Genomic DNA, 133,524 nt, shown 5'->3' on the forward strand with positions numbered 1-133,524 from the left:
TGAGAACCATTCTCCTCATTCGAGGAGTCTGCTTTGAGATGAATTGGCCGTAGCAGAGCTGCCCCAACACAAAGATGGGCTGTCAAAGCTGACACAATAAGCAGTGCACCTCTCCAGCCGTATTTGTCAATCAGAAGCTGGCACAGAGGTGGTAAGACAAAAGTGGAGAGACCAACTCCCGCTAGCGCTATGCCATTTGCTATTGTGTAACGCTTCTTGAAATAGCGCCCGAGAGATGCGAAACAGGCAACGTAGCATGGGCCGAGTGAAACACCTGCAAGAACACAATATAAATTACTTTTACAGTTAGAATTATTAAAGGACACAGACACCCAGACAAATAAGGTTAGAGAATAGAAAGAGACAAACACGGTGGTAGGAAAATGAGTATAATTTACACCAGAGGTGAAGAGATGAAATAGACAGTTTTAAAATTATGCAGCGTACATGAAACTGAAAGAGCTTGGAAGAAAATCTCCATAGACACATGTACACCGGTGACATAGTTCCAGGGAATTAATTAACATACTTCGTACTAATCTTCATGATGAATGATAAAGTTCACAATTTTTAACGACAAATGTTTACTTTCCTGAGAGACAAAGTTAAAATCATTTTTGTTAATTTTTCTTTTGATCTACATTGCTTCATATTCCATTGAAAGCATATTGAAACATTCGGCCCTTTGTTTTGTTGTCAAATAAATTGGTCATTTAACAAAATTCTAAGATGTAAAGTTATCTGTACGAGTCAAGAGACGTAGACTTATTTCCAGTCTTCGTTTAACAGCTATCTTTGTAGATTATCTTCACCTAGAGACAGAGACTGAAAGCCTGGAAACTTGCAGTGTACCTTTGATGCTCAGTATTTGATTCTGGAAGCGATCAAAAGTTTAAGCTAATTTATTATATAGGAACTTGAAGGCCCCATGTCGTGTACCACGAATTTGAGTGTCACCGGGAGAGGAGAATTAACGAAGATACTACAGGATTTTCATGTGGCACGTTAATTCCATGTTCATTCAGACCAGTCCTACAATTAAACTAATTTTGTAAAATAAAGTTCCTTACCTGTGCCAAAGCCAAGACTTACGCTCAGAAATAGTGAGCTGGTTGCAAATGAACTCACGGCGACGGATATACTCGACATTACGCCTCCAAGCATCGCCATTTGTCGGAAACCGAATTTTTTGCAAAGAAAGGCTGAAAACGGTCCTGTCAAAACAATAACACATATTTATTAGATCTTGTATTATAGAATTTTAAAATGTCATTGTATGGTCTGCTGTAATTGGCTATAAATCCTCCTTTGATTACAATAGTGAAATACTCGTTAAAAATCGATGAAGCTTAACAAAGACGGTTAGAGAAACAACAGTAGCAAAGGAAAATGTGGTTTTAAAAATCATGTATTCTAGGAAGGAAGAAATGTCAAGGTTCTGAAATTTGAAAAAACATCGTCATAATTTATAGGGCTATAACATTAAAGTACTAATAGTTGGTAATGAATCCAAGCAACAGAAATACTCATTGGCCTTGACAAAGATGACAATTGCCAATGCCAGAACGTTTTACTGATCGTTTGATTCGTAACAGTTTTATTGTTATTTTGGTTACGGAACATCCCTCCATTGTGTACTGAAATATTGCAATGATCTTCATGATTCGGAGCAAGAGGAAATCCATGAAACTGAATAATAAACTAACGTCTTGAAGTAAGTTTATCTTGAACGTAATTAATGTGAGAGGTTTATTTTCTTTTGAGATAAGTTGAGGGTCCAATAAATGGAAAAGCCGACTTCCTTATTTATAGTATCTAAGTATGCCTTGTATTTACTAAAAATTTGGCAGGTAGTAGGTGATAGAGGGGAATTTAACATAAGCAATTACACTGCATCCTACATTCGCTTCAAGTTAGTGAATTTTAAAAATGAAACCATTTGTAATAGTTTCTCTTGTTTCTCTCCTATTTCATACAAAACTATTTGAAACTTGGCAGCCCAGCCCAGGTTTTCCTTGCGATTGAACGCGTTACCTTTGAGTCTGCGCAGTAGTGAGTTAGTGTCTGCCGGATTCACCGACTCCTTACAGGGTACCGGCTGATAGACGGACTGTGTACTCAGTGACGTAAAGCAAATACAAATTGATTGACAGCCCTCCCCCAGTTATTCTAGCCGGTTAGAAGAACGCATCCCGCTTCGACATCGAGTACGTTCGGTTACACGCTATGACAACAAGTTCGAACATCGACCGCGTCTTAAAACTGATCGGTTGGCCATCGCAGAAAAGTTGTCGAGATTTATATTCAGGGAAAATATATAATCGCCTTCGCACCAACTGGCGGCGGTAAATCACTGACATACGAAGTCACCCCACATTGTTCTGATTAAAATCTCCCTTGATATTGCTATAATGAGCAAGCCTGGAATTTGAACGAAATAGGACTGAAAGCTGTGTACAAGCGACTAGAAAGTCGATATGACATGCGTAGTGGAAGGCTAGTTCAATTACGTTTTCGGTGATGAACAGAGGCCGAGCTGACTTTGGTGGGGATGATTGCACTCGACATTTTATCAACAACGCCATGTGAGTTTTATGCACATTTCTTGGAGATCGAGTGGTAACTCCTCCCAATGTGCTAAGTACGATTATGTCATCTTATGAATAATAGCTCAGTAAATGCAAACGTCATCTCATAAATAATTTATAGCAATGCAGATCGTACAATAAAGCCAAGTCTGTCATTCCGGGAGAAGCTCTCCTGTATAGCGTTCACCCCACTCACGCGCGTTTCACATAAAAATAGAACACAAATCATTGCGCACACCCCAATCAAACATTCACAAAATCACAGACTTGAACCAAGTCTAACGGTATCCTTTCGATATGCGACAACAACAACCACATGAAATATTGTGCATCTATATGTCCTTGTATAAAACTTAACATTCGAAAGAAAAGGGAACTTCAAGGGACGTATTATTTAAAGTTTGCTTTCTGATATGTAACAACAACAAAACGGAACATAAGAACACCAACACCATGCCAATATGGATATTTTAACATGATTGGAACTAATTTTTGAGAATAGGATATTGTAGTAATGTTAGTTTATCAGCTGATTTAAGCTTATCTACTTTCTATTTTTTACAATTCAGTTGATTTTATTGGTAATTTGCAACACTTCAATAGGGCAGCTATCATTTTTGAAAATAATAAATTTCAAAAATTAAAAGATCCCATTCTCCCAAATAAGTTCCAACCGAGTATTTTTACCAGTTTGTGTTACTATTTATAACGTCCTACTGTATATATATATATATATATATATATATATATATATATATATATATATATATATATATATCTATATATATATATATATATATATATATATATATATATATATATATATATATATATATATATATATATATATATATATATATATACATATACATAAGAAGAGCGTTATAAATAATAACAGAAATTACTTCAAGTACACATAATATGTTTTTTAACTTTAATTTTCATGCATCCTGCGAAGTGAAAAGATTTTTAACTCTACCCTCTCATTTATGTTGTTGGAACGTACCATTCTGTTTCTAGCTGGTGTATGATAAATTATTTGTCTGGTGGTGATATTTTGAAACCAACTCAAAGCGTTTGTTTAACAGCGTAGATCTGTTAGCATTGATAATGTGTAGCTTTTTTGATTTGCAAAGATATCATCGCTTGCTTAATAAAAATATGTTAGAGTAACACGATGCTTTGTCAATAATTCCCCACGAGAGGTCAAAGACCTGGTCCTTGTCTTTTAAAGACCAAAATAAACTTTAACAACTCTGTGCTCTTCCTCTATTTGTTGTCACGGAACGATTGCATTATATATAATATATATATATATATATATATATATAATATATATATATATATATATATATATATATATATATTATATATATAGATAGATAGATAGATAGATAGATAGATAGATAGATAGATAGATAGATAGATAGATAGATAGATAGATAGATAGATAGATAGATAGATAAATAAAGAATACCCTAGAACTGTGTCCTATCCGCACCAAACGAAAGGCAACTAAACGTAAGGAAGAAAATCAAGTCCGTCATAAAGCTATAAAAAGATTTATGTCTAGGGTTCTCAATACTCAGGCGTTTGTCTTTAAATAAGTTTAAAGGTGAATGAGGAAAAAGGTCAGAGTTGTTTTTGAACGCAGGCAGGTTGTTTCTTGCAGACAGGTAAACTGTATACATCAGTCCTTTCCCGTTTCATGCAACAACAGGCCGGTGACCTTTACATTGCCTTCAAAGTTAGTAAATTTAAATTGATGAGGACCGTCAAGTTGCTAATTTGTCGTCACACTAACACAGAGGGGATAAATTACGCGAACGTTCCGACTTACCAGTCATGTATGTAGTTGCTGTGAACGAGGACAGGACCAACGACGTCCTAGCCGCACTGTCACCGAAATAGTCCAAAAACTCGACATAAAACACAGCCAAGGAAGTCCCTATTCCCCGGACAAGAAACATCATTATGAAAGTTGCTAATGTGATACACCAGCCCCATCCACCGTCCGGCGGATCGCTAAGTTCTGAAGACTTGGTCCCTGTGGCAGACATGTTTTGTAAAAGCTGGCTTAACTTAGGCCAAGGCGGACAGAAATTTTAGAAGTATGGTGTTTTGACTGTCGAAGTATTGTTTGATCAGGTGTCAAAAACGCCTCGCATAAATAACGGTCGTGCGCTGATATGGCATCTTATCAGATGATATCATTTTAGCGTACTGTGTGTTAAGGGCACGCTTGCTATAGCTATCTGCCGGCACAAGCGAGAATCTATTAAACTCTACTGACTCAACAGAAGATTGAACTGAATGAAATTTAGCGGGCAGAGTGTCTAAAAAGACATGTAATAGATCTATGAATAATGAAATTTATAATCAATGAATTTCTATCACTAAAAACACACCACAACGAGGAAAAAGATACGAAAAATTATAATGTAATTTTTACGACTCATTTCTTCCAGCGGAATATGTCTATGGGGCCAAACAATGTTTTACAATTATTGTTCATAGTGGCAAGAACTATCGACTTTTAGAAGCACATTGTCATTGAACTCGTTAATTTGAAAAAGTGACCAAAATTGGCCGAAAAAAATACCCAACTTCTTGCTTGATGGTTAAACCTCTGCAAATATGTACCTGCATGATTTCCGAATAAAAATGTTCCTGAATTTACAGGAGGTATTACCTTCTTCTGTAGGCAAAACCCTAAGATATAAATGCTCAAAGTTACACGTTCTTTGAACGTACTAAAATTCTGTGTGTTTCCTCTCCACGAAACAAATACATGTGATGCATGTCCAAATATGGCTGATTACACACTCACCTAAAAATACTCTTTACGTTTATGCATTTGACATGTTGACGCAAAATGCAATAACTTCGTTCGCAAAAGTTAACATTTTGAGTTTTTGCTTACTGTATCCCCTATCAGCAAAGTTGTAACCACATGGATACAGGATCTGAGATCTGAGAGATACATTTTTACACCGTAAATATTTTAGAGGGCGGTTCTAATATAGGATAATATCAAGTAATTATGGATTGTACGATTATTTCCTTTTGCAGTATTGTTAACCATCCAAACCGTGTTACCATATTGACTGATGTTAAATTATGTGCAAATCCTCCGAGTATGAAAGTACAATGATCTGAGACACAAGTTGTTCTTTTGATAATTCAAGTATACAAGATATAGCTTCAGGTTCGGGCTTTGAAGTCACGACGTAATGTTATTGTCAAAGGTAAAGCTCATTTTGCTTCGTTAGAACATTTCGATATATACTATGCGTTTCCCTTAAACTTTTTGACACAGTATTCAATTCAGTTCTCGTCAACAGCGCATGGTCCCCTTAGGAATATGTGTCATAGGCATTTTGATAGTGCAGGTACATGAGAAATAATTATTAAAACCGAGGTAAGATTTTTATCTCTTGCGACATCGGTACCAACTTATGGATACAGGCGAATTAGCGAACAGAACGCTGTAGAAGGACAAGAAAAGTCAGAAAGGTTAGTTGAAATGTTAGCAAGCAAAATTTGCAAACGTTTCTTCTACATTGAATAATACAACTGTTCAACGCTTATATAGCAATTTCTTAGTCTTTTATGCCGACTGAGGTTGACTTGATCAAAACAAAACTTCTGTAAAATTGACGATACGTTGTCTGCTGAATTTAATTGTGTTTTCAATAGCCACCATGATTAATAATTATTATTCGGTATCTTCTTCATATAGTTCGAACATATCTTCTTGGAAATTCATAGCGTGGATGCTACGATAGCAACAACGTGAGAATATGTTAGAATTTTTGAAGTATGCAAACAATATTTGCTCTCTCGGAGAAGACAAGCTTTTGCCGAGGTTTTGTAATTTACAGCTACGCCAGAAATGGAACAGCGCAAACTACATCACCTGTTTATATGCCTGCCGCTCGTCCATTTCCCGAGGCTACCGATGATTTACAATTTGTGTACATTGTGGCATATCATAGTTTTCAATGTAAAGTTGTAATTGGTATTTTACATTCAGGTTATATTACTAGAAAAGTGAATAGATCCGAGAAAACCATGAAATTGATTGATGTTACGTTGCAGCGAAGAGAGGGATGTTCGCAATTGCTTAGCGACCATATTTGCTTCCACCATCAAAGGACGCATATGCCTCTTCTTTCTTGGATGAAACTGCATATCCTCTGGGGCACTGGACCGTATAACTGTTTTACTTTGATCACATGTGATGATGTGATATCTTTCCTATTATTATTTTTGAATTTCCTATCGTGGTCGAAAAGATCATGTCTATATGTCTAGTGTTAGGCTTGTCAAAGCAGCCTGTAAAGAGACATTGCTCAAGAGAACAAATATTGTTTTATTTGCGAAAAACTGTCGACTATCACGCTCGTGTCAAGCGCACCACGTTGCGGTAGTGTACATATATTTGGCGACTGAATACATGATGTTTTTGTCGTTAACAGTACGTGTTCGACGAACATATAAGTCACCGAGACGCCGTTTGGTCTCACCTACGTACAACTTGTCGCAACGTATACAAGCTGACACACAGGTGAATGTTTCGGAAACGGTAACTTCACCTGTAGGGCCGTCAAATGCAGTCACTCGCAAAGACGTCGACTTTCAGGGAAAGTACCCACACCACTAGCACTACCACCGACAATTGCACACGCACAAGCCGATTCCTAATATTCCCATAACGTCTGAAAGCCACGATGGGAAAAGTCGGCAAAATATGGCGCGTATTCTTAGAAGTCACAAGCAAAGAAAATTGACGAAAAATGATGTTGATGTTGATGTTATGACAGAATTAGAAACAACTATCTCGAAAAGTACACTTTTGTACCATTGTCTGACATTTTAGCGTACAGTATATTTTATCCTTGTTTATCTTATATTAAACATCACTTCGCATCATTTATTTACAGCCGGCTTGCCACTCCCAGACCCTGGGATACCTTCTTATAGTGTAGTTTTAGTCATGCTTATGCTGCACCATCGTCTTCTAAGGCATATATTAATAGTTGTAAGCTAGAAGTTATAGCCACCTACAAAACTTAGAACCGCTCATCACAGCCTGAAGTATGCAGTTTTGTAACGTACCTGATATATTTACTCACTGGCAAAATGAAAAAGGTCTCCACTATCATGTGTCTCAATTGCAGACGACACCGCTGTCGAACCTTCTTTATATGTTTGTTAAAATAAGCGCACGCGTAGATGGCACTTTCAAACATCGAATTCAAAATTGTCCGTCCGAACTGTTACCCGATATAGCCAGAGTGTTACCTGATCGGTTAATAGTTCCAAAACTGTTAAACAGTAACTGGTTTTTTGCATGTTTCAGAGCAAAATGACGCATACTTCGTGACCATAAATTGATGCATTATCAAAGAGATATTCGATCAGGTTAATTCAAATGAGGCGCGTGCCTTCTCGATCGAAAAAGCAACCCAGAGGGTATTTTTTCTGAATGTTCGTGCTAGGGGAAATAATTTTTGGGAAAAGTGTCTCACGTGACCATGAGCAGGTCCTCGTCTACGGTCTATAGCTTAGAAATCAAGGTTAAGCATTGCGACAATGCAGAAACTTTGAGAGTTCGTTGACAAAACCTAGTACATCATTTGGTATGGGAATAATTTGTTTTATTGGTGAAGAAACTGACACACTACACCATGAAATACTCGCCTGGTCACACAATATATTGTTAATGAGTGCGTCAAAGTAAATTGAGACGATACCACAAATCAGCATGAGCAAAGAAAGTTTTACAAAACACTTATTACCTGGAGTCTTTGCATCGGACTATAGCACGATGATCTTAATTACCCTTCAAGGCCATGCATAACGAGAAATAGATTGCCCCCTCTACCTACGTAGCTGCAGCTTCAAGATATAACAACGTATTTCTGGTAACGCACATAATACAGCAGCTTTCACACACCGTTCTCGATCGCTTGCACCTGCAACGCAGGCGTTTTATTCTTAAGTACTCACAAACTGTGTCGATAACCCTGGCATAAAAGTTGCCGACTCAACCAGTGTGTCTTGTTTATGGTCATTTACATAATAAGTTTACTTGTAAAAGGTATTAATAACTGTCGCCCTGTATTCCTGTGATAGAACTGTGTGACCGCCGGGACCAAGGCCTCTGATTTTGTACAACTAAATAAGTAAATGTCTCTTCTAAGACCAGTGTCAGTGTTGTCCTTTTCTAACCAACGATTTCACGAGTCGGATTCTTTCGTGTCAGGGTCATTTACACATCATTATCTCTTCATAAGAAGACAACACTGTGATGTAATTGCAACAGTACTATTACGGCGAGGCGAAATACGTTGGAAATAGGCGCTATACCCTGATGTCCACGCACTAGGTTCCTGCTGTATGTGGAGGAAGCTCATTCGTCAACTCAATTATATTTTATAGCTTACTGTTTTTTATGCATGCTGCGCCACGCTATAATTAGGTACAACATGGGCCATGTACCGCAGTACATAACAAAACAGGTTTTAGACTCAGTTAACAATGTGTGATTGCATCTTTTAACATCTTTGCTTAAGATTTTTCATCACAATAACGTTAAGGAATTTGTCTATAGACTGTCAGCAGTTTTGGCACCGTACCTAAAAGATTTTTGGTATGACACAGAAACTATGGAGAGGTTCCAGCTAATTAGTTCCAGAGACCAGCTCTGGAACTGTTAGTTTTTGCTCACTTTCCTTCTTTCTTTCTTTCTTTCTTTCTTTCTTTCTTTCTTTCTTTCTTTCTTTCTTTCTTTCTTTCTTTCTTTCTTTCTTTCTTTCTTTCTTTCTCTATTTCCGGTATTACTATCATAGAACATGCTACACACAAATTTTACCTTAATTACCCAGAATGCATTGCGACACGCTTATGACGTCATCGCTCAGCTCGGACGGGTTTTACGGGCATTTCTTGTGTGTTTATTTATTTATTTTTTATTCTGCATTGCTCGACTATCATATTGCGTTCAGCTATTAATATTCTAGCTTTCTTTCGCTTTGTTTTTGTTGCTTTTTGATTTTATTTTTCTCTAAATACTCGCCGTACGTGGCGCTATACTGTTTCGCCCGAATGTAACAATGGCGGCGCATAAGATGGCTTCGCTCGCATAGAGAGAGAAAATTAGCCTTTGCGTACGTTACAAGCGCGGCTGGGTACATCGTATACCTAGGCGAGGTGGGTGTGCTCGAAAACGAAGGTCAATGCAAAATTTGGATTCAAATCAGCTGTTTTGGCGGAGAAACTGCCCGCCGTATTTCTGAGGAGCCACCAGCGGATTTTCCTATATCAGTCTGCGAGGCCGTTTAACGCCGGTGGCTCAGCCCTGTCACCGCACCGGCGCAAGCATGCGTTGGCTACACGTTAAAGCAGCTCAACTTTCCAAGATCAAACGGTCAGTATCTCGTGAAAACAGCGACATTGCAATTGAAAATTGTTTTAGTCTGTGCTTTTAATCAAATGACAATGCATGTGGCCTCGGTTTTCAATTTCAACGGCCTAGGTCCGATGTTTCCTCTCGTCTGATCATCGTCGTAAACCACGCGCCTCTTTACGGCAACAACTCAGCGCTACCCGTCAAGCGATTGATTTTTGCGTAGGTCAGCGGAGCGAAAATTATTGCTCTGGCTCGCGAGAATGTCGTCTGATATACATTTCCGTGCGTTGTCGCCCCCGTATGTATCTGTTGCATTTTTACCGTACATGTAGGCATTTGTAATCTGTGGACTGCCTTGCTTTTAGTTGTAAAGTAAGCCTTTATTGAAATCGTATCCCAGTTGGGATCTTGATTATTATCTGATTATTATTCTGTTGTATTATGGTGTTACTGCTAGCAGCCCTCACTATAGGTACGTCCTTGAATATTAAAATCCAAAGCACTCTTTCATTCTGCACCTATCTTTGTCACACATTCTCTTGTTTCTTCCGCTGCTCTGGTCTCTGGAACTGCGCTCTTGCTTGCAAATGCTTTCTAGTTCAAGACTGATTTTTGAGATTACACGGATCCTGCAACTCAGCGTCCCCATTGGCTTGTCATGTGAAATCTATATTGATGAATGCAGTGCCCTATTAGCAGTATTATCATCAACTTAGATATCTGTAGAGTGACATAATTTTGTCTTCACCATCCTATAGATCCAGGACGACGGAAATATACAAGATGCAATCACCAGGAGTGCACCAGCAACGTAAAAGGACAAGTCATACGATCCAGTGATGTCGAAAAGATATCCTGAAATAAAAAGATCACAAGAAAGAACATCACTTTTTTATATAAGTGTGTGTGAAAACATATTAATGGACCTGAATTTGTGAGTGTGCGTTATGTGTTATTCATTTATGCTGTTGATCAGCCTTCTATGTCAAATTTCTAACGTTTAGTTTCATACACTACCTAGTCGATTATAGTTAAAAGATTTTGTGTTTCCTTGAAAACATATTCGGCCTAGTGTGCTGTAATCTTTGCATCTCAGGAAGGTATGGATATTATTCAAACTTTTATTCAAGTATAGAGATTATACAGTGGGTACATGACTTTCTAGGTCAAAGTCACAATTTGAACGTTAACGCCAACATTCAATTTCAAATTTTCATTGTGGTCTTTCTAGTCCCCGCCCGAACCGACGAAGTCGGGCGGGGACTTGTAGATTGAGTGGCATGCATCCGTGCGCCCGTGCATCCGTGTGTCCGTGCGTCCACAGTGATATCTCAGACATGCCTGGACCGATTTCTTTCAAACTTGGTACAAGGGTATTATAGCATGGCGGACATATGCACGTCAAATTGTTTCGAGATACGATCCAATAAAGCTGCCATGCGGCCCATTGGTTTCATATCTGTGGGCATTATGCAGCATATTAATGTGAACTGATTTCATTCAAACTTAGCACAAAGACAATACACTGTAACTCAAATGAGCACATACATTTTTTTTGATACAATCAAATATGACTTTCTGGCGGCCATTCAGATCTATGTTGTGCATGTCGACTGCTGTAACTCAAATATTCCTGCACTAATTTCTTTCAATCTTTACACAAAGGTAATACACTCTTGTATGCATATGCATCTCAGTTTTTGTCGTGATAAGATTTACCCATTTCTCGTTATTCGATGTGAAACTTTCTGAGTTGAAAATCAAATCTGAATCTGAATTCGATGCGACACAACGTAATTTTCTGAATCACATTCCATACACAAATCTGAATCAGTGGCAATGCAAGATGGAAAGCAGAAGCTTTACAGTTTAGATGTGAATTTGTTCGATTGAACGTGCTTCTGTCAAAAATATTGAAATGAGGTACAGAAGGTAAAATTGGCAACATTGCCAAAACTCTTGATCTGTAAGGTCAGATTAGGTTGACATGTGTTTCATAGATACTTTTCACATTACCATGCAAATGTGTTACTTTTGTTGGGATACTTAAATTTTGTATTTTATTTTTTGTTTTTTATGTTTTTTGGATTGTTGCTTCTGACAACCTTAAATGACCTATAGCACCATAAAACATGTTATTAGTACTACATAGGCATAATGGTATTGATTCGTATTAAAATTTGCGGAAGAAAACAATTCAAAGGTTATTTTCGATCCCCTATTTATACAACTTCTATTCCACTGTAGTCTCACCACTAACCCTTCCTATCCAAGTTATCCTGCAAAATTATATGTGAAGCACCCTCCATAGGAACTTTTCTTTCCATGTTTCAATATCATTTAGTCAAATGAGTACAAGGCTGTTTCAACATATTTCAACGCATGTATCCTGATAAAAATGTGAGTACACACACTTATTACTTTCATCCACTACTAGATTTGTGAAAGTGCATTTACAAACCGCATTTCCACACTTAGCCGCAGTATATACATTGACAAAATTTATATTTGGCGGGAACTAAATCATTGAAGATGACTTGATCAATAAGGAACTTTATCTCAGCCCAGGATGTCTGGATAAGAAAATTTTGGTTTCGTATAGGCAGAAGGTCTACTCCAAAATAAAGGCTAAAACTGCTGCTTTGAGTTCAATTTCAGATCTTAATTGTCTTTATCTTAGTGTGATTCCAACAGCTATCATATTTATTCAACTTAATATTCCCTTTGTTCGACGATATGGTTATGACTCTATGCGTCAGAAAAAGTAAAGCAAATGAAATTGAGATGTAGATCATGGCAGCTAGAACGATACAAACAATGGAAACCATAGGAACATAAAACAAATTCTTAAATTTTTCAAAATTAAAGCTAAATGTCTGAATAAGAGAATGTGTGTTTCTTGGGCGAATATAATTTTCTTTAAAGTTTCGTTAGTAAGGCATGTACCACAAGTATAGAAAATGGCTATTATACAACATCGTTCACTGCCTGCCACTCAGTTTGTGATTTCTCCTTAAACTAAACACCATCGTACTATTCTCGTACACAGGCATATTCTAGATATTTGATGTGGAGATTTAATTTGTATTTCGTTCTTGCGGCTAAATTATTGTAAAGGCGGTGATAGGAAAAAATTGATCTTTGCAATATTGCGGCTAAGACAAAAAATCTTCACAACGGTGTTCAACTCGTCAACGCTACATGTAGGTGAATAATTTCTGATGTCGCTGTTCACAATGGACTTTCGTCAAGATTATAATTTATTTGCAAACAATTTCTTTGCTTAATATGTTCAATGCGTCATGTTGGTAGGCTTATATTTCGTGACAATATTGGCGAGATTATCAAAAGATGTACATGATGTTGTCACTTGAAGTTTAAGGCTTACCCGACAGTGTAGGGCCAACGAGGAATGCGCTTCCCGCGCTAAACATTATCACACCAATTCCTTCGACCATTCGGTCTACACCTGCGACTTGTTTGGTAATCACCATGTCCAATGGGATATATACACCACGAGCCATTCCTATTACTACAGAGGTGATCATTATCTGTTCATATGTGCTTGTAAAGTTCGTACATGCAGTAAAAGTCCGAAAACGGCAATTGCAAGGCAGTGGATGTAAACGCGACCTTTGTCTACACCTGTGCAATCCAGAATTATTCCCGTAATCAGTGATGTCACGCAGCTTGTCATTCCCATGACAGACATAGTAAAGGCCGCTTTAACATTACCGATGCCCATTTTAACAGTTTTGTCAACTAAGTGACTTAGGGGAATACCTTCGCCTACACCATAGACAAACCTATAAAGAACGAGGAGTATAAACAAAGGACGTTCATGAAATAGTTTGATGATTGCAAACCGCATTAAGATGTTGCAATTTACTCTTCTCATGTCAGCCACATTATCTCCATTTACGATCTTATCTTTGGCGAAATTTCTTGGTGATATCAGATTTTCAACACTGTTACCACTACGACACTGTTCGACAGTTAGTTTCGATTTTACGTCGGGCTTGACATCCAATGCCAGAGTATTGGATTCATGTTGAAGACCATCTTCTTTTATTGATCTTATCTCACCTGGTCTGGTGTCACGACTACAATTACGATAGCCAGGGTTGTCAGCCTTACCGTCATTGTTCTCAACTCGCATTACCGTTTTATCAGACAGCGAAACAGTCTGAGCACCATTCTCCTCATTCGAATCTGCTTTGAGATGAATTGGCCGTAGCAGAGCTGCCCCAACACAAAGATGGGCTGTCAAACCTGACACTATTACCAGTGCACCTCTCCAGCCGTATTTGTCAATCAGAAGTTGGCACAAAGGCGGTAAGATAAAAGTTGAGAGACCAACTCCTGCTAGCGCTATGCCATTTCCCATTGTGTAACGCTTCTTGAAATAGAGTCCGAGAGAGGCGAAACAGGAAACATAGCATAGCCCGAGTGAAACACCTGCAAAAACACAATACAAATAACGTTTATAGTTAGAATTATTAAAAGACACAGTAACCCATACAAACTGAGTTGCAAAATAGACAGAAACAAACACGGTGATAGGTAAACGAGTATAATCTACACCAGAGGCCAAGAATGGAACTTGACAGTACGGAAAAAGACTGTTCCTGACAAAATGAGGGGACTTTCAATTGTTACTGCTTCCAAACCAGACGCATGCCACACGGCATAGGACGGACACATTTTCTTAGAAACGTGTTTTTCTAGCGTTGCTGTATTAGACGTATTTCAGGGACCCACTTTGCCATGCATTAATAAAGAGAGAGTTCATACCTGGGTCACTGTCATAATTGGCACCAGTTTGTGCGGATGAGCACTAAACCTATCTGACAATTTGTGATTATAAGAAACAATAGCAAAGAGTTGAGAATATCAGTATTGGACAGACAAATGACGGAGAAAAAACTCGGCTCCAATAAATTAACTTCCGTTTCGAGGCGTTATTTCTGATATTCTTCACCAAATACTTAAAAAGACCATACGACTACATGAAATTATGCAGCGTACATGACACTGAAAGAGCTTGTTTTAATATTATTTTCTTTTGCTCTGCAGTGTTTCATATTCCATTGAAAGCATATTGAAAATCTAGGCCTGAATTGTTTCGTTGTTAAATAAATTTGCCATTTCCTCTTTCATCGTCATTTGTTTTTACTATGAGAGCATTCTTTGATTAAAGTCAATAACAGTGAAAACAATAAGTTAAATGTGTGCTGAATCCTACCTGTAACTATTTTGCAAATGAGGCATTTGAATTTTCCAGAGGGAAGTGACAAATTTCATTAAATTAACTGTAACAAAATTCTGAGATGCAAAGAAATTTGTACGAGTCATGAAATTGACCTATTTCCAGTCCTCGATGAGAGCTTTCTCTGCAGATCATCTTCATCTATAGGCAGATAAGAAAACCCTGGAAGCTTGCAGTATAACTTTCATATCATGCTCTGTATTTTATTCAAGAAGCGATCAAAAGTTTACACTAGTTTATATTACGGCAAGGCCCTATTTCGTGTACCACGAATTTGAGTGTCACCGAGAGAGGAGGATTAACGAAGCTACCATAGGATTTTCATGTGGCACTGACTGTGTGTGAAACTCACGCGTACTGAAAATCTCCACTGGCACTGGCCAAGCGGGCCAGCGACTTTAAAATATCAATGGCCTTGAAGAAAATCAACTGGTCCAATCCTCAGGTCAAATCCAAGTATAATGCAGATTTTTACCCGCGCTCAAGGGCAGAACATTTGATTTACAAAATAGAAAGACACCACTTCAACATCCTAACATCAAACTGTTTTGTGCCTTTTAATTCATTTAAAGGAAGGCAAATTAATAATGATGACTATCAAAACCAGGTTTGGGCAACTGGTCTCAGTGCCAAAACATTTGAAATCTGTGAAAGGTTAAGCACAAACACATAAACTTTGTTTTTCTTAAAACAGCCTTTCACAACAAATATTTCTAACATTGAGAAAACGAGCACAAGCGTGGGCTTGAAGTTGAAATATGTCCCAACACGAAAAAGCTAAGCGTCCAGAACTCCGATCAGGGATAGATAAGTTTTGGCACGGTAACACAAGATCACACGCAAATCGAGTCACTACAACAGTTGACTCTTTCAAAAATGATTCTGGCTTCTCCTCTTTGAGGGGAGATGACGATCATCAAATCCAAGAAAGGGAATACACAAAATTTGGGCAACTGATGAAGAGAAAAATACTGAAGTGTCGAAACCCACGTTAAAAGACGAATCACAAAAATGTAATATTTACAGGCGACCAAGGCAAATGGCCATCAAGGTCAAATCACAATGAAAGCGCGATTTTGCACAATGTGACATTTACTTTCTAGTTTCAAAGTTTGGCGTCCAAAATATTTCTGTCATACATAACAATCTATGTATCGGGTCTAATATCGATATTAGACGACACAAGAATGACTTGTCTTCTGTTGCGGCACGCCAGGTTTGCGAAATTGCCGATATTTTACCTCAAGCTGATACATATCGGCGATTTTTTGGACTCTAATAATCGATACTAGACAATGCTATATTGACTTTGCCTTGCGTCTCGACACGCCGGATCTGTGAAATCACAGATATTTACTTCATATTTAACGGCAATTTGGACTCTAATATCGATACTATTGAACCGCTATTGAACAATTCTCAATCAGGATTTAGAGAGCACCATTCGTGCGAAACAGCCTTAATTAAACTTAGCAACTTGTGCTAAAAGCTATGGATAATGGAAATATTAATGGAGTAGTGTTTTTGGATCTCAAGAAAGCTTTTGATCTGGTTGATCATAGTGTATTGTTAGAAAAATTATCAATTTACAGGTGTGATGGTAAATCTCTTCGGTGGTTTAAATCTTACCTACAAAATCGCATGCAATTGGTTCAATTTAGAAATTTTTACTCTACAAAGCAACACATTTTGACTGGCGTCCCCCAAGGTAGTATACTTGGGCCTTTATTTTTCATCATTTACATAAATGATTTGCCACTTTATATTGATAATAACATTGACATGTACGCAGATGATTCAACCATAACTACCAGTGCAAAATGTATTCAAGAATTGAGACAACTTTGAACTCTGACTTAAATAATGTTCATAATTGGTGTAAGAATAATAGAATGGCCATTAATTGTGACAAGACAAAGACAATGATTGTAACAACGCAACAAAGACGTAGACATTTGAATAAACAAACTTTAGACTGTAATCTTGGTGAAACGGAATTGCAAGCAGTACACTGTGAAAAGATTCTTGGTACGCTTGTCGATGAAAATCTGTCATGGAAGCAGCACTGTGACAAGATTTTTAAAAAAGTAAATAGTAATATTGCTTTGCTCAAGAGAATAAGACAGTTTTTACCTATGAATATAAGAAAACTTTTTTATAATAGCTATATTTTACCACACTTGGATTACTGTTGTCATTTATGGGGAGCATCCGTAGTCCGACTCTAACTTAAATTATACGAGCCTAGACTTGTCTAAAACTGGGGGTAAATATCCTATATTGGAGACTTCACCCACTCACATATCTGACGAAACAATTCTAATTTCGATACTGTGTGATCTAGTAGCTGTAAATGTCCGATATCATATAAAAGTGCAATGCCGCGGTGTCCTGGAAATCCAGTTTACCTCGACATGGTCGATACTCTAAACAATAACTCTTTTATGACCACAAGGAGATCACGAACCGAACACATGCTTAGCAAATAAGGAGCATATTGAATAGCGCCACTACTCTCGCGAGAAAAGGTGAGGTAAGGTCTTTCGCCTAGATGCAGTACCGATCAGTCTGTTCAGTTTTTATTAGCAAATTTCACGTTTTGCAAATCTCTTTAAAGAATAAATTTCGTATCTCTGAATAATTTTGTCAGGTATATAGCTTAGCAAAACGTTTGGGTAAACTTCTTTCAATATAGTGAAGTTACTGGCTCGCGTCCTTAGGAACAGTAGGACATCTTTCAGGAGTTACTGGACCAGCATGAAAATAGCTGGTCTTGGGCCATCGGGTTAGCCTGAATTTCGCACGCTGGGCACTTAACTCTCATATTCGTTCTGACCTACGATTGAACTACTTTTCTGAAGTTCCTTACCTGTGCCAAAGCCAAGACTTACGCTCAGAAATAGTGAGCTGGTTGCAAATGAACTCACGGCGATGGATATACTTGACATTACACCTCCAACCATCGCCATTTGTCGAAAACTGAACTTCTTGCAAAGAAAGGCTGCAAACGGTCCTGTCAAAAGAATAACAAATATTAATTAGAACTTGTATTAAAAAATTGTAAAATTTCATTGAATGGTCTGCTCTAATTGGCCATAAATCTTCCTTTGATTTCAATAATGAAATACTCGTCAAAGCGATGGCAGCTCAACAAAGACGGTTGGGGAAACGACAGTATTAAAGAATGTTTTTTTAATAATCATGTATTTGGTTACGGAACATCCCTCCATTGCGTACTGAAATTTTGCAATGATCTTTATGATGGGGACCAAGACTAAATCCATAAAACTGAATAATATGTTCACGTCTTGAAGTAAGTTTATCTTCAACGTAATTGATGTGACAGGTTCTTTTTCATCTGAGATAAGTCGTGGGTTCCGTAAATGGGAAACCCAATATCCTTCTTTATAGTATCTAAGTATGGCTTGCACTTACTATGAATTTGCTAGGCACGTACTAGGTGATATTAGAGAATTTAATATAAGCCCTTACATGGCATTCTTTGGATATGCGGCAACAACAATCACACGAAATATTGTGCATTTTTATATGTCCGTGTATGAAACTTAACATCCGAAAGAACAGGAAGGGACATATCGTTTTGCCTTTATGATATATAACAATAACAAAACGGAACATAAGAAAACCAACGCCATGCCGATATGAAGGCTTTAACACGATTGGAACTAATTTGGGAGAATAGGATATTGTACCAATGTTGATTTATCAGCAAATTTAAGCTTATCTACTTTCCTTTTTTCGCAATTCACTTGCTTTTTATGGGTAATTTGAAACACGGCAACTTTAATCTATAGGGCACCTAACACTTTTGTATTCAAAAAATTAAAAGATTTCTATTCTCGGCACAAAATAAAAGGCAAGATGACAACTAAAAGTAAGGAGGCAACTTAACTCCATCATTTAAGCTATCGTCCTGGGTTCTCAATTCTCCTTCATTTCGCTTTAAATGGGTTTCAAGGTCAATGGGGAATGAGGTCAAAGTTTCCTTTGAATGCAGGCAGGTTGTTTCTTCAATACAGGTAAAGTGTATACGTTAGATTCTAATAGAGCTGTCCTATTTCATGTCACTAAAGACAGGTAACCTTTACATTGCCTCAAAGTTAGTACATTTAATTTTATAAGGACTCGTCAAGTTGTTAAAGTGGCGTCACATTAACACAGAGGGGGTAAATTAGGCGACATTTCCGACTCACCGGTCATGTACGTAGTTGCTGTGAACGAGGACAGGACCAACGACGTCCAAGCCGCGCTATCGCCGAAATAGTCCAAAAACACGACATAAAATACAGCCAAGGAAGTTCCTATTCCCCGGACAAGAAACATCATTATGAAGGTTGCTAATGTGATACACCAGCCCCATCCACCGTCCGGCGGATCGCGAAGTTCTGGAGGCTTGGTCCCTATGGCAGACATGTTTTGTAAAAACTTGCTCAACTTGGGCCAAAGCGGGCAGACATTTTAAGAGTGTGGTATTTTGACTGTCGAAGTATTGTTTAACCAGGTGTCAAAAACGCCTCGCGTAAATAACGGTCATGCGCTGACATAGCTCTTATCAGATTACATTATTAGCATACTATGTTTTAAAGGGCATGCTCGCGTAGCTACCTGCCGTTATAAAAGGAGAATTTCAAACTCTACTGACTTAACAGAAGATTGAACTAAATGAAATTTAGCGGGCAGAGTGTCTAAAAAGACATGTTATAGATTTATGAAAAAATGAAATTTATAATAATCAAATCTGTATTACTAAAAACACACCATAACGAGGAAAAAGATATAAAAAAATTATAATGTAATTTGTACGACCCATTTCAGTGCCAGCCGAATGCGTTTATGAGTCCAAGGAATGTTTTACAATTGTTCATAGTGGCAAGAACTATCGGGTTTGGAAGTACATTTTCATTTCACTTGTCAATTTGATGTAAAACTTGTGAAAAGGGACGAAAATTGGTCAAAAACGTTACCCAATTTTTTGATTGATGGATAAAGCTCTGCAAGAATGTACCTGCATGATTTCCAGATAAAAATGTTCTTGAATTTACAGGAAGTATTACCTTCTTCTGTAAGCAAAACTCTTAGATATGAATGGGATTGCTTGAAGTTACGCTTTCTTTGAATGAAGTAAAATTATGTGTGTTTCCTCTCCACAAAACTATTACATGTGATGGATGTCCAAATGTGGCCGATACACAGCCACCTATAGATATTCCTAACGCATATGCATTTGACATGTTGAGGCAAAATTCAAGAACTTAGAAAAAACTGTACATTTTGATTTCCATATCATGCAAAGTCTCAACCAATTGGAAACAGCATCTAAGCTCTGAGAGAGTTAAATTTACACATTCCGTAAATATTAGAGAGAACGGTTGTAATGTAGGATAATATCAAGTAATTAATTTTGTGAGTGTAAGTTTTCGTTATTCTTTCATTTACGTTGTTTAGTGTCTTCTGTTTCACAGAAGAAAGCTTATACATGATGTGTCGTCTTGGTCTACTTGTCATCTCTAAATAAAAAAATAAGCTTTCTCGCAATTACTGATAACGTGCTCTTCCTCTATTTTCCTAGGTAGGAAACGGTATACCCGCCGCAGAAATCTACCTAATTGCCCGTTGGTGACATCTTCACCGCTTGTTCCGTAAACCATGGGAAAGTAACAAAAGAGAATTTATAAAGAAAAGATGGAAATTATCACCAAGGTAAGAATTTAATCCTGGGCATAACTTTAAGCGCAGATCTAGTAGTTTCTTCTCCATTAAAGTCAGACAGGTGTTCAAGACTAAGGTGACCAGTTTTCACACCAAGTGAAACAGGTGGCAAAACAAAACTTTAAAATTGAGTAAACATAATTTACTATTTTTATTCGAGTGTGATTCCATCAGCCGTCACGTCTGATTATTAAGCTAATGAGATACTTATTCCTCGTTTAATGATATGATTATGTCTTTACGGCATACCTTTGTCATTCACCTACCTGTTTTATTTCATGTGAATAATGATATACCTATGAGTAAAACACGTAGAAATCCTTATGTCCAGCTTTGTGAAGAGCCTCTATGGACTACGCTTCATAGAAATACCAGAATACGTCTGCAAGAAGTGATGTTTGTTCCCATGAGAACCAATCATATGCTAAATCATAGATTTTTGACCAGGCCTATACGCAAAGTGACAGGTCCATACGTATGCCATATGTATACCACGCACCTTCGACCAACATGTCTTGCGCCCTGGGAAAATCCCTACACAACAATTACATGGTATACGAATGGCATTTTTTTTACCTGCAGTATACTCCGGACAAAATCCACAGGCAGTGTTTCTCATGTTGATCCAATTAAGGTATCTGGATACCTTATGGACATTCTCAGATTTTTATTTTTTCACAGTTATAGAAGTCCCAAACCCCAATAAAGTATACATTTTCTGAAAACCCTGATATTGGGAAATCCCAGCGTTCACAGTCATTATCTGCATACTTGTCACGTGACAAGCGTTTTGCTGAACCTTCCTAATTGATGCATTGACAAGCCGTAGCAATACCCTTGAAATCAATTTATATGCCGCGACAATTACAATTCCTTGAAAAGCACCTTAGTCTAACACCTTAATAGTGTATAACAAAAAATAAAGGCATATGAAGGAAATCCATGAACGGATTTCAAGGGTATTATCAAGGCTTGTCAATGCACAAATTTCAACCTGAAGTCGTGCAGCATGTTCGCTAAATGGAGGAAAAAGCGATTTTTGGAAGGCTTAGCAAAACGCTTATCATGTGACTATTTTGCAAATAATGACTGTGTACTGTGCATGGTCGGATTTCCCAATATCAGGGGTTTCAGAAAATATATACTGTATTGGGGTTTGGAACTTCTATAACTGAGAAACAAGCAAACATCTGAAAGTGTCTATCAGGTATCTAGCTACCTTAAAGTTGTGTGCCGATGTATCTTGGTAACCGAACCTATTAGGTACCCCAGTAACAAAGCGGCGCACCCTGTGTATATGTTCTCAGTAATCAACTTAAATATGTAGATGGTCAACTCATTCATTTTTTGTACCGATTTATTGAGGCTATTAGAGTTTGATAAAGTTATGTTGTTCATGGTGTTATCGCCCTCTCTAGGTTAACACATACATCGTTTCAAACAATATTATAAAAAAGAGCGATAGCACTAATATTCGTCTTGATGAACAATGATACCTTTACTGGGGAAAGCCATATTGTTCCGAATGACAATGGTCTGTCCTCAGCACGTGATCGTGACAGTTGTGTACTTAAAGACGAACAAGCAAGTAGAATTGAGACCGGTGGCTTCTATTCACAAATTACGGGAACGTTATCCGAGCGATTATTTCACCTCTGGTATCGGCAGTTTCTCATTTGATTTGTGCCTGATTTCTCAGCAATCTTAAAAGCAACTTGTGTTCAATGATGAATCATCATACGATTTAGAGAGTTGTTGATTCTGCAAACACATATCATGATGGCATTTTTATTTTCACCTGAAGACAAGCATCACACAGTATCAAATGAGACAGAACTTATCGCACTAAGTCTTATCTCTACCCACTACTAGAACAGCACAAGAGGTTGTGACAGGAAGCACACAACAACGCGACTGGGAGGGTGTTTAAATTCTTTTGCTACAATGGATAACTGATGCGATGAGCATAAACAAACACAACAAACACAGTAACACTGGCTTTTCTGCATAAAGTGATAACTTTGTGTTCGAGATCTTAAATACAATTTTACCACCTAAGTGAGTTACAACAGTCTAAGCCGGTAGACAGTATCAATATGGTTGAATTCTACAGGTAAAATACGTAAAACTACAGAAGTCAAAGTAAAATTTTAGGTTATACCGAAATTCCATACAAGAAATGCCTAAAAAGTTGAAAAGATGCATAAGTATAGGTAGTTTCACGAACAAACAGTACTTTTTGCCATGAGAGCGATTATATTAGTAATGAAAGTATGTAGACAGTTATCTCACACTCTTGTTGTGCCGAAAAGTGTTTTTACCCACAATGCAATATCATGACGTGTGTCCCCTTCGCACAAGAAAAAATCTATTTAAGGTAGTGAGGATCACGAAGTTGGCACGCTGTAGACTCAGTTGTGTGACCGCATCCTTTCACGTCTGTAATAGAGCCTTTCATCACAATTACGTTAAAATGTGGTAACTCAACGTCTCGAATGGCTGTCGTGCTATACCTATGATGACGAAGACTGCATCTTATTACTATCAACTGGGATATCTGTCAGGCGACATAATTTTGTCTTAACCATTCCACCGATCCACAGCGATGGAAATATGCAAGACGAAGCCAACATGAGCGTACCAGCAACGTAGAACGACATGTCGTACGATCCGGTCATGTCGAAAAGATATCCTGAAAAAAAATGAGAACATTAAACGAATCTTGACTTTGTTATATGTGTATGAAAGCATATGAATGGACATAATTTAGGAATGAGTGTGATGTGTGCTTCATTGGAGTTGAATGACCCTTCTTTGTCACAGCTGCTGAATTGTACTTCCATAAGCTCATACTCGATGTACTGAACCCTTAACCCACATGGCGATTTCCGCAGCTGACGGGTACGTCCGGAAAGTTTACTAATCAAACTATCGGAACCATGTCGTGCGCAATCGTATCAATCGTTGGTGCAGTTTTGAGAAATTGTTGCCATGACAACCATGGCATTACTTTAGGTGTGCTTAGATTTAGATTGCCAGATTTAACTGCCTGTGTACGAGCTTTATAATGGTCACATGGCCGGCAAGTTCAAAGGACAACGTCACCTGAAAAGCGAGGGATGAATTTGAAGATTTTGCGATTGTTTACCGAGGCATTGTGACCTCGTTTGGCCCCCGATGCCGAAAGTAGGTTATTCTAAGATCGTGATATTGGTCATAAGATAGTGTTTTATATTAGCATTATGGATTGTACGATTATTACATTTTGCAGTATTGTTTACCATCCAAACCGTGTTAACATATTGTCCGATGTTAAATTATGTACAAATCCTCCGAGTATAAAAGTACAGTGATCTCAGACATAATTTGCTGTTGTGATAATTCACGCCTCATGGTATAGCTTCAGGTTCAGGCTTTGAAGTCACGACGTAATGTCATTGTCAAAGGCAAATGTCACCCATAAGCCTAAAGTCACGTTCTAAAAGTTGAAATTTTGCTTATTTAGAACATGGGAATTACGCTTTTGAAACTTACTTTGCCAAGGATGCAGTAATTTGGTAATCAGACAGTGCCCTGTGCTTCTTATTATTTGTTATTTTGATACGATTAATATCAAATTATGTTATCACAGTGACTACTACACGAACATTTTCTATAAAACTTAAAATAAATAAGACAACATCAATATCTCTGCATTTTAGTAAGGTATGGATATGATTCAAGTAGGTATACCCATATAATGTTGCATATGAGTATGGGTTGCACATTTTAAGTCTGATGTGGTTTTCATTGCATACTGCTCTGCTTTTTAAGTGTGTTCAGAAGGTTGAGAGTTCGAATCCTATCGAAATGTATTACTATTCTGATCACGATAAATCGATTCCTTTTATGACTTAAACGAAAATCAATAACATTCAATCTCATTCTGCCAACATTTTGGCGGTATACTACTGGCAGGAGTATGTATATGAATATGTAAGTATGATAAAATATAATCATTAGCATACTTGCGGCAAAATTAAATGAAAGTAAAATGGACAAGGGTTGTTTCTATCGATCCGGCCTTCACGATGTTGTTCTATTCCATGTTATGTAGAATTCAACTTGAAGTATGACATAGACACGTGCGCAGAGGTGTTCGTATCAGGTAGTCAATTCAGTTCTAGTCAACAGCACGTGGTTCCTTTGGGCTGTGTCTTAGGCATTTTGGTTAATACAGGTACATGAGGAATTATTATTAAAATGAGGTAAGATTTATATGTCTCGCAACATCGGAATCACCTTAAAGACACTGGCGAACAAAATGCAGTGGAAGGGGAAGAAAAATCACAAATGACACGGTTAGCTGAAATTTTAGCAAGAAAAATTTGCATTTTTTGTTTCTTCTACATTGAATAAGAAAATCATTCGGGGTTTATATAGCAATTTCTTAGCCTTTTATACAGAGTGAGTGGCTTCAACACAAAACTTCTGTAAAATTAACGATACGCTGGCTATATTTAATTGTGATTCCAATGGCCACCATGTATAATTATTAGGTGTTTTCTTCATAGCTCAAAGATACGATTATGACTCTAAGGCATAAGAAAATGTCTTCTGCCATTGGAAATTCATATTGTGGATGCTACAATAGCATCAACGCATGAATATGATAGATTTTTAATGTATGTAAAATTTAGGTTAGAGCCTAAAACAGAACAAGATTTCCTCTCTCGGAGAAGGAAAATTTATCCGAGTATTTGTAATTTACACCTGCGCTAGAAATAGAAAACGGCAGACTATATGCCTGCCGCTCGTCCATTTAAACCTTAGGCCCAAGGCTACCCATGATTTACTATTTGTGTACACTGTGGCATTTTATAGTTTTCAAAGTGAAGTTGTAATTAGTATTTTGCATCTCAGGTTATATTAAAAAAAAGAAAGGATCCGAGAAACGAAATTGATTGATGTTACGTTGCAGCTAAGAGAGGGATCTTTGCAATGGCTTAACAACCCATATTCGTTCCTACCATCAAAGGACGAATATGCCTCGTCTTTCTTGGGTGTAACTGCATATCCTCTGGGGCCCTTGGCCGTATGGGCCAAACTGTTTTACTTCGATAACATGTTACAGCGCTATTGATGTTTTTTCTGGTATTTTCCTTTCTTCTTAAAATAAAATTTCCCGTCGTGCTCCAAACATCATGTCTACACGTCTAGTGTTAAGCTTGTCAATGCAGCCTGTACATAGGCATTGGTCGATGTGATGTTATCAATGGCTCAGAATTCATTTTCCAACAACAACTGTTGCATCACATACTCAATGCGTCATGTTTGCATGACTAATGCTTCATATTTGCAATATATGTTTAGGTGGTTTGAAAAAAATGGACTTTTTAAATAGATGACAACATTATCAAAACTTTCAGCCCTTGCCTCTTAATGTGGATAAAGACTTACCGGACAGTGTAGGGCCAATGAGGAACGAGATTCCAAAGAAAAGCATTATCACACCAATTCCTTCAACCATTCGGTATACACCTGCTACTTGTTTGATAATCACCATATCCAATGCACCATATACACCACGACCCATTCCCATTACTACAGAGGTGATCATTATCTGTTCATATTTGCGTGTAAAGTTAGTACAGAGAGTAGAAATCCCGAATATTGCAACCGCTAGGCAGTGGATGTAAATGCGACCTTCATTGACACCTATGCAGTCAAGAATTATTCCCGTAAGTAATGACGTAACACAGCGTGTCATTCCTATGGCAGACATTGTGAAGGCCGCTTTAACCTTATCGACGCCCATTTCCACAGTTTTGTCAACTAAGTGACTGAGGGGTATACTTTGACCTAGGCCTTGGAAAAACCTATAAAAAATGAGATGTATAAATAATGGGCGATCATGAAATAGTCTGATGATTGCAGAGAACATCAAGATGTTGCGCTTTACTTTTTCTTCCTCAGACCCAAATCCATCGTTTACGGTGTGGGGCTCACGTTGAATATCCCCTCCTTCTATCGACTTCGTCTTATTGTGGCTGGTGTCACGACCACAACTATGGATTCCAGGATCATCACCTTCAGCTCCATTATCGTGATCTCGCTTTACCTTGGCATTGTTGAGCAAAACATTTCTAGCATCACTGTCCTCACTGGATTCTGTTTTGAGATGAATAGGTCGTAGCAGAGCTGCCCCAACGCAAAGATGGGCTGTCAAAGCTGACACTATTACCAATGCACCTCTCCAGCCGTATTTATCAATCAGAAGCTGGCAGAGTGGTGGCAAGATAAACGTGGAGAGACCAACTCCCGTTAGGGCTATACCATTAGCCATTGTGTACCGCTTTTTGAAATAGCGCCCGAGAGAGGCGAAACAGGCAACGTAGCATAGGCCGAGTGAAACACCTACAAAAAAACCAGTAAGAGTTATAACAGGACAGACAAGCAATCACAGATGGGCGTACAAAAAAGACAGACACGTACACAATGATGTGGGAACGAATACAATGAACAGCAGGGGGTAGGGGAGAAAACGTGGACTCGAAAAACAAGATGTCGTTAAAGACATAGTTCCTGTATGTTGGATTGTGTACCTGGATAAATTTAATTTCGTTAAAATAAAATGCGAGAAAGTGAAAGAGCCCCCATTTTTTCACTCCGTATAAATCAAATACGGATATTAAACTTCATGGGAATGGCACACTTCTGTCATGAACATTTTAATTTTCACAATTTGCCGCATGAAAGTATTTCAGTGACTTACTATAGCGTGCAATGATAAAGAATCACTTCATCACAATTATACTTGACAACACTGAGTTTTTGCTGGTTAGTCCTAAACCGACCTGTGGTCACATGACATCACGGCAAGAGTTGAATAACATAGGAAAGAGGAAAGGTAGTCAGGGGGCTTGGAAAATATGCTTTCAGGCAAATCAATTTTTGTTTCAAATAGTTATGTTAAATCAGTCTTCACCTCAATGATTAAAATATCGCACAACTGCACGAGATAACACACGAGTACAGGAAACTTGAAAGTTTGGCAGAAATTTTTGGCAAGCTACATAATGTAGGCGACTACGTTTCCGAGAAATCATTGACACAGTCCACTGTAATCTTCACTGTGACTGATAAATTTCAACATTGTGTCCGGAAAATATCCAAACTCTTACAAGACAAGCTTTAATTCTGTTTTACTAAAGCTATGAATTGTTCCAGTACACCAACAGAGCTTTCTATATACTACTGAAACAGGAGCAAAGGACAAGCGATTTTGAGAAACAGTAATCATGAGCGTTTTTTTAAATGTAAACGTACTATTCTGATGTAATTTTTTCTGATGTATTTTATTTTGCACAAAATTAAACTAAGAGGGCAATTAGATATTCGGACTCTCAACATTTTCTATACTGCTCCAGTGTAGTGCTTGTAGAGACTCATTTCAAAGCTCCTGGAGAAAAAATTAACGTTCTAGATTTTCGAAAATCGAGAATGCTATTACCCCCATAAGAGTTCACACAGGGATGGCGGCTATTTTGAATTTGAAATGTTATGTCCGTAAATGTTATAGGTAACACACAAAACTTTGTATAAACCTTTGCACGGTGACCGGTGATATTTATGCTTGTACTTGGTGAGAGAATGGTTAAAAGTTTCAGTGAGGAAAGACTGAGTAAAAGTTGAAGTTTTCACTTTCGAGGTTCATACTACTTTAAACGAATGACGGATTGACTTCTGCAAAGTAACTTACCTGTTCCTAAGCCCAGACTTAAGCTGAGAAATACCGTGCTGGTTGCAAATGAACTCACGGCGATGAATAAACTTGCCATGACACCTCCCAGCATTGCCATTTGTCGGAAACCGAATTTCTTGCAAAGAAAAGCTGATAAAGGGCCTGTAAAAATGTGTAAACGAATATGCAATGAAATTTTAAGGCTGGAGGGCCTAGTTTCGTAGCTATGTTCCTCCGTAAACCTACCTTGAAATAACATAATACACAAGTCCAACGGTTCGTGAAAAAGTACCGAAGGAAATGAGTTTTTAGTTGAGCAATAATGTACCCCGATCCGGCCAATAATAGACGAAAGCAAACTTTGTGCGACATACGAGGCGACGCTGAGTACATTATGGAGTGCAAAGTTTGCTTGAGTCCACTCTGGGCTAGTAAGGGGTACATTATTGCTATTATTTTATAGTTTTGGCGATACCAGTGAATTGTAGATGTATAAAACATCTACAGACACATCCCGAATAAGCAGATACATAATCAGTAAATAATCTTTGGGTATGACGTCACAAAATTCATTGGTATTGACAATGGTATAATACATTGTCTCTTACGGGATGTTATAATTATTAAATCTTTACGGACTTTGCCGATACATTCACAGTAAGAAATATCATTGTTGAATACGTACTTGATGGTGAATTCAAGAAACGGAATATTTTATCTACCCTACCAATAATTTCGATTGGCAGTGTCAAAGTATTGGATTTTGTCGTAAGATTTGTTTTGCTATTTCTAACCTCTGACCATCCATTTATTTTGCACTAAAGCCTAGCAATACTCTACGGTTTGGGCCAAGACCCTGTTATATGAATCTAGAAGAACGACTAACATGTGAACGATCTGAAATCAGCTCGATTGACAAGGGAAGTAGATTTTCTGTGATTATTAAAGTCATCGATAAACCAGAGATATCCTCGACTCACCTTTTCATAAGTTCACTATAAGTTTGATCCTTGGCAGATTATTAAACCGGCGGGTGATGAAGGGCTATTTACATACAGTCCTTAAATGACAGCCTCTATTAGGCCCGATAACTACAATTACATACGTTATTGTAAAACACACAACAGGTTTTGAAAGTCTAAATATTTCAAACACTCGTTTACGTGCCTACAAACGTGTACCTTTACAGAAGCAGTTAAAAGACTCAAATGACCTTTACTTCACATTTCCTCAGAGATGGTGCGATAGCGCTATTCACAAATGACATCATGCTGTTATTATGCAAATTTAGATTACAGTTTTAGTAATTACAACGCAATATAACGACGGAAATAACTTCACAGGCGACCGACAATGTCACGATGAACATTATAAAATACATAATAACTGCTCAGACTACTAAGAGGTCAAAAACAGAGGTGCATAAAACACTGATATAGTTTATGCGAATGTCTGGCACCAGTGTCATGGGCGTGCGCTCAGCTATATTTAGTAACAAATCTAAGCAGCCCTATTTGGGAGCCGCCATTATCTACGGCCCGGGCGGGCATCGGAGGAATCGGGGAGGGGTGTCATTCAAAAAATTGAAAACTACAAGGAGGTACTCGAAATGTCGGTGTTTCTAATTTAATTCCTCCGACCCCCAGGTCGTAAATTATGACAGTTCCCTTTTTTGTACTAAGGTGACGCCGGGGTGTCAAACTCTCACTAAAATATTCATTGTCGGGTATATTAATTAACCTTGCACAAATCACTACCTATATACTCGCTCTGTTTAAGAAAACTTGCATTCGACTGTGACTTTGATTCGGTTGTGACATTGATATTGAAATGAGAATATTAAATATACAGACAGAATCGTTCCTACCTGTAATATATGTGGCAGCTGTGAACAAAGAAAGGACCAACGACGTTCTAGCCGCACTCTCACCGAAATAGTCTAGGAGGACAACATAGAATACTGCCAAGGAAATCCCTATTCCCCGGACAAGAAACATCATGATGAAAGTCGCCAATACGACAAACCAGCCCCATCCACCGTCCGGCGGATCGCCGAGCTCGGGAGACTTAGAGCTTCTGACAGACATCTTTTGCAAACGCTGGCCCGGTTAAGGCCGAGGCAGACAGCAATTTCGATCAGAAATATGCATAATACAATCGGGACTGTCGAATGTTATTGAATAGCTGACAGAAGCACAGCTAATTAATGACGCATTGTACGCTGATATGGGCTCTTATCAGATCACGGGCACTCTGTTTTACCAAATTATCGGCCGCATTCTTTCGCTGTCTGATGCGGAGGTACGAATGTACGAACACATTCGCTTGCTCAACATACTTGAATTTGTCGTCTCACATTGCTTTTAAGGCCAGGACAGCAGAGGACAAATTCAGGTCGCTCGAGTGAGTAACCTTCAATCGCGCGAACGATTTTTAGGTACTTGTGTACTTTTAGGTACTGTGTGTCAACAGTCTATCGTGAACCGATACACGGAGGCCGCTTCGTGCTATGCTTGGTACAGTTCAAGCTACTTTATGAAACGTTTCAGCCGTTATCTAAAAGCATCCGAGGTGATTTAGACTGAAGCATTGCTGTTTCCCCGAAGCGTAGTAAACCTGCTGAGGCAGCAGTTCTTGTGGCCTGGGCTGCTCTGTACATAAGAAATTGTCGTGCTATTCATTATCTTGAAATCTAGCACGTTCTGAATATATTATATATTTGAATATATTTTCAAGGTGACTTTTCAAGTCCTTTTAAGCTATAATGTACCGCCTCCCGTCCCATAGTGGCTAAAGCAAACTTTGCACGATATAACAAACGAGGCGAAGCCGAGTACATTATGGAGTACAAGTTTACTTTAAATAGAACGAAAAGCAGTTCCCACTTTACGACAACATGAGGTGAAACGAGTGTTTCTTAAAATTATTGAATCAATTATTTTTCTTATCAAAGTTTCCAAGAAAAATCCTATTCTAAATTAATGTTGTTTTATGTTTTTTTTTATTTTTCTCTGAAAAAGAGAGTATACCTCGATGCAAATAAGCACTTTCTCATATGAAAAATGTGGCCTGAGAAATTACTGTATATAAAATTTATATTTGTTCCGAGTAAAAGACCGCACAACAAATGCGTTTGGCATTACTTGCCTTGTATGGTAAAAATATCAAAGTTAAAGAGCACCGTCACATAGATTCAGACTGTCAATATTTGTTGGAAAACAGAGCATCGTGAAAGTTGTTTTAGCATTTTAAGATAAACTAAGCACTAATTTAGATACTCAACCAATTTTCCGAATTCGGAATAATTTGAATTGACTTAATCACCGTTGAAGAAACATGTGCTGGACATATAAGCTTAAAATATTAAAGTTAAAACATGAAAGTCATTTAGCAAGTTTACATCACATAGTTACCACTTTGCATAATTTATTAAACGAACTTTCCCAATTTTGTGAACATAAGGAAACTGGAAGAACTTTAGCAAAGTTTATGAAACTTACTATGGATATTGATGAGACAAAAATGTTGTATTACTGAACGACATTTTGCATTTTCATGTCAGGTATTTGATAATTTGCACTTTATTGAACATTCCAAATTAGGTATTACTAAATAAGCTGGATGGATTTGACCAAAGCTGATGAATTTTGCTATGTCAGCTGATAGGTAATTGTGATTGAATGAACTTTCGAAGAAAGTGATATCGCAAGGGACCAAATTAATGAAAGTGCCATGTAAATATAGATGATAAAGTTAAATCACAGTAGCGAAGGACATTTTGCATTTTCACATCAGCCAATATATAATGTTCATATTTTAATGAGCTTTACACTTTGGCATGTAAAGTTTGATGGACTTGACTTAAGGCAATGGCTCTTATTATGTAAATTGGTGATGCAATGAATGACAGCAGGGAAACGAATTCAATATTTTCATTTCAGCTAATTACATATTTTCATACTAAATGATTTTTTGAATTAATCTGTGGGGAATGTTCTTCATGATGTTTATCATAACAATTTCAATGGAGTTCCAAAAGGTTTAATTTACAGACAACTGCAATACACACTGAAACAGGGGAACATTTTCAGAGAGAGAGAGAGAGAGAGAGAGAGAGAGAGAGAGAGAGAGAGAGAGAGAGAGAGAGAGAGGGAGAGAGAGAGAGAGAGAGAGAGAGAGAGAGAGAGAGAGAGATTGTTTGTTCCCTTATTTGCCGAACAATACACGGGAAGAAAGATGACAAATGCCCACTGATACCGATGCGATACAGCACTGCGCATGCCTAAAGACTACTTCAGTGAAAATAACACGATTAACAATCTGAGATTGGTATTCTTTACAAAGTTTACTCTATAACGTACATCGATAAAATTTTACAACAAACTAAATTTCTATGAATTTCTTACAACATAAAAAAAGAAGTTAATTTTGGGAAGAATTCTTTAAGACGTATGCTTCGTGAGATGCACAAGTTCATAACAAGAAGAAGCGTATGAACTCCCCTCAAATATTCAAATATTATCTTAAGTTTTTGAAATTATGAATACTGGACCTTTATATCGCTGAAGGCATCATATGGTTTTCTTCGCCTTAATGGACTTTTAGGACGTCTCTCTGCACGCTAACGACTCGAGCAAATGGAGCCTGCCAAATAGACATGTCAGTCTTTATACGAATCGTCGAAATTTCATGGCGTTTACAAAGTAAAAATGACAATGGGACATTCTAAATATTGTCGGTCTATTTTTTTCCGTTTGGCGAGAGGAAAGCTTAGAAAAAATACGAAATAAGATTCCTCAAATTTTGGCCATGTCAACACTGAAGTGGAAGTATTACCTAATGGATACCTAGGCACAGCTGTTATGATATCAAATGCTTGAAATTACATGTTTTAATCTACACACAAATTTCTGACGTTTTCCTTGCATTGAAACATGACATATGAAAGGTGTGTTGAAATGTAATATGTATCAAAATTGGGATGATTAAAAAAACCCAAAAATAGATCATAATTTAGCAACAATAGTAATTTCCGTAATTGTGACCTATGTCATGCAAAGGTGAAACAAATCAGAAAGCAAATATCTAGCTCCGAGTCAAAGAGACTCCAATTTTGTGTTCAGTAAATATTACAGTGGACGGTAGTGTGATATAAGTAAAATAACACCAAGTGATCAATTTTACGAGTGCCACTTTTGTTGTCATTTCAACTAAGCTACTCAGTGTCTTCTGTTCTACGGGCGGAATCAGGGAGAGAAACGAGTGTATATATTGCGCATGTGTACATGATGAAGCGTCCTGTGGGTCGAGTTGTCGCTTCTCAACATGTCAGAGCTAATTTCCCGGTAACGTTTGCTACGTGTGCTGACTTTGTTTTCCAACGTCGAAACGGTCATATCAGGCACAGAGAATCCCTCGAACTGCTGCCCGTTGGTGGCGTCATCATTGCTTGCTGTATGAGGTGATCAGTTTGACAAATTCTGAGGGGGAAGCAAAAAATAGAATCGATATAAAGACAGTTGTGTATTGACATCGAGGTAAAATTTCTCCACTTCATGATTCCCCCGTCTAAATTTCCTGCCTTTTTAATAGTCCACTCGCCATTCTCTGTATGTGACATGATGATGAAATTTGCGGAGGATGAACAAAAATAAACAATATGATTACAGAAAGTTTTGAACATACATACAATTTTGGGTCTTCCACATTGAATGAGAAAGTCATGTGAATTTACGCCTAAGTTTTTGTACAAAATGAAAAATGATTTGTTTGTGAAATATATTTCCTTGTGAAATACAGTTCTTGTACTTTACTTCGTTCTCTAACGGCAGTAAATAGAACTTTGTTAATGTAACTTTAAGCTTTATTTTTCCATCACCGCACTGCCGAGTGTGTTGTTGAGCAATAAAAAGTGATCGACTGATAGTTAGCGTGGCTCATTATTTTCAGATTTGTTCTTATGATCTTTCGATGATGTGTTAGTGACTCAGGGCCATACCTTGGTAATTTACTTTTCCGTCTTCATCAGCGTTGGCGTCTTTCACCATCTCGTCCATCTCATCTGCCGAAAGTTTCTCTCCCATCGTAGTCATGAGATGTCTCAATTCGTCCACGGTGATGTAGCCCGTGTCGTCGGTATCGAACACCCTGAAGGCGTCACGGAGTTCGTCCTCTCCGTCCACCGCGTTGAACTTGGTGGCCATCATCATAAGGAATTCTGGGAACTCGATGGTTCCACTGCCTAACAACAGATATAAAACATTGAAGTTACGTTTCTGTGCATTTGATATAAACACAGGCGTCGACACAGACACAGACACAGACACACACTAATGAACAAGGAAACACAAGAGAAATTCAAATATATATTTTTCAAACAATACTGAAATATTGAAATTGTTAAAAATGCTGTTCACCTACAGCAATAGATATCAGTTGCACCTCACCTATAACGTACCGCCGTATTACGTGACATACACTGTCAGCTATAACCTATCATATTGATCAATTTGAATGTCTAAGTGAACCGACGTATCTTGAATTGTTATAAATAGCGCCCTCACCGTCAATATCGACCTCCTGAATCATGTCTTCAACTTCTTTCTCGGTCGGGTTTTGACCCAGTGACCTTAGAACAATAACCAATTCCTTGTTGTTGATAGTGCCATCTCCATCGATGTCAAACAAGGAGAAGGCCTCCTTTAGTTCTAATAATAAAGTGGACAATTTTTAGAGATAAAATATATGAATACTATTTGCAAATCAACAAACCGGAATTCCTATTTATACTGGAGGTGGGGTGGATGGGGGTATGATTTAAAAAAAATTCCGAGATGTGGCTCGTTAAAATACTATTTAGTATGGGTATCGTTAGGTAATTGTCAAATAGCATGCAACACTGAAAGTAAATACGTGTCATTATTGATTAACACATTGTCCCTCATTGAGTTTCCTGGTACTCATATCATGTATATTGTCGTCTGCTGATTCAATAACCCATACGTGGCATGGTGATTTCTTCACTTGCTATTGGTAACATTCTAAATCTTGGCAACCGGAGCGCCACACGTATTCATGGCAGATTTTAAAAAGCTAGCGATGTGATATTAGTTTAGATGTACAAGATCTACATTAGATACGTAAATCGTCCTCAGTGTGTAGCATTTAGTTCCCAAAGCCTTCTACGGCCATTTATTCTTCCTTCACATCGAACTGTATTGTGGTATGTTCTTCGGCTGCGTTCACAAATAACGGTGGGGGGGGGGGGGGGGGGGGGGGCGCTGGAGTAATCGCGATTGAAATCTAATTTTTTTTTCAGATCCCCCTCCTCAATACCCTAAAAAAAATTCAAATGCCCCCCTCTATATGATCAAAATTTTTCAAGTGCCCCCAAATATCACAAGCCCGCATTTTTGTAAAGGATGTACGCACAGAAAAAACAAACATGTATTGCGCCGTTCCGCTCGCAGGTGTTCAACACTACCTGTAACAGTTTGTAAAAAAATATTCCTAAGGCAAGTTCTTAAATTGATTCATTTTTAAACGCATTGGTGAACTTTTTGGATTTATCGGTCTAAGCCAACTTGAGTTAATCAAACTCTGGCCACGTCAATTGCTCCTGCCGAAGAGCACACAAAATGACGATCATGAGAGAGTAGGCAAATTATGAATTCTGGTTAACTGCCATATTGTAAAAAAAAACACAAAAACAAACAAACAAACAAAAAAACAAACAAAAAAACTGAGCATAGTGACCCACCAAAAATTTGGTTCAAAAGTACAAGACATATATGAATTAGATGCTACTCAAAATTGACAACACTGGAAGGTTAAAATATTCCATCAGATAAATGTTTTAATCTCTGAAATTTTGGGTCTAATAATGATAAATTTAGTCACATATTTTTTCATTTAGTCTTTATTATTCAAAGTTTTACTTTTGTATTATTTTATGACAAGAATGTGAAAATTTAAAAAATCAAGCATGTTGACCCCATCTTTTTTTATTATAGTCATATGCCAGAATTCAAAAATTCCCGATAATTTTTCAAGTCTCCTTGTCTTCCATGTGTTACTCTCTGGCCTGATCTTGTATACAAGTATGTTTCACTGTCATGAATGTCATTTGACCCAAACTCTTTCTTCAACTACCATGTACATCAGGGTCAGAGCTATATCTGTTACTGCTCAGGTATGCAGTGACTGTCACTGCAGTAGCAGGGCTGTACCTGATAGTGACACTGCCTGTAGGGAGTAGCTGTATTAACTTTGATAATTTTGGCAATATTTTTGTTCAGTTTATACAACTGTGTTCTTGTTCTACTCCCTACAGCATGTTGAACTGTCCAGTATTCAGCTTGCTATCACAGCCTGTGTGTGTACCATGCATTTGTATCACTGACAACTGACTATCAGTCTGGACTCTAATTAAACTATCACGCAATACACATTCTATATACAGGCTTTGTCAACAACTGAATAGTGTGTGTTTGAACATGCCGTAGGGAGACAACAAGAAACTGTACTTGATATATTGCATAGAAATATTACAAAATCATCAACAGTTGCAGCTTTTGCCCTGTTACAAGGCTCAAGTTTGGTTTTCTATAACAAATCACACGTTTAGATTTTTTCGAGATAAAAGTAATAAAATGTGGCAAAATGGTTCTAGATTTTTTAAATTATTACTAATATTACAACAATTGGGTGGCATTGGATGACATAAAAATGGTATTCATTTTTTATTGAATTACCTACAAAAACTTATTTGGAAAATGTAAAACACAAAAGGGAACCAAAAACATTTTCAAGTCCCCCCTACAGGTGGGGCAAAATTTTCAAGTCCCCCCTCTACTCCCCCAAAATTTTCGAATCCCCCTGAATTCCTCCACCCTTCCTAACAGTTGTTTGTGAACGCAGCCTTCTTGATTTTACTTCGGTGGTTCTGATGCATATAAGGCCAAATACAGAAAAATACCTGTGTTTACGGTAACACAACCGACCCTAGAAAAAACTACAGACCATAGACATTTTTCAAAATATTTCAAAGTAAATTTATCTTAATTTTATCATACTTTATGGGTATTTTATGGGTCTCAGCAAACCTACCCTAATTCTCGGGGCACACTTCTTTTTTTGCTTCGCCTAATCTCAGAATAGAATGTTGGACAATATTGCCGTAAATGAGTTCCACATTTTAATTTACTTTCTCCGACATTCTAATCTTCGATTCATCATCCGTATATTCGATGCTGTCACGGTGTTCATGACAACGTACTCTATAATCATTATCAAACAATAATTTTCCCCGAAAGGTTATTAATACCAGGAGATGATCACAGTTATCATTGTCCCGAATATGTTTATTCATCTTACTTATTTTGTAATTTTACTTCACACGTGTTAGAACAGTTATTAGTAGAATCTCAGCGACATAAACACGAACAATATGGCGCCGCTTGCTATGTGTTAACAAGCTACTAACTCATCAACGCAATTTCTCTATACCTGTCTTACGCTTTTCAAGTTTTTTTATAATATTCAGGTTCTTTCATTGTATATTGCTTGATAGAACTGTTTTACTAATTTCTAACGAGATCATTCATCGGGCAAACCCACCGGAAAATACCGAAAAATGAAATGACCTTGCGTGTTGAATACGTGTTGATGATATTTATTATTCCCATCTTAATGAACAGAAGAATGAGAGCGTGCGTTCTATGTATTAAATTTGAAAATGTCCTTCTGAGTAGAATCGACCTTACAAAACACTGACATTAAATTTATTTACCAAAGTGAAACACGTGAGCCGCATATAAGTACAACTAGGCTGTGGTTGCAGAATAGATGGACAGATCTTGATAATGTGGTTGCGTTATCGTTATGAAGGTGGCTAGTCCGCGAGAAGGGATGTATGCTCGTCACGCAATCGTTGTTGTCATGACAACAGTGGGCAGTTCACCCGCGTAACGATGCCGATCTCGAATGACGGGTCACGGTATCTGTAACCTAGAATGCATTCAGGAACTGTCCAACTACAACGGCTGTCAGTTTTGTAATTTATTAACGGATCAGTTCGACTGACTGTAAACATCTTTGAGAATACTTTGTTGATGAGTTCAAATACTACAAAACACTTCCCGAGGAGGTCAAAAATCTTGCAGTTCCGATAAACCAGAGAAGCTGATGTTACTACCCCTTACTAAGCTTTTCGAATTAAACTGAAATGTGAAGGGGCCAGTCTTATAATTAGCTAATGAGGGGAAACGTGTGCTTGTAAACACGATATTGAACCACACTCGTGCAAGTATAGATACCACATGCGTTTTTGCACATTATTGGGCCTCATTACAATAAATCGCCATGGCAAAAATAACAGATGTTATATACACATTTCATCAAGGAATATCATTATCACTGTGACTCCGATGCTCCTACGCATAGTCCTTTACCCCTAACACTCTCTCCCATCCCTCCGTTCTCTCTCTCTCTCTCTCTCTCTCTCTCTCTCTCTCTCTCTCTCTCTCTCTCTCTCTCTCTCTCTCTCTCTCTCTCTCTCTCTCTCTCTCTCTCCCCAACTCCTATTAAAATTGCTTTATTATCCACGACAGTGATGATGGAAGATGAGTTGATCATTCAGCACTTATCTCATGATGGCGACGTCCAGTGAGTGGACGATGTATCTATTAACACTCATATAACCACCTACGAGGGATGAGTTTTGTGAAGACAGTGATGTATCTCTTTGCCACGATGGCGGTTACTCGGTAATGACTGATGCCATTTGGCACAGCATCAATGCCCATCCGTCTCAAATACACCTTATGACTACAACCCTACACGTTTGAAAAATATGGCACATGACGTCATTTGAGTAACAGTCCGTTGCCATGGGAAAATGCCAGCGATTTCTTCAGGCATATTTAAAGCATCAATTCATTATTATATGCCGGGTCCACAATGTCTACACTATGTATTTAAATGTGAATTTTGAATATATATGACTATTAAATATACAGCACAAACTTTGAGCAGGAAAATTTCGACACAGAGCGAAGAATTACTATCTTCTGACAGACAATAAAACGGGCTTCTTTTATTGTGTGCTATCAACAATAGGTCGCTTTGTATCTTGTCCTTTAGACGGTCTTAAATCGATTGCTGCAGAAAAAACAGTCTATATCCGTCCTATAGAATTTCGTTGCTTTTCGCAAAACAAACAAGCGTGATATTGAAATTTCCGTCCCTATATATTGTACATGTGAGAACTGCCTGTGAGGAAACGACCGTCGCAATTTTTTTTTCATTCTCGCTCAGCCTAGCCACAACGCAACGTTCACTCGTTGACTCGGAACCAGGGTCAAACTGCGGAGACAATTGTGACTTTGTCCTCTACGATATCCAAGCCACAAACTACAGCGACCACGGGCTAATTACGGGATTGTGTAACAGTGGGGCAACGCGGTGTAGCTCACCCGTCCTCACGTCAAATTTCTCAGCGTAACTCAATAGTGACGTACCCACGAGTACTTTGAATTACAGAAAACCTTCGTTGTATTTTCTATATACGAGCCATCGAGAACGAAATTTTGACGAGTAAAACGTTAGGCACTTAGTTAATACACAGTTATGAACGTACAGCCTTCGAACGACACATAGTCTGTGACGTGAAAGTGTCAACATGACACAACAAGGTGTCGGTCGCACATCACGTGACTTGTTCTTACCTGCGATCTGGTCTTCAGTCAAATTATCAATCTGCTCGGTTTTTCGGGATCAAAGGGGAGAAAATAAGAGTGATATTGTGTTAATCTCATACTTTATTTTGGGATGGTAAAAGTGAACTCGGTGATATCTCGTACATATTTATGTACACACACGTAGGCATGCATGGGTAGTTGAGCATAATGGAACGCCCATGTCTTAACGATAATGGAGAGAGAGCGAGAGTCAATTGAAATAGTACATTCGCAAACAAAATACATGGCATATCGTGAAACTTCAAACGAAAAAGACGATCCACACAAACACAGCGTGACTAAATGTAAATTTACGAAAGTGGTGGGCTCAAATAGGCTCATGGAGTCGTTTCCCTGCTGTCTCTAAAGGGTTCCAAAATAAGAGGTATTCAACATAAACACAATAGCGTGGCTGTGTGTCTATTCTTTTCCGATGTATGACTCGCTAGTGCTGTGTCATGGCGAACGCGCTTGAACAGAACAAGAACTTAAATCCTTGCAGTTTCCGAATTCAGAATTGTTTTGCCGCGACACCGTCGTCGCATGATATGTACTCGGTCGTAATATTTGAAGGATGAGGTTTCATTAGGAAAGCATGCCTTATCTGACGGGGATCAGACTTAAAGCCCTGTTCATTCATTTTTAAAATAACATAAGCTCGCGCTCTACATTAAGGTGAACGGCGCATTTTCATTTCGTAAATTATGTCATATCTGCAATATTTCATCGCCAGATACATCTGTCCCGTTCAGCGCATGACGACAGGCTTGTTCGATAAGGCGGTAATATACTCACCACTGCCGACATAGCGGTCTGTGGATTGATAATAGGAACCACCTCAGCACTGCAAAACGGTAGCGTATCTCCAACGTCAAAATGAAGCGTTTACCTGCGGTGTCATTTTACGCGGTGACCGCACAACTGCGTTTCCCACCTTAGTGTCCGTGCGCGTAACCTAGATCGCCAATGTTACTGTACAGTAGTGTATGCATACACACGATGCGCAAAATACAACGCCTAAAGTGAGTGTCTTTAAGTTTCCGTGAATGCGTTTGATAGCTTAAATTAACGAATGGTATGTATATATTAGTATATTTTAGCTGCTAAGTATTTCATCTGGGAATGTCTCGTTGGCTAATGGCAGCAGGAGTATAAAAGAAAGCGTTCAGGGGTTGAACAGGGATGCATTCATTGATATACCGATTCTCTACATATAGCTGTTACCGGGACCAGGGAGGTAAACAAAGTTCTCTCCATGCAGCGACCATGACATCGATTGCCAAGACAGAAGAAAAGATCAGTCTATGCGTAATTAGGGGAAGCGTAGTGGGAGTAGAGAACTCAAGTCTCTTTTTACTCATCTGGAACATGCTTGTTAATCAAACCACCCGTTTTCTCCATGCCCCTAAACCTGAGCATGTAGATCTTTGGATATTTTAGTTATGTTACAGTGGCTGATGCAAAATAAAGTGAATCGGCATGACATGTACGATATACCGGGCTGATGACGATCGATACGATGCGTAAGTTAGAAAGGTGTCCATGGCGTGCCGGTTTCGACCGAAGATTGTCGTGTGGACGACTAAAACCCAATTAAAACTAACAACGACAACAAAAACTAACCTTTTCCATGGTTTTGGGCGATTCTCCGTGGTCGGGAGTTTGCGACTGTTTCGTGTTAAGTTTTCCTCGTATGGAAACAAGATAGTAAGTTTGAATTGTTCAACCTAAAACAAGAAAAGAAATGAAAGTATTGTAAGAACACAAATTATTAAACATTCATGCACTGTAATTGACACGCCACGACAACTCTACGGAGACTGGTGGACCACAGTGACAAGAAATACCACTGTAGCAAAGTGTGGGTAAAGATAGGGAGAATATCATCAATCCTGTTATTCCTTCAGGCCGCCATAGACCTTGGTAGCGAGGACCGCTCACTGGCTGATGATATTGACCCATCAACGATGTGCTTTTGAATACTTGAACTGCAGTCAATAAAAGGTGTAAGACAACACTTCATGCGTGAAAAAACAACACAAAAACACAACCATTCGAAATTACAGTCGTCGATCTATATTTACGCAAATTACAAACAGTAAGCTTATGAAGAAATACGTCCATGAGAGCATACATAGATGTATAACTGTATGTACATAGATGTATACGTGGTTATGCATATGATACATACATACATACATACATACATACATACATACATACATACATACATACATACATACATACATACATACATACCCAAACGTACTTGTATGTATAAATTAATACACACATTTAATTTTTTTCTACTGTCTATGCTTATAAAGAGTTAAGAAAATTTGTTGACAATAGTACGTAGGGTGTAAATGGTAATTATAAAGTGTATGCCAGTGCGAGGTCTCAGCAAAACTGCAGTATTTTTTATAGACTCCTTATCTCTCCTGCTAAAACCTTGTGCATTTCAGTGGACTGGAGGAAATGGATATGATATCATACATAAATTTGTTTTCCTAGACTACGAAAATACATATATTCAAGTTTAACTGCGAAGGGATTAAGGAAAGTTTGGGTAATTTTAAGGAACATCGCGAGCTGATGCTATGTTTCATTATCCAATGATGGAACAATATAGCATAGTCAAGAGCTGTCGTTATATAGCCGATATCACTTCAGCGCACATGTTTATTACCATTCTCATGATTTCAAGAAAGATTGCCCTTCCCATCCTTCGATCAGAGTTACTGGTCGGTGAAATTTACAAGCAACATGCAAAACAGTTTTTAAAGCAAAAAGCGGAATGCAAACACAGTTGTAATAAATTATATGCTTTCGCAACACACAGCTGACAGTAAAGTTGGATGGCAGCACATTTTAACCGTGAAAAGTCCACGGCGTTTGGCAATTGAACGGTGGCTGCGTTCAGTCGGATGTAGCCCAAACCCGGATGTCTGACAGGATTCCCCAGACACATTTTCAACAAGAATCCTTTTAACTCAAAGAACTTGTTTACTTGTAAATTTGGCGGGAGGGACTGTTATCACTTGGGAGATTATATGTAAAAGGTTCACATATGCACAAATATACTTTAGAATCTGGAAGAGTCAATCAGTGGCTTAGGTGTGGCTTTTCAGCTTGAATTTACATCACTGTGAAGCAACACCACAAACAAGAATCCAGCCATTACTGTCTGATATGCCTCTCAAAACTAGCTTTATAATGTAGGTTCTTCACAATTTTAATGTTTCAATGTATGAACGGAATTTGTCCACAATATATATCCAGCTTATTTACTCTGAATCAAAATGTTCATGATCATTATGTACGCCAGGACTGTTATGTACCAAGATGTATTTCGAAAGCTGGTCAGCGTAGGTTTCACGTCCAAGGGTCTAAAGTATGAAATGCCTTACCTACAGATATCAAACAAAGTACCAGTATTTAGTACCTTTAAATATAAATTGAAAGACTATAATCATCAGGAATATTCCCATGTAGTTTATCTCTTCTTGTACGTATTTTTGTGATCTGTAGTTATTCAGATTCTTTCATCTTAATGAGTCCCGATGAAAATTACTGTATACTAACTCCGCCGCTCAAAAAAAGTGTAAATAAATAAAAATAAATACAATATCATGACTAATTTCGTGTCACCTTCAAGAGTCTTTGCTTATTTCCCCTATTCTGTAAATGGTTCAAATCGGGATTCTGCGCCTCTTTTTCCCTTGTCTGTACTGAGATATTGATGGACACATGTTGAGGACGCCCTCTACAGGCGATAACGACCTACGACAATCTGTTGTTTTAATCAGTTTGTATACTCATATAAGCCCCGCTATTAATGATTAAACTTTACGAAGGTGATACAGCCATAGGTTAACAGAGGTCATGAACTCGTCAAGCTTTCACCCGCGGTACCCGGTCAATTGCAATTGATAAATAGCTGGCGCACTACATACTCACCAGACGACAGAGTTATCTAAACTTTGTAGATTAAAGATACACATTGGTCTGCTTCCCTCCAAGGGGAGTCGAGATAAAGTCGTACGTACGAAAAAATATTACATTGCCAATAGGGTGAAAAATAAAACGGGAGAAAATTTGACTTAGTATCCAGGGAGATAGACTTTAAACCACTGATCTTTTTAAGTGTCTGGCAAAACGTTTACGTCATTGCTGGCTGCATTGTGATACCAGGGTTATGTAATTGGAACCATGAGTGTCATACTGGACACGATGACGTCAAGCCTACGTCATGTCTAGATTCGAATTTAGGTACACGTCATTCTTTTTTGTTTTGTTTTTCAATCTAGTTTATCAATTTCTATTTTGGTTAGATAATTTATTTCTGGGGGAAGATGCAGTACTGTGGTATTATGGTGTGGCGAAAGAAAACACGACTCGGTCAAAGGTCTGTCCGATGTTTATACAGATTTAATTGTTTGCTTACTTTGTTTGCTTACAGCAATCGTGATTGAGCGCGTCCTGTCTGTTCAAAATTTGACTAAAATCAAATTTATACATAATGTACAAACCTCAGAATGGAATAGAGTACATTACATTTCTCATTTTACTAGAATATTATGTATCTTAAGAATGAGATATCCTCAGTGTAAGTAACTGAATATCAATAACCGGAATTGTTTTTTGTTGTCTTGACTTTCACGACATATATTTATATCTTGATACTTCATTTATTTTTAATAATAGTTTGCTCATCAATCGAGTAAAATAACTGCCAGTAGTGTCTGGAAAACATTACATGCCAATGTGTTTGCTACATTTGAAGCGTAAATTAACATGCTACTTGTTGTTAGCTTATACAGTGTCGCAGCTATGGACCAGGTTAGTGAGGGGGAGGTCAAAGTCTGAGAAAAGATAGATTTCTGAGTGAAAAATAACTTTGACCGTAAAATCTGAGCCTCTTTAGATTTGACAAAGGCTGCAGTTTGAACAGAATAAGATTTTCATGATTTGCCTTCGAATATTAAATTCACAAACTTATGAAAATGCTGATGTATGCAGATATTTAGGCCATCACCCCAGCAAACATTTAATGGCCCATCTCCCACACTGAACAGCTGACAACATGGTAATGCAGCTGGTAACAAAGGTGTAACACTTTGTCACCTCAACAGAACAGTGAAGTTAAATGGCTTACAAATATCTTTGTGCATCACTGATAAAATGCACAGCACTGTGAGAAAGGACAGCTATACAGTGTTATTTGCAAAAGGTGTCTGTGTTTGACATTCCTATAAACATGGCAAAAATTATGTACAAATAACAGTAAAGCTTCATTGATTAAAATTTTGGTACCTTGGGAACTCTTTTCAAACAGTTTCATGAAAACACTGTATACAAGATCTGCAAATAGAGTGGAACCAGCCTAAAATTGATGGAATGCATGTGATATTTCCAATGTGAAAATATATCAAAGATAATGCTATGGGTAATGCCCTCTAAACAAAGCAAAAATCTCTCTCTCTCTGTTGATTATAGTATAAAGGAGTATGACCTCTAGAGCAGTAACAGCTGTTGGTGAAGTGGCTTCACTATTGCACTACACACAGTCCCTCTGCACTACACAATCCCATAGATTACGAAGCATGTGATGTATGTGGGTCAACTGAGAAAGATCCCAACACTGTAAACTGACATTTGACATTTTCAAATTATATCATTTTCTGCAGAGTTGGCAAGATCAATAACCTCCCAATCGCATCACATCAATGCAAGCAAACAGTCCAGCCTTAATTGCTACACAAAGATTTGTCCACATAGGTCTACAGTGAGGACATTTAAATCGGACAGAATAAAATTATCTGTACAGCCACATTCTGATACATTGTATGGATCAATGTTTGTTTACTCTACGGTCTGACATGTATGCAAATCTGAAACTGTTCATTGAACTGCATGTTTTTGCATTTAAGCATTCTGTGCACCTTATGACCTTGCTCAACTCCTCATCAAATCCACCACAAAAGTCAGTATATCTACGTTAAAAATATTGACTAAAGCTAATAAAATTTTTTTGTTGCTGAAGACCTCATGCACCCATACCTTATCAAAACCCATGCACTCATCTCCACTATTTTTTATAAATATATGACCAAAGTTCAGTCATAGTGGGGAAGTTTGGGCAAATATTTACGCTTTCTCATGGCATTCATTAAAAGATGTTTTAGGAGATACAAATATTTTTTCATTTAGCCCCATAGCCACACAGTGTATGTAATTTTTGACAAAAATATTTCTTTCAGATGAATACACACATTACATTCAGGCAGACACAGGATTCTATGCGGTTGTTGAAAGTCAGTGTAAGGTTGGTTCTTTGGAGGTCCTAAGCTTAGTATGTCAGCTGTCCTCTATCTTGTCAATATGTTTCAATTGGTACTGACTTATGTGCCGGACCACTGGAATGCACGGTGAATTTATTGGTCTGGACAAAACATTTGGCAGTCATGGATTTTGGACACTGTACATGCTCACCCTGGCAAAGAACAGACCTCAATTGGAAAAAAAGACATCTACATCATATAATTCCATATTCTGTGAAGTTTCCATCTACAATTGAAATACTGCCACAAAAAAGGGTGAATAATAGTATAGTTCATTGGTTTACATTCAATGTAAACAAGTTATACAAATGGAGAGAGCAGATGAAGATTAATTGCAGAAGTATTACTGAACTTGAAAATACATGCCAACACTTGGAAATCAGCTGTCCTATGAAAGCTCATCGAATGCTGTTTCTTTACTTTTTGAATGAGATCAAGGACTGTAACATACTGTCTGATCATAAAGTGCTAATAGCATGTATATGTCACACATATATACACAATCTCTTTCTCAGACATATACACACACGGTACAAATACTCTTAATGTACTTGAGCATCCAAATTTAGAAAAGGACGGCTGTAACAGACAGACAAGGTCGTAAAAGACAACTTAAGCATTCATACCATTAAATTTTCAACAAAGACAAGCAATCATGGTATACAGCTGCAGCTATAAATGCCTGAACATAGTTGGCAAATGCAAGAGACAAAAAAACCAAGATGAACATTTTTTCTACGTTTTCATTCTTTTAAAGAATGATAAAGAATGTTCTTCTCAAATCAAGTTATAAACATAGGGCCAAAGTACCTGAAGCTACTATAGACATGGATACAAAATTAAGTATTTCCTGACTGTATGAAATTATCTCACTAAGGTCATCCTAGGGACATGTAAACCAAATATTAAAGCTGTCTGACCAGCGGTTTTGAAAAAACAAGCGACTCAACAGTTGACAGAGCTCTGCTGTGTTAACCTTTTGTGACACATGCATTGATGAAGAAGGTGGATATCTTTGAAAGCTCATTTCAGGATGGCCTGACCAAAAATGGAAAAAAATTCCGTAAATACAGATTTGCATATTTCATCAGACTATATTAGTCTATAATAGCAAATAACAGAGTTAATTACATTCTAATTAAAGTAAACAAGACTTGCTTAAATCAAGATTAGTCATAAAAAAACAGCATATCTGTCAGGTTATAAAGAATCTTGAGCTGGTTACCTTTATCAGTATTTTCATCCTATTAACCAAGCACATTTTAACTTTCAAATTAACATTGTAAGTAAGTTCTGTTGAATAAGTTGAGACTGTACGTACTCAGAGAAAGCACACTGAAGAGACAAATGTTTGAAACTTAAGAAGTTCAAGGTCATCAAAAGCATTATAAGGAATCATGTTACACTTTCATTGCACTGTTTACACAGATTGCATAATTGCTATAAATAGCACATGAGGAATCTTACAGCCCAGCTTTACCATAAAAACCCTATCACTTTGACCACTCTTTTAATTGACCACTCTATTTTTTTCCTCAAAAAGTAATCTTATTTTATCCTTACCAAGTCAACCATAAATGGAAATTAGAACTTTCTCTATCTCTATTTATTTGACCACCCTATCATGACAAACTATTATGAGCAATTTCTTTCAGATAACATAAATGGTGGTTCAGAATATCAAAGTTGGGATTCAGGAAAGTTGCCTTTACATGTTTTAATCCTCCAAGATGGTAAGCATTTCACTATGAACTGTCAAAAAAAGTTGAACTTTCTGATAATTCCACACTAAAATTATTTGGCTTAGATGATTTCCTAATTAATTCAATTATTTAAAATCTTATTAATTATTTTTTTCAGGGTGAATTGATAGGGTTTATACAGTACAAGAATTATATACAATGTAAGTCAAATTTTGACCAAAAATGACAAAAAAATTCCTTAAAAATACACATTTGCATATTTCATCACAATTTGAACAAATCTAAGTTGGGTTATCCCTAGGGACCTGTATACCAAATAACAAAGCTGTCTGACCAGCGGTTATGAAGAAGAAGATTTTTTACCAAAAACACCTTTTTTGGCATTAATTTGCCTATTTTCAACAATATCAAAAAATTAAAAAAACAGTTTCTCAAAATCATATTTTTCATCTACACAACAAATATCAAATCAGTAAGTACTGCGGTTCTCAAGATATTTGAGTGGACGGACGCCTCACAAACGGACATACATACATACATACATACATACAGACTGACGACGGACGCCGGACAGATACCCATCCCAATAGCTTCTATAGACTATAGTCTATAGTAGCTAAAAACAGCTGTCTAATTGTATTCATTCATTATGAGGAATTTTTTCAAACAAGAACGATTTGTGTTATTTTTGAGTTTCAAAAGTTACACTGACACCACCAGTCCCTTGCCAAAGCTTGCAAAATGTTCATTTTAAAAAATTTCAGAACCTTGCTGATCTTAATTCAGTTGGAAATTATTGTCAATTTAGGAGCCACATAAGATTCAATAGAGACACTTAACTCTGGGAAAACAGAAAACAGCCCTCAACTTTGACATCTGACCTCTGACCTACAGAAAGTCAAATCCCGTCTGACCAACCAAGCCAGCAAGGAATGAAAACAAACTACCTTGTAATGCTTAGTGAATTCAACAGGTGATATTACGGTATCACTGGATTTTCCGTGTTGTTTAGTTTCTTTTCAGGAAATGCCACAACAAATATTTTATCAGAGCTGCAAGGAATGGTGTTTTGTCATAAATTACCCTGTTTCAAAGTTTCTATAGTATGCAAAATGTAAAATATTTCTCTGTACAAAAATAAAAAATGGAATGCAATGGTATCTGTCTACATACACTGAATAAAAAGGTACATCTTTATAAGGTATGTACCACATGAAGAATATCTCATGTACCCAAGAATCATCCATACAGACACAATATTACATAAAGATTTTGAAAAAATCACATTTTTTCATGTCTTGGGGCTAGTCACTGGATAAACCTAAAGATACTAGGGAATTCAAAATTTAAACTTAGCAACTATTAAAAACCAAAATTTCCAACATGAATGCTACTCTGCACAGTCCTTCCTTCAGAGAGTTGAAAGTGCTGTGACACATGATAAAACACAGTATATCTCTTAAAAAGGCAAATAGTCGGCTGGACATGAATTTCAACAACATGTACTAAAACGTGTGCTTCCCTTGGAAAGTTTTGAAACATAACAAAACAATCGAACAATATTAGATTTGACCATTACCAGGAGAACACAAGACGCTGTCGCAGTTCTTCAGGAGTGTGTTCAAATCCTTGAAAAAAGGAAGTTTGTCTTTGCTCTTTTCAACTTTTATTTGTCCAAAAGATCAGCAACAGGGTGGGCTGGCATTACTGGCCCCACCACCAGTTTGTACAGTCTGGGGTGAGTATGTCCGAGGCAGCGTCTATTGCCAACTGTATGTCCCTCATCTGGTCAGCTGCTGCAGCGCAGTTCCAAGTTTGTCCATCGGTCTGCATTTTTTCAATTATGGGAAAAGTAGAATAGGCTTTGTCGTTGTACAAAATATGCCTGAAGTGAAAAAAATGTAACAAGCATAAAATTCCAACAATGAGTAAGGGATATATTAAAACTTCACAAAAGCTTCAATAATCTGTAACTTTTGATGCATTTCATAGTATTTTGGTTCTGTTTGTAAAACAGGTATCTTCTTCTAGAGCCAATATCCTACTGATGTATATGGCCATTGTTCAACTCGTCAACACAGCCTGTATGTTTTTAGAGTCCAATGTTATTGTTGATCATGGAATTTTAGCTTGGCCCACATTTGTCAACAACCAACACAGCACACTGTACAAAGTGCATTGCCTCTGCAAGTATAATATTTTACATTTCAATATACATTGTAATTTTAGGTTTGCGTACAGTGTATTTATCTTCTAGAACAACCATGATATAGATATTATCAAAAAGTTACAATTATTGTCCCTTTTTGGTACTGAGCAGCAGGAAATGGGACCTAGACTTAATCTCAAATGATGTTGAAGCCATATTATTAATACGCAAAAAATATATTTGTTTGATTTTTCAAAGACCAGGGAATAGATTCACCATTGATAAATTGATACTTTGTTATGATAATTGTTCTGATGAAAACAACAAAAATAATATGTAAAGAACTCTGACCATGAGCTGCAGCAGTAAATGCAGATGAAAATAAGGTGAACTTTGACCCAAATTTCTGTCAACAGCAGCTTATGGTTTGCAACTGATGGTAAATAAGTAACAAACCCCTAGAATCGAAATCACTGCTATGGTGGTGAATTTCTCAAATGAAATGCAAAATACTGAGACCAACTAGTCAATTAATGCACACAAAGAAGGCAATGAAATTGCTGCTATTAGCAGGGTAATAATCGTAACTTATTTTCAAATACCTCTGAATTATCTTTTCAGTATTTTCACACCAAAACCTTGCCACTGGTAAGTATATTCTAATCCTACCACTCAAAACTTTTTTCCTCACTCACCTGTACCAGCTTCCATAATTTCCTTCTACATCTTGGAGAAGGAAACTCCTCTCCAGTAGCACCAGGATGTCATTGACAGTTTTCAGTTTGAGTGGATCATCATGGATCTCGCTGACTTCAGTGACGGTCTCAAAGGCAAAAGCTTTGGTGTAGAACTTTTCAGAGGCAGCTGTCAGCGAGTCTGAAATGCAAATTTTTATTGTAAGATGACTGATCAAAATATTATACATGTAATAATATCTGTTTACTGTGGTAGTCCCTTATTCATTTATGCTAGTCATCATCCAAAAGATTGTTGCCTAGTTACAGGATGAGGCATCCATTAAGTGTACCTTTAGGGTACGGAAGGAGCAATGGGAGGTGAAGTAGCAAGGCCTGCTTCAAGGGCAACGCCTTCAGTCAGTGCATTTGTTTCAGACTTGGAACACTCCAATAAATAGTCTGGTACCCTGCTCACATACATGTACCTGGATTCTGAGTTTAAGACATCAGAATACTATAGTCTGGTAGCCTGGTCAATCTCTGGTGTAAAACTCACCATCTTTGAATTTGAATAAAAGTAGCCAGGCCATGCTATCATCATGCCTTCCTGTTAACTTTCCACCAAAATGGTGAAAATCATCGGTAACATTACTCAGCAAATTTGTTCACAACTTGTTTACAGTTCTAATGTGTAATGGTGCTTGACTTAGGGTTAAGAGTCATCACCTGTTGATTTCCGTTAGCCTATCACCTACTTAATACAAATCTACAATACTGCTTTTAGATGTCTGAAGACCTAAATATAAATACAGCTCGAGTTACTTTAACAAAGTGACAACAAACATTTCAAAAGATCTTAAAATGTCAATTCTTGTCAATTTGGGGATGTGGCAGCCTTGTCTGTGAGAGCCAATGATGGGTGTGTCAATTTGAAGTGATAATGTCTATGACGCCAGATTCATCTTGGCTGATGTCAAAGTTCAGGCGTAGGAGGGTCTACACAAAACAAACTGGCCACAGAGCAAACACACCCTGATGAGTGGAAGGAACCACGATTCACTAAGTCTCTTTGAAGTAATTGAATCGGTATCTCATATTGACAATGCCAAATCTGTTCTCTTTATTCTTCTGAATAGCAGTTGTTTCGTTTTCAGAAACACACCTTTCATCCATAGATGGTAACACAGAGCCAGCACTTTCCCTTCTAATCTGACACATCTTAAAAAGTAAACAGGCACAAGTAAGGCTTGTAATATTGGTTCACTGAAAATAAGTCACATTAGGGTTGGACTAACATGTCTGGCACTGTTGACTGAGAGAATTATTGCGGCCTAGTGTATATGCCAATTCGGAGATATACAAACCAGTCAGATTTGTATGTGTGTGTGTGTGCGTCTAAACAATTTTTAAATATGTAACATATGATTGTCACTGATTCATGACATGGGAAGAGGCCATCCTGGGCTTCTTCACAAAACATATTGCATCTCCTTTCATGGTTGAGCAAATTTTAAATTTAAAATTAACATGCCAAAATACATGAATATAGCAAATCAATGTACAGCTTCCCCCACCAGCAATGCATGTACATTTGCATCTTGTTTGTAATTAGAGGCAGCTTAACCCTTTCACCCCCAGTTCCCTGTATACAGGTCCAACTTTACCATAGAAAACAATGGATTTGGGACAAACCATGGTGGTGAAAGGGTTAAAGTACACTGGCAACTATTATTAGACTGTCCAGTGATTTTAATTTTGCAATCCTAAATTTGTGAGCACAATTTTATCAGGGTTATACCAAAGTTACAAAATTGAGCATTCATCAATTCTGTTTCTGTGAGTTTTATTTTCAAACCCAGTTACAGATACTGATGTTGTGTAAGTTAAAGATCAACAAACAGGAAACAATAAATTGTGGAAAAGCATGTTGAAATAATTGTATGGGGACTATGTCCTCTACAACTCCTTTTCAAAATTCTACTTGAAGGCTAAGACACAAAGGTCAAGGGTCAGTAACGATTGCTCACCTATGGAAATATTTCCATTTGGTGGAGGTGCCTCACCACACTTCTCCCTAAGTTTCTGTAGATATTCCTGAATGAGTAGGCTGGAGTATCTGTGGTCAAAGTGCAGAACTGTGGCATCGCATAGAGAAAGCACCATTTGGGCAAAAAGCTGTGTCATTATTTGATGGTAGACAAAACTGTCATCAGCAAAGACTGGTGGTGTGTAGGTCCCTGGTGTCTGGAGGAAAACACATGAATGCCTTTTACAGCTTGTGAATGGTTTGAAAAATGTCTGGCCACATGCTTGGATCAAAGTTTGCACTTAATGCTTGCACCTTAATTGAACTTCACCTTTGTGTACAGATCAAGTTAACTAGTATTTGGTGCACCATTACACACTCTGTGCAAAAACAATTAGTCTGTATAATTATTGTAATTTTCTAACATCAACTTAGCTAAACTGTAAACTTTCATTAACCTGGCACATTAAAAGACTAATGATGCCAAACGTCATTTTCTATTCAGCCTGTCTTTCTGTTTAAGTGATCAAATTAAAGTCATAATTGAAATCATCTCCGCTCAGCTAGCTGACTGTTGAATGTATAACAATTTTCTGCAATTCACCCATGCTTGAAGTCTAGCTGAAGGCTGTTATGTGCATTTCAGGAGTTTATCTACAAACTACTCAAATAATTGTAATTTATACCACTGGACAATTCCCTTGATGTGAGCGGATTTCAAAGGTTGACTCACATCCAATGAACTTATGACAAAGTCAATTTAACAAGACTGTGTTTGAGATCATGGACTCTGATATACCTGTCAAAAATTGAATGAAACCAAACATACTGAGTAGTTGGTTGTAATGCAGCTGACACCAAAGCCCCTCACAGGTTTTGATACAATGTCCTTGACTCTACACTATGATTGACAAATTAATCTAGGCTTAGAAACAGAGATGAAACTTTACATACTTTTAGCTAGATACTAGCTACCATGCAGTAAGTTTGATTCAAATTTTAAAATTTTGAAGGTTTGGACCCTCCTGATTGCATTACAACTTGTGGGTGCCTTTTGTTACTTTTGGAAATTTTCCCTCAAGACATATCGTTATTCTCATGTTAAAAGTTAATACTCACTTCCAATAAAATCAAGTTTGTTATCTGACTCAGATCACAGTCTACACCCCCTGGCATGACCTAAGGTTTACTTATAAGCCTTTTCAACTGTGACATGAGAAAGTGTCCTTTTCTTACAAACCAACCTACTTAGTTCACAGTCTTTGATACTGCAAACAGAACATATATATTTACATGTCCTCAAGCCGTCAATGATATACCTACATCATGAAAGAAAGCTGATAGTGACTAAGATACACTGTGACCTGTGTGTACAGCTACAGCCTTGACGGAATCAGATATGTACCAAGTAGCTCCATGAGTATGTAACATATTAACTGTGACTTTAAACCTTGTCAAAATACTTTTTGATAGAAGTGTATTTTTCCAGCAAATGACCTACTTTGTCCTTAGTCTCATTGCAATAAGAATTTGTGTATGTGTGAAGTTACACGTACTCAAGTCATCAATCTTCATTCAAATTTTTTAGAAGTAAAAATATCATGACAATTGGCTATCATGACAATTGGAGAGGGTGATTTTCCTATTGATAATTTAACAAAGTATAACAAATTTGTCATTCAATGTCATTGAATCTGAATGGGGTCATCTCGGCGTACTAACACAATGTCGAACACAGTAAGACACCTAGTTTTTGTGCAGTGAACTTTGACAAACAAAATATTACAAAAAATTTCCCGTAAGAATGAGACACTGAATTTGTCATGATGTGAAGCCTAAAATTTCTGACACAATTAAGAATTAGGAATTCAATAGTACTTTGATACTCATGTACAGAAGTAACAATACAATTAGACAGTTTTAATGCCTGCAATACTGCTATAGTTGCCTAAAACCATTCACTAGCTCCTAGCTAAATCTTATTTCTCTGAAGTAATTTTAAGCTTTGTAACATGACCCGGCCCTGAGAGAATAACATAATTCTATATTCCATACCTGTGTGGAGTTCATTCCAACATATCTCATGTTGATTGTGGCAATTGCTAACTTATGAGGGAATACCAGGTGACCACTTGAATCTCCAAGTGGTTTTATTAATTCTGTCTGACCAGGTCTCCCAACTTTTTTCAACCAGCTTTGATAGACGGTGGTGTTGACATCCTCACTTGTGGGATCTTTGATCTGTTTGTGCAAAAGTCAGAGTGTTGATATTCACTGAAACAAGCTTAAAGTATTACAATATATTCAGTATGTCTCATTACATTTTCATAAAAAATGTCTAATTTTGCTACGGAATTTAACAAATTGTGCATTAAAATGTACCCACAAAGGGAAAGCTAATCACATCATTGATAACTTTCTCGTCTGTACATCCATTTGTGTGCATAACAATACAAAATCTAGACCACATATCAAACACATTTCTTCAACTGAAACATCTTTGCACAAATGAAGATATGAGATATTCATAATTTCAAATGTATGCATGTCTTACTCATGAGTAAATGTATGTATGTGTACTGAGACGATGATATCCAAACTTACCAATGATGCTGCTGTGAAAACAACCTTTGAAACTGATGCAGTGGCCTCAACATCCAGCATGTAATCACCCTGCACTGCCATGTCCATGTCGATGTATACCACAGCTTTCTGCAACAATTTATATCTGTGTTCCTGTGGAAGAGAGCAATGGGGGAGCGGAGAGTGAGGTGGGGGAAAAGAAACAAGGTAAGTTTCTGTGCTTTGAAAATTGCAGTTTTGATGTGGGTACATTCTTTATCAAATATTTCACCATTCTTTCGAAATTTGAAAGATTTTTCTGTGGTTTCTTCTTTCTGATTTACATAGCTTACATTGTAATTCTCTATCTGGACAGTGGTTCTAGCCCACAGATGCAGTTCCGGGCCCTGGTTCATAATACTTGTGTACCCATCCTTCACTGAGTCCATCATATGTATAAGGCCAAGTTTTTCAAGTCTGAAAGCAAGATTATGAAAATAATGTGCTAAGTTGCAGCATCTATTCCTCTACATGGCCTGGTGCAATGTCAGCACGCATTGCCATTGACAATGACACACACCTCAGCCCATTCCACAGATCCCAGCACACCATGGATGGTACCCCATGAACAAATCTTGATGGTCCTCTTCGGTTTCCAGTTCTTTCTGTGGATGACTCCGAGGTTGTAGGCAATTTCCATCATCATGGCTGTCCCATTGTAGTCGTCCATGTTGCCACGGTGACTGCCAATCAAAATATAGCGATCTGAAAGTTGAGAAGTATACAACAATTACATAGTGAAATAACAAACCAAGTATATGTATGAGGTAAGAATAAAATGCCGGCCCACAAATGTTATAAAGCAAAGATCTGCAAGTTTCATAGTTGGATATGGCTGGGAATATACTATGCATATATCTAATGCATAACAGCCAGTGAAAAATTTCATATTTAGATGTTTTGTGCAACTTGCATTTTCACTTTAATTTCTTTATGACTGATATCAATCTTTTTGTTTACTTTGTATCAGTATGTTGTACATTTGAGGAAAACATTTGTTTTTAATTTTGTTGAATTATTCGCTCATTGAGTAACTTCATATTTACTATTATCAATTCAAGCAATTTCATTTTCACATATTGGCAAATGAAGACATGTATCACAGCATATCCCAATGTATGTGTATACTTGTACTTGAGCAGTATTCATAAAAGTGTATCCCATACACAGTATTGGCATTGTGTGTTTACCTAGCATTGAATGAAAAAAAAATATCACAATTGGTTTCTTGATTCTGAGAGCCTCATTTTAATCATTCATCGTGACAGATTAGGTGATTATTCATTGGACAACAGCAAGACACGTCCATGTGTGTTTCATCTGTGTTTTTATGAATTATGAAAGTTTATCTAGTGCCCATTGATGATCTAGTTACCTATTGTGTTGGACAATTACAACGGATAACAAAACACAGATTAACATAACTATGTCATAGTATCAGTGCACAATTGACCATTGTGTACTTCACTGATGTTATTGTAGCAAGACAAGTGCCAGGATGTGCTTACAAATCAGGATGCATTGTTGGCAGACAATGAAAGCACAATATGACATAATTTGACAAAAAAGTTAAAAACAATTAACACATCAGAAATTAACAATATGTAGATTTATGCACACACATGTATGCACTAAATCTGCCAGTGAATGACAGTGGGAAAAGGACAACGGGAATAACTGACCTCTCCCTCCAGCAGAATCCAAGCCTCCTATTGTACCAATCACATTATATAATGTCTTTGTGGTTTTTTCATTCACCACTTCCATTCTGACCCGCCAAGGTACATCCTCTGTGAGTGTAAAATAGAGAACAAACTTTTCATACTTGTATGATAATGAGTGGAACAAAACCATGCAAATTGTCAACCCAACATTCACAAATCACAAACTGTGGATTTCCTTCACACACCTTCTTGATCTGATTCATTCATGGTCATATAGATGAAAAAAATTATACAGGACTCTTTCTGATCAATCGCAAGAAAAAACATTTTTGAAGATTCACTCATGTACTTGTCTACAAAAATATATTGTTTAATTTTCTGCAATGCGCAGGAATTTCAACAGATGGGAGAAAAGGACCTAAGCGCGGACCGTGACCTAACATTTTAAAACTCGAGGGTACACACACATGCTAAAACTACTGAGGACTATATGTGGTACAACCAAAGAAAAACATGAACATTTTCAAACTCTACACACAATATGCTACAAGGCACAGTGATGCATATACAATCCACAATAGTTCTTCTTTCTCTAACTCACTATTTCATCACATATATTTGTAGACCAAAGCTTTATCATAAAATTATGTTTATGAACGCAAATTGCTGACAATTCAATTGTTGTTTGTATGTAAATCCAATAATCCATACTCTGACTCTTTCTGCCAATATGGTACGTCAGATTCAAGCCGCCTTGCCAATGGTCCGGTGCAGATTTCCCTGATATGTTCATGATCAGCTGATGTGCATCCTCTCTACTGATTGGCTGCACAGGAATGGATGGGAGATCATAGGATGATGCTTTGGCGACGTATCCCACTGTCAACAGACAATATTAATACTGATTTGAAATTGATATAAACAGATCTTATTTATATCTGGTTAGTGGTTCCACTTAAACATGTCTTTTGAAAGATTTGTGAACATATATGGGTAAATGGTTTGAAAAATTCTGTATTGCTAAGATATAGCTACTTTTCACTATTGAAATAACAGTCTTATGCTATGGATATGAACAATATTCAAATTTCATCAAAGCAGGGAAAAGAATAACATAATGCCAATAATACAAGCCAGTGACGTGCAGTCACAGTGAAAGACCAACGATCATCATTTTAATATCACTTCAATAATAATTTGTGATCTGAAAGTTTTGTCGACTTATTCAACTTTTAAATTCAAATAGAATTAACAACCATTCAATTTGAATGACATCTCAGAACATATGGAGTTTGAAATTACATGTCTGGTTTCTCAATCATGGAATTTTTGATCATGGCGGACAGTGAACTATTATGACAAAAGTCAGACCCTCCAAAATGGTGCAATTTATTCAATAAACCAGCATTAATGGCTTCCACTACACCCCTACATTAATAACTGCTATCCTCTTTGTGTCAAAATTGATTTTCTGTGCATTTTTGGTGTGATTTCAGAGGGGACCCGCGCTATCAACACCCTTCTTGTAAAAGCTGCCATACACTCATTGTCTTAATTAGCATACCTGAATTTAAATGTTTCAAGTGATCATGGACTGACAGTAGAAGGCCAATAACATCACCCCTACTTTCAAATGTACTGCAACTGTTTTATTAAATGAAAATTCTGTTTCCAAACTTCCTCTCTTTCTAATATTACGGCAGCCTTTGCCATGTATCAACCAACAAACTATTGTAGTTCACACCTCAAAAATGAAAGGCTTAAACTTTTGCTCAGACTATTCTTGAGCAAACTTTCAATCATTCTCTTTCAAAATCAAGAAGAAAAGTCTGGGGTTACCATACAAATTTTGGTACTAGAGTAACAAATCACCAAATTTTTTTCAGGAAAACAACTTTTAAAAGTATCTCTCTCTCGCTGTCACGTACATGTTTCCTTTTCCTGTTCTTTCATTATCATTTCAATACATTTTGTTGCAAAATAATTTCAATTGTGTACACATTTCCGCTGTCATGAAGATTGTTCTGTACTTGTGCTTATCTCACACATATTATATGATTATAATAAGCTGACACTCAGGGACTGAGATAAGCCTAAGTTACTTTTCTGCTTTTATTTTTTCATGATTGCATGGAAAGTTTTGCCATATGATGTAGTTGGAACAGAAATCATGGCTGAATATTTGTTCCATATAAGATCTAGACTGTCACAAGGACACCTCCATAAAAAGTTCATGTTGTATTCTAATTGTCTAACTTTTCATCTGTGCTATCTCATGTTTCATGTTACTCATGTTTCATCTTTACTGTAAAACCTATAAAGATCTTTAAATGTGTCAAGTCTGCTGTATTAATTATTAATGTACTCTTTTGACACATCTGGCTGTCATCAGTCCCAACATGTCACACTTTCATACCCAATAAAAAAGCAGAACAAGTTGTACTTGAGGTGATTATATGACATTTTACAATCAGCATCCAGTTTTGAAATATGATACCCTGAAAGTCAGCGTTTCTGATACTATCCATAGCAAAACATGGGAACACATGGTTCTATCTGAAAATGCTGATTGTCCGCTGTCATTTAACCATGCGTATAAAACATGGCCAATTTTGTGCACACAGCATTTCTGCCTGTATCAATTGGTGGTCTGTCTCAATGCTGTTTCCCCTTGGCACTTGAGTAATATATCAGTACACCCAAAAGAAAATGAAACAATTGTTGGGAGAGTACTACCATGCAATGGCTGCAAATCTGGTTGTCTTACATTTTGCCGGGAATCCTGGAGTGTATGGGTCCGGGATGTTCTGCGATGTGATGTACCAGTCTTTGGTGAAATACCGCTTGTCTGCAGGGTCCAGGTAGAACAGTACTCCACTTGCTCCGAACTTCTCAGCCAGAGTTACCTTTCATGAACAGTACAGAACAAGAGTCAACAATGCAGGGCTACTGTATCGCACATTTTGCATGAGTTTTAATCAAAGTGAGAAAAGAGGTGTCGAGGTTTACTGTATAAAAGGTAACAGTATAACCATGAACAAGGCTAATTCATGACAAATGTCATGCCCTGATGAATTAAACTGAGCAAATACCCAAATGCAAATCAAGTGTAGCATAGATTAAAATCAAAGTATGGACAGCAAATAATATACAAGCTGAAATCAGAATTGAGAGAATTTATGGAACACTACAGATATGTATGGAGGAATATTTTGCAAATTACAGATAGTAAGTTCTTTATAGACTGATTAAAAAATGTGAAGCTAACGCCAATCCAATTATCTCGTCTAGGCAATATTACAATTTTGAGAAAGTGACTCTAATAGGGACCTTTGTTGTCATGGTAACAATCAAAATATCCAAATTTCTTGTGCCGAAACTACAATGGGTGCAACTTTGGTATCAAATAATGCCCTACTCGTAAAGGAATTAGAGCAATTAACATACATAGGAATCTAATGTCTAATACAGTGATTGTAATGATGGTCCCTTCAGCAGAGGGACCATACCTATGCCCGTAGATACCAAGTTACAGTAACTCAGAATGTAAAAGGTGACATTACTATCATACCTTTTCATGTAGTCTGTTTCTACCATAACGCAACAACACTATCTTGCCAGTAAGGTCAATGCCCATCTTCTCAACTTTTTCAAAATCCACTTTTTCTCCATGGTGAACATACAATAATTCACCCTGAATAAACCAGTAGAAAACAAGCAAAAACATATAATTCAATGCCTAATAGGTAGATGGAACAATAGATAAATTAACAAGTACAAGATAATATGTATAGGCCTAAGTCCATCGTGTTTCATTGGATAAAATATGTGATAAATGAGAAATTGAATGAATTGTAGAGCAGAACATATACATTGCACTGTGCAAGTGTAAAATCGATATTGTCAATCGTCAATGTCATGTGTATAAAATATGATCCATGGATTGCATTAAATCTTTCGCCACATGCCGCATAAGTCGAATCAACAAGAAATGTATGGAATACACTGAGCGTCCAACACCTCCGTCGACCAATTAACAAATTTTGCGTGACTACCGACCGGTAACTTTCAATCTTCTTTTTTGATGATGCTACCAATCAAAGTACGGTTAGGCTGCAAGCTCAACAAAACACTTCCCAAATTTAATTTGTACCCTACCTCAGCCGATCCTGAAGGCGAGTGTGCATAAAACATAGGCAGTTCCATCCCTTTATTTTCGCCATTTTCACTTCCAATGATACCGGGATCCAACGTTGCAACGACCTGGCTATTGCTGCTACTGTTTGAGGAGCTGGCATACTTTGTTTCCTCCGACGATGTCGTCTGCTCGCCGCCATATTTGAATGACTTTGAATATATCACTTCCCCTTCAGAGCTGATAACCTGCACTGAGCTAGGGCGTTCAGGGACTGGGTAGGCCAGTGTTATTTCATACGGTATCGTCTCGACATCATCGAAGTCGTATGATTTGAAGTCGGCTGCGATTCTTTGTGCAGTCTCTTCATCTTTGTCCATTTCTCGCATTGATGCAAAGGCACTGTTGAGAAAATGGATGCCGTGTTCATCAGCACAACGCACGCAGTGGAGGAATGAAAACTAGTTTGAACTGAAAATATTTTGCCAAAAGTCGCTGAAATGGCCTATGTCTAAGCTGTTCCAGATGTTCCAAGATGCACAAACCTTTGAAATGAAATTATCGTCGATTTCTCATACTGGTCATTGAAGAAATATGATATAAGTAGGCCTACATCGAAATTTTGTTCCTTAGCTTCTGTCATGGACACTTAAATTTAAAGTGAAAATAACTTAGCCACCAAAAATAAACCCATAAAATTTGAAACACACAGATATTCAATTTTAATGTTCGCAGAATCATGCACTTTTGATCCTTTCACTGAGAAGACCGGTACAACCCTTGTGTTTTCAATGTTTAAAGTGAATGCGGAGCAATGGCGCCGGGGATCTTATTGGTTTCCCCAGCACACGTGTTCAGGTACGAGTGCGGAAGTGCGCACTCTCATATTAGACCGTTCTGCTAGATGACTAGAACCACTGAGGTCGAAGTAAAATATGAATGTCAAATCAGATCATAAATATTAATACACTAATCTATTGTTATGACCACTTCCGCAAAAATTATCAAATCTTTGCAACTGACAAATTGAATGACTTTGCAAAGGTGACTTGAATATGTATGGGGCATCACTCCCATAAATCATGATACGTACAATTGTTTTTTTATTTAATGGTTTTGATGGTTTCTAAATGTTTCTGTGTTATCTAAAAGTTTCGCTTTATGGCTACTATAGGAAACATTTCCTCTGTAAAACATATCGAACCATGATAACGGATTGTCGGTCTACCCTTTAGTGTCGAATCATGTTCCGTATAAAACAAGCGTTCAACTTGTTTTCCGTCGATTTCGTGTGATTGCATATATGCATCATTGATCCCCTTCATTAAAGAGTTATTGAGCGGCCTTGTTTCATTCTGCTACAATCGATTTGGAAAGCGTGTATGCATGCACGATAATGGACATTTGGACATGTATCTAACCACTACCCATACCTGAAATTTAAACGCCTACGTTTTAGTCACCCACCGAGTTGGACACGGCGACGCTCAACAAAGTGACAATGATGGTGTGGAATGTTGGCATGGTGATGTTACCTGCCCGTCATTTATCACCTCCATGGATGTCTGTTAGTTTGGAAGATGACTACAACCCACACTGATTTCTTTTCCACTTACCCCGCTCTATCCGAAATACGACCCGAAGAAATATTCCCAGTGGTCATTCGGTGGAATGCAATGAGTTGTTCCAGGCTTTTCCTGTAGGCGTTGAAGTCCTGAGTGTCTGTGTTGCTGCACTGATTCTTGCCGCTCTCTTCGAAGGCAACTTCGTGGCTGAAGAACCCCGCGAAAGCTCCAAGGAGGAAAAGGACCACGAACAGGATAATCTGGCCGCACACCCGCCTGGTGCTGTAGTGAGTATCGAGGAATTTCTCCGTCTCTGGATCGAGAGTATGCTCGTATTTCCTGTGCTTCTTAGTCAGGAATTTTTCACGCTCGTGTTGACCATCCCTCACTTCCACATCTTGATCAGAAGAATGGTTGGACGCCATTTCGGACAAATTTCGATTTTGGATTTTGGCTCTGATGAAACTGTGTTTGAATGGCGAACCAGTTCGGATAAACTGGACTAAAATGTACGCGGCTATATCATCGATACGTGAATGAATAAAGCAAAATATTTTGAGTTTTCACGTTCACTTTTGGCGCCGTTTCGATCGATGTTAAATCGTCTAAATGCAACTACAAATGTGGTGGCAATACCCTCCGCAATTAACTCGGTATACAAATGACTATCTCCAACCACACACCTACAAATTCCTGTAAGAGAGAAAAAGAGAGGGGCGTGATACAGTAAAGGAAACCGAAATTCACTGAAAGGCCAATCGGGAAAGTGGAGAGATTGGGTTTGGGGGCACGAAAAGCCCTATATTTTAAAAACCTTCCAAACTCCATTTGCATTGGAAAAAAATCGATAAAAGGAAAGTGAAAAAATGAAAGTATGTGCTTTCACACAGCAAATCAAATCTATAGAAACAGCAGGCTCAACCAGATCGAACTATCGCCAAAGTTGGGCATAACTGATAACCATCTATATGCAAATTTTGGTGCCCCATTCAAGTTGCCTCAGTTTCGATATAGTACTATAGTACGACAATTGTAGTACTAGAAGGTAGGTATATATGTATACAATTTGAAAAGGCCAAGTCGTCCACACCCTCGCACGAAGACTCATCCAACATTTCGAAATATGGCCGTTATATAATGAAGAACTGTCCGACAATTTAATATGACAACTTAGACGCCGAGAAAAAGAGGTGGTTTAGGAAATAAATATAATGTGAGCGTGTCCGAGCCAGGACGTTGAAGACCAAGCATAGTGGTTCTTCGCTCCATTGCACAGTGTACAGGTCAATTCTACAAGCTAGTCGATGTAGTGCCACACACACACACTACGAACAAACAATGGACCGATCCAAATATAGTCGACCCGGTCAACCTCGATCGGCATTTGGCATGAAGTTGAAGGATTAAACATAACGTCTGTTCGTAGGAGTCAAAACATGAGGTCTTTACGGTACATACCTGTCTTATTCGACGGGAACGCAGTTGTTCTTTGTTTAGCCCAGTGTTTGCCTTGTCACAGCGGTGACTGCCTGACCCCATATCCGTATAGTGTACGCCCTCATTCAACAGGTGATCCCACGAAAGGTCGATTTCTGAGCTTTTGAGTTGAGGTGGCAATCACACGAAGCACGCGTGTAGCAAATTATAATACCACCCTTGGGGGCGGGCTTTAATGTACAGTGGGCTTGAGGAAAACATTGTACAAAATGTTACTGTATGGTGTCCAATCCATGCCAAAATTACTACTTTGATTTTACAACACAACATGCCATTCCGGATTCTGTTTTACAATCCAACATGCTATTTCACAACACAACATGCACTTCCAAATCCTATTTTACAACTCAACATGCTATTTCACAACACATCATGCACTTCCAAATCCTATTTTACAACTCAACATGCTATTTCACAACACAACATGCACTTCCAAATCCTATTTTACAACTCGACATGCTCTTCCCAATTTCATTTGACAACACATCATGCACTTCCAAATCCTATTTTACAACTCAACATGCTATTTCACAACACAACATGCACTTCCAAATCCTATTTTACAACTCAACATGCTCTTCCCAATTTCATTTGACAACACATCATGCACTTCCAAATCCTATTTTACAACTCAACAGCTCTTCCCAATTTCATTTGACAACACATCATGCACTTCCAAATCCTATTTTACAACTCAACATGCTCTTCCCAATTTCATTTGACAACACATCATGCACTCCAAATCCTATTTTACAACTCAACATGCTCTTCCCAATTTCATTTGACAACACATCATGCACTTCCAAATCCTATTTTACAACTCAACATGCTCTTCCCAATTTCATTTGACATCACATCATGCACTTCCAAATCCTATTTTACAACTCAACATGCTCTTCCCAATTTCATTTGACAACACATCATGCACTTCCAAATCCTATTTCACAATTCAACATCCCATTCTAAAGCTAGCTCTGCGGAGCAGGGCAGTGTTACTGGCTATCGAACAAGATTCAAAATGGCGGACGCGAAATGGTCCCCTCGCACAGAGAGAGAAATGCGAACTTTGCACAAGTCTAAAAACGCAGCTTAGCACATTGCGTATCTAAACAAAATGAGCGTGCTCGAAAACTAGGATCGATCACGATTATAAATTAAAAATTGGCTGTTTTGGGAAAAGAAACTGCACGCTGCAATCAGCAGTTTTGTCTATTGTGCACCGTGCGTGGGAGGCTTATCGTGAAAGACCGAGATTTACTATATGGCGCATCTGATACGGATATGGTCCCATCGCATAGAGAGATGAAAATAGGCTTTGTGTAAGTTCAAAAGCACAGCTTAGCTCATCGTGCATCTAGACAAGTTGAGCGTGCTCAAAATAGGAGATCGATCACGATTTTGGGTGAAAAAAAACGAGTTTTCGGTGGAGAAACTGCGCGTTGCAACCAGTGGTTGGTTTTGCCTATGGCGGTCAGCAGGGCTGTGGTGGGAGGCCTTTAGCCGGCAAGGGGTGGACCATTGGGGAGTGGAAATTTTCGAAAAAAAAATTCCCCACAAATTTCAATAAAATAATCAGCCAAAGAAACTTGAGAAAAACAGATGACGCACTTAGGTAAAAGGAAAAAAATCCGTCAAAAGTTACTTTCTGAAACATTTTTATTTTAGTCTGCATCAGATAGGCCTATACTATGATTCTTTGGCCAAGAAGGGGGGGGGGGGGGAGGGAGATCTGAAGGGTATAATCGTGGCCAGTAAATGAAGTAACTTTTTTATTTTATAACTTTTTGTTCTGTTTATCATATTTTTTCTTTCACTGAAGTTTGGCATCGTAAAGTAATTCGAGATATAAGATAATGTAAAAATCATATCTGTGATATCGATTGTTAACAACTGTATTGTGGGTCTTTACACTATGATTAATTAACAAGAATTCAACAATTCAGGCAGCTTGCATCGGTACATAAAATGGGAAATATTCACCAACCATATGACAAACAATCACTTTCTTTGTATTTCAATATTCAACGAAACTGATTTCCATTGTAATGTTCTAAACTTTATTTTACAATTAAACATTAGGCTACAAATCCGTATTTTTCTTTTCAAAATTTGTGCGTGTGAAATGCAATAGTGCAGAAGAATACGGATAGCGACATTACAGCCATGACAACTGACAACTAAGCCTCAGCAAGCGGAGATGTAAAACACGAATATGGGGCCAGACAAGGGTCAAAGCTCTGTTGGAACGGACTTTGCGAGAAAGACTGTGTGGATAACAACCGATAGAGGTCGCTGTAATGTCGCTATCCGTATTCTTCTGCACTATTGCATTTCACACGCACGGTATTCAACCGTCAAGACAAGTGTACAAATGAAATTTTGAAAAGAAAAATACGGATTTGTAATGTTTAATTGTGAAATAAAGTTTAAACATTACAATGGAAATCAGTTTCGTTGAATAGTGAAATACAAAGAAAGTGATTGTTTGTCATATGGTTGGTGAATATTTCCCTTTTATGCACCGATGCAAGCTGCCTGAATTGTTGAATTCTTGTTAATTAATCATAGTGTAAAGACCCACAATACAGTTGTTAACAATCGATATCACAGATATGATTTTTACATTATCTTATATCTCGAATTACTTTACGATGCCAAAATTCAGTGAAAGAAAAAATATGATAAACAGAACAAAAGTTATAAAATAAAAAAGTTACTTCATTTACTGGCCACGATTATACCCTTCAGATCTCCCCTCCCCCCCCCCCTCTTGGCCAAGAATCATAGTATAGGCCTATCTGATGCAGACTAAAATAAAAATGTTTCAGAAAGTAACTTTTGACGGATTTTTTTCCTTTTACCTAAGTGCGTCATCTGTTTTTCTCAAGTTTCTTTGGCTGATTATTTTTATTGAAATTTGTGGGGAATTTTTTTTTCGAAAATTTTCCACTCCCCAATGGTCCACCCCTTGCCGGCTAAAGGCCTCCCACCACAGCCCTGCTGACCGCCATAGGCAAAACCAACCACTGGTTGCAACGTGCAGTTTCTCCACCGAAAACTCGGTTTTTTTTTCACCCAAAATCGTGATCGATCTCCTATTTGAGCACGCTCAACTTGTCTAGATGCACGATGAGCTAAGCTGTGCTTTTGAACTTACACAAAGCCCACTGTCATCTCTCTATGCGATGGGACCATATCCGTATCAGATGCGCCATATAGTAAATCTCGGTCTTTCACGATAAGCCTCCCACGCACGGTGCACAATAGACAAAACTGCTGATTGCAGCGCGCAGTTTCTTTTCCCAAAACAGCCAATTTTTAATTTATAATCGTGATCGATCCTAGTTTTCGAGCACGCTCATTTTGTTTAGATACACAATGTGCTAAGCTGCATTTTTAGACTTGTGCAAAGTTCGCATTTCTCTCTCTGTGCGAGGGGACCATTTCGCGTCCGCCATTTTGAATCTTGTTCGATAGCCAGCTTTAGAATGGGATGTTGAATTGTGAAATAGGATTTCGAAGTGCATGATGTGTTGTCAAATGAAACTGGGAAGAGCATGTTGAGTTGTAAAATAGGATTTGGAAGTGCATGATGTGTTGTCAAATGAAATTGGGAAGAGCATGTTGAGTTGTAAAATAGGATTTGGAAGTGCATGATGTGTTGTCAAATGAAATTGGGAAGAGCATGTTGAGTTGTAAAATAGGATTTGGAAGTGCATGTTGTGTTGTGAAAAAGCATGTTGAGTTGTAAAATAGGATTTGGAAGTGCATGATGTGTTGTCAAATGAAATTGGGAAGAGCATGTTGAGTTGTAAAATAGGATTTGGAAGTGCATGATGTGTTGTCAAATGAAATTGGGAAGAGCATGTTGAGTTGTAAAATAGGATTTGGAAGTGCATGATGTGTTGTCAAATGAAATTGGGAAGAGCATGTTGAGTTGTAAAATAGGATTTGGAAGTGCATGATGTGTTGTCAAATGAAATTGGGAAGAGCATGTTGAGTTGTAAAATAGGATTTGGAAGTGCATGATGTGTTGTGAAATAGCATGTTGAGTTGTAAAATAGGATTTGGAAGTGCATGATGTGTTGTCAAATGAAATTGGAAGAGCATGTTGAGTTGTAAAATAGGATTTGGAAGTGCATGTTGTGTTGTGAAATAGCATGTTGAGTTGTAAAATAGGATTTGGAAGTGCATGTTGTGTTGTGAAAAGCATGTTGGATTGTAAAACAGATCCGGAATGGCATGTTGTGTTGTAAAATCAAAGTAGTAATTTTGGCATGGATTGGACACCATAGTTACTGAGCCTGACATCGGAAGGAATTTAATTTTTATGTGTCAGTGCCCTTTACAAATTTACCCACATCCGCAATAAAAGCTCCTACTGTAACCACAGGCGCTTGGCACATTGCTGGGATGATAATCGTATTTAATATGTAGAGTTGATTATTTAGTAAAAGAATCACCGTACGTGAGATATTAGTGTAGGCCTATAGGCCTACATGTTGACTGGCATTATACCGAGTGGCTATGGCTGCCTGGCTCGGGCCAGGCGAACGCACTGCATAATCATCAATGTGTAGAATGTCTACATGACTTGATTATTTAATAAAGAATAACGGTACGTGATATTACTGTACATGTCGGCTAGCTTAAACCGAGCGGCTGTAGCTGCAGGGCTTTGGCCCGGCTTTGGCCCGTTGTCCACTGCTGCACAGACATAAACATAAGGCGTGAAAGCTTTTCACCGCCCGATTTCATAAATCAGCGAAATTCAGGATCTCTGAGCGTTTTCGGTGATAAAACTGGTCATCGGTCTGGTGGTTGCATAAACAATCGATCGACTGGCCCTTTTGCCTAAAATCATACCTTACCCTATGCTACTGGCAAGAAATCGTCCTGAAATCGGCTGGGCACACCAACCCAGCGCCGGCCATTTTGAATAAGCTTCCTGCAACGTACGCGTCCAATGAGAGAAGAGCAATTGAAAGACAATACGTCATCTGCCAAGGGTTGTATGCACAGGCGCATACATTGCATGCAGCTCATTCAAAATGGCCGGCGCTGGGTTGGTGTGCCCAGCCGATTTTAGGACGATTTCTCGCCAGTAGCATAGGGTAAGGTATGATTTTAGGCAAAAGGGCCAGTCGATCGATTGTTTATGCAACCACCTGACCGATGACCAGTTTTTATCACCGAAAACGCTCAGAGATCCTGAATTTCGCTGATTTATGAAATCGGGCGGTGAAAAGCTTTCACGCCTTGAGTTTATGTCTGTGCAGCAGTGGACAACGGGCCCAAGCCGGGCCAAAGCCCTGCAGCTACAGCCACTCGGTTAAGCTAGCCGACATGTACAGTAATATCACGTACCGTTATTCTTTATTAAATAATCAAGTCATGTAGACATCTTTTAACATTGATGATTATGCAGTGCGTTCGCCTGGCCCGAGCCAGGCAGCCATAGCCACTCGGTATAATGCCAGTCAACATGTAGGCCTATAGGCCTACACTAATATCTCATGTACGGTGATTCTTTTACTGAATAATCAAGTCGTATATAGACATTCTACATATTAAATACGATTATTATCCAGCAATGTGCCAAGCGCCTGTGACTGTAACTGTAGAGGATGGTTACGATGTCAACAGTTCGTCATTTTCTGGTTGAGAAACTCTGTTTCTTAGTTTGTATCTGATACCCTGAAAGGGATGACATGGTAGTTAGAACTTCACGGAGGAGCACGTCCGACAAACTTTGGGTTTGTCTTGAGTACACTGTTTATCGCCACCGTCCCTCCGCCCACGTGGAGGGACCGTGCTGTCGCTGAGGCCTATCGAAAGTAATTTTCCATAAATACTCGATTAACAACACTGACAACACTTAATTCAAAAGAACAATGAAACAGAACCGTCACGAGGCAGGATATACCACCAATGTGTCACGCACCTTTCACGCTTGGCAATTCGTAGGAGGGACTGTACTCATGCAAATGCTAGGAAAATACTGCAACGCGACACTTGCGGCACCGGAGTCAATCATTTCAATAAAAATAGATACACAGGAAATGAATGGAACAGCAAGCGTCCAAGAGTATGTATGATCTTCAAAAAAGCTGCCGTTACAGTATAGGGGAAAAGTGCGTGACTAGAGCGAGAAACTGACGCTTTCTCGCAATCAGTGAGAATCTGTTCTTATTCTCACTGCTGTCGGTGAGAAATTTTAATCTCCACTGGAGATTGGTGAGAAATGCACTCCTTGGCGAGAATCAAGTGTGAGAACAAATTCTCACCGGTGACAATGGAAATTCACACTAAGTACAGCGAGAATTGAAATTCACTGGCGAGAATCATCAAGACTCGCCGTTCATTGGCGAGAATCAGCAAGACTCCCCATTCATTGGCAAGAATCAGAATTTCAATTCTCACTGTACTTGGTGAGAATTTCCATTCTCACCGGTGAGAATTTGTTCTCACACTTGATTCTCGCCAAGGAGTGCATTTCTCACCAATCTCCAGTGGAGATTAAAATTTTCTCACCGACAGCGGTGAGAATAAGAACAGATTCTCACCGATTGCGAGAAAGCGTCAGTTTCTCGCTCTAGTCACGCACTTTTTCCCTATAGTGTTATAGTTTACACGTAACATGAGCACGAAAATGAAACAGCCGCTTTGACCATAGACCCTCGAGAAACGATTGTCTATGCTTTGACCACATAGTGGAAGGGCTGTTCTTTGACATTGTCACATTTCAGTGTCGGATTGTCCATTTTGAAGACAATACATGGTCGATTTCTGAGCTTTTAAGTTGAGGTGGCAATCACACGAAGCGCGCGCATAGCAAATTATAACGTCAGTGATTGCTACGGTCTAAATTAACGGCCCTTTTTATGTGGAGGGATCGGACCCTTTTCATTAATTTTGTACTCGATCGCACATATCTACGGTTTCTCAACACCGAATCCGGCGCTCAAATTGAAGGAATAGAGAGGGAACGCATTTACGTCAATCTACCGGTACATTGAATTCCTCGAGACGCAGCAAAATAGATCCAACTGATGCAGCGACTTGATCATACATCTTGCTACTCATGGATTAATGTTTGTTCAAAGTATAAAATTTTGTCGTCAGATTGTGGTTCTGAAACAGTTACAAATAACAAAAAGAAACTGTCTTCCCTAAACTTTCTGATTGTGACAATATCTCAATAAATTACGTAGGCCATACGTGCCAACTTGCTCATCATACTCGTAAAATAACAAACTTTACAGGTATACCTGTAATTTTTTTGTAATACAAAATTTATTCCAGTGGACAATTCGTCATGTTAGGTTAGCATGATCCAAGATATAAAACAAAAAGTGTTTATTTTCTATGGAAATCAATTTTAGAATCAACAGTATTCACTTGGTCGAGTTTTAGAAAAAAAAATAACGACAAGGGAAGTAAAGCAAGTCAAAGTATAATGTAAATTAAATGACCAAAAAATGTTCGATTTGGAAACTTAAGATTTACAAAATTATAAAAGGGCACATAAGTATGGACTTTAAAAAAACAGTCTGAATCTGGAAAGTAACAATTATTCTTAATTTCGGGCTTAGTTTTATCAAAGGCTTGTGCTTTCGAAGGTGAGATAATTGCCCGGGCCATTTGCATGCTATAAAGAAGCAGTGTTCTTCTCGTTCCCTATTGTCTCATCATTTATAATCCATAGATGTCTTCTTCAAGTTCTTTATCATCTGAAATATTCTTTTAGAATCGACCGATCAAGAAAGCTTCACCCCTCAAGAAATATGGATTTCTATTGAAACACAGTTATCGTACAGTTCAGTTAACAATCGCTTTCAGAAAGTAGTTTTTGAGTTTTCTTGTTGATGCAGTTGACGTCTTCCGTCTCCTGTTTTTTGTAGTCCAGCTGCCATATTAGAACCATGTCCGCTCGCTGCCGTCTTCCATGATCTCCGTGGTCGACTCTTCGTGAAATCCTAAATTGTCGTGAGACACAGGGTCACGTTGACGTAATCTGGATTTCAGGACTGTTCCAGATACGTCATCGCCGTCGTCGTAGGCGGCATTTTGAAGATCATCATTGGTCGAACTTTGGACCATGGTTGTTATTGTCATGGCACTGGTACTGCCTGGAATTTCAGCTTCTTCATCCTTTTCGCTCTCTTTTCCATCCTTGTCTTCTTCTTCTTCTTCTTCTTCTTCGTCGTCGATCTTGTACTTTGTTATTGATTTCCAATCTTTTGGTCTGATAAAGGAACAAGCAAAGATTAAAATGGTGCATGGTATCGTGACGAACTGAGGACATCGTTGGCTGCTGGATGTTTTGATGGTGGTATCACAACAATGGTTATAACGATGACATTGGTTGCCATGATAATGACGATGATATCTGCATGTCGCATTACCGGATGTATCTCTCATTTGTTTTACCTGAGGCATGTTGCTAGCAAGGCAGGGTCAATGTTCTTTGACAGCTCCCGTTCTGTCTTGGAGAAAAGTCTGTGGATTTCGCTGAACAAGATTCCACAAATTATTGTAATGGAACAGCTCCATGTACTGTACCACATGAACGACAACTATTGAGAGAGAGAGAGAGAGAGAGAGAGAGAGAGAGAGAGAGAGAGAGAGAGAGAGAGAGAGAGAGAGAGAGAGAGAGAGAGAGAAATGACACATATTGAAGACATACTGGCCGATAGAGAACAGAGACAGATACATACAGTTTGATTGGCTACGACGTTTCCCTTATGCAAGTAAAACAGCTACGTTCACCACATGAAGTAGAAGTGACACGGAATACTTCAAATTCATACAATTAGGCGCCCGGTAAATAGTTGAAGAGTGACGTCAGAAGTGAGTCTGTTCGGGGTCTGTTCAAACAAATTCGAAAACAAACTTGTGAGTCGACAATTTCCCTGCATTCAGCCTTTACCACGAGAGTCCTTTTACCGAGTAAATTCTGAGGACTTCATCCAGTTCGTCGGCATAGATAACAGCGCCGACTACAACCCAACATCCCATGGTGAACCCTACCAATATACCGAAGAAAACACCCCTGGAATAGAAAAAAGTACTGCTGAATAAACATAGACACAGAGAGTCAACGAGAAAGACTACCAGAGACATTACAAAGAGAGACTTGGAAACAGAAGGCGAAACCGAAACCGAATAATGGTGACTTTTATGTCCAGGCGGTTTTAGTCTAAAATGTTAGAGGTTAAGTTGTTTTCACCCTGCTCTTCGTATAGCATTATGTACATTACTGAAAGTTAAGGTATTGTTTTTCATTCAATCAATGTTTTATTTTTGCTTCGACTAACTGACGTCTTACCACTTCGTTGCTCGCTTGTACAGCATTCCCAACAGGTACGTTGCAGTAACCGGTCCCCCAGCTGTACCGAAGATGGCGTTGCTAATGGCAACAAGAGATTCCATATTTGTTGCCAGCCAGGATAAGAACAGCGCCAACAATCCGTACCCAACGGCTGGAATCAGAATTATACCCGACATGAACATCTGTGCATCCATGTGTGCACGTAAATAGGAAACATCAAACAGTAGATTGTGTCTTATCATGGAACACGACAAACTGTCATGGTGTTCTATTTTGAATATTTGTTATTTCTCATCTGGGACTACACTCCCTACATGTCAGTCTGTGTTGTGTGGTAAAGATTGATTGACTTATTGATTGATTGATTGATTGACAGGTAAGTTGCTAGGGTGTTAAGGTATGTGCCTCGGGGAGAAATATTTGTAGTCTTAATTTTTTCCAATATTTTCCGGTCTACCGCGGGGTGGCTCATTTTGAAGCTCTTGGAGTAAATAAAGTTTTCGTCCTCTCAGTTTGTTTTGAAAATCGAAATGTTAGAGTTAACATGGAAATGGCGGCCACTTGGAACAATTGTCGATATTTGCAAAATTTTTAGGTAATTTGTTTCTCTCGTACCAACATTTGCAGAGTTACCCCCGACTTTCATTCATGATTTCGAAAGAAAACGATAAAAAATATCCTTTAGAAAAAATGCCCTTTAGAAAAATTGCTCAAAAATGTTAAGTTTTCACTTTCGAGGCTCGCACTACCTTTTAGACTTTCGGAAAGACCGAAAGACTGTCGGAAAGGGGGAGGTGAGGTAGAGGGTCACATTTTAGACAGGAAGATAGGGGCAGGGTCACATTTTATAGTACAGGTGTGCCCGGAATTCCCCCTGCCCACCCCCTGTAATTACTGAAGGCTCCCTTAACACTGTTTATTGCAATCTTTGATGTGACATGAGACATCGACTTCAACACTCACCAAACAGCTAATAAGTTACATCAAATCATGCTCTGCATTTGATCGATTAAGAAGCCGTCTCAACCCATCCCATCTAAAAGTGTACAAATCAGTGGCTAGAAGCAGACTTTGCATTTAATAGACTTTCTGGTTAATTTTTTTCCTGACAGCGGAAAGAATAATGCTTTCTGTTCAACCGTTTGCACTCTATGCCTAACCACTACAGGAAAGATCGTTACCATATTAAAAACAATCCAAACGAAACGTAATTCATTGAAGGTTGTATAGCTCGCTCCTGAAACTTCACATCACACGACCTGATTCGGTTAAAGACTTCAACTTTTGCTCAGAGTTTCCTCAAGGAATTTTTCAACCGCTCTCTTTCAAAACCAAAAATTAAAAAAACGTGCACCGTGCAATTTTTTGTACCAGAGAAACAAATTACCCAAGATTCACTGATATTTCAAATTCAAAATGGCCGCCATCCCTTGTTAACTCTATGGGGAAAAATAAAATTTTCGAATTTCGAAAAACTAAGCGGATGCAAAGTCTTCATACACCAAGGCTTCAAAATAAGCCCCCACAAGTGGTAGATCAGAAAAGAATTGTAAAAATTTGAGAGTCTGCATAGCTGTCACCGAGGTACATAAAGGCTGCTGTATTTAAGGTCAGTGAAGTGTACAATTTGAATGATATGAAATAAGTTTAGAAAACAGTAAACCATGGATATTGTTCACAAACATGTTAAGTTAGCGAATATTCCGGTTCAGATGAATGCACTAAACATGATGTAAGCTCATACTCACTGAGGATTTTCGAAGCCACTGTGTCGACTTTGTCATTGACATAGATAGGTTTGCCAGTACGTTTGGCTCTCCATTGTCGCCATGGTTTGACATAGTCCTCCAGAGTCACAGCTACCATTGCGTTGAGAAGCGATGAAACGGTACTGGTGCGTTTGTATGGTGATGGACAACAATCGTTACATGGAACGAGGCATAGACATTTTTCAGTTATTGCATTGTCCCTATGATCTCGCGTAACGATCTCAAAGAGACGTTGCTATGGACGAGTCGATTGGCGTAACTTGCACCTCAATGTCATAATTATTGTTCATTTCTCATTTCTATGTAGCTCAGCTGCATCTTACAAGAATGTGTCTACACGTCCGTTCGTCCATCCATCTACAAACCATCTATCTATCTACTTGTCTGACTGTCGATCTGTATATCTGTGTATAAGTCTGTCTAAAGTGTCTTGATTTGTCCCTTTCATTTGCTAGAATTGGGGGAAATTTCCTCCGTTCCTTCTCTCCCTGCCATCTGTCAACCTCTCTGTCTCCTCCCTCCGACTTTGCAGTCTGTCTCTGCATGTTTGTTCCTCTTCCTGTCTGCCTCTGTAAAATTGTTTCTCTCGAGCTTTCTGTCTCTATTTTTCTATCCCGCAACGTTGTTTGTCTAAGTCTGTCTGTCTGTTTATGTCTCCGTGCCCCTTCTCTGTTTGTCTGTCAGTGTATGTCGGTCTGTCTGTCTTTCTCTCTGTCTCCGTCTCTGTCTGTCTCTGTCTTCCGTCTGTCTTTCGTCTGTTTGTGTCGTGCATGTCTCTGTCTTTCCCCTGTCTGTCTGTATGTATGTCTGTCTGCCTCCCTCCCTCCCTCCTCTCTCTCTCTCTCTCTCTCTCTCTCTCTCTCTCTCTCTCTCTCTCTCTCTCTCTCTCTCTCTCTCTCTCTCTCTCTCTCTCTCTCTCTCTCTGCGCCACCAAAGAACTAGGAATATCGGAACTTAGTCATGGATTTATCATCCCTTACCTTAGCGCTCCTGCAAAGATGCAAGAAACAAAGAGACCTTGAAAACCAGGTATATGACCGAATTGTTCACTGACAAAGTAGATTAATATCTAGTCGAAAAATGAAAATGAATGTGACTAAATGAACATCACCTGATAATTTGATAAGAATTCACCCAATTTGATAAGAATTCACAATGAATGGCGAATGACACAGAATTAAAAACAACAGCTGGGCCTATGTCGTTAAGACAACATTATTATTTTACACTTCATTGCGATAGCAATTATCAAACTTGCAGGAATACCAGAATTTCAAGAAGCTAGGACGTAATGATGTAAGGGGAAGAGCCACCGGTCTCAATATGACAACGCTATGATGAAGAGGAGAGCATTGTTTATTTTGTCAGGAAAATCGGAGGTCTTCTGTTTTCTCAGGCTAGTTCTGTTATTCAAATTACTTTAATAGGTCAAAATTACAGCTGGTACAAACCTGGTCGGATTCGGTGTAGTCCGGTTCATACCGAGGTGGGTGTCCGTCGTACGATTTATATGTCGATCCTGCGAAAAATAAGTTCTGAATGCGGGTTAGATATTTCATTGATAGGTTACGTTTCTCCTCGCTATGTCGCTAGGATTGAAGGCAAGCCAAACATCCCCCCAAAACAACAACAACAACAGTAACAAAAACAAAAACAACAACAACAACAGTAAAAGAAGACACAAAATAACATTCGCCTATCAGCGACAATTTTCGTGCCCGTAGTTTTAGTAAAATCTGTGTGCAAAATTGACAAAAACTTCCTTCCAGTTCAAGTAAGGCCATGTCCATGTTGCCAATGAGGGCGCTCGCCTATTGTTACATACCAGGAGGAAATGTAGCGTTCACAGCAGGCTGGTAGGCCATCAGTTTGTCTGTAAGACAAAAATATATATACATACATTCGATATTTGCTTTATGGCGATAAATTTGCAATGTTTCAGGGCATAATTGTATAAAGTACACAACGCTTGACTAGTAAAAAGCCTTAGATGAATGTTCAATGCTCGTAGTGTTTGAGTGGTCTCTCTACAGACGATATGAGGAGGGAGGATAAAGATGATCCATGTTGTCCGACCTTTCATTAATTAATTAATCAGTATGCGAGTTCTGACGAATCTGGATACTTACTATTGTAATATGCGTACATAACGACGCCTGTGCTGTACACAATCGGCTGAAACACGCATTGGAAAGGCAAGTTGTACATGACCCCTCTGAAAAAAGTAAAAAAGTAATTGAGTTAGATAATCAAATCGGTCAAAAATACTATGTAAATATACGCGATACATGTAGAAAAAACTACACTGATGACCTGCATGCGCAGAATATAGCGAAGTGTCACTGTCTCATATTTGAAATAGCAATTTTAGGGTCTTAAAATTTACGTTAGATTACATGTAGAATTAGGAGATAAGGCTTCACTTCAAGCTGAGTCAATCACCTGTTCTATGCCACACCTTTCGGCTTGACGTCATAGAGAAATGTCACATTCCTACAGAGGACAAACAGCACCTATAAATTCTGGCAAAGTAAAAAACCTGTACAAATATGTATAGTTTTTGGGAGAAGATTATTTTTTTAGATTTCAAAACGGTTCAATGGTCCCTTAGTGGAGGGACAGTGATTTGATTTAATGCTTGCTACTTTAAAGTGATCATGACGTTTTACGAAATGTCCGCAAAATTTTCTCGCTGCAGCTTGGTCTCACGGTTGGGCTCTATCTAGTAAACATTTTGATAAACAGTATTTATTCAGGGCGAGTAATAATGTCGAACCGAAATCGTCATAATAGACTTGAAAAGTGAGTGGCGCTTACTTTTGTGATTCCTTCAGATTGACGGATGACAGGAAACGTTGAATGCCTGTCTGACTAGTCAACAAGGCAAGAAAGTTCATGCCGCCACCGATGAAGCAGTTGAAGAAGGTCACCCTCTCGGTTACGTCAAACGGAACACTGGAGTTAATCAGGTAAATAAAAACAAACATAATAAACCTAACAACTACAACAACAACAACAACAACAACAAAGAATAAAGCGACTTATTTAGCCTTCTTTTTGCGACTCTAATATTTAATCCCCTTCAAACAGTTACGTTCTTTTTGAAATTACCTAGACACCATTACAGCACAGGCCTAATAAACGCAAAGGCATCTCCATCATGTAAGCACTCACAAAAAAGTCATACATAGCGAATTCACACAGCATTCCTATACTCGCTAGAATACTAAGGCCAATACGTCCCAGCCCCCCCCCCCCGCCCAAATTTTTGCCTCCCACTACTACTTACTACCAGACATTAAGTCGGTCATTCTCGTAGTTGTAATTCCATACATAGGATATGCCACCAGCTTCTATTGTCCCAAGGATCAAGACCAGGAAGATACTGAGCAAAATCACGATGAATAGGAAGACACTTGTCCAAATAACGGCCTTCATCCCTCCCTGCAACCAAAGAGCGAATATTTCTGAACAATGTCATATATTACCGATAAGGATTTCTCTAACCAATGGCGAAAGTATTATTTTCCCTTTTTATGAAGAGTCATTCATAAATTACAGTATCTGTTTCATAAAGTTTGACTTGCTTTACATCGGTCATTTTCGATGATAGGTGATGACTACCCGACCTACCCCATAATTTCATCTGCAAGACTTTTTTGATGTGATAGACATTCATGGCCTACACAACCACAAAAATTGCCAACATTTGATGTGAGACAATTTGAATAAGGAGAGACGTTTGCCGCGCGCATGGCAATAGCCAACTTAGATATCGCAACACGTGTGACAATAGCCTCGGTCAGTGGATAAAACAAAAACCTACCAAGGATGTATAGAGAGTGCATATGAGCGCCGTGAAGACGACGCTCGTCCATATCTCAATACCCATCACTGTGAGTAAGGGAGAAACGAAATAAGTTAGATAAGATAAGTAACCGCATTGTGGCCATAGATACCCAGTGTTAAAACTAGAATGAATTACGATGTCGCCCTCATTCGTGTGAACTCGTGGTTCTACACTTTTCTCTACATGCTAGACATGCTCTTCTTGGTCTTACTCACAGAAAAGATTATTTGCAGCAAATTCTATACGAATGTCGTTCGCCTAGCACGTCGTCATCTTCTTGGTCTCTTTATCTCACGACAGAATTCAACCGGCGCATTTCCATATTGGTATACATGCCCTTGTCAAAAGTTACAAATATATGTTCGTAAAACTCAGCGCAAATCAGTCGTACAAGTCACATGTCGGATTAATCTGTCAATTTCATCGTGTTTCCTCACATCTGATGCTTCACATGCTACGTGGCAATGACCGGGCTTGATAAGCGGGTTCAATTTATATACAAAGATGTCTGGCGACGTTTAACCCGAATCTGCGCCATACCTGCGTCGAACGCCAAAGCGGGACCAATTATTACTATTGCAATGTAGAACGCCGTTAGAACGAAGAACAGTATCGAACAGAGCAACCTGGTCCAGAAATTGAACCGCCACTCCACATACTGAAAAAGATAACAGAAAGCCTGAGATATTGAAAAGTTATTTCGACAATACTAGCTTGTAATCGGGCTTGTCGAGAACTGAAAGCGTAACTCCTGTGCATTAATGTCGAACAAAATACGACAAGTTATAGCACACATGATTACCTGAAGAGGATGACTTGCAATTTTACAGTAATGGGTAAGCTTCCACGAGTACATACATGTTGTACAGGTATATGTTGTGACTTGGACCTTTGTTTAGCTAAAGATGTAGATCTATGTGGGCCAGAAAGTGGGTCGCACAGTGTCCGATGTCAGTCTTTCTGTGTCTCTGCCTGTCTGTCTCTCTGTCTTCGTCTCTCTGTCAGTTGATGTACGGCTTTAATACTTACTTGGTAGGCGCTCACAAGCGGCAAACCGTAGAAGACGGGCACAAAGAGAAACGCCGTCAAGGGATACACCCAGAAAAAGGCAAAGAAATATGCGCCATAGCCTAGACCATACAAGTAGGTTTCGGCGGGGTATCCCAACAGCGTTATTGGCGACATGAACGACACCAGTAGAGACATAGCAATAGGCAGTGCAGTCGTCGTTCTAGATGTCACCAAGAATCTAAGAAAATATAAGAAGTAAGAGGACATTTGACAGAGAGATTGAAGCTACGCGCAGAATTGCCGAATTCCTTACAATGCGTGTTTCACTTGAAAAAGTGTGAAAATGTTGGAATCGTCGGCAAAAAGCCTAAAGTCAAAAACCTTCTCCCGCAGAGATATGCAACTGTAACACAAACAATTAAAAGAGGGGCCTCTAAAGAGGATGAAATGTCCTGTGCAACATATAACAAGAATACGTATATATGTAGACAAGCCGTGGTGTCGAGTGCCGAGCATGTACTCTCATAACAGACTCATTGCTCGAAATTATCAAATTATCAATATCTGTGAAAAACAATAATTTCTTGCCATAACACTCGACCCAGGCTTCAAAACAATTGTCTATGTGTTAATTAACATTTTTAATGCCATCCCATGATTTCGGATGAATGGTGAAACGCTGATATACGCGTGAAAACTTGTAATTGCATAAGAATTCATATGCTGAAAGCAAGAAAACATATCTTATCTGGAAGCATCCCTTCCGTGGCCAAGGCGTACTCTGACACATTAACGCCTCATTAGCTGTATCTTGTTTTTGATTTTTATCATTGTTTTTGATAAGGTGGCTTGACATAAAACGCAACTTACGTAAAAACGCTAAGTGTAAGCACGAAATGTTTTTAAAGCATCGAGTACGAACGTACAACTTTATACCTAAAAAATTTTCGAGTTGCGACGCAAATATGTACGTATATAAAAGGTATAGTGTCTGAATTTTAATCAACCAAATCCATCCCCAAGAACTGTAATAATGACATTTTCAAAGACAATATGGCTGAATGACGGAAATCCAAAACACCTCAGTCTCTGAAGATTGGATGGTAAGTTTTGGTAAGTAAAATGCAAAATGATACAACTCTAACGGGTTGAAACTTACTGTTGAGTGCTTTTTTGACCTCCGCCTTTACAGCCATACCACAATCCCTGGGCCGTCACGAAGACCAGGATGACAATGAATATAATATAATCCAATGCCACCATGGGCTGAGGTTCAGAAACACTCCCCGCCGCCATGTTGGTTTGCAAAGATGAAGACTTTACGACCCTTACTACCTGGAAACAGTCGCTGAATAAATATAATTGAAGTTATTATCTCGGATTTTATCAACAAACTGTCGCAATACAAAGGATGAGAAAGAGAGGAATTGATTAATGCATTTGGGAATAGTTCAGCCGTTTACAATCAAACAGACAAACTTTATTAATGATTGAACTCATGACGTCTTGTACTGATAAAACGGCAACTTGGCGTAATGAGGAACTAGACTATGAAAAATGTATATCTAGGCATACGTCACTCTGTTTTTCGTTCATAGACACGAATTGGTATTTTTCGACTTAGCTTTCAGAGAAGGATTCACTCACAGTTGATCAGTTGCTGTGTTATTTATTTATTTTCGACCAACCAGTGTACAGAGGGTTGTACAGTTGTTACAAATATAAAGATAACTATATGCGTGTGTCCACATCCTAAGTCGTAAGATTATATTTATCCCGATCGCTTTCTCAATGTCAGTAACGAAACTGAACCAACGAAACGTTTGTAAACGAAAGAAGTTTTCACCCTGATGATACATCATGTCACGTTCAAGGTAGAATACGCTTCGAGTACAGATTTTCGGATTCTATTTCAAACTGTAATCCTTTGGTCTACCTGTTGTTGGCGATCATTTTGAAGGTCATCCGACCAAATAAAATTTTCTCCTATTAATTTTTGTGATGATCGAAGATTTTAAAGTTAATAAGGATGGCGCCCTTTTCGAATTTCATGTGTCGGTAAATAACAGGCAATTGTTTTCTCTCTAGTACCAAATTTTGCACGATCATCCCTGATTTCTATTGTTTATTTCGAAATGCAATGGCTTATAAAGTTTCTTTTAGGAAGGTTTTGGCGAACGTGTAAACCTTTCAGTTTCGACTCGGAGGTACGAACTACCTTAAGGAAATGTATCACAAAATTACGAAACGAACTCATCACTTGTATCTACCCTAAGATGAGCTCTTTGACCCATGATTCACCACTGAGTGGTACCGACCGAGTTACATCAGAGTGATACCGACCTAGTTCCATTATTTATTTTGCCTTCAAAGGACAGCGACGAATATGAGATAAAGAGTTGGCCTTCAGATCTATTGCAATCCGTCGAATAATATCGATGGGGTTTTTTTTCGGTCAGAATTCAGGCAACCTGTATTTACTAACATGTTGTTCAGATCTCTAAGTGCCCAATCTATTACTGCGCGTGAAGTCGAGTTTTCCTTCAAAGAGACAATAGCCGTAACTCGTAAACTTTGCACAGTTTATAAGCATACTTCAAAGTTCTCTCCTCGCCCCCACTTAGTGTATTGAATACTAAGTATTAGCTTCGCAAACACAACAGATTGTGCAAAACATACATATTCGATGATATAAATTACTAACATAATTCTAGTCCGGACAGAAAACCAGTTACGGAATGGCATTTGGAAGACATTACTCTATTTCACAATCAGAATAAAGACAGTGGCATTGTTTTGTAAACGCTGAGCTACAGCTGAAGGACTCTCAGAATATCGTACAAGGTCATATCAAGGTGGGAATGATAACAATGGATATCTGTTGTGAAGAGACAAAGATTGAATTCGGCCACGAACCGTTTGACATTATTGGCTCGTGATTCCGTCAGCCCATTTGTCGATGCTAGGTCAATTCGGTTAAAAACAGACGTGATGAAGTGTAAAGTGTCTTACATACAATAATATTTTGATAAACTTAATCTCGAAGACCTTTGCCGCAAACATTTATTATCATGATTTCCAAATTTTTGCCTTGCTATGACATGCATAAATACGGCGATCTATTCTGACTGGATTTGCTAGTGACCGTGTATCAAGTCATGGTGTTGTGTGTCACGGGCTGTAGGTCAATGTCATGCTGAGTTCATTGATTTGACCAGAGAATGGTTCGACTTTACAAGTGCATGACCAAACTTATCAGACAAGCATACTTTTTAACTTCCTTGCAAAACCGATTTCAAATCACTTAAAAAAAGGAGGGCGTCAAATCACCCTCTACCCTACCTGTTCAGTCCGTATCCTTCGACTTCAACAGTTCGGTTCTCTTCCTCTCACAACTATTGCCTTCCGTTTACAGAGGAAGACAAGACCCGGGGATCCGTACGACCATGTTCCCCAAACTGACAAAGTTAATTGATAGAGGCGGTCACGCGATCGGATTTGTCATTGAAATGAGCTGCGTCATCCCTCTTTGTTTTTTTTTCTCCAAATAATTGACCTGAGTCGATATCTTCACACATAGGTTAAATTCCATTTATTTCATTTCCATGATATCTTGCCAAGGCATTGTAAAGCCCATCACTCATCGGCTAGCCCTAGAAAAACCCAATTGACCCTGGTTTCGCCCGCTTTATTGTATGTTCCCTCTCGAACTCTGCTTCGAATTAGATTTGCCATCGTTTTACATAATTCAGTAAATTCTCCATCGGATTCGAACACACAGCGGACGGTAATATATTCAACTGGCGAAGACAACAGCGGTAGAAGACACTTGGCTAAAAATCCCAACCTCAAATATCAGGTAGTTCAACAACCGGGCTAAAAGTTGTTACAATTTTCTGACCGTGACCCCCCCCCCCCCCCCACACGCTGCGAACTTATTAAGGTAGAACGCGCCCCTGGGACACAAATTTGGACTCTCAAACTTTTACAATTCTTTTCTGATATACCACTTGTTGGGGTTTATTTTAAAGCTCTTGGTGTAAAAAAACTTGTCACAGGCTTAGTTTTTCGAAATTCGAAAATTTCATTTTTCTCCATAGAGTTAACACACGGATGGCGGCCATTTTGAATTTTGAATATCGGTAAATCATTAGTTATTTTGTTTCCCTAGTACCAAAATTTGCACGGTGACCCCAAATTTTTATTCTTTATTTTGAAAGAAAATGGCTGAAAGATTCCCCAAGGAAAGTTTTGGCAAAAGTTTAAGTATTTAACTAACCGAGGCGCGAACTACCTTAAAGGCAAACTGATGCTCCTCGGGACAGACTCTTAAATTTTAACAATCCTTTTCTGATCTACCACTTGTGGTAGCTCATTTTAAAGCTCTTGGAGTAAGAAAAATTTTCACGGTCTTACTTTTTCGAAATTCGAACATTTATTTTTAGCTCCCATATATGCATATGTATATATGCAAATGGGAGGTATTCGTATAAGGTGGAAAAATGTCGTCTGTATGTATGTATGTATGTACGTATGTATGTATGTATGTATGTCCGTCCTCATCAAAAACTCCTAAACCGTAGCACCTACTGTCTTAGTATTTGGTGTACAGGTGCACCTAGGGGTGGAGATGTGAATTTGTTCAAATGAACATGTCAGTGCCAAAAATATGCAAATGAGGGGGATAAAAAGGAAAAATCTGCAAATGGCTAAACTTAGTAAGCATTGGTCAGATTTGGTTGAAACTTGGTATGCAGATTTCTTTAGGTATTCTAAATTATGTGTGCAAAAATTGGGATGAAATTTGCATGTTTGTATTTTTAGGGTATTTTTTCCTTTTTTAGTCAAAAAATCTTGTTCTCTGAAATCGCTCGTCTGATTGCTATGAAACTTAATATTCATGTTCCTCAGTATCATGACCTCAGTCATGCTTGTACAAATTGTATTGATATTGTCATATTTGTAATTTTGGGGCAATTTTCCCAATTTTTGATAAAAAAAATTTTTATCCAAAAACTACTGATTTGATAGCTTTGATATTTGGTATACAGGTATCTAAGATTAATCTCAATATAATATATTGAAGGTATGTTGAAACTGGCAATTTTTATTTTATTTTGGGGCAATTTTTGCCTTTTTTGGTCAAAAAAATTTTCTCCTAAAACTTCTGATCTGGTAGCTTTGATATCTAGTGTACAGGTTCCTAGGGTTTATGTTAATTAGATATATTTAAAATTAGGATGACATCTGCAATTTTGTATTTTGGGGGGCAATTTTTTTCATTTTTGGTAAAAAAAATTGTTTCTCAAAATTTACCAGTCTGATTGCTTTGATATTTAGTAAACCAGTTCTTAGGGTTTTTGTTAATAAGATATATTGAAATTAAGTTGAAATCCGGAATTTTGAATTTTTGGGGCAACTTTGCGAAACTGTTAGTGTTACTGGGATATCTTTCATTTTGTATTTTTAAGATTTTTTTTGGTAATTTTATACCTACTGGAACTAAGAGTATATAATGTGGTGATTTAGTAAGCATTCGATATGGTAAACTGTATTTGGTGTTGAAATGCAGTAAAAAAATCCTGGCAGATTTTGAAAAAATTCCAAACAAATGCCAATAAAAAATTCAGCCAGAGAAGGTTTGACAAAAAGAAAAGATGGGAGAGTGGGGAAAAAAGAATGTACAATGGATTGGATAAAAAAGATAATGTACCTCATCGATCTTCCAGACACCGTCCTTATCAAATGGTCCACCCCGATGTTTTTTTGTGCGCAATTAACCATGCAGTGTATTTTAGTTTAAGATGTCAAGTTAGGTAAGGATTCGAAAGGAATAGTCAAGTTCACCACAGTTTAACTTTATCTCTTGTGTCATCATCCTTGTGTAATTGGTTAAGTTTGTAAGTTGTTCCAGATGTGGATGCACCAGCTGTTCTGGAAGAAAACAATGTTTACTTTTCCATGTAGGGTTTCTGAGTTGATGATTGTATGTTGAAATTTCTCCATGTATCTGGTGTATGGGCAAAGTGTAAACATTGGTTGCATGTTATGTATTTCAGTCTGTGTCAAATATTGTAAATGAAAAAATCAAGAACAGTTTGCTGTGTGCTTGTAAAAGATAACATATTTGTCAATACATAAACTGCCTTGCAGATTGATTGTCTTAAAGATTATCACAGAAGTAGAAAAGGAAAAGAAACTAATCAAATTGCTGTAACATATTCACTCTCAGTGCCTGTATAGGCCTATACTTGACTATTTTATGATTACTTTCAGCTGTTTATTTTATCTTTGCTACTCTCCATGGGCCAAGGCACACTTTGGGTCAATGTCATCACTCTGTGCCAGTCTGTGTATGTCAGTCTGTCTGTATATGTATGTCCATGTTTCATACAATTGTTGACTTGTTTTGATAAATATATGGGAGCGAACAGTGATGTTGTCACTATTTTTCCCTATAGAGTTAACATAGGGACGGCGGCTATTTTGAATTTCAAACACCGGTAAATGTTAGTAGATTTGTTAGTGGCCGTTAGTTTTTTTATTCTTGATTGGTAAGAGTATAGCTTAAAATTCATTAAGGAAAATTTGAGCAAAACTTTAAAAGTCTTTCACTTTAGAGACGCATACTACCTTAAAGAAACCCTCACAGATACTATCGTACGATACATCGCACACAACTTCCATCGAAAATATCGCGAAACTGGGCTTCAGATAGATTCGCACTTACGGTTACAACTCTTACTGTTCGCCTTCCAGTGTGCATAGTAAAATGCGGAAAAAATATTGCACCAGTGGATTTCAGTAGCCGACCAGTTTTTAACGGTGACGAGGGTGAGTGCCTATTTCTCTGTGCCATGGCAACCATCCAGATTGGCACGATGACAATAAAACACTTTTTGTTGGAATCATTGCCACCATTAGTTTGACACTGACGAATTCAATCTAACCAATTATCCATCTGGTACAGCCAATCAATGCCACGAACTCTCGGAAGGCCTACCATGTTCAACCTCAAAGTTCAACCACATGCAAAAACCAGATATGAACTGAAAATGCTCACGTGTTTAATTATATGTTGCAGTTATGTGTAAATTTGAACCTTTGCCACATGTTTGCAACTTCATTGAAAGTGTTATGATCAACATAATGAATAATATTCACCACAGATTAATTTTAAATCCAAGTATATATCCTCAATCAGGAAAGCTCATTAAAATATGCAAATTAGGAATTGACTGAAATGTTCTCATTAAATATGCAAATTATGAATTGACTGAAGTAAAAATGTTAAATGACTTTCAATAATGTGATATCATAGTATATTTAATGTACAAAGCAGTTCGTCAACTTTGGTCTAGTCAAGACAGATAAATATCCTTAATTAGGAAAATTCATTAAATTTGCAAATACGTAATCGGCTAAAGTAAAAATGCTTAATGACTTTTAATGCTGTATCATAGTATCTTTAATGTACATAGCAAGTTTTGTCAAATTTGGTCTAGTCAATACAGATAAATATCCCTAATTAGGAAAGTTCATTATATATGCAAATTAGGAATTGGCTGAAGTAAACGATGACTTTTAATAATGTTGTTTTATAGTATCTTCAATATATGTTGCAAGATTCATCAACTTCGGTCGAATCAATTCAGATATATATCCCTAATTAGTGAAGTTCATTAAATATGTAAATAAGTATTTGGCTGAAGTAAAACTGCTTAATGACTTTTCAACAATGTTATATCATAGTATTTTCAATGTACATAGCAAGTTTCATCAACTTTGGTAAAGTCCATTCAGATTTATATATCTAATTAGGAAAGTTTATTAAATATGCAAATAAGTATTTGGCTGAAGTAAAACTGCTTAATGACTTTCAACAATGTTATATCATAGTATCTTCAATGTACATAGCAAGTTTCATCAATTTTGGTCAAGTCCATTCAGATTTATATATCTAATTAGAAAAGTTTATTAAATATGCAAATAAGTATTTGGCTGAAGTAAAACTGCTTAATGACTTTCAACAATGTTATATCATAGTATCTTCAATGTACATAGCAAGTTTCATCAATTTTGGTCTAGTCAATTCAAATAAATATCCCTAATTCCAAAAGTTCATTAAATATGCAAATTAAGAGTTTGATGAAGTAAGAATGCTTAATGACTTTCAAATGTTAAATCATAGTATCTTCAATATACATACCAAGTTTTGTCAATTTTGATGAAGTCAAATCAGATATATCCCTAATTATGAAAGTTCATTATCTTTTATGTCACCCCTTAATATCTTTCACAGCTGATATATCTTGGTGTGATCAATATTTGTAGCAAATCCCATCAAATTGTGTGCAATCGTTGTCAATATATATCCGTTTTTTCTAAAATCATTAATTATGCAAATGAGCAAAAAGTAAGCAAGCCACACCCACCAAAAACTAATCAGTTCTTGCCATTTGCAAACTGAATCTATATACCAGATTTGATTCTGATCTGATGAGCCGTTTTTGAGATATTGAGCCCACAGACAGACAGACACACAGACAGACACACAGACAGACAGACACACAGACAGACAGACATCGCTGCGACATATGCTCACGTGTGTCAACACGTGAGCAAAAAACTGGTTTATCTCGCCAATAAAAGCAGAAGACCTTACCAGCGGGGGTTATCTCTACATCAGCCGGTATGATAAAGAAGAGGCTCGCAGAGATCTAAATGAGACTTCAAAGTAAACACTAGACAGATAAGAAAGCGTCGGTGTCCTGAGATGACCCCCATGAAACCTATATCACAACTGAATTGGGAGACCTGGTGTAGGTGACTTAACATTTAGTTATCAAATATAGGGATCTGTGAATGTTAGGAAGATTGGTCGCTTAAATATCTCCGATAAAGCTGGTAAAATAGATAACATAAATTACAGATATATTGCGTTAGAATCACTACAGCTATTGTACGTGCAATGTCTGAAATTTCTGAGAGTTTAGGATTGATCAACAAGTTTTCTTTTAGCTTTAGAGGCTGAAGAAACGCTAACTCTAACCCCATGCACTCAAAATGTTTGTGTAAACATGTTCGCTATCGACCTATGACTTTATCATAAGAGTGGTGAATATTTTGCCTTTTTTGCATTGTCTGTGGTCAAAGCTGGACGAGAGACAACCATCGGTGATTCGGAAATAGCTCAACGCAGCATCAGGGCCGTTTGAAGTTTCGGTCTCGTGTGCAAAATCTTAACGCATTGACCCCATCCACAGCTCTAACGCTGCCTGTCAAGTAGGGGAGACAGCTTGTCTTCGAAACATCCAATATCTGCTACTTTGACCGTATGTGTAACCATGCACAATTATACCATTAGACGCACAGACAGTGCAACAGGTAACAAATATCATTGACCATCTAAAACGACATTCACATGAACATTTCTGCATGGTTAACAAAAAGTTGCGTATCTAACTTCTGTATTTAATCATTATCCCTGTCCTCATTACGTACCTCAACAAACGATAACGTGATGTTACGCGTAAGATTTGTTGCATCCAACGAATCTGAAATAATCCTGTGGTGTTTTTCTTTGTCAGGCAACGGAGATTTGATAACAGAATTCAACAACAATACCTATGTTTTGAATACAATGCATGACACTCGCTGAGGTCGTCTAGTCTACATGGGCCTCGACAAAGTTACGGCAAAGAGTTCAATTAAGTCACAGATATATTTTTATTGCCAATAAAGAAATATATGATAATAACATTATACACTAGAATAGAACACACTAGTAATATTCACGAAAATGCACCTTCATAACCACTTGTCGCAAACGATAAATTGATTGCAGTATTTCACATTAGACTATGAACGATGGCCTGGGAAAGTGAACATTCGGTCCATGTCACCATAATGCCATGGCGTGTAGAACCGTCAGTTCGCGCAATCACTTGTTCAGAGAGGGGGGCATAAAGATTGGTTCTAAATTGATCTCATTACAACAAAAAGCATAGACAGTGGCCTTCCATTCCACTGCCTATATATGCATGAACCATTAGATAACAACTATTTGTGACTAACAGATGCAGTAGATTCAGCGGTGTGTTGCTCGAAACGTTATCGACATGAGTACGACCGTGTTTTGTTTAACGCCCTGTCGGCTTGAATATACTTTTCTACGCATATTTGATCTATACAATGACTTTCGCTTTTGCAAAAATCCTATCAGACGCTCTTAAATGTATAGAAATGAAAAATAATAACTGGGCAACCTCACAAACATCAAAACAAATATCCTTCTATGCCATGCTTTATTTTTGAACTACAAATTTTGTCTTGGGTTTACTAAATAATTACGCTATTTTGTACACATACAATGAAGTTCTGAAAACTTTTTAACCCGTAAACACATTTTATTGACAATGTCGGCTCACTTCATAATTTAAAAATAAAATTGATCATATAAATCAACATCGATCTGCGTTTTCCAATTTCTTTAAACTCAAGACGACAAAACGAAAAAATATTTCAACATATACATCACTGTGGCGGCCATCGTTTATGCCAATTATGAGATGTAATACTACTGTAGATTATTTTTCACAAATTTAGTCATCTTTATCGTCACTTTTATAGTTTTGGTGGACAATAGGTCTAATATCATATATCATGGACATGACAGCATCCAAGACGTGGTCTTTATTTCGTCTCACTGAGTCATTCAGTGTCTTAATTTTCTGCCTTGTATTCATTTCGATTTCGCGCGCTCTGCTGTCGTCTGCATGAATGTATCTCCGCTCCATCGCATCGAAGCGTGTCTTTCGTTCCTTCGAGTAAGCGACGATTTCATCTTTCGCCAACTTCGGCGCCTCTCTTATTTTCGTCGTCTTCTTCTTTCTTGCTTCTGCGATGAGCTGCTTCGACTTTTCGCCTGCTTCTTCCAACAGCTTCTCGACTTCATATTCCGTGAGGACAACTTTTACCTCAAGGAGGTCATAGTTCACTTTCCTATGTGTATATGAGAGAGAGAGAGAGAGAGAGAGAGAGAGAGAGAGAGAGAGAGAGAGAGAGAGAGAGAGAGAGAGAGATGTAGATGTTAAGGCTAATCTTGTACATATACTCGACATAAAATCACAAAGACATGAATTAAAAATAGGTCTGTCTCAAAGTTTAACAGAGTTTCACATTATGGACAAATACTGGCTACGTGACGCTAATGCAAACAACACAACGGAAATTTTGTGCTCAAACAATTCAGGTGTATTTTCATACAATGTTTTACTTGAAAAACCACTCCTGATTAAACTTTTTTTCTAACAAAACGTCGCAAGACATACCTTAGGAACAGCGCCACCAGCTGTGAGTCGAGTTTATCGGCTAGTTCTCTCTCCTTCTTGGAGCAGCAACGATGCAACTCGCTGCATATGATGGCAACAATCAACGTGATGCAGAACGTCCAGGCACCGTACCACATGAAAGACATCTGAGAGACAAAAACAAATTACAGATATTCTACGGTGAGATAAGGACTGCCTTTCATGGTCACTGGTTTATAACAAAGACATCGCAAGCACGATATATCCATCTTCCTAGTCTTTTACCCTCTGTCGAAATATGGGAGATTTCAATATTTACATACATGCATGTCATTTCCACCCGTATTTGAGATATTGAGCGTGGTCATGTTGACAGGACTGTCCTCTCTAGTACAGCCACTCTTACATTTCATTACACTTTGCAGTAGCATCAAATGAGTAGATAAGACCGAACTCGAATTGTGCTGCGGCAGAGGCGTCTGGTATAGTTAGCAGTAAAACGGGAGAGGCTGAAAATGTAACCAGGCGATTGACTGCGAAAAGCGAAAAGCCAAGCCGTGCATTCCTCGCGACGGGAAAGCGCCTACATGCGGACATCATCACCAGTATGACATTACAGCACACCCCAGTTGATGCGACACCCAATGGCCGGCAGAAAATAACGCTATCTGAACATCACACTCACCGAGTAGATGATCAATCCTTCGTCGAGACGACCTGAGTAAACAGCGGCACCAACGGCGATCCACACGCCCATGGCAAGGCCAACGATGACTCCTACGATCACACCACTAATGGAAAAGAATACGCAAAGTAAAGCTACGTCTACATGGGTTAAAAGTTCACTATTTAAAATTTTTGAATAACACTGACAATGAAAAATTTTAGTGTCATACTGTCTAACGTCGCACATAAGGCTTTCTGTTCACGCAGAAGGCTGCCAATCGCAGTGCTGCCGCACAAGGATAATCCCCCGGCTTGTAGCTTATTGGTTGGTTGAATAGCAAATGATGTGCAGTGATTCATTTAAAAACAGCTAATCAGCCAAATGATGACCTTAGTTTCAGATTCCTTTAGCTACTGTCAATAGTTACAAGTTTAAATACCAATCAGCTGTAACCTGCCGAGCCGCTGCACATCGGCCATTCCCCCTTGTCTGTGCTCTGAAGTAGAGCATGCATGTTCACAGATATGCTCGCTAAGTTTCGATTTCTGTGATAATTGAAAGAGCTTCTGGGAGACTGACCATTGAGTTGACCTCTTGTAGAGCATGCCCATCGTCGTAGCCGCCAGGAGAGGGCCACCGAAGATACCGAGAACGACGTTACTGGTCACCAGCATGGAGTCCATACTGCTCACGGCGAACGCAACGCCGATGACGATGAAACCGAAGACGATTACTGAAAACAAACCGGAAGAAATTTTATGATTATTTTATCTTGATTTTAAGGAGAAATAGCATGCAGAAGCTGCTCTCGATATTTTTTATTATTCCTGTTCTGAGGAACAAACACCCTTTTTATTCTTCTTTTCCCAAAAGTATATTTCAAATATAGTTCATTGTGTTCAATGCTAAGCAGACAAATGAAATGTGGTCTGGACTGAAATTAATTTAGTTTTCAACAATAACACTCAACCGGACATTACATACATATAGGCTATGCTCATAAGTTGAACTCTAGAAATGTCGGAAGGACTTTAGACGTACAAATAAATTATAACAAACAAAAACATACACCAGTGGCGCATTAACAATTCTGGTGGTCAGGCAACCGAAATCTGGCATTAAGGTCCGTTCGCAATGTACTGAATTTAGTTGTAGATTTCATTTATTTGTGACTATCTCTGGTGTCACTGTAGGCCACACGAGGACTGTATGTTAATTGATATCAGGAAGCGCTACTCATCCGACCAGTGGCAATAGTTGAGGGGACTCCTTTCTACATTTATATCACAAGCTATCTAAATCATGGTCTATTCTGGAGGATTCTTTTTCTTTTTGGCCGTCTTGAACTGGCTTTTAAAATCCTTACAGTGTCGACTGAATCACCCCTGTACGTGTATGTGCATATTCACCGTGCATGTATGTAACATATTTCAGTATTAGGTTGGAGGTAGGGCACTATTGCAATCGCTGTATATAGTCCGTGGGCTAGAGGGGGTCTACGTGCACCCCCCCCCCACAGGATAACAAACCTGTATTTTTCAGAACCCTTGGGATCCCTAGAATACGAAATGGAATTTTAACAGAAAAAATATAGGGATGCAATAGCTGTTATGGTCATGTTTTGAAGGGTACCGCAAAATCACGATTTTCCAAGCCAAATGCATTTTCGTCAAATCTGTCTTCTTGTAAGTCATGTGCTGAGCTCATTTTTTAACATAACCTCACTTGTTTGGTATCATTAGAAAGGGAATTTATTCCTCTTTAAGATGACATATTGCACTATGCAATATCTTCTACAGTTTTTGTCAAATATAACCAAAACTTACCCCTTACCCCAAAATTTAACATTACAAATTACAGAAAATCTCAAATTCTACCAATTTTTTAGCTAGGCATAATAAAAAATGCAATGCTTTGTCTGAAATCTGTTTTATTTGATACAGGGACATGTCAGAATTATGAAATAGACTTTTAACAGAAAAAATATTGGGAATCTACAGCTGTAACAGTCATATTTTGAAGGGTACCGCAAAATCATAGTGTTGCAGATTTGCATGCATTTTTGTTAAAAACTGTCTTCTTATAAGTTATCTGCTGAGCTTGTTTTTGAATATAACCTGGCTTGTTAGGTATCATTAGAAAGATAATTTACTAATCTTTAGAATGACATATTGTAACATGCAATATCTTCTATAGTTTTCATGATATATAACCAAAACTTACCCCATACCCCAAAGTTTACATTGAAAATTTCAGTCATAGCTAAAACCAAATTCTACCATTTTTTTAGTTTGACAACAAAAATCTGGCCGTTTTTGCTATTAAATCTATTTTATTTGGTACAGGGACATGTCAGAAATATGAAATAGACTTTTAACAGCAAAAATATTGAGAATCTACATCTGTAACAGTCATATTTTGAAGGGTACCGCAAAATCATAGTGTAGCAGATTTGCATGCTTTTTTGTTAAATTTGTCTTCTTATAAGTTATCTGCTGAGCTTGTTTTTGAATATAACCTGGCTTGTTAGGTATCATTAGAAAGATAATTTACTAATCTTTAGAATGACATATTGTAACATGCAATATCTTCTATAGTTTTCATGATATATAACCAAAACTTACCCCATACCCCAAAGTTTACATTGAAAATTTCAGTCATAGCTAAAACCAAATTCTACCATTTTTTTAGTTTGACAACAAAATCTGGCCATTTTTGCTATTAAATCTATTTTATTTGGTACACGGACATGTCAGAATTATGAAATAGACTTTTAACAGCAAAAATATTGAGAATCTACATCTGTAACAGTCATATTTTGAAGGGTACCGCAAAATCATAGTGTAGCAGATTTGCATGCATTTTTGTTAAAACTGTCTTTCTATAAGTTATCTGCTGAGCTTGTTTTTGAATATAACCTGGCTTGTTAGGTATCATTAGAAAGATAATTTACTAATCTATAGAATGACATATTGTAACATGCAATATCTTCTATAGTTTCATGATATATAACCAAAACTTACCCCATACTCCAAAGTTTACATTGAAAATTGCAGTCACAACTAAAATCAAATTCTACCATTTTCTTTACCTAGACATATAAATTCCGGCATTATTTGTATGAAATCTATTTCATTCGGTAATGGGTCATGTCAAAAATATAAAATAGACTTTCAACAGAAAAAAGAATTGGAATTCTGTAGTTGTAACAGTCAAATTTTGAAGGGTACCGCAAAATCTCAGTATTCCTGACTTGCGTGCATTTTTGTTGAATCTATCGTCTTTTAAGTCAACTGCTGAGCTTGTTTTTGAATGTAACCTGGCTTGTTAGGTATCATTAGTAAGATTATTTACTAATCTTTAAAAAGACATATTGTAACATGCAATATCTTGTACAGATTTTTATGAAATATGACCAAAACTTACCCCATACCCCAAAATTTACATCGAAAACTACTGTCATAGCTAATGTCAAATTCAAGCAATTTTTTTACGCAGACATAAAAAATTAGGCAATTTTTTGTATGAAATCTGTTTCATTTTGTACTTGGCCATATTAGAAATATGAAATGAACTTTTAACAGAAAAAATATTGGGATTCTATAGCTGTAACAGCTGTATTTTGAAGGGTACAGCAAAATCTCAGTATTCCTGATTCGCATGCGTTTTTGTTAAATCTGTCATCTTATAAGTCGTCTAATGAGCTTGTTATTGATTATAACCGGGTTTGTTTAGTATCATTGAAAAGGTAATTGAATAGTCTTTACAATGACATATTGTAACAGGCAATATCTTGTATAGTTTTCATGGAATATGACCAAAACGTACCCCATACCCCAAGGTTTATATTGAAAGTATTGTCATAGATAACGTGATCAAATTCCGTGAATTTTTAGCTAGACATGATAAAATAGCTCTGTTTCGGTATTAAATCTGTAGTATATGGTACTGGGTCATGTCAGAAATATGAAAGACTTATTAACAGAAAAATATTTGGACTGCATAGTTGTAACAGCTATATTTTGAAGGGAAATGCAAAATCACAGTACCGCAAACTGGCACCTTTTTTGTTAAATTCTTCTTCTTGTAAGTCATCTGCTGAACTTATTTTGTGACACAACCTGGCTTGTGAGGTATCATTAGTAGGGAAATTTATTCTTCTTTAAGATGACATATTGTAATATACAATGTCATTCATAGTTTTCCTGGAATATGGTCAAACTTTACCCCATACCCAAAAAGTTCAAATCGCAAATTACAGCTTATCTTAAATTCTACCATTTTTGCTGCACATAATACAAAAGGCAATTCTTGTTAAAATCTGATTTATTTGTTACAAAAGTATGTCACAAGTATAAAATTAACTTTTAACGGGAAGATGATACAATTTAGTAGCCATTTGGATCATTTTTGGAGGGGGAACCCATATATTGCAAATGTATGTGTTTCGGCAAATTTGCCCTGTTACCTAGGTACCCTTCCAAATATGATCCAAAAGGCTACAAAATCATATTATGTTCCTGTTAAAAGTTAATTTCATATTTTTAACATACTTTATTAAAAAAACACATATTTCATACATTGCATACAAGCATTGCCTTTGGTATATAAAGTTAATAAATTGTAAAAATGGTAGAGTTTCAGATTTGCAGTAATTTGCTGTGTAAACCTTGGGTAAGGGGTAAGCTTTGGTCCTATTTCATGAAACCTAAACAAGAGATTGCATATTACAATATGTCATTTTAAAAACTAGAAATTACCTTTCTATTGATACCTAACAAGCCAGGTTATGTCAACAATCAAGCTCAGCAGATGACTTTAAGAAGACAGATTTAACAAAATAGCAAGCGAGTTGGCAATACTGTGATTTTGCGAGACCCTTCAAAATATGACTGTTACAGTTGTAGAGTCCCAATATATTTTCTGTTAAAAGTCTATTTCATATTTCTGACATTCCCAAATACCAAATAAAAAGATTTCATATAAGGCATTGCCTTATTTGTTATGTCTAGCTAGAAAATTGGTAGAATTTGACGATAGCTACGAAAGTAATTTTCGATATAAACTTTGTGGTATGGGGTAAGTTTTCGTCATATGCCATGAAAACTATATAAGATATGGCATATAACAATATGTCATTTTAAAACGTAGTAAATTAGCTTTTCAATGGTACCAAATAAACATGGTTATGTGATAAAATAAGCGCAGCAGATGACCTACAATGGGACAAAGTTAACAAAACACATATGAGTCTGCACTGCTGTGATTTTGCAGTACTCCACAGAATATGCCTGTTACAGCCATAGAATCCCAATATTCTTTCTGTTTAAAGTCTATTTCATATTTCTTACATGTTCCTGTACCAAATAAAATAGATTTAATAGCAAAAACGGCCAGACTTTATATGTCTAGGTAAAAAAATGGTAGAATTTGGTTTTAGCTATGACTGAAATTTTCAATGTAAACTTTGGGGTATGGGGTAAGTTTTGGTTATATATCATGAAAACTATAGAAGATATTGCATGTTACAATATGTCATTCTAAAGATTAGTAAATTATCTTCTAATGATACCTAACAATCCAGGTTACATTCAAAAACAAGCTCAGCAAATAACTTATAAGAAGACAGTTTTGACAAAAATGCATGCAAATCTGCAACACTATGATTTTGCGGTACCCTTCAAAATATGACTGTTACTGATGTAGATTCTCAATATTTTTTCTGTTAAAAGTCTATTTCATATTTCTGACATGTCCGTGTACCAAATAAATAGATTTAATAGCAAAAACGGCCAGATTTTTTGTGTCAAGCTAAAAAAATGGTAGAATTTGGTTTTAGCTATGACTGAAATTTTCAATGTAAACTTTGGGGTATGGGGTAAGTTTGGTTATATATCATGAAAACTATAGAAGATATTGCATGGTACAACATGTCATTCTATAGATTAGTAAATTATCTTTCTAATGATACCTAACAAGCCAGGTTATATTCAAAAACAAGCTCAGCAGATAACTTATAAGAAGACAAATTTAAACAAAATGCATGCAAATCTGCTACACTATGATTTTGCGGTACCCTTCAAAATATGACTGTTACTGATGTAGATTCTCAATATTTTTGCTGTTAAAAGTCTATTTCATATTTCTGACATGTCCCTGTACCAAATAAATAGATTTCATAGCAAAAATGGCCAGATTTTTTGTGTCAAGCTAAAAAAATGGTAGAATTTGGTTTTAGCTATGACTGAAATTTTCAATGTAAACTTTGGGGTATGGGGTAAGTTTTGGTTATATATCATGAAAACTATAGAAGATATTGCATGTTACAATATGTCATTCTAAAGATTAGTAAATTATCTTTCTAATGATACCTAACAAGCCAGGTTATATTCAAAAACAAGCTCAGCAGATAACTTATAAGAAGACAGTTTTAACAAAAATGCATGCAAATCTGCAACACTATGATTTTGCGGTACCCTTCAAAATATGACTGTTACAGATGTAGATTCCCAATATTTTTTCTGTTAAAAGTCTATTTCATATTTCTGACATGTCCCTGTACCAAATAAAATAGATTTCATAGCAAAAATGGCCAGATTTTTTGTGTCAAGCTAAAAAAATGGTAGAATTTGGTTTTAGCTATGACTGAAATTTTCAATGTAAACTTTGGGGTATGGGGTAAGTTTTGGTTATATATCATAAAAACTATAGAAGATATTGCATGTTACAATATGACATTCTAAAGATTAGTAAATTATCTTTCTAATGATACCTAACAAGCCAGGTTATATTCAAAAACAAGCTCAGCAGATAACTTATAAGAAGACAGTTTTAACAAAAATGCATGCAAATCTGCAACACTATGATTTTGCGGTACCCTTCAAAATATGACTGTTACAGATGTAGATTCCCAAATTTTTTCTGTTAAAAGTCTATTTCATATTTCTGACATGTCCCTGTACCAAATAAAACAGATTTCAGACAAAGCATTGCATTTTTATTATGCCTAGCTAAAAAATTGGTAGAATTTGAGATTTTCTGTAATTTGTAATGTTAAATTTTGGGGTAAGGGGTAAGTTTTTGTTATATTTGACAAAACTGTAGAAGATATTGCATAGTGCAATATGTCATCTTAAAGAGGAATAAATTCCTTTTCTAATGATACCAAACAAGTGAGGTTATGTTAAAAAATGAGCTCAGCACATGACTTACAAGAAGACAGATTTGACGAAAATGCATTTGGCTTGGAAAATCGTGATTTTGCGGTACCCTTCAAAACATGACCATAACAGCTATTGCGTCCCTATATTTTTTCTGTTAAAATTCCATTTCGTATTCTAGGGATCCCAAGGGTTCTGAAAAATACAGGTTTGTTATCCTGTGGGGGGGTGCACGTAGACCCCCTCTAGCCCACGACTAATACCTACCCATCATTTGCGCAAGGAGGTAGTCTACGGCCTCGTTGTGTATCACTTCTCGGCCGCTGGACTTCCACACTCTGAACGGCCTAACGTAGTCCTGGACAGAGATAGCGGCCATCGCGCTGAGCGATGAAGACACCAAACTAGAGAAAGGTGAGAGTAAAACGCAAGAAATTATAAACATGATAAGGAGGATTTGGCAACAAATTTATCCTCTCATCAGGTGGCCATTTATTTATCGATCCGACACATAGTGAAAAACGTTGCTCAGCCTTTCAGTATTGGAAAACTGATTAGAAGGCTGGGAAATTCTCCGAGCATTGAGGCAAATTTTTCTGTGATCAAACCCTTACCTCAGAGAACCAGCAAACACCACTGCAAAGAAGAGGCCTTGAAAGCCCGGCATGTAACTGAAGTTCTCCTTGACGAAGTAAATTAAGACCTAAGCAAAAAAAGGAGAGGGTACGAACATTCAATATTTTGTTGTACCATTAATACTGTACATCAGTTATTTTTGCTAATTATCAGTTTTAAACCATAGTATTCGCTATTGTCAGGGGATTTTTCTTTGGGTTTTTTATTTGTAACCCCCCACTCATTTCTTCATGAAAGTGAATGTTCAATGAGATGACCGTATCCATTGGAAATAAACAATAGAGGATGTACCCAGCAGCAGGGTCACAGTTAGCCCAGAACACCTGTTGTGAACTGTCGATTCTTGTACATCAATTTTATGAACGAAAAGAAACTTGTTTCCCCATCTGAAACATGCTTTATTTTGCATCGTTTAAAATTCGATGATTCACGAAAAAATAAAAGGATGTATTAAAAAAGTGTACCTCATCAGATGATAGATAGTCAAGTCCCGGTGGTGTTGTTGGACTCAGCGTGCTCTGCGGCTTGCCAGAGGTGAGTGATTCCACGTCAAGTATCGGTGACTCGGACACGGCGTCCATTGCCTCTGCCTCGATTTTGACTTCTTCTCCTATTCAAGGGAAGAAGAGACCTGACACGTGACTAAAATATTCAGCAGAGTATAGTGCGTTCAAATGGGAGCTTGCACAGTTTATGTTCAACTGAACGATATCATACAATCATGCCGTAGAGACTGTAACGTCTCTAAATTAAGAGGTTGGCTGAACTACAGTCCCTCTTCCAAAGGTGGGGGAACTATGGCTGAACCGACAACAATTAAGTCTCTTTAAGGTAGAATGCGCCACGGGTCAGAAATTCGGACTCTAAAACTTTTACAATATTCCTTTGGCCTACCACTTGTGGGTGCTCATTTTGAAGCTTTTGGAGTAGCTTAAGTTTTCACTGTCTGAGTTTCGTGAAAATCGGGAATTTTTTTTCCCTCATAGAGATAACACAGGGATGGCAGCCATTTTGAATTTCAAATATCGGTAAATATTGAGTAATTTGTTTCTCTAGTGCCAAAATTTGCACGGTGACCCTTAATTTTTAGTCTTGTTTTTTAGAGAAAATGGTTGAAAGTTGATTGAGGAAAGTTTGTGCAAAAGTTTAAGTCTTTCATTTTCGAGGCACAAACTACCTTTACCGAAACAGACATAGTTAGGTCCATATAACATAATTGGTGACAAAATGATGGCCGACAGATATTGCAAGTCAACTGAAGAACCCAGCAGACAAAGTGGGGCATAAAATAAGCCTGCACAAAGCTGAGAACACGTATAGAATGCGACATTTCACTTACCGTGATAGAAAACGAACATCATAGCACCGATGGAAAACAGTATTGGTTGGAACACACACTGGTATGGAAGATTCAACATAATAGCTCTGCAACATCGGGAACAAATAAAATACACGGTTGCGATTAGTTCTTGTCTAATTTGCATGCTCCCAGATGTTCATAGGAACACATGACCATAGGCACCAGACGATGATTTTGAAGACGTGAGTTCGGGACTGGGCAAACTTTTATCCTTCATTTACACGAAAGGATCGATAACTGCAATTTGTGGTAAATTGTTTCATTACCTTTATTCGTTAAGAAAGGTTATGTTTTGCTTTGTCTCCCTAGATTACGGTGAAAGACAGAGTGTTAGCCTGGCAAAAATATACTCATGTTGTAAAATATGTGATGTTATCGTTGACAAATATTATGAATTATAGTCCGGACTAAATTCATTTGTCAAAAAAAATATTGGACATTGCACACAGTTGACACAGGCTGCGCTGACAAGTCGGACGCTATGTATTCCGAGATGCTTTGGGAGTAGAACTTATTTTTGAAAACACAACAAAAATATCGGGTAATACATCAAAAGTTAAGGCTGATGGAACTTGTTGAAATAGTTCAAAGTAATAATTACACTTCGTGCGCATGAAACATAACGATTCAGCACGGATTTGCGCCCTCTATCGGAACTAGATCGTCTTTCAACACGTGATATAACTCTTCTTACCTGGGACATCCCTTCCAACGCTTTTGTGCAACGAAAAGTAAACGTACAGGGCTTTTGACAGTTTTAGTACTAACTGCACACCGTAATCGGTTCACAATGTGCTTTGCTTCCATAAGTTTATTCTCCTGAAGGAGACGATCAAATTGGCATTTGACTTACGATTTTGTTTCCTTGACGGATCTTGTCGACATCGCCCTCTGCATCACAATCTGGGTTATCAAAAGGGCCAGGAAGTTAAGGCCTCCGCCGAAGAAAGAGTTGACAAACGTAACTCTCTCGGTGGCGTCGACTGGGAAGCTGTCAACGACAAAAACAACTTGTGAGCCATGGATTCTCAGAGGCTGATTTGAGCCTGTGAAAACTGTGACCCTTATAGATAGCGATGGAGCTGTGATGAAGCACTTTTGAATGTCATGCATGCAATTTTTTTCGACCTCTTCTCAGCAATATTAAAATATACTAAAATAGAATTGAGGCCACAATAGTATACTTTAGTCGGAAACAGTCTTTCTGTTTTATTTGTATGTAAATATTATCATTGTCTTTGCGCTGTTATTTATATTTACATCTAAATATCGATATTTATCGATATCTGGAAGGTGAAATATATTTCACAAAAGCTGTTTTGTAAGATTTTGCTTAAATAGTATGCTCGGAGGTCTAGGGTAAGCAAATCCGAGACAAGTTATGTTCTTAGCCTAATGGAAAGTCAAACATCCTGATTTCGGAAAATGCCGCGTTTTAAGGGTTCTCTGTGAACAAAATGAATAGGGTTCGGCTTACTTGAAAACACCAACGCGGGTTTGGCTTTCCATAACCTCCCATATGTAGGCTGATCCACCAGTCTCCATTGAGCCAATGATGATAATGATTAGCAAGGCGACAAGCATCAACATAACCAACACGACATCAGTCCACACCACAGCCAAGATACCACCCTGAAATCAAAACAAATACAATCAAAATTTTCCACAAAACGTCAGAAAGATAGTGCGTGTAGGTGACTACTTCGGGTGAAAGGGCAACAAAACGGAAAATTGTACATGATCGGCGAGGGACATAAAAAACATCGAGAGAGCGATTACGTTCAACAGAAATTATGTTCTTGACTTCCTTACTGCTTGACCGTGAGCGGCGCAAAGCTTTGCCTCTTGTCTTCCAAAAACACATCACTGTTGCTTAATATCAAACTAGAAAAATGTAAACTCTATATTTGATATAAAATTTGTAGCGTAAAAAACCTTTATTTCGAAAACGTGCAGTTGCCATTGCTTGGCCCGGGATGTGGGATGATCGATGGCCAATGCAACTCAAATATTGCCCTATCAAGAAATTGACGCTTACCGTCGCCGCATACACCATAGACACAATAGCTACCACAAACACACACTGCCATGATGACATCCCGTACACTGTAAGGTACGTCAAGATGAAAGTTGAAATCGGCAAGAGAGATAATATAGGAGACAGACAGAAAGTTGGTTAGTTAATAGACAGACGAGGCGACTGTCGGAACAAAGAAGCAAGTTACGTAATAGACATTGAGACAGTCAGATAGATGCAGTGTTAGATAGACATCGTGATACATTCAGAGACAAAAAGGGTGGCAGACAAAGAGACAGATAGACAGACAGACGCATGTACGGAGGGAGAGACACACATACAACGAAAGTGACTTGATAACGCAAAGAAACAGATAATGTACTGTATCTGAAAAGACTTTGAAAAAACCTTAAAAAAAGTGATCGTGAAAACTTCACGATACGCGGATATTTACTCAACAGAAAGTTGACATGTACAATGTTATCTCATTATCAACTGTATGCTATCATGTGAACCTGTATGTTTAGGATGTTATCAAGTCATTGATTTAATCCAAATTTACGCAGCATACCTGCTTCAAACGCTTTTGCCGGTCCCATCAGAGCCACACCAGTGTAAAATAGTGTGATAACAAAAAACAACAGAGAACAGATCACTTGGGATGCGTAATTAAATCTAAGTCCCATGTACTGAGAGAGAGAGAGAGAGAGAGAGAGAGAGAGAGAGAGAGAGAGAGAGAGAGAGCGCGCGATAAATTTATAATCCAAACATATGTATAACTTACACTTGCAACGATAATATAGTTATGTATTTCTTGTCATCCACCATCACCATACCCCTCCGTTATGTATCTACTTGTCAGACCGTGAATATCTTCAGTAAAAGGCACTCAAGGCACTCAGAAAATTTCATTATGCGAACAATCAGCACTCACCTCGTACACGCTGGTAATACGGAGCCCTCTGTACACTGTGGAGAAAAGGCAAGACGCCACCGGGTAGACCCAGAAGAGAGACAAGAAGAAAGCGGCGAAACCCATTCCATACTCGTACGTCTCGCCGGGGTAGCCCAGTATGGCAATCGCCGACGTGCATGACACAAAAATGGAAACCGATAGCGGAATCGGTTTTAGGGCTCGGTCTCCGAGGAAGTAACTACAGAGTAGAAAGAGAGGCATGGTCCAGTCAGAAGATGGTCACTGGTACATACCTCAGCATCAACCTTGTGATAATGTACAGACGTGTTTTTACTTTGCTCTGCAAAATCAAATGCGTTTTCCCTGACCTTCTCACTCATGAATGCTGAAATACGAAGCATCTACTTAGTAAACACAATGATCTGTATACAACATTTGATAATGTTATTGTTCACAAATGAATTCTGGTACGGACTAAAATGCGACTGTCGACAGTACATTATACGCATGCGCAGACAAACTGAATGCATTTCGATATGATTTTCGGAAAAACAAAAAGGAGACACTTCATTCTGATCAGTAAAAATACTGAACATACTTCAAAAGTTACAGTTAATAGAGCTTTAGTGTGTCTGACAGTTCTGCCAACTTGAAGTAGCGGATTCAAGAGTAACCAAGCCAACAAAACTCGGACTAGTTTTATAGTAATTTTTAAGGTAGAATGCGCTCTCAAATTTTTACAATTATTTACTGATCTACCGCTTGTGGTGGTAATTTTAAAGCCCATTGGGTAAGAGAAATTTTCATCGTCTTAGTTTTTCGAAAATAGAAATTTTTCGTTTTCCCAATAGAGTTAACACAGATGAGGGCAATTTTGAATTACAAATATCGCTAAATGTTTGGTAATTTGTTTCTCTAGTGCTAAACTTTGCATGGTCATCCCCGATTTTTATTCCTGATTTCTCAAGTGGTTTTATCGAGGAAGGTTTGAGCAAAAGTTTAAGTCTTTCACTTTCGAGGCGCATACTACCTTAAACGAAATAATCAACACAATTATAATGATGAAACGGGAAATCTGATTGGCGATCACTGAGAACGCCCGACGCAGCACGAACGTGAGTATCAGCCAACGGCCGGGAACCAGACTTACTTGGCGACTGTCTTCTGCCGCCCTCGTCGGAAGGCATGGTAAATACCATGGAAAATGATGAACAGAATCACCAAAAGGAAGATTGTGTAATCTATAAAATTCATCTTAGCAATCTTCCACTTTGAACATCTTCACAAACTCCAGAAAAGTCAGGTGTCCAAGCTCCGCCTAAGACAAGAACAAGCATACAAAGTGCGTTAGTAACCAAGAAAGCGGTTAAACAATTTAATAAATAATAAACAAACAAACAAACAAACAAATAAATAAATAAATTGCAACTTATAATGTTCACAACATCAACGGCGTTAAGAGTCACGTGAAAAGTGACGTCCAAATATAGCTCAAAGGTTTTTAGCGCAAGTAACAAGGAAATGGGTAAATAATTTAATAAATCAATAAATCAAATAAAAAAAAAAAAATACACAATAAATAACAACGGCTGTGTTTGGCAGCTTATGATATCCACAATAACGGCGGCCTTCAAAGCCACATGAAAAAAAGACTTAGTTCAAATTAAGTTTATGGTCCTTTGTTTTCATTTAATTTATTTACTCATTTATTTATATTATCATTATATTATATATTTATTATTTATATTATTTATATTTATTTATTCTCTCGATCGTTTAAATTTGCTGGTTTATATTTTTTGTACAATTCTATGAATTACGTATCACACGAGCATGACTTACTGCTAAAAGCAAAGGACAGCTGACAATACAACGTAAAAGACTGTGAAGTGCCAGCAGCCTCGCCACAAGCATGGTCAAAATGACAGTGTCTACTTTATAACCAGCGACCAATAGAAACAAAGGGTAATTAGCAACGATAAGTCACGAGATTTGCGGCAGTAAGTAGTATCACGTGACAGACGAGGCTCGGGTGACGCTTTTTCTATGCGAGATAAACTTTGTATTGAAAGCTATCTAAATTGGATGCCCGGGACAATCCAAGCATATTGGCCGACTTCAATTTTTCGGTCGCAAAAATTTGCCAGTTAAATTCCCAGTACAGTCTTGTTCAAATTTGACTAACTAAATGTGAATCTGCGCGTTATTAGTCTATAGGAAAATAAATTGAACAAAGCCGTCTGGACGATATAGCTTTGAAAATATTTTGCCTTGTGATTGCGTCAGATTTTTTCGTCTGGGTACCTAGTATTGTATTTTTGCACCATCCCGATTACATTTCCCGTATAGCTGCATATCTCATGGATAGCCACCTATACGGTGAGCGGTTGAAATTTAACTCCCATTACTCTACTAATTGCCCATTGCTGTAAGTAAAGGTCGATCTATTTATGCAAGGTCAAATATAACTTGTCGGGACACGGTTTTCAAATGTCACGCAAAACGAGAGGAACAAAGAATGCAAAATATTTGTTGTACATCTGATGTTAGCGTTCGGACAGAACGGATATATTTCAATCTCCTAATGATGTGTTTTGAGGCGTTTTTAATGCAATTTATTGCGTCCTTCCTCAGCGCGCCATCAAGGTATGTTAATTCTTTTCAGAGGACGAAGGTTTAAAACAAAGTAAAGTGGGAGAAGCATTTTTCTTTCAATTTTAAGAATCCCAATGCTTACCGCATTGGTAATTGCAACAGTCATACCGTCTGGGAGACGGGAAAATGTCACGGTTGGTAGCCGTGTGACAGACACTAACCACTGTTATTGTAACACAAACATACATGTTTTTATTCTTGTGCGTTCGTGCTAGTTTGCTCAATATTGATCCAAGATTTTCTACATCGGATGCATGTATACGATTCCAACTGAATCCAATGGATGAGCTTGTCGACCCAACAACGGGGACAAACAGATGAGTCTGGGATGTGCACGGGTCATCTCTAGGTCACTTTGTTTCCAACGATTATCATACTTGTTCACACATTTGACGATTACGAATCAGCTTATGACTAAAATTTCGACCCTTCTTTTTACGTATTTTATTCGCTTCGAAAATGAAAAGAAAGAGTAATATTTGACAAAAAATGTTAATATCAGTATTGACTGACTTTATATTCATATATTGTAAATTCAGCGACTGAGCAAAATCCTCCGATGAACAAATTGAAATACATTTTTCCGCAACAGAAACTGCTGCCAAATGACCATGGGTCGTGAACAGGTGTAAAAGAGTCGATCGTCTAATAATAAAGGACTGTTTCAATTTACTCTCTGTCGACCCATTTCCCTCGCAACCGATAATTTCATGTCTATTTTTAAACGCACGGTGGTGTGACCACCGGGTGGGGTGATGCTATCAAGCACAGTGTACACTGTGTACAGACTGACACTCTGTCAATGCGACGGTCCAGAGTTCTTCGCTGTCGCCGCGGTGAGTGTGTACACACATACTGCAACCGCAGGCATTTTTTGGTCCAAAGTATCGGTAGCCACCCGCGGTAGAATAGCACTGATATCTCCCCGCACCTTCACACCATAACCTTCCACACAGATGCACCGCGTCCCCCACACAACGATAAAATAAAAGGCCCGAAATGCCGACCACAATTTCAGACTAGAAACACTTGTTATTGAGATTGGCGGATTCAGTTCGCACGTTGGTGTTTTGGAATGGACTTCCTACAATCTTGATGAAACATTTGTCGCCGAAAACATTTTGCATAAATTTGAAAAACTCTTAAATTTTCATTGCATCCAAAATATCGGATCACATTGACTAACACGTTGCTTGGTAACAACTAAATAATGATGCTAAAAACTTCAAACAAACGCTTTCGGCGCAGTTGACAAGAGCAACTCTGTTATAATGACCATTAATCGAAAATGTCTCCTTAACGCTATCTGACCAAATATATTTTGCACAAATATTTCATGAAAAAGTTAAAATTGTATCTTTGCTTTCTCACATAACCGATAACAATAGCAAGAAGCGAGTTGACGACACAGATAACAGAGACCTGGCCAGCCTCGGTAGTTGTCGGGCGTGACACCCCCACAATTCCATCGGAATATCTTCATGGGAGATCATATCAAGAAACGTTTACTCTGAAAGATCAATAAGAAAATAGTCTGAATTGTAATTTCTCTTAATGGGTGGCATAGTTCAGACGCTCGGCCTCAACATATTCTTTCTCGCGTTAGTTTGACGCACCCTGAATTCAACGGTTTCAAGTCCGGAGATCTGAAGTTAATCTTCGCCCTATCACAATCCACCAGACGACAGGACTTTGCTTGATGAGTTTTCCCCCGGAACAGAAATTAGTTCGTAACTCTGCACAAATCATCCACCGCTGCTGTCGACCTGGATAACGATCTGGCGTCGTGCTTCGGTGAAAACCTGTTCCTTTCCCGCCATTAAATCAAGATAAAGTCACGCAGTGTAAACTTAAAGTTAATGCTAACACAACATGGTATTTCGACATCACACTTGATACACTGTGAACCGCAGATATATCGCAATGTATAAGAGGTATCATGACGGCCACATATCCTGTCACCAGCAATAATTTTTTGGGAAGAAATTTTCTTCGAACGAGTATTGATTTACTATGTAACAATGGTGTTGAGACAGCATGAAAAAATCGATTAAACATCGCAGCATGTTCCGAACTGTCTCTATATAGAAACACTCGAAATATGTAAGTCGTGTACGATCGCCATACTATATATTCACATCTTCGTTCCTTACACTTTGTTAGCAGTCGACGTTTCGGACACTGTGTATGTTTGTATGTGGAAACTCTTCTCCAGATTATCGGTTTTTCGCTGTAAGCTTTTTCGCTTTAAACTTTTCTTATTGAGTAAAGATGACGAAAGATGACGAAATGCGTATACAAGATTTGTGCGCAAGAAGTCCTGAATATTTTTATGCTCGATAATGAAACATGTAAACAACATATACAAAAATCATACATCCAGATTATTTCAAAAACGAGGAGATACGCTCCTCGACATGGAACAACAGAGAGGAATTCTGTCGACCATGATACACTGTAGTTCGTATCGGTACCACAATTTTCAATGGATGGGTGAAGTTTCTTCAAGCAGGAAAAAGAGAGCATTCAATGGACAGAACATCGTCAGAAAGGCAAATTGTTTGGCGCACCTAGCAAAAGTACAATGCAAGTATCGATGAAAATCTTGAATTCATCTGTCACTTTGTGAATATAAATGAAAAACAGAACAAGCGGAGAATTGCACCCGTCTTATAAAATTATTGTTGTTATTTGTCCATCGAGAGTCGTACATGACACATTACTTGTTTCAGACTCCACTCATTTATGGAAACTTTTACTAAATATTTTAAAGACGTCACCAAAACTTTCACATCTGCAGCAAAAGCGAAAAGCGAAAGATTTTCTTCATGGGCAACATAACAAAAATCGACAGGAGAAAGTTGTAAGTGACCATGATATGTGGAACTAAAACTGATTTGTAGTAGATCAGACTATTCCTGGACACCGAGAAACATCCTTACTATAACGATGATTGCTTCAGAAAATCCTTTATCACCTGTCACTAGTATGTGTGCAGGACGCACGCTATGACACACCCAGATGACTCTCCCGGCCGGCTCTTAAATCGCCGTTGCAGATCGGCAAGTATTTGTGTCTGGTAGGTAGGTGGGGTAAATCTTAGCCAGGTACGCCCAGTGCAGGGCCTAAAGAACTTTTCAACTTGGACGGAACAACGAAAGCTACATAGTGTTTTCCTGTCCTTTCTCTCTTTCTTTCTTTAAGTGAAAGGTCAATTACATCCGAACTTAAAATTGGCCATTATAGTACGGCCATCATGTTAGCGCTACGGCATGGTTGAAATTTCACATAATGCGACGAAATGGAAGCATGAAACACACTGCCCTGAATTTAAAACTCGCGCGCCGAAATTTGCATGTCGAGGCACCTGCGCATACCGCTTGCCGTTTAATTTAATAAAGGCGAAAAAAATATCAGTGGTAAAGAATGCTTTCCTCAACTTACGCTGTAAAACCTCCTTAATCAGGAAATTTTAGAATCCACAGAGAGACACAGTATGGTCGTCCATGGTAGAAGTTGTGCGTCTCTCAGCGAACAGGTACTTTGAAGAGTTCTTTAAATGCACTGTGCTTGAAGATCATCGAAAATCGTGAAGTGACCAAAACCCTGTGACAAGCAATGATGACGCCTGAAGGAGTCCTCCGTAGAAAAGTCAGCGTACTACATGAGTGGTACGCTGTCAGCTAGCCCGTCTGACGCTGAGTGAACGGCAGGACAGATGCTTGATGCATTTTGTAATTTCCCCCCAGGACCACGTGACTGGCCTCAAAGTAAATTAACTATTTACGCTGACACGTGAATATTTCGTGCTTCCGTTTCAGTAGTTGCAAAGGTTCAACCAACTCGTAAGCATGCCTCTGCGCTCATACAGAAAGCAAATTTCATTTTATTATTATTTTCCTGATTGTATTATTATCTACTGAGTACTTAGTATTTTCTTCATTTGCAGAAAGCTGCATCGAATGCAGTTGAAAGAGAAACCCGCGAGGCGTCGACCGGCATTCAGGCTCATATCACGTGTAAGCCAATCTTGGAGCGTAATGATAACGTTTGGTATGCGCATGTCAACAGGTGTCATCGCCAAGCACGATTATCATAGTGACTTGATGGCATTCTTAGCGATGTCTTTCGATAACAATATACAATTTTTAAAAGAAATACCCTACCCATTTTCAAAAGTTCACTTTCGCGACGGGGACTTGGATTCTTTGCCTGGTGACGCACGTCGGGGCACTGCTTTTGAGTGCACGGCAGTGTGATTAGATTTGATACCGGTAATTTATTTATTTTCCTTTTGATACGTCGGGCGTGTCAGTCCAGGGCAAGGTAATTTACAAGCGTAGAGGTTAATACAGAGAAGACCATCGCCACTGTCACGGTGTTCACCACTCGGCACATTGATCTCAAAATATAGCATTTCTTCTGCATAATATGCAGCGAGATGTTGAATTAAAGTATTTCAGACGATGAAAAAAAAGGGAGTTTGAAAAGTTTGGGGTATGCTGTAGTGGCCTAGATTCACTCCCATGTTGATAATATCTCTACCAACAAGGACTCAAATTATGGAACTTGAGACCAAAATCTCACTGAAATAATACCGTTCACGCAGCCCAATTGTCAAAATTTGAAAATGTAGGACATGCTTTCAAATAAGTTGTAATTTACACAGATTAATGAATTATATTCGCGCCAGACAAATCGTCGATATCCAATTTTGGCAGTCTGGTCTGAAATTCTCGATTTCTAAACTGGAGAAAAAGAAGTCACCATCACCTAACATTTCTCCATCACTTAAGTTGTACAGGGGACATTTAGTTACTTCGGCTCCCCGGCATCGATCGTCCCCTTTGCGCTGTCTAATCGCAATAGCGCATTGCAGAATGAACTACGACCCACATCACTTGATAAGAATGATAATAGATCGTGTAGGGGGACTTCAACACTATTGTATGGTGTCAGTGAAACATTCTAAAAGTTGCACTGGACACACGATGGGGTGATGCGATACAAGTGATCTGTATCAAATTTTCTATTTCGTCAATAAAATGAGGTCTAAGTGGAGCCAAGCTCTGCAAGAAACTCGAAGGCAATAGAACACAAGATACTTATGGATGAATGATGTCAGGTGTAATTAATAGTTTAACAAGTCATTAAGTTAAGGTAGTTGGCGCCTCGAAAATGAAAGACTTAAACTTTCACTCAAACTTTCATATGGAATCTTTCAACTATTTTCTTTCGAAATCAAGAATAAAAATTTTGGATAACCGTGCAAATTTTGGTTCTAGAGAAACAAATTACCAAAGGTTTACCGATATCTGAAATAAAATGGCCGCTACCCCGTGTTGACTCTATAGAGAAAAATAAAATTTCGATTTTCGAAAAACTAAGACGGTGAAAAGATTTTCTTTACACCGAGAGCTTTAGAATGAACCCCCACAAGTGGTAGAATAGAAAAGAATTGTAAAAGTTTGAAAGTCCGAATATCTGTCCCCAAGGCGCATTCTACCTTACTACTATTACCTTAGAATGTTGCGAGATTATCTTCACATAGGAGGAATGCTATAATGCTGTTTTTGGAATAAACGAGAATATTCTCATCATATTCAACAGTTTTGGTGTAACCACAATTTCAGTGTGTGTGGTCATTTTGAAAACTAACGAAGTCAGCTGTTGACTTTTATGATTTTTTAATTGGATAATCAACATTTTGAACATTGTGGCGTTGATTGATTGTGAGAATCACGCTACTCATTAGTACATTTGAGTTGGTTTAGCTAAAGTTCACATCGTAATCGTACGGTTGATCTTTCAAATCAGAGATCGCTTCTCTCTGCTCTTTGTTACAACGTCCCCGAGAAGAATACAGAGTCACTCGTTTTGTTCAGCTTGTAGAGAAAAGGAGTCGTACCAGAGACATACATCATTGCCAAGTGCATCGATAATCTTGCTTCGGGTATGGTTGTAAAGAGTTGACCCATGCGCAATCCCTTAGAAAGAGATAATGTAATTGAAACATCCACAGCACAGACAATGAGGTGTGTCCTACCCTGTTCAGGATTTTGATTTCTTGTCACACCGCATGTATGTTCATCATATCGACCTCCCATATTCAGAGCGTTGAAGAAAGCGATTGGAATCATTCATCGCATTAATCCAAGGCCAGCAATCATAATAACTCCGTCTGTTAATCAAGCGGCTAATATTTTCGGATATGTCGCTTTCCATCCACTTTTTGATAATTTGTCAGACTAGTGAGTCTCCGTTCGCTGGGCATCAAAGAGCGGAGTCTTTTTGAGTGCTACTCAGAAACGCCTGAGGGCGCGAATTTGGGCTTGGTCATCATCATCGCCACCAATGCATTATCAGCATGGTGGAACAGTGGACAATAAAAAAACGAGCATAACTCACACATGATCGCTTTTCTATGAACCATTTGATTAAAGTGCCATTACGCTGTGAAGTCATCGTCTTTGAGAGACCTCGTCAAGTGAACATGTACCTCTGACAATGTGAATGTAGGTGTAATCATAGACAGTAGAAGGGGCGAACAATTTTAAATTTCCGCCTCTACCGCATTGCCTGATCTGATTTTTTTTCTCCTACTTAGGCCATAGACATTTCCTGGTTTTTTTTTCAAAGTAATTACACATCTTCTGTTGCAATATGATTCAGTTTGGTGTACATAGCACCTCTTTCACGTCATTGAATTTCATATTTTGAACCTGTATTGTAAGACTTTGTATGACTTTGTCGGAGGACGAACTATTATTAATACTCATGCCATAATTAACTTCGGTAATGACATATTTGTGTACTGTCACTATTTGGTGGACGACTGTGAGCAGAAGCTTTCTGCCGTAGCGCATCATTTTGCATTCGACTCGTAGTCCTGTTAGCCTTCAGAATACACTCCTCACCCCTCGAAAAGATATTGAATATGTAATCACCATAGGGCAAAAACGAATTGGATTTTTTTTACTGTAAAAAAGTATTTGTTGATTGGTCCTCTTTTTCGATGAAACTTATCGTTTGTAACAGCTGATTGGTTAACTTCACATGCATGTCAGTGTTTATGCATAATTTCGTATCCTGGTGTTCCGTATATGCATTATCAAATAGAGGTACGTCGCCAAATTCTTATCTATGCCGGCATAGTACGAATGGGTGATACCGTGAACAGGAAGACACATGCGCAATAGAGGATTGTGTACTTAGGGATGGACCATTAGACCTTGGGAGGGGGGGGGTGGTCACAATGAAATTGTGAAAATTTTTTTTTTACTATTGTAAATTTCTGAAATTTTTTTTTTCAATTGAGATTAGCTGTGCAAATTTTTTTTTTTCAGAGTAAATTTTCAGATTTATATATTTTTTTTTAGTTCGTCGTGGTCTGAAGATAAAGAGGGCAAAGATGTGGTGCCAAGCACCACAAGCGGCCACGCAAGTGGTCACGGGGGGGGGGGGAGGTCAGGAGAGGTGTCCCCTGCTGCTGTTGGAGCGTTTGAAAAATAGAGATTAAAATGGTGTTATTTGGTGGCACTTGGGGAGTATTTTTGTGGGGGGTGGTCAGGAGGGGGTGTCCCCTCCTGCTGTTGGAGCTTTTGAAAATGGAGATTAAAATGGTGTTATTTGGTGGCACTTGGGGAGTATTTTTGCGGGGGGAGGTCAGGAGGGGGTGTCCCCCCTCCTGCTGTTGGAGCTTTTGAAAAATAGAGAAAAAATGGTGTTATTTGGTGGCACTTTGGGAGCATTTTTTCTGGATTACACATCTTCCTCTGAAACATGGTCTTCTTGCTCCTCAGTAGCTTCCTATAGTTTTGAAAATTGACTATATTGGTTTCCTGGCTTCCCTTTCTACTGTGTGGTGAAATGCCTACATTCACCCCACCAAACATCATGCATATCTCATGATTTACAATTGATTTTGACAAGCTGAGAAGCTAAAATAAGCTAAATAATATAGTTAAATTTGCATATTTGTGTTTTAGAGCAATTGTTGCCCTTTTTTGATCAAAACATCTATTTCTCTGTAGCAGCATGTCCAAATTGATTGAATGTGTATAGATGTGTTGAAATTTCAATATTTGTCTTTTTAGGGCAATTTATGCCATTCATGGTCAAAAAATCTGTATTCTCTGAAAGGGCTTGTCCAATTTCTTTGAAATTTGCTACACAAAAACGATTATTCATGCAGATTTATTCAGTATTTGCTATCGAGAAACTTTCAAAGTTCAACCCTTTTGTGTGTTTTTGTGTTGGGATTTGTTGGATAGATGGCATTCTACGTAGTGTATTGTTGAATGTTAAAACATGTGTTGCTGTTGTTTTTTGAGGCTGTTTTTTGAGAAAAAAGAATTGAAAATGCCTTTTTAAAAGCAAAATAATACATAATGACTTGATATGTTGTTTTATCATTATTGATGTGTTTCTACTTGTTCACCCATTCTTGCATTCATCATTGCAATAAAATGCTGTGAAAAAAATGAAACTGATGTGGCCTGCATCTGTTTACCTTGATCTTAAAAGGCAAATACAACTTTCTGTCTTGACAACCATACCATAGTTTCAATGTTTTACCTAGTGTACCTGCTTGGTTTGTACGCAGGAAACAAGTAGAAAACAGGCTCTATAATTTCATAATTTTCAAGTGATCAGAATACAAAAGTCCTAAAAAGATAAGATAATCACAACTTCCAGTATAAGGGATACAGTCACTCTAAATGTATAAATTAAAATTAAAAATGTGCCGGGTGGATGTACTAAAAATACAGAAAGTTGCTTTCTGTCGGTAAAATCTAAAAAAAATTCAAAATTTTAAAGACTTTTGCAGATTTTTTTTTTTTACGCCTTTGTCTTCTTATTTATTTTTTTTTAATTTTGCAAACTAGTTTGAAGATTTTTTTTTCCTAACTTTCTGCTCTGAAAATTTTTTTTTTTCTGTTTTTGACCACCCCCCTCCCAAGATCTAATGGTCCGTCCCTTAGTAAGATTATTTTAGACAGGAGCATATAATCATGATACAACGCGCATGCGCCATTAAGACGTGTTTCCTGTTGATTAAGTTGCCAGTATAGAGCAATATTTTCTTAAAAGGCTACAATGAATCTGCGCTTGATTGTCACAATAATTCTTTAAAATTGCAATTAACATGTTATGCAGCTACCTTTGATACTCAACCTATCGCGTTCGTTTGGAAAGATATTTATGATGATTTTTAGAATAAATCTGACCCATCGAGTATTGAAAGATTACGATCTCATCTCATTATTCTATTTATAGCCGTCGTACACATTTATGGATATTAGTGTCATCAGGTGCAAAGTTTTGGACAAAATTGAAACACAAGGTTAAAGACAGATGTTTCGGTTGGTCAGATTAGGGAATGTATCTCTAGTTGCAGTGAGCTATCGTTATTCGTTAGCGCTGCAACAATTTTTCAACACTCTAATGACATGGTAACGGTGATGAGTGATTGTTATTTAAATATTCACAGCAAATGGTATGTTCGAACAACTTTTCGATCCATGTCAATAGTTAATTTTTGATATCGATCAGTTTTAGTATCATAAAGATAATTCTTAAACATTGAACAAATAAAAAAATCTTAGAGAGGCCGCTGATAAAAATCGCTGTCATTTTTAAACCCTAAGAGGAACTGTCGCGAAAGTGACAAAAATTTCGGTCGATGATAGTTGAGTGGTGAAACATGTTTCTGATGATTGCATTATGATAGTTACTTGAGATTTTTCTTCAAATTCGATTGTAATGTAAAATTCATGTTTCTTTAAATGCTACATATAACTAAGTATGTGAAAAAACCGTAAAGATGTAGCGTTTAAAAGACCACTTTTGATATTAAATAAGTGATGGATGATTTAAAAATTGCAAGCAAATGACTCAATATCATTCATGATCAACTGCAACCGTACAACCAGTGTCACAATTACGAGTCTGTCGTTTTTATATTAAAATCATATGTAATATGCTCCCGCTAACTTCAAAAATCAATGTTATCCTCATAAAGAATAACCCAAAGAAGTATCCTTTATCTCGATCAGACTAATAATTTTGAACTGTCCATTATTCGGTCAAAGTTTCACACGTACCTAAAGATGGCGAAGAGATAACCCGACAAATATACCGTTCACAGATGCGTATTCTCATATTTCACAAACAGTGTTACACTCTACGAATTCTGAATTTAGGTACTGTTGAAATTTTTTAAACAAAATAACAAATAAGGAATTCACGAATCACATTTGTGTCTTTCTCATTCCAGAAGTAGGTGAAAATAACGAGGGATGGGAGTTTTCCGGATCATAAGTAATAATTGCATTCACAGAAGCAGCTTGCTTGCAAATGTAAATATTAGTAGCGTTGATTTTATGCTTCTATATTATTAAAACTTGGCAGATGAAAAAAGATATAAATTTCTTACCCTCCTTAAAGTTGGTCGGCCAGTGAACCTGACGTGGTTGTAAGACACACGGGCTCTCTTTCGAAGATTGTTCCGGAGTTTTAGTTCCGCTGACGGGTCAATTACGCGGGAATCGACAGTACTCCGTTGTCACATCTAAACAATCCACGGTGCTATGACTTTCTCGATTTATTACGATTAGAAAGTCCAAATCACTGGACTTTAGTCTTCCCCTTACCACAGATACGTCCCGATTGTTCTCGCGTTATCTCGAGGACAAGCTTCCTCCCGTCGTGCCTAGCGGTGGCATTCTTACAAATATCTCAATTTTGGATTAGGTTGAGACTCACGACATTAGTGCATGACCATTACACAGACAGAGTTGAACAGTTTGCATGATTGTCGTGAGCGAAAAACTGAATTGTGCGACAGGTGACTGTGACAGACTGACCCCTGCCTATCGTCACCTGTAGTATCAGTGTCCCGGTGATAGAGTCTATTCGATCGTTCAGTGCTATATGAAAGAATAAATACGTCTCATAGAAAAGAAACGAGAATAAACGAACAAATAAAAAACCAACAAAGAAATGTAAAGGGAAAGGGGACAACAGAAGAAATTAAACACGAGAATAGACGATGGTGCTCAGGGAAGTTAGTGCAAGAGATATTACTTTGAACGCACGGTGAAGAACCGAGCGAGGTGGTGCATGAAAATGACTGGGCTTGCTCCAGAAAGACCCATCAGGAGCGAAATACTCATACAGGTACAGATACAGGTAATAACGAGAAGCAAATAAGGAAGAACAAAATTTACAAAGGAGAGAACAACAACCATTGGATAGTAGAAAGACACCGAGTTTGCAAGCAATTTATGTGATAGCTTGCTCCAATTAAGAGCTAGCAGGGCAAAGTATACGGGGAGTATGTGTCAAATAATCTTTCAATCTATTTCGGCGATTCGAGTACGCAACAGATTGCCGTTAATTATCACTCCAAAGATCGGCCAATTCAAACGCTTCGCTTGGATAGAACCGGATCGAATCGGCATCGTCTGCTGACAATTGGTAGGAACCGATGAAGAACATTTTGTAGGTTCTTTAAAGATGTAATTGTCATTTATTTTATGGTGGAGTAAAAATTTGTCAAATTTAGACAGGAGGCATAATGTCGCTCTAGACGGTGGTCAAACTTAGATTATAGGTTTTTTTTCAATCGTATAGCTTATCATCGCTTGCCAATGAACTACGTTCAGTCCAGCACGCCCTAATTGCACGCACAGTTCCCCCATAAAAAAGATAACAGAGAATTCTACGCTAACAATGCACCAGCAAAGCTGTACTTCTTCATCAGTTGGTTGAAGAAGCATTCATTTGAGAGAATCTCGGTTACAGACGATATTAAACGTTCATGTATGAAATATTATATTACACGACACAACGCAATCGGTAGCCAGCCATCCAGTCACTGTGAATGCCACTGCCAGGATGCCGTTGTCAGATATTGTTAAGCTCTGCTAGTCATGCTCTATGTGGTCGAATAAAGCTTTGTTGGTAAATACAACTCTCGAACAGGATACTTTACAAGATGAACAAACATATGCATGTACACAGCGGGAACTATAAATGCGAGTATGTGAAACATAGGTTATCATTCTCTGCCGGCATATCAGTACTACTGATACGCTGGATGAGAACTATAGGCCTATATGTATCCAAGGCTTGCTGAGTTTTTTAACACATTTGAGTAAAGATTAAACAATACACGTAGAACAATATAACAATAGAACAATACATCTACATTTGGGAATGGAAACAGAAGGTCAGTGTCATACGCCCCCTTTGCCTGCGCAGAAAGTTTACTCTTTCCTAGTAACCCAGGTAGGCCCTATCACCGCACGTGGAACGCTATGCACGAATGATATTGTCATTTTCTTTACGATTATTTATGGAGAGTAAACAAAAATATGATGAGAAAAGTTTACTTCTGTCTTAACTATTTTGAGTTATTTCATGTAACGACATTTACCATTTTATTTTATGCAGCCTGTATTGCCTATGACAAATTTCAGCCTTCAAAGAAGCGGGTAGCTGATCAGTAGATTAAGCTTGCAGCATTGCCGCTTCCCTTTGGTGCAGTATTTTATGACATCATACTACATTCCTCTACCACTAACTTTTAAATGGATGAAGACACCAATAGACTGCTGACCATGCAATGAAGTAAAGAACGAAATATTTACCAAAAGCATGAAGACAATATGCCATGTCAGCATGTTTTCATGTTCTGTTAGCCTACAAAGAAATAGGCCTAAAACTATCCTACAAATTTTATCAATTTTTCGCATTTTTAACACAATTTTGGAATGTAGTTTTTAAAGTGGCTTCTCTCCGTGAATAAATTGTAAAAGCTTCAAGAAAATGACGCTATCAAGATGATTTTCTTCCCTTTCTACATGTCCTCTTGGGTTGGACACTGAGTGTTTAGTCCTACAACTCAGCAGCGGCATGTACTTGTAGTGCGCCCCCAACCGGACGTGTTCGCAACAGGATTTCACAGGAAGTAGAACTAATGACCAGGTTCGGTTTCATATTCAAAGCAGATGCCTCATCGCGTATTTCCAATTTGGTATATGAGACAGTTGATAATGCAAAGTACGGTTTGTCGAGGGACCGTATGCAAAATATACGCTCAAAGTCTTTGCGTAGAATAACTTGTGGCCAGAACATATGTATGTTACGCTACCGAGGACCATATACAACCTTTAAAGTGAGCCATCCAAAATTAAATTTGAACCCGAAGCTGGAGTTGTCTCGACATACAAAAACATGAGCAAAAGACGCTAAGTCAGGGAAAACGTCTGAACAGTTTGTTGCACTGCCGTCGTCATTTTCTGCGGACGTCATTTTAAAATACGCCAAGCATAGGTCAGCATGGATTTTGGTATCGAAAAACCAAGCGCTGGGCCCGGGTTTGTTGGCATCAAATTCTGTCAAGAGTGGTAGGTCATTCTGTTCTGTTAGTGTATTTACTGAATCTGTGCCATGTGGGCTGAAGCGCGGAGCTGGTAGAAGCACAGAAAAAAAAAACAACACTCCGTGTCTGTGGTAGAAGCGGGGAAGGAGAGTGCGGTGTAAAGTTGTAATTATATTTCAGGGGACATTAGATCAAGCAAACTCGTCTTAAATTTTCAAGCATTGCGATTTGTTCTTTTTATGTACCTGTCGAAGTACATTGACCTCTAGTTTCCTGTGATGTAAACTGCTAATTGTTTGTCTCAACATGAACACTGTACACATATCAGCAGTGGTGTACATCATATTTACAAGATATTGAGAACTCATATATCTCTTCGTTATTTTCTGTAACAGCAATAATATGTTGTATCCTAAAGAAGACAAAGAAAGTAAGGTGCTGCTCTATGCGGTAAGTGACTCTGACCATGGATATTGTACATCCATGCTCTGACAGAAATGAAAGCGGCCGTCCAGTTCTCTGAATAACCCTGGGTCAAAGTTCATTTTTTTTTGTAATTTACTGAACATTGCATGTAAAAAATTCCACGACTGGTACTGTACAGTCTCCAGCATAGCCCCGCAAAGTACATTCAATAGAGAATGCTGGTGACTGACCTTGTGTTCCTGATTTGAACGGCAAGGAAGAAATGTTAAATCTATGTTTACATGTATATGACACAATGCCAAAGCTTGTCCCTAAGCATCTCCATGTCCTCCTTCAAATTGTGACCACATATTCTCGAAACAAACTGCCATGCTTGCAATATGTGAAGCTGAATATCAATTCTTGAAGGCCCAAGGCCAAGGCTGCCCAACAGCTGAAAAAGAGTATCCTTGATAAGTTGATGTTAGGAGAAATTATATTTGCACCTTTTCAATGAAAGAGGATTTTCTGCAATCTAATGAAAGTCAGACATAGAGATGGGGACATATCAATCTTTGCCTGTTCTTGCCGTATTCATGTAGCTGTCCACAGACCAGTGATACTAAGCAGAAACAACTCCATCTCTACATCTGATTTTTATAAGATTTTTGTAGTAACGGTCCTTATATATGTAGCAGGATGGAAACATGGAAATGTTTCACCATTGAGTGAGTAACCCTTTGTGGAGATGTGTTTTGTAATTGCAGATGAACATGTTAAGCTGTAAAAACATTGTCCCCATAATTTTTACTCACAGACAAGCTTCAGTTTGCTGGTATTTATTTTCCGATCAAATGTATATTATTTTGACCAAATTGTTGAGCTTTGTCCATTTGGCATTCCTTGTAGTAATTCTTATAATATCATTTTCCCTCCTCAGTGTCGGAACTGTGACTACCAACAGGAAGCTGATAACACTTGTATATATGTCAACAAAATCCAGCATGAAGTTGAGTAAGTGATGACTAGATCTACATACACTTCAACAATTTAAATGATTGTAAACAAAATGAAATCTAGGAGAGTGATACTGCTATTTCTTTGACATTTGTTCAAAATTAAGGAAGCTTTTTTGACTTATTCCACTCACTTTTTTCTGAATTTTGTCTCATATTTGCCTGTGTGCGTAATGTTATTGTGACGGATGAGGGTTCACCTGATTTAGCTGATGTTTTCTCAACTTGTGAATATATGCACTGCATGAAGGTGCTTTTTGTGTGATCAGTTTCATGAATGTTTGTGGTTAACTATACCATTTAACGTACTTTTCACCGAACCATTTTTGGTTTGTCGGCAGTATGCTCGTCTGAATAGTTGAGAGCAATATTATTGTGTGAGACTACATGTATAACTAAAGAGGTTCCAATGGACCCGAATGTCTTGGTTATCATTTTATATTTGCACTGAATGTCCTGTATTGAAGGAATTTTACCAAATATTTACTGTCATCTAGAGTCATGATTTTGTTTGTGCAATGTTGGTGCAGCATCAGGGTGTTGAGATAGTTTTATTTTAGTCACATGACCAAGTGATCAAAATTTAGTGAAGGGGAAACAATCTCAAAAGCAGCAATCACACTGTCCTCAAGTCACCTCTAGAGTCTCTTTTCTGCAGAATATCCAGAAATTAGTATACCTTTGTTTTTGTCACACAGTGAATTAACTCAGATAGTTGCTGATGTGATCGCAGACCCAACCTTGCCGAGGACAGAAGACCATCCGTGTCCGAGATGTGGACAGAGAGAAGCCGTGTTCTTCCAATCACAGTCGGCTAGGGCAGAGGTCAGATAGTCACTCATTTCAATTCATTAACCAGTTAATCATTGGTCCGTGGTCAATGTTGTATCCATGGTGAAAGTCAAATTCAATTCCATAAGATGTGGAAAAGCCATTTTTATGTGCCTGTTGTGCAGATGTCTTCTTTGGCTCCCATGGGCAAGGGGCCCATGTCATCACTGTGTCAGTCTGTCCTTCCGTCTGTTGACCAAATTTTATAGAACTCATAAGTCAAAAACTTAAAGACCAAGTAAGATAATTTTGGTATATAAAATGTTTAAGTGAATATTTAGAACTGAGTGGAATCTGGTAGGTGTACCTTGCTTAGAAACAAAATTGCCTAAGTATGTTTTTAAATCAATGTCATATATACTCTGTAATCATGGAGTAAACTCCTGTATACTTTATGGAAGCATTGTATTTGTGCAATGTTCAGAAAGAAAAAAAAACCATATAGATGTAAAATTGTAGTGTGCAGTTATATTCATCTTCCTACCAGTAATAAGATTGTGATGATGTGTGGGAAGAATGATTGCCAGATAGCTGCTTTCACTTAATTTTTTTTTTGGGGGGGGAGGGGTTTCCCATGGGTTGTAGTGAGAATGACCTGCTATAGCTGTATTCAGAACAGTATTGTAAAGATTTGAGATTCTGAGTATCTGCCATTGGAGGTACATTCTCCCTCAGAGATCAAAAAAGAGATGAAAAATACTAAACGCAATCCTTTCTTTCATTTCAGGAGGGAATGAGACTGTACTATGTGTGTGCAGCACCAAACTGTACACATCGATGGACAGAATGAAGTCTGCTTTTCATCGTCATCTCGTCTCATATATTAGCTGATCTTACCCTGAAACCTGTCTGTTATCATCTACAGCGTCAGTTTACGAGTACACGTATAAATGTCTGTTGAAGTTCCTTTATAATACTGTGCCCATACAATGGATACTGGTACATTACTGTATGACAGATGATGTCAAAGGCCCAATGACTACTGTATGAAACTCTTTCGGTAAAAAGGGCAGGTTCCTTATCAGCTTTAACTTTAAACAAACGTGACTGAACTTTCACAGGAGGATAAAGGACTGCCATCATGTAAAGAGTCAATGCTAACAAGCACTGATGCCAGAACCAGAGATTTAGGAGTGCCACATTGGATCGCAAATAGAATTGTAAACGAGGTCAGATCATGAAAGACTATTACTCTGCTATGACGGTAATTATTTGAATGCATAAGTCATTTTTTCACATTTGACATTTTTGTTTTGACACAGTGAAATCATTTAATATGGAATATAACTGTTTCATTTTTCAGTTTATTATAATAAAAACTTCTTTTAGATAATTGTCATTAACATGTGGCTAATTGAATTCACTCCCTGATAATTGATGCATATCAAATTGTCATGTTAGATATCTGTGGACATGTGGATATATGGTGTTGTAGAAGTGCCTACCCTATTAATATCAGTAATATTATGATTGATAGAGTGAGGGCATAGAATGACATTAGACCATCAGCTAAAAGAGACCAAATCCTTGACTGTAGACCTATTTCCTGTAAATTTTGGGTTGTTATCAAGGTCTGTCACATTATGTTGTTGTGCATACTGAAACCTACAGGAAGAGATACCAAGAAAGCAGCAGGCTCAGACTGCTATATTCAGTGGCGGTATTCTGTGACACTGATATTCTATATCATCGTTTGCATTCCGTAAGGTAAGCAAAATAATGACATTCAAAGCCACCTTGACCTTGATGCCCTGGGGGGTAGCACAGGTACACTAACCATAATAAAGTGACATCATACAAAAGACACGAGAAGAGAAAATTAGAATTTGATGGCAATCTGTAGATCTCACTTCTTGATGGAGTCTGTTGTCAGAGAGACATTTATAGAAATGGTAAAATTGGAGATCGAATGTTTTAGATATGTGATCAGTACAGCTTTTTGGCGTGGATTACATCATGGGTGATCTTCAGCAGTTTGTGGAAGAAAGGATTAGACTTGCTCTGAAGTAGAATGTTATGTTTTGTAAGTCACAAACTTCTGGTGGCGCTTCATCACTTGAGAATAGAGGGCTGACTCCTCTTTCTTGGGACAGGTAGCATTTGGCCTTTTAAAGCCGATGAAGTGCTGTCTGCAGATATTTTAACTGAAGTTCATAAATATCTTGACAGCAATTTTGTGGAATTGGGGATGACATAACAAAGCTGACGCTCAAAGATGAACTGGACTTAGTCACTTTACGTGCACAATGCATGAAAGTCACACAGTCTACGCTCTGTTACCAATGACAAGTCGGTAAATTGAACTGGAATTTATACGCTGATCATTTTAGCTTAGTTTTCTTTAGTGTTTCATAGCTGTCACGTGACAGTGCAGCAGAAATGATGATATACTTCTAAACGTGTACCCCTAGGTTTGAATAACTGACGTGTAGCGATGGCAGTGCACTTGCATAATACACATTGGTCAAGAACAAGGAGATGATAAGATGTGCGAAATTTACACCTTGTTATTAGGCTGCATTCACAAACACCTATGTTGGGGGAGGGTGGGGATATGAAAATATCAAGGGTATGTTGGGGGCATTTGAAGGGATTTGGCGATTTTTTTGGTGATTTGTGTGTCTACTGCGGTTTCTTAAGCACAATTAAGTCCAGTTTTTAGCTTATCAACAGCCACATCTATGCAGTTAGCATTGCTATTTTTGAAAATTAAATTCAAGTGAAGACTAGAATTCATTGTCATCAATAACAATGATTACGGTCTTCACACATACACGGACTGAGTAGTATTGCCAAATAGAATATTTGTTGTTCTGGCAAGCTGTGCGGAGTAGAACAAGAAACTGAAGTTGGTACACAGAACAAAACGTACTGTAAAATTGGCTGGAAGGTACAACTACTGTCACTTTTATACTATAACTATGTTATTGTTAATTTGTTACGGGAGGCATTAAAAACCAGATATGAACTGTAAATGCTCACGTGTTTCATTATATATTGAAGTTATGTGTAAATTTGGACCTTTGCCACATGTTTGCAACTTCATTGAAATTATTATGATCAACATAATGAACAATAATCACCGCCGATTAATTCTAAAAGGTCATGAAGTATACAAATATGTAATTAGCTGAAATAAAAATATTAAAGTAATTTTACTGCTCTTATTGTATCACCACTTTATCTAGCAAGTGTAATTACCGTTGGCAAAGTCCTTCAAGCCATATATGCCGAGCTGTGAAAGCTCATTAGATATGCAAATTATAAATTAGCTGACATGAAAATGTGAAATGACTTTCGATATTGTTTTGATCTAGTATCTGGTATAATCATCAATGTACATAGCATGTTTTGCCAACTTTGATCAAGTAAATCCTGGTATATATCCCTAATAAGCGAAGTTAATTAAATATGTAAATTAGGAAGTGGCTTTAGTAAAAATGCTTAGTGATTGTCAGTAATGTTGTATCATGGTACCTGCAATATGTGTAGCAAATTTTGTCAACTTTGGTCAAGTCAATTCAGACATATATCTCTAATTAGGAAAGTTCATTAAATATGCAAATTAGGAATTGGCTGAAGAGAAAATGCTTGATGACTTTCAATAATATTGAATTATAGAGTCTTTAATACATAGTAAGTTTCATCAATTTTGATCAAGTCCATTAAGATAAATATACCTAATTATGAAAATTCATTTAATATTAAAATTAGGTTTTGGCTGAAGTAAAAATGTCTTTTGACTTTCAATAATGTTATATCACAGTATCTTTGATGTATATAGTAAGTTTCAACAACTACAATTAAGTTAATTCAGATATATATCCCTAATTGGGAAAGTTCATTAAATATGCAAATTCGGAATTGGCTGAAGTAAAAATGTTTAATGACTTTCAAAAATGTTGTATCATAGTGGCTTCAATACATGTAGCAAGTTCATCAACTTTGGTCCAGTCATTTCAAATATATATTCCTAATTAACAAAGTTCATGAAATATGCAATTAGGAATTGGCTGAAATTAAAACGCTTAATGACTTTCAATAATGTTAAATCATAGTATCTTTAATATACATACCAAGTTTGGTTAATTTTGATCAAGTCAAATCAGACATATATCCCTAGTTAGGAGAGTTCATTAAATATGCAAATTAGCATTTATCTTTCATGTCACCCTTAATGGTTCCCACTGCTGATATATCTTGGTGTGATCAACATTTGTAGCAAATCTCATCAAATTTTGTGTAGTTGTTTTTAATATATATCCATTTTTCTAAAATCATTAATTATGCAAATGAACAAAAAGTATGCAAGCCAGACCCATCAAAAACTAATCAGTTCTTGCCATTTGCTAACTGAATATATGTACCAGATTTGATTCTGATCTGATAAGCCGTTTTTGAGATAATGGACCAACAGACAGACAGACAGACAGACAGACAGACAGACAGACAGACAGACATCGCTGCGACATATGCCCACGTGTGTAAACACGTGAGCAAAAAAAAGGAGAAAAAAACTTTCGGATTCTCCCGCCCCCTCCCCTCCAGCTCGGTGTTTGTTAATGCAGCCTTAATAAACTGCTGGAACACACATCTGTGTACATAACTGTATAATAAATCTACAGAAGCAGGGAGTGCACTAGATCTAGAGGGTTATTATAGAAATAACGGGCGACGCGCTGACCATTAACGTTTATTTGTGGGCAAGGGCGAGAGGAAAGCCAAAAATTAACGGGCGAGGCTTGCCGAGCCCGTTAATTTGGCTTTCCTCGAGCCCGCGCCCACAAATAAACGTTAATGGTCAGAGCGGAGTTTGTTATTTCCATTATATTATCAGCAAACCCAAGAAAACCGTCAAAATTTCCGAAAATTTCAGGAGCAAACGACAACTGGTCCCCAGAAACTGAGCAATACACGACGCACTGTCACGTGCGCTGTAAAAAATTGGCAAATCCGGAGATGTTTTCAGAAAAAAGTATCTCAACGTGACCTACAAGTGCTCCATTTTATTTTGTGATTGATTATGATTTACGTTTGAGCTGCGAAGTTAAGATACTTTGAGTTGTTAATCTTATTATTCATATTCATGGGCATGTAAACAAACCATTACTGTGTATTTGTGGTCAGTCACGTGGTTCAGCTCGCCCGATCAAAATGCGACGGGCAGGGCATGGTAATATAATTGCTGCGAGCTTCGCAATTTCAGTTTGTAGTGTGCTATATGTTCAGATACACAAGCTTTAAACAGGGACAGTCTACAGTCGATTTTTAGAAACGTTATCCAGGGGGGCTTTCAACCATTAATATGCTATTCTGACGAAGTTCGAACAAAATTAGAGTTTATATACTATTCGAAACCACCGCTATGATTTAAAAAACATATCCTCCATCCAGTTAGTTTACCCTATATCCAGAAGGAAGTTTCCTTACTCTTCTTCTCTCGACCCCCCCCCCAAAAAAAACCCCAACAAAACCCTACTTACTGCGCCCTCTCCGAGAAAAGAAGTTCCCACTACCATCTACATAGTTTTCTCCTCACAATTGTAATATTTCGGGTAATAGACTAATCATACTCCCTGTCTACCTATTTTGCCTTTCTTCATATTGCCGCAGAGCAAGAGAATTTGGACACTTTCCCCGCTAATAATGAAAAAATTGCCCATCCGCCCGTTACACGAAAGACGTCCGTTCTTGCCTACATTATCTTTTTGCATTGACAGCTTTGTTGCCTGCCTCTAGCGATCACTGTCAGAAATCAAATGAAGTACTTACTGCCAGAACAGTACTAGTGTCTTCCCCTGGGATTGTCTGATCAGTGGGTCTTAAACAGAGATACTGGTTATAGCCATACAAACTGTAAATAGCAATGGTTCGGAGTACGATTTCCTACTCAGATCCTTGAGACGTGCAAGCTTTATTGTGTTTACGTGTATTTAATGGTTATGTCATGTTCATGTATCTTAAAACAAACTCTACCGTAATTTAGATACCGTGCGTGGTTGTGTAAACATATCTTGCCACTGTGACTTATAATATTTTGAGCAAACAAAACGGGTCTACGCGACATTTTGCATTGTCGCATCGGAAAAATCCGGTGTAACAGTTCTTGGTCAGCAGATAAAACGGGCCCACTCTGAGTTGCTATCAGCCCTCTAAGTAAGTTAGAAAAGTACATTGTCTAAACAGAAGTAAACAGCAGCGCCTTTGTACCAGTGCATTATGAATACATTAGGGAGGTACCATCGTCCGCTTCTGTTGTACCGTTATTTGTGCGGTGCACAAAAACACTTTGATGCATAAGTTTAAGTATTAGCAGATAATTCGGTGAAATTAGAAGGCGTCGATATCAGTGTTTTCACCCCTTATTGATGAATCCGGTAAATTTCGATTTTCGTCGGCGTATAAATGGAGGACGCGCCTCCGAAACAATCGCCCTTGTTGTCGCTATGGCGACCGTCATCGATCGAACTTCGTGTACATTGACATTGAATGAACAACTTTGTATTTGCCTGCGAGTCTTTTTGTAGGCTCATCGTGCATGTGAGGTGTTTATGTTGGTAACATACTTTCGAGACCGGACTACCGTCACACCATGGCATAACTTATGACCAGTTGCCGGAGTAAAAAAAACAGCGACACCTCATTTTCGCAGTAGTATTCCGCGACTCTTGCGAACTCAGATGTTATAGAAAGGCATGCACGGGGCCATTGATCTGATTGCCCCACCTGTTGAGCAAAGTGTACTTTCCGATTGTGTTGGCGACCCGACTTTGGGCATCTACCGGTACGTTGTAACTTGAAGTCGGACACAGTAATCTCGAAGAGCAGTTTGTGATTTTTGCACTTCTGTAACTTGAATCACGATTGGAGGGTAATCTTGCAATTGGAACCATAAGGCTTTATGCTGGAACTCTTACAGATATGCCGTCGTATACTATATGCAGTGGGAAAAGTAAGTGAGCTCTGTCAATAAGGTGCATCTATGAATACGGAGAAACTTTCAAGTTATGTCCGATTCGTTTTGACTCTGTGAGACGACGAATTTCGATTCGAAGGATTTAGGGACACTATCCGATTAGTAAGCGTATTTTCGCGTTATCTTGGAACAATGGCAGAGTTTTGCCTGGTGCCCAAGGTGTCGCAGTGGGGAAGAAACCTATACAGGTGAAAACAGTTCTGGACGAAGATGGCCGACCGATCAGAAGAAAGCCGATTGAGAAAAAAGCTCTGACGGAGCAGGCTGTAAAAGACAATCTGCTCGATACAAAGATCCTGCAAAAGCATCTGCAAATGTTAGAAGTCCACAAAAACAGACGTCTTCATCAGATCGACCGGGAAGTCATTGAGACACAGCGGTTCCTGGATCGCCTGTCGGCCCAAAAACAGTCGTTGAGGCGAATGCGGGAATCAGCTGAGGAGTTCGGCTACTCTTACGTCTTGCAGCAAATACTGAAATCAATGGGTCTGCCGACTGAAGTTCCGACGTTTAAGCCCGCGGACAAGAAGGGCAAGCGTTCGGGTCGGAAATCTGAAGACGGAAGCAGAAGTAGCTCGAGGATAGGTGGGCCGTCGCCGGCTTCACTCGCATCGCAGAAATCTCCTGGGCCGCCAGGTGTCCGGGTGGCCTCCGCTGTACAATCCACACGTTCCGCCGGCCGACAGCCAGACATGGGGAAGTCTTCTGTGAATGATAACATACAGATCGACTTTGATATCGACTCGAGTTCGGATGAGTCGGAGAAAGACGACGTTTCAGAGTCGGACGACACTAGTATACATCTGTCGGATGATGGTAACGCCGGGAAGGAGAACGGTGAAAGGCGGAAGCAGAAGGGCAAACGAAAAGTAACGTTTACCGGCGTCGACAGCGAAAGTGACAGCGAAAAGAGTGAAGACAACGTGACAGAGACCACGAATGCGACGGGCTCTGCCCAGAACGAGGTGGATGACACCATTAACTTGCCGTGGGAGTTGCGTCGCTTGCGTTGGACATTAGCTACCCGCGAACAACCGAAGTCTCCAGAATTTCAAAGCCCAGCAATTTTGAAGTGGAAACAAATTTTGAAGGATAAGAAGAAGTGCCCAGAGCCCGAGTGTACCCTTCACGGGAAACGATACAGCAGGCTGAAAAGACGAGGCGACAGTAGTACGAGACTTTCGTCAGTTCAGTCTCTGAACAGCTATCCCTATTATTACGATGACGGACGACCCTACCGGAGTCATACGACGAAATTTCCGACGCTCCCTCCCGGGTGGAATAGCGCCACCAGCGATCATAGTCGACGGAGCATTACACCTGGGACAACTATGTCCACTCCAAGCCCGAATATTTTTGCGGATTTGGACAGCGAAGGCGAAGACGAGGACGCGGAGATCGACTGGGGGACTGTCGATGCCATATCATCCGTCCGTAGGCCGATGAGGGGCTCAAACCGTGACAAGATGATGGTGTACAAGGAAGCATCTCTGAGAAACGCTTTCGAGATCATGCGCAAGAGGGTGGCAGCCGCTGTGCCCGCACCGTTCAACAAGAATTATGGAGAGCCGACTCCCAACTGGAAAATCCTCAACCCGCTGAAACTGCGCCATCAAATCTTCCACAAGTCGCCGTTGTACGTTAAGTGGAAGATGTGAAGATTGTGATTTCGTTTGGTAATAAGCTGAAATTATTTTAACTCATATGATTTTGGCAGAGCACATCACACATAAGTGCGTACCTCACTTGTTAACGAATTCGATAAAACTTGGCTTATATTCTCTGCAGAAATATTAGTTTCACTGCCATATAAGTAAATGTCGGTGCCCAATTTTTGTCATCGTAAATGGTTTGAGTGCATTAATTTGTGGGGATTCTATGAAGTTGTCTTGATTTTTACTGCTTTTTTAGAACCGTAGTCAACTAATTTATTCGAATAGTGATATACCAGCAGTGACTATAAACTCATAATGTCGATGATTTCTAGCTTCCAGTTTTATTTTAAACTTTAACAGTATTTCGAGAATTAATTAACATTTGTTATACATTGTTTTATAATGATCTAAACTTACTGAGCGGGAAAGCCCAGCGGTACTTATCAAGGAGACATGTTAGTTATTTAATGCTGTGTGAAAACCCCATAAATTTGCGAGTTAAGTTTCGTGCCGTAATTTCCAGAATAGTTAAATGATGTTTTCTCTTCATTCAAGAGTACAACGGACATCATTCCAATTCATGTTGTACACGTCTTGCCTTGTAAGTTATTGGCTGCATTTTTGAAGTGTACCGAGAAAAGAGAGAGAGAGAGAGAGAGAGAGAGAGAGAGAGAGAGAGAGAGAGAGAGAGAGAGAGAGAGAGAGAGAGAGAGAGAGAGAGAGAGAGAGAGAGAGAGAGAGAGAGAGTGTGTGTGTGTGTGTGTGTCACATATGTCGTTGACAGCTTGTATACAGCCTCGGGAAGCCTCCCGAATCCCAGAGACACAATCCCATCAAAGGTTAAAAGTCATCTCCAAGCGTGTATTTCAGCTGCCTGCGCCTCTCATGAAATTCAACATAACTTTTTTCTGCTTTACCTGCACATCACCGGAATCCGTTGTTAGCTTGGCATGTATCTCTAGGGTCAAGGAACTGATATAACGGGTCGAAATTGCTGTAGAAAATGGCTCTGTTGCGTACATGGTGGTTGGTCACTCAGACTGGCAAGTTCGCAAAGTGAATGGAAGCGAATCTCGCTGTCACATACTTTTGGCAGCAACTTCGAAAGATGATTTTGTGCATCTTCTCTTAAATGCCCATTTGTATTAATTTTGACTTGTTTCCATGAGCCATTATTTTCGTTCTGTTTGTAAATTAAGCAAGTTTCTTATTTTACCCCCAAATCGAGCAAAATTCCTCGACGTTAAAACTGCCAATTAACACAGCCTGCAAGTTTGTGACGCCAAATGCTATTACAAAATCCATTTGTCAACAATAAATTTGAGTATTGTGACAATGTATTGTGTTTGCAGGGCCAGTACGTTATTTTTATTTCAATATGCTTCAGGTGGAAAAGATACGGCCAGACAAAATGCAGAACCACATCCAACAATTTTCTGACAATCAATACTGGTTAAACATACATACATACATACATACATTACATACATCACATACATACATGCATGCATATATATATATATATATATATATATATATATATATATATATATATATATATATATATATATATATATATATACACACATATATATATATATATATATATATATATATATATATATATATATATACATATATATATATATATATATACATACACACACAAACTTGTATACACCAAAGTATACAGATGTCTTTGTGGGAAATTACAGCG

General features: G+C 38.1%; 7 protein-coding genes across 10 annotated transcripts in view; 1 reads left to right on the plus strand and 6 right to left on the minus strand.

The window, feature by feature from the left end:
* The window catches only part of LOC139150056 (monocarboxylate transporter 12-like), a 9,900-nt gene extending 5,082 nt beyond the window's left edge, over positions 1 to 4,818 (minus strand). The window contains exons 1-3 of the mRNA XM_070722206.1: positions 4,429 to 4,818; positions 1,071 to 1,214; positions 1 to 274 (exon numbers count right to left, since the gene is read on the minus strand). The exon at positions 1 to 274 is cut by the window's left edge and continues 800 nt beyond it. Coding sequence (XP_070578307.1) covers positions 1 to 274; positions 1,071 to 1,214; positions 4,429 to 4,648 — 638 coding nt within the window. The 5' untranslated portion in view covers positions 4,649 to 4,818. The remainder of the gene's footprint in view (positions 275 to 1,070; positions 1,215 to 4,428) is intronic.
* A 5,909-nt stretch (positions 4,819 to 10,727) lies between these two features.
* Positions 10,728 to 19,786, minus strand: LOC139150059 (monocarboxylate transporter 12-like). The gene is made up of 4 exons (XM_070722208.1): positions 19,489 to 19,786; positions 18,144 to 18,287; positions 13,394 to 14,463; positions 10,728 to 10,860 (listed from the first exon to the last, which is right to left on the minus strand). The coding sequence occupies exons 1-3, from the start codon at positions 19,706 to 19,708 to the stop codon at positions 13,553 to 13,555; spliced, it is 1,275 nt and encodes a 424-aa protein (XP_070578309.1). The 5' UTR covers positions 19,709 to 19,786; the 3' UTR covers positions 10,728 to 10,860; positions 13,394 to 13,552.
* Positions 19,787 to 33,053: 13,267 nt separating this feature from the next.
* Positions 33,054 to 42,376, minus strand: LOC139150061 (calmodulin-like). Of its 3 annotated transcripts, XM_070722212.1 has the most exons (6): positions 42,357 to 42,376; positions 42,089 to 42,191; positions 40,454 to 40,484; positions 35,291 to 35,434; positions 34,726 to 34,968; positions 33,054 to 34,207 (listed from the first exon to the last, which is right to left on the minus strand). In XM_070722212.1, the coding sequence occupies exons 2-6, from the start codon at positions 42,095 to 42,097 to the stop codon at positions 34,170 to 34,172; spliced, it is 465 nt and encodes a 154-aa protein (XP_070578313.1). In that variant the 5' UTR covers positions 42,098 to 42,191; positions 42,357 to 42,376; the 3' UTR covers positions 33,054 to 34,169. The 3 variants fall into 3 exon arrangements, with proteins under 3 accessions (XP_070578313.1, XP_070578314.1, XP_070578311.1); XM_070722213.1 differs by lacking the exon at positions 42,357 to 42,376 and having other exon boundaries at positions 42,089 to 42,192; XM_070722210.1 differs by lacking the exons at positions 42,089 to 42,191; positions 42,357 to 42,376 and adding an exon at positions 41,261 to 41,408.
* A 2,502-nt stretch (positions 42,377 to 44,878) lies between these two features.
* On the minus strand, positions 44,879 to 64,949 carry LOC139150060 (N-acetylated-alpha-linked acidic dipeptidase 2-like). The gene is made up of 13 exons (XM_070722209.1): positions 64,809 to 64,949; positions 63,402 to 64,043; positions 61,809 to 62,187; positions 61,222 to 61,344; positions 60,418 to 60,556; positions 58,362 to 58,529; positions 57,669 to 57,776; positions 56,507 to 56,691; positions 55,969 to 56,100; positions 55,420 to 55,605; positions 53,366 to 53,582; positions 51,357 to 51,537; positions 44,879 to 50,397 (listed from the first exon to the last, which is right to left on the minus strand). The coding sequence occupies exons 2-13, from the start codon at positions 63,773 to 63,775 to the stop codon at positions 50,217 to 50,219; spliced, it is 2,373 nt and encodes a 790-aa protein (XP_070578310.1). The 5' UTR covers positions 63,776 to 64,043; positions 64,809 to 64,949; the 3' UTR covers positions 44,879 to 50,216.
* Positions 64,950 to 72,124: 7,175 nt separating this feature from the next.
* On the minus strand, positions 72,125 to 84,296 carry LOC139150062 (putative sodium-dependent multivitamin transporter). The gene is made up of 16 exons (XM_070722214.1): positions 84,154 to 84,296; positions 81,971 to 82,159; positions 80,830 to 81,049; positions 80,341 to 80,458; positions 79,777 to 79,844; positions 79,240 to 79,394; positions 78,768 to 78,905; positions 78,080 to 78,165; positions 77,776 to 77,823; positions 77,402 to 77,469; positions 76,931 to 77,019; positions 75,930 to 76,072; positions 74,179 to 74,332; positions 73,797 to 73,902; positions 73,281 to 73,426; positions 72,125 to 73,095 (listed from the first exon to the last, which is right to left on the minus strand). The coding sequence occupies exons 2-16, from the start codon at positions 82,105 to 82,107 to the stop codon at positions 72,765 to 72,767; spliced, it is 2,007 nt and encodes a 668-aa protein (XP_070578315.1). The 5' UTR covers positions 82,108 to 82,159; positions 84,154 to 84,296; the 3' UTR covers positions 72,125 to 72,764.
* A 6,225-nt stretch (positions 84,297 to 90,521) lies between these two features.
* Positions 90,522 to 118,374, minus strand: LOC139150063 (putative sodium-dependent multivitamin transporter). Of its 2 annotated transcripts, none has more exons than XM_070722215.1 (15): positions 117,973 to 118,374; positions 106,030 to 106,197; positions 104,898 to 105,117; positions 104,535 to 104,652; positions 103,985 to 104,052; positions 103,424 to 103,578; positions 102,800 to 102,937; positions 101,926 to 102,011; positions 101,051 to 101,196; positions 100,565 to 100,653; positions 100,218 to 100,354; positions 93,370 to 93,523; positions 92,809 to 92,914; positions 92,145 to 92,290; positions 90,522 to 91,815 (listed from the first exon to the last, which is right to left on the minus strand). In XM_070722215.1, exons 2-15 carry the CDS (start codon positions 106,131 to 106,133, stop codon positions 91,416 to 91,418), a joined length of 2,067 nt encoding a protein of 688 aa, XP_070578316.1. In that variant the 5' UTR covers positions 106,134 to 106,197; positions 117,973 to 118,374; the 3' UTR covers positions 90,522 to 91,415. The 2 variants fall into 2 exon arrangements, with proteins under 2 accessions (XP_070578316.1, XP_070578317.1); XM_070722216.1 differs by lacking the exon at positions 117,973 to 118,374 and adding an exon at positions 110,979 to 111,242.
* A 2,378-nt stretch (positions 118,375 to 120,752) lies between these two features.
* Positions 120,753 to 124,519, plus strand: LOC139150064 (DNA-directed RNA polymerase II subunit RPB9-like). Its single transcript, XM_070722217.1, has 5 exons — positions 120,753 to 120,949; positions 121,320 to 121,374; positions 122,270 to 122,343; positions 123,044 to 123,170; positions 123,904 to 124,519. The coding sequence occupies exons 1-5, from the start codon at positions 120,882 to 120,884 to the stop codon at positions 123,964 to 123,966; spliced, it is 387 nt and encodes a 128-aa protein (XP_070578318.1). The 5' UTR covers positions 120,753 to 120,881; the 3' UTR covers positions 123,967 to 124,519.
* The last annotated feature ends 9,005 nt before the right edge of the window (positions 124,520 to 133,524 follow it).

This window comes from Ptychodera flava, chromosome 14 (genome assembly GCF_041260155.1).
Source record: "Ptychodera flava strain L36383 chromosome 14, AS_Pfla_20210202, whole genome shotgun sequence".
Lineage (NCBI taxonomy): Eukaryota > Metazoa > Hemichordata > Enteropneusta > Ptychoderidae > Ptychodera > Ptychodera flava.

Excerpts from the sequence above, each read along its gene's own strand:
- LOC139150059 (XM_070722208.1), bottom strand. The coding sequence starts at position 19,708 with ATGTCTGCCATAGGGACCAAGCCTCCAGAACTTCGCGATCCGCCGGAC. Across the intron at positions 18,288-19,488 it reads AGCAACTACGTACATGACCG|GACCGTTTGCAGCCTTTCTT; the intron begins GTGAGTCGGAAA and ends TTCTTTTGACAG. Across the intron at positions 14,464-18,143 it reads AAGTCTTGGCTTTGGCACAG|GTGTTTCACTCGGGCTATGC; the intron begins GTAAGGAACTTC and ends GTGTTTTTGCAG.
- LOC139150061 (XM_070722210.1), bottom strand. Across the intron at positions 35,435-40,453 it reads GACTGAAGACCAGATCGCAG|AACTAAAGGAGGCCTTCTCC; the intron begins GTAAGAACAAGT and ends CTTTATTATTAG. Across the intron at positions 34,208-34,725 it reads CGGAAAAGTAAATTACCAAG|AATTTGTCAAACTGATCACC; the intron begins GTATGGCCCTGA and ends CTTCCCCCTCAG.
- LOC139150060 (XM_070722209.1), bottom strand. The coding sequence starts at position 63,775 with ATGGCGTCCAACCATTCTTCTGATCAAGATGTGGAAGTGAGGGATGGT. Across the intron at positions 56,101-56,506 it reads GATCTGTGGAATGGGCTGAG|GAACACAGATATAAATTGTT; the intron begins GTGTGTGTCATT and ends TCTCTTCCACAG. Across the intron at positions 50,398-51,356 it reads AATTATGGAAGCTGGTACAG|GCATATTTTGTACAACGACA; the intron begins GTGAGTGAGGAA and ends TTTTCACTTCAG.
- LOC139150062 (XM_070722214.1), bottom strand. The coding sequence starts at position 82,107 with ATGGCGGCGGGGAGTGTTTCTGAACCTCAGCCCATGGTGGCATTGGAT. Across the intron at positions 79,845-80,340 it reads CGCTTTGGCGTTCGACGCAG|TGATGGGTATTGAGATATGG; the intron begins GTATGGCGCAGA and ends CCTTACTCACAG. Across the intron at positions 76,073-76,930 it reads ATCTTTGCAGGAGCGCTAAG|TACCGTTTCATCGCTTCTCA; the intron begins GTAAGGGATGAT and ends CAAACGCACCAG.
- LOC139150063 (XM_070722215.1), bottom strand. The coding sequence starts at position 106,133 with ATGAATTTTATAGATTACACAATCTTCCTTTTGGTGATTCTGTTCATC. Across the intron at positions 103,579-103,984 it reads CTATGGTGTATGCGGCGACG|GGTGGTATCTTGGCTGTGGT; the intron begins GTAAGCGTCAAT and ends TTTTGATTTCAG. Across the intron at positions 100,654-101,050 it reads ACTATCTATCATCTGATGAG|GTCTTAATTTACTTCGTCAA; the intron begins GTACACTTTTTT and ends TTTTTTGCTTAG.
- LOC139150064 (XM_070722217.1), top strand. The coding sequence starts at position 120,882 with ATGGATTTTGGTATCGAAAAACCAAGCGCTGGGCCCGGGTTTGTTGGC. Across the intron at positions 120,950-121,319 it reads ATCAAATTCTGTCAAGAGTG|CAATAATATGTTGTATCCTA; the intron begins GTAGGTCATTCT and ends TTTCTGTAACAG. Across the intron at positions 122,344-123,043 it reads AAAATCCAGCATGAAGTTGA|TGAATTAACTCAGATAGTTG; the intron begins GTAAGTGATGAC and ends TTTGTCACACAG.